Below are 144,179 nucleotides of genomic sequence, written 5' to 3' on the forward strand. Positions count from 1 at the left end.
TTGGTACCCTAATTTATTCCAATGTCATGACAACACCTGTGATTTTAACCACTCAGCTCTCCATGGAGCTCATTCTGTGAGCCTGGATTTCTAGCCTTCCTATTGATTGTGTGAGCTGTTCACATTAGTGAATACTGTTAACTAATCTACAGACGTTATCAGATTTCACTAGTTTTCCCACTCATGTACTTTTCCTGGTCCAAGATCCAATTCAGAATCCCCATATTACACTTAGTTGTCATGTCTCCTTAGTTTTCTCCAATCTATGGCAATTTCTCAGTTTTCATTATTCAATGCCCTTGACCTTTTTATTTGTATTTTTTTTCAACGTTTTTTATTTATTTTTGAGACAGAGAGAGACAGAGCATGAACGGGTGAGGGGCAGAGAGAGAGGGAGACACAGAATCGGAAACAGGCTCCAGGCTCCGAGCCATCAGCCCAGAGCCTGACGCGGGGCTCGAACTCACAGACCGCGAGATCGTGACCTGGCTGAAGTCGGACGCTTAACCGACTGCGCCACCCAGGCGCCCCTTATTTGTATTTTTTTTAAGTTTATTTATTTTGAGAGAGACAGCATGAGAAGGGGAGGGGGAGAGAGAGAGGGAGAGAGAGAATTCCAGGCAGGTTCTGCATTGTCAGCTTGGAGCCAGAAGTGGGACTTGAACCCATGAACCGTGAGATCATGACCTGAGCTGAAATTGAGAATTGGATGCTTAACCCACTAAGCCACCCAGGTGCCCCTCAATGCCCTGACCTTTTTAAAAAGTCATTGGCCTGTTACATGTAGAATGTCCCTTAGTTTCAGTTTTTCTGGTATTTTCTCATGATCAGATTATGTATTTTTGGTGAGATTATCACAGAACTGATGTGCTCTTATCAGTGCATTACATCAGGGTATTGATATATTTTATTGGTGACATTAAATTTGATCACTTAAAGTGGTGTTTACCAGGTTTTTCTACTGCAAAGTTACAATTGTTCTATTTGTGGTTAAAAAGTATCTTGTGGGGCAATTCTTAGAGGCCATTCTAATATGCTGCCTATACGCTGCTTATACTGACATCTGTTAATTTTATCCAGAGATGATTTATCTAGTATTCTTTTCATATTCCAGTGTGTTTTTTCCACACTCCCAAGCAATTCTCCCAATTCTCAGTAAACCAACTAGGTGTTTCACAAATTTAACTCAGTTTTGACACCGTCTCTCTGGATATAGCTTCAGATCCCACAGGTTGAGAGCTCAATCTCACAAGACTGGCCCTATTTCAGACACCAGCCTGAAGTTCAGGTTGTTACCTGTGCTTTTGACTCTTTGGCTATAAATTGGAGGTTCCCACAACCCACTCCTCAGATTTGACTAATTTGCTCAGGTAGCTCACAGAACTCAGAGAAACATTTACTTGCGTTTACCAGCTTCTTATAAAAGATATTATGAAGATAGAGACGAAGAAGAGGTACACAGAGCAAGGTCCAAAAGTGTCCCTAGTGTAGGAGCTTCTGTCCCTGTGGAACTGGGTGTGCCAACCATCCTGCCATGTGGGTTTAACAACCTCAAAGCTCATCAAGCCCTCACTGAAGAGTTGTTCTAGATCTCTACTCTCCAGCTTTCACCCTGCTTCCCCTTCCCAGAGGTTGTAAGTGGGGTTGAAAGTCCCAACCCTCTAATCACTTGGTCTTTCTGATGACCAGTTCCATCCAGATGCTCTCTAGGAGCCCCACCCTGGGTCACCTCATTAGCATAAACTCGGATGTGCTCTAAAGGGGTTCCTTACGAATGACAAAAGATACTCATATCACTCAGGAAATTCCAAGAGTTTTTGGAGCTTTGTGTCAGAAACCAGGGAGGAAGATCGAATATATTTCTTCTTATACCACAGTTTATTGAGTGCAGGAGACAATTATGTACTCTGATTAGAAACAAAGATTTTGTAAAGGTGAACCTGATTAGAAATTCTTTTCATCAGTAAGTTAAAGATATGGCTGAGATGTTTGCAAAAGTCACAGGAAAAATTGTGTGCAAATGTTAAATTATTTGTGGCATTTTCTACTGCTGCTGAGAAGAGCATAGATGTACAATCCAGTTATCTCTATTTGTGGGGTCAGTATGATTCTTGATGGGAGCAAGGAACTTCTGTGTTGACTCTTCTAATCCCACTTTTTTCTTTGTGCAGAGTAAACCTGGGCCCACAGCAAAGGATGGGGAAAGCTATGTAAACAAGGAACTACAATTCCTTCAATCCCCAGCCATCTTACACTTGACAGGAAGATAATAAGCAACTACATTTTCTCCATGCAAAAACCCTTCCAGGTTGTGAGTGCCATAAATATAACGGGTAAGTTAGTATGGATACATAGCACTTAATTACCTTATCTGATTAAAAAGAGTACAAACCACTCTCAAACAACATCCCTAGACATTTTCCCAAGGTAGAGCTAGCCAGACGGTGAGTTACTTTGCCTGTGATTGTCATGTACTTCATGTGCATGAGTTTGGTGTTTTGTTTTTGTTTTCATTATAATACCACTTTCATCGGTGAGGTTCCCATTGCCAGGACAACTAAGAGCAGTCATGAGGTTAATCTTTACCAAAACCATAATCCTTGGCAGGTAGTATTCTTAATTTTCTTACTCCTTGGGTTGAAAAAATGCAAAACACTCTTTACTTCTCTTGGATCTCCTATTTTGTCTAACTTTCCTCAAAAGTTTCTATGTATATACTTCTTGAATTTACTAATCAAACTCATTTTATTGCTACTAACTTTGATAAAAAACAATCTTTAATACACTACGTTCCCTTGGGGCGCCTGGGTGGCTCAGTCGGTTAGGAAGCCGACTTCGGCTCAGGTCATGATCTCGCGGTCTGTGAGTTCGAGCCCCGTGTCGGGCTCTGTGCTGACAGCTCAGAGCCTGGAGCCTGTTTCAGATTCTGTGTCTCCCTCTCTCTGACCCTCCCCCGTTCATGCTCTGTCTCTCTCTGTCTCAAAAATAAATAAACGTTAAAAAAAATTTATTAATAAAAATAGAACTTTACTCAGTGTTTTGGACAGTAAAGTAGCACGTAAATTATTTTTGTGTTTGGGAAAGACATGAAAATCTTCAGGTAGGAACTTCTAGATTAAGATAGGCAAATGAATCACTGTCCCCCAATTTCTAACATAATAATCAACAACTACAACAACAGGAATAATAAAAAAAAACCCCACCATCAGCAACTACAGAGAAGGGCCATTAGCTTCAAACACTGGCCGCCAATAAAAGAAAGAGAAAAATTCTGAGCATAGCATAGAGCAATAGTTAGTAAGATTTAATAATAAAGAAAAAGAATTCTTTAGGCTTTCAGCCCCAAATAGAAAATTACCTACAATCGAGGGGGAAACTCTACAGTACAGGTGGGGGTGGAATGGAACTGAGAACTTAATGAACCAGATCCACAATACTATAGGTTGTTGTGCTGCACAATATGTTTGGTGCTTAGTCAACCACGGTTTTTTTTTTTTAATTTTTTTTTTTTTCAACGTTTATTTATTTTTGGGACAGAGAGATACAGAGCATGAACGGGGGAGGGGCAGAGAGAGAGGGAGACACAGAACCGGAAACAGGCTCCAGGCTCCGAGCCATCAGCCCAGAGCCTGACGCGGGGCTCGAACTCACGGACCGCGAGATCGTGACCTGGCTGAAGTCGGACGCTTAACCGACTGCGCCACCCAGGCGCCCCTGTCAACCACGGTTTTGTAGAGAGTTTTTTTCAACCAGGAAAATTGATTTGTGCAAATCATCCACAAAATTCTTGGCTCAGATCACTAGTGAAGATTGCTTTAAGGACAGCCTTTTGGGCCGATACTACATCTAAATGCTCTGAAAATTTCTCTGGAAAAACATTCCCTAGTAGTTACTCAGACATATTGTTTACTTTACTCAATCCTAGAGAAATTTTATCTTTGCAAGTTTGATAAGAAGTAATCTAGTCCCCTTACTGAGGCTAAAATGTATTTCCAGAAAAGCAAATGGTGGCCAGCATGACACTTCTAACAATGGGGAGTTAAAGACTAGATTGCAATGTTTACATGATTTCAAACTTTATGAACATGAAATAATTGTGCAGTTAGTTTTCCCAATTTTGATAACGAGAATGAATTGTTATAAATGGAATTTAGTGAATTGAAAAATAAAGTTTCATTGAAATACCAGAATTTTATAGACATTGCAGGAGTAGTATGTAAAAACTGCAAAGATTTTATCCATAATTAGTTCCTATGTTTGTGAACACATTTTTTTTTTTTTTGGCCACAATACTAATTAAAAAATGTAGTTCCTAGAATTCAAGTCTGTATTTCATGCTGCGCATCACAACTCCAGCCTTACATTAACATCTTGCTGTAGGGGCGCCTGGGTGATTCAGGCGGTTGAGCATCCGACTCTTGATTTTGGCTCAGGATCATGTTCCCAGGGTCATGGGATCAAGCCCTGCATTGGGCTCTGTGCTGAGTGTGGAGCCTCCTTGGGATTCTCTCTCTCTCTCTCTCTCTCTCTCTCTCTCTCTCTCTCTCTCTCCTCTTTCCCTCTCTCCCTCTCCCTTTCCTCTCCCTCTCCCTCTCCCTCTCCCTGGCTCATGCACATGCAATCTCTCTCTCTAAAATAAAAAACAAAACAACAACAAAAAACACATCTTTCTGTGGAAGAAAAAGGTGTCAGGTGTCAGTTTCAAACCAGATGAGTAATCATAAAAGACCAGCATTGGTGATACATTACGAATCTGCAACAGCCTCAGGCCTGAAGTGTAAGAGGTGGGAGTTTGTGAGAATCCAGAAAGTTTTAGGAGAGCGCAAGAGGAGCTGGGGCCCTTGTAAAGGAATACAGTTACTACTAAAGCCTAAATTTTATTCATTCTTACTCTCTTTGATGTACTGCAGTGTCTTCCATTGGCTAACCCAACTGCCAGATAGAACAAGAACCCTGGTTGATGTTGTCCATGAGTCATTCTCTAGAGTCACAAATCAGGAAAAAGGTGCAAAGTAGATATGGGAGGGCAAATGGAAACTAGCACATTTTATTTTGGTGAAAGTGCAGTTGATTATATTTCTGGCTGTGAATTTTTCTTATATCTGGTCTCCTTAATATTTGGCAGGTCCCTGAAGTCTTCTAAGTTTGTAATTCCTAGAGGAAATAATTTCATAGATCTTGGGATTGGTTCTGATATTGCTTTCTTTGTTATACTGATATGTTCAATCGAAGATTTTATAACTGTATATAATTGCGGTTTTGGCCTCCCAGATGGTGAGGTATACATCTTTTATAAGTGCAAAAGAACAATACGGGTATAATGTCATGAAATAGAAGTGATCTATTATGTGGGAGGACAGCTCTTTGATTTATATTACTCTTTTTGTTACTTGTGTATCCTCTATTCTTTGCTGTAACATTATTCATGTGTTTACCTCTTTAATATATAGGCCATTTAGCTGTGGTAAGCTTGATCACACATGCAAATGAATAAGTGATAAATATCAAAGGAATAGTATCAGTGTTTAAAAACTTGAAACAGTTCCTGGGGCGCCTGGGTGGCGCAGTCAGTTAAGCATCTGACTTCAGCCAGGTCACGATCTCGTGGTCCGTGAGTTCGAGCCCCGCGTCGGGCTCTGGGCTGATGGCTCAGAGCCTGGAGCCTGTTTCCGATTCTGTGTCTCCCTCTCTCTCTGCCCCTCCCCCGTTCATGCTCTGTCTCTCTCTGTCCCAAAAAAAATAAATAAACGTTGAAAAAAAAAAAAAAAAATTTAAAAAAAAAAAAAAAAAACTTGAAACAGTTCCATGATACTGGGAATTCTTCATTGAAGTCTGTTGTAGCTACCCTTTAAATCTTTGATAATGTCAGTATTGGTCAGTTAACGCTTAAGTATAAAGAGAATAAATAAGTATTTAAAGTATGTAGTAACAAAAAAGGATGATGATTTTATAACTTAACATTCTCATAATTATTCTTTTTGAGAGTTAATAGTCCAACCTGCTCATGTTTGGACTTTAGTCTTACTTAGTTTCTATTTATAGATGTTTTAGATCTGTTTCCACAGATATACTCCTACCTTCATTAAACATAACAATAATATAACATCAGACCTTGGCTATAAGCAACGTTCAAGGTGATATCCTCTGTACAAGATACATGCCACACACTTCCTTCAGCTACGTTTTTCTGAAATTGTAAATCATGCACAACCGTCGCCCAGTCAGCATAAATCATTGAAGATAAAATTTTATTTATTCTAATTACTAAATCAGGAAAGTATATCAACATATTCAGTAAAAGTTTTCCAAAAATGTAAAAAAAAAAACCTCTTCTGATTGACTGCTAGCTAATAAAAAATAATGTAGCCATTCAATCATTTCACAGCATTCTTGTCTATGAGTTACATGTGTTATTCTAGATTAGTTTTCTTTTTCAAGTTTTTGTACTTGCACACTTGCATCTTTGTTACTAAGTTAGCCTTTTTTGTTCTTGGAGAATGGGAAGTTTGACATACTTAGTGTGCTGTGGGCTGTAAACTATAGTATTAAATTGTTACAATTATGTGAGATCTATATGTTGTATTTTTACTTTCATGTATATGTGTATGAATATGTGGTATGTCCATGTGAAATTTATAGATGTACACTGTGTTGCTTAAAAACTCCAAAGGTGGCAATTTAAAGACTATTTCATTGCAAATAATGGCTTAATGCCTAAAACTGAACAGAGTCCTTCGCAAGGTAAATTAACCAGGGAAATATGCCAATTTTGACTTCATTTCCATCCTATTGAATGACTGCATTCATTCTCTTTAGATTTAAAGCTCTTCAATCTACTGTTCCTCAACACTCTTTATAGAATTCCAGCTTGCTTTTCACCTTTTAACAGTTTAACATAGATGGCTGGATCAAGTCCATTGTTCCAATTGTATGTAGCTTAAAAAGCTCTGCAGTATTTTACTCTTTCCATTGTATCTGGCTTCCCTGAGTGCTCTGCTCACTGCATTTTACTCCTACTCTCCCTGTTTTCTAAACCCATTTATGCCTATTCTTTCTCAAGACACTTGTTCGTCTGGGAGCTCAAATTGACTTCTCCGCATTCTATTTCCTTAACTAAAAATGCACCATTAAGGTTGATTGAACTCTTTTAAAGCACTTCATAAAAAAAAAAAAAAAAAAAAGAAAGACCATAAGAAAGTAGGCTACCAGTGTTTGTAAATACCTGTTCTCAGCCAAATTGATGGGAAGAAATAAGAAATAATTGGAAACTTAAAAATGTTATTGATATATTTTTTTATAGATTAGTCTCTTTTGGTTGTTCTTTGAGAAACATACTGGCAGAACATTTTGAGGAAAGGGGGCATTATGTTATAATTAAAGATGGATCAAATAGTACAGCCAAACTGTTAAAATTATCTAAAACATTTTCTAGAAAAAATGTTTTAAAATAAGCAAGTTGTAAAACATGCAGATCCCTGATTAAAATCTACAGTTTTTAAACCATATGATCTTATTTTTTTTCTATTTAAAATATAGATACTGTTACTTAAAAATAGATGTAACCATAAATGGTTTACAAAAATAGGAAGATGATCACTAACCTTTTTTTCTCTTTGTAATGTTTAAAAATGTAACTCTACTGGTATGAAATATATTTAAACATTTGTAAGTTAATTAACAGAATTTTATTCAGAGCCTATGGGAACACTCTTATTTTAAATGATACAATATAAGGAAACATCTATTCTAATTTTAAACTTAGCATTTCAGAATCACATGTATTTTATATGGAAAATGATGATATTGATGAGTTGGCCTTTGATTTACTTAAGAGACCATATAGTTAAGGTACGGTCTAATACATAAAACATAAGTGATAAATAATGTGGTTTCAGATAATTACCACTTTCAAAGCTACTTCTGAGTTCCTTAGAATATACTATTCTATTTTGAGGTTACAGCATTTCATGTTTTGGCTATAAAATCATTCATTTTATCTTAATTATAAGGAAAAATCATCACCAAAACAAAATTTAAAGATAAAAAATGCACAGAGTTGGTCTGAGAAATGTCTTTTCAGTAGTTTACAAAATATTTTTATTCACAAATTAAAGACAAAGAATAATAAAGAATATTATAATTTATATTCTTATAAGATAAAAACTTCCAGAAATAAAATATTACTAATAAAATAACTGTGTGCTTCTTGCTGACCTAGTTCTAATAAAAGGCAGCTGTGAGCTAAAATTGCAATTTTGATACTTTTTTCTTTAAAAATATTTCAACTGAGGTGCCTGGCTGGATCAGTGGGTAGAATATGTGACTCTTGATCTAGGGGTTGTAAGTTAGAGCCCCACGTTGGGTGTAGAGATTACTTTAAAAAAATCTTTAAAAATATTTTATTAGTGAAGGTAAATGCAGAGAGATGAATAAGAAGAGTAGTTAAGCACTTGGAGGTCATCCAGAAGCTCTAAGTATTATAGTAAAAGGAATAAAAAAAACCCAGCCAGTTTCTTTCTCATAAAAAGAACTGATTTGATCAGATTCATTGAATAACCAACAGAACTTGGCCGTAAGTGCTTGCTTCTACTCTTATAGAACTGTAAATAATTTACTTCTTTTTATGTAGGTAACATTTAATTGAAGCTAAGAGCCCATAGCATGACTAACAAACAGTAAGATCTAATGTTAAAAACATTAAACAGTTTTTATAATGTATGAAGTATTATGAATAAAGAGTGAAATGGCATGTTACTTAAATGCAAGAATTATTTTAAAACTGGCCATGAGTGCCTGCAAACATACACACAGTGCATACTAAATATTCTAGGCAAAAATATGTGCATGACCATAGTTAATTTTGTGTCAACAATCAGAGAAGTCTAGAACAATACAAAAAGAGGTAAATAATAAAGTTCTTATTGGATAATTACTTTATTATGGTCAATCTTCATATACAGAAATCAGAAGATCACTTTGACATCATCTATATTCAGTTCAGCGTTACAGGCTCCTAACCTATAAAGTGCCCTAACTTTAGTTTTCAAGGTTGTTTGTGGAATTGTTTTTTAATTTAAAACAAGTCTGTATTCATGCATATGACTGCATGCAAAATAAATCTGTCAGGACATTTGCTGGGGGCAAAGAACTAATTTTACTGTGGAAATTATGCATTTTCCTTAAGCTAAATATACTGGAAGAGGATGAATAGTTTATAGCTTTTCCATACATTAGGGCTCTACTACTGCTGATTACATATTAGTAATAATTTAATGTCAGTTCACTTGTAGTAATTGAAAAAGTAATGAATTTGGAGTGGAAAAAAACCTAGGATTTGGTATGATATCTACTCTTTTCCTTGAGCCAGTTTCTTTATCTATAAATGGAGACAATAAATGTCTTATCTACTTCATAGAGTGGTATTAGGATAAACTATGTAAAATATGGGCTAGTAGTTTGTAAATTTAAAGCACTATTTGCCTGTTTTGTGGTAATGAGTTGTGAGGTATGTTACAAATAGTTTGTAACTATAACTTAAAATTGCTCAGTTTGTGAATTACTTACTTAAATAATTTAGGGCAGATCTAAAGTCACTCCTAGGAGTGCCTGGGTAGTTCAATCAGCTGGGCATCAACTCAGCTCAGGTCATGATCTTGTGGTCCGTGGGTTCAAGCCCCGCATCAGGCTCTGTGCTGGCAGCTCAGAGCCTGGAGCCTGTATCTGATTCTTTGTCTCCCTCTCTCTCTCTGCCCTTCTCCCACTCCTGCTCTGTCTCTCTCAAAAATAAATAATAAAAAAAAACATTAAAAAAACATTAAAAAAATAAAGTCATTCCTATAAAAACATCTCTTATGTTCAATTACATTCTTTTGTTTTGTTGAACAGGAAAGGGATGCAGTTATAGCTATTCTTTTATGAACTGCACATAACCAACAGTTTAACCTATCTAGGCATTTTCAGGGGATTATGTTGTATATCATGTCAGTGTCATCTGCCATCATGGCAGAAAAAAATTCAGAACTGTGCAAATTACCTTAGTAATGATCTTCCTCATTGCTTTTATATGAAATAATTTATCACGTTTTCCCATTTTTAAAATGTTTTTATTTATTGAGAGAGAGAGAGAGAGAGACAGAGCGCACGCGTGAGTGGGGGGAGGGAGAGGGAGACAGAGAGAGGGAGACACAGAATCTGAAGCAGGCCCCAGGCTCTGAGCTGTCAGCACAGAGCCCAACATGGGGTTGAACCTATGAACTGTGAGATCATGACCTGAGCTGAAGATGGACACTTAACCGACTGAGCCACCCAGGGGCCCCGATCACGTTTTATGTTAAAATGTTCTAAAGGTTGGATCTGTGTCTATTTTCTGTATGTCACCTAATAATGCCTAAATACATGTTAATATTTTTTAATGTTATTATCAAATTATGTATTATAAATTCATTTACTTCTTTCAGGAAATTCAGATGTAATTAAAAATTGATAATAGAAATGATATCTCAAAATTTAACAATGTGTAGTACATAAAAATCAAATGATCATCTCAAGTATATTCCAAATGGATAGGAAAAATGGTTGGAGAAAATATGCTAAATGTTAAGTGGATGCTGAATAATGAGTTATGTTTTCCTGCTTTATACTTTTCTAATTCTTGTAAATTCTTTTTGTCTAGTGAAAGCCAGTTGCACTTATTTTTCCCACCAGATTTATTATTTGAAAAGGCAATTTTCATTATAAAAGTAACATATATTCAGTATTTCATTTATACATTATCATCAAAGAAAAAAAGCTGGCGATGCCAAGTTAGTAACAAAGAATGAAGAGCAGACACTCATCCAAACACTGTAAGGGAAGCAGTTGTTAAAACTAAAGGGCAAGAAAGACATCTTCTGGACATCATAAGAACTGCAGAGTTGTTTTTTAAACAAAGGATCTTATTTTCAGCTAAGAGTAACAGTTGTTTAAAAACCACACATTAAAAAGTATAAAATCAATCTGTATTGGATTTGAAATTTTAAGCATTACATGATTAAATCATAAGCATATATAGCATTTGAAGAAGAAAAGATACAATATTGCTGCAGACACATTGGAATTAGTTTCCAAAATATCTTTAAGCCTATTTCCAGGTAGGTTAAAAAATACAAATATTTTAGTAAAAATTTATTTTCATGTAAGGAACATCTAAAATAGTATGAAAACTACATGCAGTGTTGAACCAATACTTGGAAAATTTTAGTAGAATAATTCATGAATTGTAGAGCCCATTTATATCAAAATATGATTGGCAATTTAGTCATTAATTTAAAGAGCTGTATCTAATAAAACAATCAAATTCAAAACCATATTTGATTTATTTGTGATGTGCCCTAGTACTATGCAGTGTAAAATTTTAGAAAAATTATTTCCAGTGAAATAAATTATTAAGGATCTCAAATTTAAAAGTGTCCACTCAGTTTGAACATATGTTCTTTTTAGCCTCAAACTGCTTGTACACTATGGGTACAATTAACACATTTTATATTTGAAATAGTGCTTTTTTATTCTTAGAGCACGAATGCCTGGTTGCACCTGCAGTTAGCCACTTTCAGGAAGTACTACTGATGCCCATAATTTGCATCTCTAAACAATTCTTAGGACAGATTTGGCTTAAGTGTACTTTTCCCCCAATTTTAGTCCTAAAAAACTAGTTTGTAATTCAATGAGCAAAGCTCAACTTGCTTTAGTAATAGCTGTGTTTGGTAAGAAATGTATACCTTAGTTCTTGTTAACTCCAAACGAACAGATATTCAACAAATAAAATATGCATATTTACTAGAATTACCTTCTCTTAGTATCTTCATATGACAGGCCACAATAAGAGTTTGTAACTAAATGCTTCCAATATCAGCACTAAATATTTGATTCTCTGGACTTTGTTTTACGCTACTTCTATCTTTTCAAATTGTAGGATATAATGGTTCATGATTTTTTTAATATAGAAATTCAAATGAATAATTAAGATAATCATAAAGAAAGTTTAAGAGAGGTGATATTAAAGTAAAATTCAACCAGGGTGACAGAAATTATCATCATATGGAACTGAAGTGCTTCAGTAAAATAAGTAACATGATTATCTTATATATTATATTTCCACCAACACTGTCTGCTAATTTTGGTACAACTACTAAACAGAAATAGGTTTCTTGGTGTATATTCATTTCTCTTTAGGCAGTTACATTCGATTTGATCTTGGAAAGTGGCTGCCAGGAATTCTGTCAGAAATAAGATATTTATAAGTCAAATAATATGACTTATTTTCCTAATGGATCAGCTACTTTAAGGTCATTCGGCAGTAAATAATTTCTGTAATTTATATGAGTTCAATTCCAAAAAGACAGTGCAGTAGAGAAAATGATCCTATTTTTGGACATTTAAAAATCAGGTTATCCTCAAATCAGGAGACTATAGATGCTGGAGAGGATGTGGAGAAACGGGAACCCTTTTGCACTGTTGGTGGGAATGCAAATTGGTGCAGCCGCTCTGGAAAGCAGTGTGGAGGTTCCTCAGAAAATTAAAAATAGACCTACCCTATGACCCAGCAATAGCACTGCTAGGAATCTACCCAAGGGATACAGGAGTACTGATGCATAGGGGCACTTGTACCCCAATGTTCATAGCAGCACTCTCAACAATAGCCAAATTATGGAAAGAGCCTAAATGTCCATCAACTGATGAATGGATAAAGAAATTGTGGTTTATATACACAATGGAATACTACGTGGCAATGAGAAAAAATGAAATATGGCCTTTTGTAGCAACGTGGATGGAACTGGAGAGTGTGATGCTAAGTGAAATAAGCCATACAGAGAAAGACAGATACCATATGGTTTCACTCTTATGTGGATCCTGAGAAACTTAACAGGAACCCATGGGGGAGGGGAAGGAAAAACAAAACAAAAAAAAAAAAAGGACGTTAGAGTGGGAGAGAGCCAAAGCATAAGAGACTGTTAAAAACTGAGAACAAACTGAGGGTTGATGGGGGGTGGGAGGGAGGGGCGGGTGGGTGATGGGTATTGAGGAGGGCACCTTTTGGGATGAGCACTGGGTGTTGTATGGAAACCAATTTGTCAATAAACTTCATATAAAAAAAAAAATCAGGTTATCCTGAGGACTGATAATAGGAAGGAAGTCAGTACATCAGGAGCCAGGCCTACACTAGATCTGCTGTTGAGTAGGTCACTAATAGATGAATTGGAGCTTGGATCCAAAGAAGCTGGGGGACAGGTAATAACTGGAAATCTAGGCAGACAGGTGTTGAACAGAGTGGATTCTTAATGAGAAGTAGCAGGTTCTTAGGCACTGAGCTGGCCTCCAGGGAGAGGGTCCAGACTGGAGGAGAGGCAAGTCGGAACTACAAGAAGAGGTTTGAAGAATCGACAAAATTCTCAGTGTTTCGTGATTTCAGAGTTGAATTTATCTTGTTGTTCAAAATGTAAGTGAATCATGTTGCACATTTAGTGAGAAGTGACTTCAGAGACAATATAATTACAAGTGTTTATTTCAGTGTTCCCTCATGTAAGCATAGGTGAGCACTATTCTACCTTGATAGCCATTTCTAAGTCTTTTTGAATTATGAAGTAAATATACTGGACTTTGGGAAAGGTTTTGTGAATGTGGGAGAAGCCTTATGCTATCTGACAGCTTCTCCCTGCTCTCAGTAAATAAATAATAGTATTCAATAATGTTTTCTATTTTTATACATGACTAGCAAATTTGGGGAGTTTTTTTTTAATGATGAGAAATGATGTTAAAACACAGAATAGTTTACCTTCCCTCATCTGGGTTGCTCTGGTACATTTGTGTAGTTGGAGATGTCATATTCTGATGTGATAAAAGAGACGGAGAGGGATCTATTCCTCTGAGTTGCCGAAAAGCTATTTCTGCATGGATGCTCCGAGGATTATTTGTCAGAGTCTCTGCATTCTTGTTTTTTTTGTCTGAAATTAGGAATTGTGAAAGAATGAGAAGCAGTAAGTAATGAAATGAATTAAGTAATAAAGCTTGGCTGCCCTTGAGCTGAATGTATCCTGTACATATTTCATAACATGAATTTAAAATTTTAAATAAAATTATGGAATTGGAATATATTTCTAGCACTCAATGCTGCTTAAATGTCTGAGTTAGCGAATCTATTTGATTATTTCTAGGTAATTTTTAAAAATATAAATATCTAGAGCTGTGTGCTGTAATAAATGTACAGACAAAGTGACCATAATTTTTCAAAATAAAAATTGGGGCAACATAGTCAGAAGATAGGAGAGAAATTATAAGACTTTTTAAGAAAAACCTCAAATATAGTCACAGACAAATTTTGAAGACAGATCTGAGGATGTTATGGAGATGAATTCAGGATTGAACTAGTGCCAGGAAAAAAAAAAGATATTGATGCCATTCCCGAAGAGGACATTGTACTGTTAAGGAGGCTAAAAATTTGGTATGTCCTATTTTACTAATAGTTATATTTATCAGACAGAAGCATAAAAGTTCTCACCGTGACTAAAATCTTAAAGCCATTTAGTATGTAGAAGTATGAAAAATAAGTTAAAAAATAACATCTTAACAAAGTAAATGATTTGGGGTTTCTTTTAACTGAGTTTCTTCTTGAAATAATCACACAGAACAATATACTATTCTTGGTAGGCTCTTAGATCATTTTATAAATTCATGATGTTCAATTTTATTGCCACCAGTGGTCCCAAGCAAAGTGGAATGTTACAGGGAATGGAAGAGGTGAGCCCTGAGAGGAGTGGCTATCCCCACTTTCACCAACAAGATAGCCAGTGAAGATATGGAATTAGGGAATAGGTTTGATCTAGCCTGAATTAAAATGTGTGTAATAGAAGGATACATTTCCATGCCCTGTCCTTTTAATATACTCCCTCCTTTCGAGCTGTACCTCTTGAAACTTTTCTCTAGTATTAGCTGCATGCTTTACTTGTGGTTTCAAGGATAAAATCCGATCTTCTCTTTGTACCCCAAGAATCTGTTGTCACAGATATTTTTAAACCTCTGATTTCTACTTTTAGCAGGATGTACAAAAGAATTGGTTTTAGCAGTTATATGCTATGAAATATATAAAATGAAACAAAGCCTTTGAAAATACATAATTCAGAAAATAATTGTGCAAGTATCACAAAGTTCACATTACAAGCAAATGTTTAGTTACAAAATATTAGTAGTTGAACAAAACTCCCCAAAACTATAGACTCTAAAGTCAGAATGGCCACATGAAACTTGAACAAACATGCAATTTTAGGAAATGTAAATTTAAAAATGCAATTTTAAGTAGTATTAGAAGTCAAAGCGAGATTTTTGTTTCAAATGAAGTGTTTGTTTGCTTTTACGTTCATTCTGAAACTTTTTGTCAAAATACCTTCAGCTTCAGGAGTTAAAGTGAAGTCAGATCCCAAGTAATGGCTAAATCCACTAGGCAGAATTACATTTGTTATCTTCATGGGAGGAGCTTTCACTTGGCCAAATGACCCACCATCCATTGGACAGTTGGTAACAGGAATGAGCTACATAATAAAATAAAACCAGTTAAGAATGTCTCATTTCCAAAACTCAGATCAATAGATTTAGTCCTTACTGCAAGCCCCACTTGATAATTTAAAAATTTTTAGGTCAGGAGTTATATGCCTAAACTGAGTTGGTATGAGGCAGAAACTGAAACAGTCTTTTGAACCCTTAACCTCTCTCAGAACCTTATGTTCTGTCTTTTCAGATTGTACTGTACTCATCACTAGTATGACGGCATCTCCCTCTCTCCATAGGATCTCAATGAGGTAAGTGTAGAATTAAGAAAATGAGAATTAAACTTTTTCTCCTTTGTAACATTTCTTTTTTTTTCTTTTTCTTCTTTTCTCTTTCTCTTCTCTTCTCTTTCTTTTCTTTTCTTTTCTTTTCTTTTCTTTTCTTTTCTTTTTTCTTCTCTTTTCTTTTTTACTGAGCAGGAATTTCTAGATAGTAAGCATTATATCTTCAACATCTTTATAATCCTCATATTACCTCATCAGGTGCCTTGCAGTTAATTAGTTTTTCAAAAACAAGTAAATAAATGGGGACTAAGAAAAGCATCTTATAACAATCACTTAATGAATGTGCTAACTCTCTAAATGGTGTTTACATTTTAAGTTAGTTGAGGATTAAGAGGCTTTTAAAAGAATTTCAGGAATCAGCAAACAGAGGAGACAAGTATTTTAGGCTGGAGACTCTTGGTTTCCCTAGAAATTTATGCTTGCTCTGTCTTAAGACTGACCTTGTTTATACTTTTAAAAATATGAATTCTGAATATATGAGTCAACTTACTTAGAAATATAAGTGTTTGCCATTAGTGTAAAATGGCCAATTACCCTGTTTTAATAAGTGTCAACAAGAATGCAGCTTTGTAATGAGCACTAAAGTATCAGGCTTTTTACTAAAGATGCTCAGTCCCAAATTCCCTAACTAATTCCTTTTTAGAGTTTCTTCCCATCACGAATCTAGAATGTTGTCAAATTTTCTTTTGAAACCAAAAGGACCAAAATGTTTTGGTTTAAAGGACAACTTTAGAGTTAATTATCTTTACTTGCTCTTAAAAAAGAAAGAACAGCAGTAACTGAAAGAAAAATGAATTAGACTGAAGTGATAAACTTGAAAAAGGATTGTTTTTGTGTCTTCTGAATAGCTAAAAGAAATGATGGCTCAATTTTATCCTAGCCATGAAAATAAACATTGTTATTGAATCTTAAAATAGATTTCTCTGGGCCACTTGGCTGGCTCAGTTGGAAGAGCATGTGACTCTTGATCTTGGGGTCATGAGTTCAGGCCCTACATTGGCTGTAGAGATTAATTAAAAATAAATAAATACGGGTGCCTGGGTGGCTCGGTCGGTTAAGCGTCGACTTTGGCTCAGGTCTCAATCTCACCATTTGTGGGTTCGAGCCCCGTGTCTGACTCTGTGCTGACAGCTCAGAGCCTGGAATCTGCTTTGGATTCTGTCTCCTTCTCTCTCTGCCCCTCCCCCACGTGTGTGTGTGTGTGTGTGTGTGTGTGTGTGTGTGTGTGCTGTCTCTCAAAAATAAACATTATAAAATTTTAAAGATCTAAACGGATTTCTCTAAAATAAAGACTTTGGATATCCCCCTTATTTTATTAACCATGTATAGACAAATCAAAAAATAATTTTTAATAAAATGTTTACATATAGAATAAGTGGAAAAATAATTAAGTTTTTTTATATGGCACTGATTCAAATGGCAAGAATACATGTCTAGATTCACTCAAGGCATATTATCATATCATATATAGTAATGGGAAAAATCTGAGTTCACTATATGAGAAATAGAAAAGAATAACCAAGAAGCAAATCCTTTAGTAAAATACTTATCGACTAAAATTTGAGTTTGTGTATTTTTTCTGCTACATGAAACTAATAAAAAAATATATATGGAAATTAGGATCTTTAAAGTTTCTCTAAGTGATTTCTTTATATGTAATTTGGTGAATTTATATGTAATTTTTCAAATTAGCCAACATTACCTTAAAATACAATTTATAAATTGTAATGTGACAGTTTTTATAGTTCTCTCACCTGGAGCCCTCACATATGTGGTATGGGAGGCAGAATAGTGCCCCCCCCCAAAAAAAAAGATGTCCACATTGAATTTCCAAAACCTGTGAATATATTACCTTACATGACAAAAGGGACTTTGCAGACATAATTACATTGGATTTTGAGGTGAGGAAATGATCTTTGATTATCTAGGTGGTCTCAGTACAATCACAAGAGTCCTTATAAGAAGGAGGGGAGTCAGGAGGGTCAGAGATAGAGAAGATGTACAGATGGAATCAGAAGTGGAAGTGATGCTATTGCTGGAAGAGGACCGTGAGCCAAGGAATGCAGATAACTTCCAGAAGTTTGAAAAGGCAAAGAACAAATTCTCTCCTTGAGCTCCAGAAGAAATATAGGAGTCACTGCCTGTGTTTAGCCCTGTAAGACCAGTTTTTGGACTTCTGACCTCTAGAATTATAAGATAATAAATTTGTGTTGTTTCAAGCCACTAAATTTGAGTAATTTATTACAGCAGCAGTGGGAAACTCAAGTTTCCTTTAGTTTTCCACTTCTGGAAGTAAGAAATGACTTGCTCCAGGAATATAAAATAGAGAGGGGAAAGGAGCCTTAGATCACTGACCTAAATTTTATTTGATTATTTGCTCTCTTTTGAAAGACTAGGACCTGTGACAGTAATTTCAGTAGATCACATTAGATGGTGCTCTTTCTTAGTTAAGTCATACAAATTAGTAGCTAAGATCTGTTTTCACAAAGCATAATTTTTAGAATAATTTTTAAAGATATAACCTACAAATGAACCACTTCCTTTGGCTATTGTAGTTAATACTTATTAACACTGTACAACTTTAAGTCTTGCAGGTCTCTGTGACTACTTTGACCTATAATAGAAGCTCCTTGGTTAACCAAAAAATGTCAAGGTTGATGAAAAAAATCAGGGAATAACTAAGAATTGTATATATAATTCATGTTTATTTTTTAGAGGTATTTAAAAAAATTTTAAGTTAATTTTATTTATTTTGAGAGAGAGAGAGAGCAAGCAGGGGAGGGACAGAGAGAGAGGGAAATAGAATCCCAAACAGCCTCTCCACCATCAGCACAAAGCCCGATGCAGGGTTTGAATTCACAAACCATGAGATCATGACCTGAGCTGAAATCAAGAGTCAGATGCCTAACTGACTAAGCCACCCAGGCACCCCTATTTTTTAGTCATAAAACATAAATGTACATGCGCTCATGAATCTTGTGATGGCTGAGGCCTTTTTTCTGTAAGAGTCCCTTGATTGGTATTTTATCTCATTGTTCTTAGATAAAGCTATCCTTAATGTTTTGCCTACAACTTCCAGTTTTGGTTTCTTTAAAGTAGTAAGAATTTAAAGACATGTGGAGAAAATTTGAACACAAGAATTTTTAAAATAATTTTCCCACATATTGTGTTTGAATTTTTATAATTTTCTCCCATTTTTTACAAGATTTTCCTCCTAACCTATTTGACACTATTTGTGTGTGTGTGTGTGTGTGTGTGTGTGTGTGTGTACGTGTGTGATTGATCTTTATCCAGATTTTCCAAAGTACCCTATTTTGGTTATCATAGAAATATACAAATAGTAATTTAAAATTTGCATTTATAGGGGCACCTGGGTGGCGCAGTCGGTTAAGCGTCCGACTTCAGCCAGGTCACGATCTTGCGGTCTGTGAGTTCGAGCCCCGCGTCAGGCTCTGGGCTGATGGCTCAGAGCCTGGAGCCTGTTTCCGATTCTGTGTCTCCCTCTCTCTCTGCCCCTCCCCCGTTCATGCTCTGTCTCTCTCTGTCCCAAAAATAAATAAACGTTGAAAAAAAAATTAAAAAAATAAAATAGAATAAAATTTGCATTTATAGCATATCTGGCTTTTTAAGATAAAAGAACTGACATATAAGTTTTTGACAAAACAGCCAGCTCTTGATAAATGTGTAAATCTGCTGAAGGCAGAAGTGGGCTGGAGAAGAGCCTTCTAGTATCAAACTTCCAGTGTGCTCTGGGAATCGATTTATTTTACAGAATGGATGGAGAGTGCTGGGTAATCCATTGATTAAGTAAAAGCATCTATGGTAATCTTCTTTTCTTTTCAATATGAGTTTCAAAAGTGTTATTTGTTAACTGACTGATGTCCTTGCTCTCTGGCTTTCACTTACTTTAGAGGTTCACTTACCTTCTTAACTGCCCCACCCTAGTCTAGGTCTTCATAATCTCTAAAAGCCTCTTAACTGGTTTCCCTGCTTCCAGCCTCTTCTTTCTCAAATCTTGCAAAGGCACAGCTCTAATAAGGTTACTTCTTTGTTCAAAAACTATAGCTTTTCTGGGTTAAGTTTAGTCTTTGGAGGATGGTCATGAAGAATCCTGGTGGCCAAGGACAGAATTTCCTAATGGTATGCTTTGTGGCTTCTCTCTCTAAACTCTTTCATGTCATGGTCAGATACCTTTTTAGCGTTCACGGGTAAAAGGCACAATTATTCTGGCCGACAAGAAAGAAGCACACATCTCCCTTGTTAGATGAACTACATAGTCCAGAGTGTTGAGGTCAGAATTCCTTCCTTCCCTTCCTATCTGCTAAACTGAAAGAGTTTGTTAGTTTCTGTTTATAGAAGTGATATGTTATAGTTTCTTACCTTCTAGCATTATCATTATCTCACATATTGAGCAAGAGGTACGCAGATTTTATTTTATTTTATTTTTAATATTTATTTATTTTTGAGAGGGAAAGCAGGGAGGGGCAGAGAGAGAGGGAGACAGAGGATCTGAAGCAGTCTTCTTGCTGTCAGCCCAAAGTCTGACGTGGGCTTAAAGTCACAAACCATGAGATCATGACCTGAGCTGAAATCAAGAGTTGGGCACTTAACCAACTGAGCCATCCAGGCACCCCAAGATTTTAAATAATTTTCTTTATATCAAACTACATTATTAGAAAAAGGAGCTTCCCTGGAATTTGCATGTATGTATATGCTCTATTCACCAGATCAAGATGCTTTTGATAGTAATCACTAAAATAGATACTAAAATAGTCTACCAGAACATCATAGCCCAGATTTACCCAGTAAATTGGCTTTAATTTGTTAATAATGATATATTTTAAAAGGAAAAGTATAAATAATAGAAGTATTACCGAAGTTTTCTTTGCTTGTAGTTCAGAGAATTGAAATTCAGCTTTTGCCCTGTCATCTGAATTCACAGGTATTCCGTCTAACATCTGTAAGTTAGGCAGCCGAAATATGAGCATGTGGCGATGTAGTGTTTTTCTGCAAATCTGAATAAAGTTAAAAATAACAATGTATTTCTTAAAAAAACTTTTATTTCAAAGATTAACCTTTATAGAGAAAGAAATTTAACCTGGGCACCAAAAATGACAGATAATAGCTAATTTGTAGTGTTAGCTGATACAAATATGAGCTCCCTTTTTGAAAGATTTCTCAATTTCTTGTTATACTAAATGAAGATTAGAACTTTTTTGTTAACCAAGACTACCATTTAGACGTGTAGTCTCTTTTTAGAGCATATAATATTGTTCATTAACTACAGGCAATCTCAACTCATGAATAGGATTATGCTATAAAAATTCATTTATGAGTAATTACTTTGAAACTTATATGGTATTTTCCCATAGGCACTGTCCAGTTGAATTCAGTACACATCTGTTGGATCGTATAATCCATCCCTTCATAGTTTGTCAGCCTACTCTGAAAAATATTTGCATGTGTACATAAGAAGGTATGTAGGAAGAGTTAACATAGTAGGCCTGAAACTGTTATCTTTAGAAAGGTCTGCTTGCAAGGATAGCTCTTGACTAGTTTTTGGTACTTGGATTTTGGAAGTGTTCCCACCATTCCTTAACTGATTAAAGGTAGTTCACTGTGCCTAGACTGCTTACCCAAATGATATGATTTATGGTCAACTTGCTTTCCTTCTGGGAGTCTGGAGTTTTGGTATGTGATGGGCATTGGGTACATATGTGACCAACTTCCAACAAAATTCTTGAATGCTAAGTGTAGTGGAATTTCCTGGGTAGAAACATAAACACATGTTGCTGCATTTTTGTTGCTGGGTGAAGAGGATGTACTATGTGACCCTTCTCTCCCTCATGGGAGAGAAAGAGCATAAGGAAGCCTACTTATCAATTCTCCAGACTCCACCTGTGTCTTTTTTCTTCATCACCTGGCTGTGAATCCTCACTATGTCATTTAATAAATTTTAGCCATGAGTACAATGATATGCTAAGTCCCTTGAGTTCTTTTAGCAAATCTCTGAATGTGGGGGTGTTCTTGGGGGACTGACAGCAAAGAGAAAGTATATAGCACATCTTGTGATCATGAAGAAGAGACAAAAAAGAGACAAATTTTCATCAAAGGGGAATGAATAAACAATCTATTTTATTATTATTATTTTTTTTTTGAGAGAGAGAGAGAGAGAGAGAGAGAGAAAGAGTGTGAGTGGGGGAGGAGGAGAAAGGTAAAGGGAGGAGACAGAATCTCAAGCAGGCTCCATGCCCAGTGTGGATCCCGAAGCAGGGCTCGCCCTCAAGACCTGAGCTGAAACAAGAGTTGGACGCTTAACTGACTGAACCACCCAGGCATGCCAACAATCGATTTTTTTCTAATGTAGTGTATATATATATAATAGAGGTTTAAAAAATGAACCACATTATAGGCCAGAAAGAAAGTCTTATAAATACCAAAGAATGTATAGACTGTCTCCTCTGACCAAAACACAGTAACAGAAATAAATGACAAAGAGATAACAAAAAACGCTTCATAGGTTTGAAATTCACACACACACACACACACACACACACACACACACACACCTCAATCATTCATGGAATAAAGAAGAAATCTTTTTTTTTATTTTTTTTTTTTATTTTTATTTTTTTAAATTTTTTTTTCAATGTTTTTATTTATTTTTGGGACAGAGAGAGACAGAGCATGAACGGGGGAGGTGCAGAGAGAGAGGGAGACACAGAATCAGAAACAGGCTCCAGGCTCCGAGCCATCAGCCCCGAGCCTGACGCGGGGCTCGAACTCACGGACCGCGAGATCGTGACCTGGCTGAAGTCAGACGCTTAACCGACTGCGCCACCCAGGCGCCCCAAAAGAAGAAATCTTTTGGAGACTAGAATTTAAGAAATAAAGAACAGGAAAAATACTACATATCAAAACTTTTAATATGCTGCTAAGCAGTGTTTTGAAACCTAAAAATGAACTAGACATCCTACTTAAGAATTTTTTTTAAAGTAAATTCCCTTTTAACAATATTTTTTCTTTTGATCTGTGAGCATGGGATTTTTTTTTTCATTTCATTGTGTCATCTTTAACTTCTTTCATCAGTGTTTTATAGTTTTCAGAGTACAGGTCTTTCATCTCTTTGGTTAGGTTTAGTCCTAGGCATCTTACTGTTTTTGGTGCAATTTTAAATGGGATAGATTCCTTAATTTCTCTTTGTGTTGCTTCAGCATTGGTGTATAGAAATGCAACAGATTTCTGTATATTGATTTTGTACCCTGCAACTTTCCTGAATTCATTTCACAGTTCTAGCAGTTTTTTGGTGGAGTTTTTCAGGTTTTCTATATGGAGTATCATGTCATCAGCAAATAGTGAAAGTTTTACTTCTTCCTTGCTGATCTGGATTCCTCATTTCTTTTTGTTATCTGATTGCTGTGGCTAGGAAATCTAGTACTGTGTTAAATAACAGTGGTGAAAGTGGACATTCCTGTCTTGTTCCTGACCGTAGAGGAAAAGCTCTCAGTATTTCCCCATTGAGGATGATATTGGGTGTGGGTTTTTCATAGATGGCCTTTATTACATTGAGGTATGTTACCTCTAAACCTACTTTGTGTCGGGTTTTTTTATCATGAATGGATGTACTTTGTCAAATACTTTTTCTGTATCTATTGAAATGATCAGATGGTTCTTATCCTTTCTTTTATTAATGTGATGTATTTGCAAGTATTGAACCATCCTTGCAACCCAGGAATGAATCTCACTTGATGGTGAATTATTTTTTTTAATGTATTGTTGGATTTGGTTTGCTAGTACTTTGTTGAGGATATTTGCATCTATGTTTATCTCTGTTTATCAGAGATATTGGAGTGTAGTTCTTTTTTGTGTTTGGCGTCTTTATCTGGTTTTGATATCTGGTCAGGGTAATGCTAACCTCAAAGAATAAATTTAGAAGTTTTCTTTTCTTTTGTATTTTTTGGAATAGTTTGAGAAGAATGGGTACTAACTCTTCATTAAATGTTTGGTAGAATTCACCTGTGAAGCCATCTGATCCTGGACTTTTGTTGAAGTTTTTTGATTACTGAGTCAATGTCTTTGCTGGTTATTGGTCTGTCCAAATTTTCTATTTCTTCCTGTTTCACTTTTGGTAATTAATATGTTTCTAGAAATTTATTCATTTCTTCTAGGTTGTCCAATTTCTTGGCATACAATTTTTCATAATATTGTCTTATAATTATATTTCTGTGGTGTTTGTTGTCATTTTTCCTCTCTCATCTGTGACTTTATTTATTTGGGTCCTTTCTTTTTTCTTTTTGATGAGTCTGACTAGAGGTTTATCAATTTTATTAATTTTTTTCAAAGAACTACCTCCTGGTTTCATCGATATGTTCTATTATTTTTTTAGTTTCTATATCTTTTATTCTGCTCTAAACTTTATTTTTTCCTTCCTTCTGCTGGCTTTGAGCTTCATTTGTTGTTCTTTTTGTAGCTCCTTCAGTTTAAGGTTAAGTTGTTTATTTGAGATTCTTTTTTCTTGCTTCTTAAGGTAGACCTATGTTGCTATCTACTTCCCTCTTAGAACCACTTTTGCTGCACCCCAAAGATTTTGGACTGTTATGTTGTCATTTTCATTTGTTTCCATGTATTTTTTAAAGAAAATTTTTTTTAATGTTTATTTATTTTTGGGACAGAGACAGACAGAGCATGAATGGAGGAGGGGCAGAGAGAGAGGGAGACACAGAATCGGAAGCAGGTTCCAGGCTCTGAGCCATCAGCCCAGAGCCTGACGCGGGGCTCAAACTCACGGACCGTGAGATTGTGACCTGAGCCGAAGTCGGACGCTCAACAGACTGAGCCACCCAGGCGCCCCTCCATGTATTTTTAAATTTATTTTTTTATTTTCTAGTTGACCCACTCATTGTTTAGTAGCATGTTATTTAACTTCTATTTATTTGTGGTCTATCCAGATTTTTTTCTTGTGGTTGACTTCTAGTTTCATAATGTTGTGGTCAGAAAAGGTGCATGGTATAATTTTGATCTTCCTGAATTTGGTGAACCTGTTTTGTGGCCTAATATGTGATCTGTTCTGGAGAATGTTACAGGTGCACTTGAAAAGAATCTGTATTCTGCTGTTTTAAGGTGGAATGTTCTGGATATATCTGTTAAGTTCATCAAGTCCTGTGTGTTATTATTCAAAACCATTGTTTCCTTGTTGATTTTCTGTTTAGATGATCATGTCCATTGATGTAAGTGGGATGTTAAAGTCCCCTACTATTATTGTATTATTATCAGCTAGTCCCTTTATGTTTGTTATTAATTGTTTTATGTAATTGAGTCCTCCCATGTTGGATGCATAAATATTTACAATTGTTATATCTTCTTATTGGATTATCCCCTTTATTATTATATAGTGCCCTTCTTTGTCTCTTGTTAAAATGTCTATAATAACCAAAGCAATATATGTTTTAATGCAAGTCGTATCAAAATACCAACAGCATTTTTTTACAGAGCTAGAACAAACAATCCTAAAATTTGTATGGAACCATAAAAGACATTTAAAAGCCCAAGAAATCTTGAAAAATAAAAGCAAAGCTGGAGGGATCACAATTTTGGACTTCAAGTTATATTACAAAGCTGTATTAATCAAAACAGTATGGTATCAGCATAAAAATAGACACATAGATCAATGGAACATAACAGAAAACCTAGAAATGAACGCACAATAATATGGTTAATTAATCTACAACAAAGCAGGAAAGAATATCCCATGGAAAAAGACAGTCTTTTTAACAAATGGTTTGGGAAAACTTGACAGCTACATGCAAAAGAATGGAACTGGACCACTTTCTTACACCATACACAAAAATAAATTCAAAATGAATTAAAAACTTAAATGTGAGATCTGAAACAATAAGAATCCTAGAAGAGAACACAGGGCAGTAATTTATTTGACATTGGCCATAGCAACTTCTTTTTAGATATGTCTCTTGAGGCAAAGGAAACAAAAGCAAAAATAGACTAATGGGACTACACCAAAATGAAAAGCTTCTGCACAGCAAAGGAAACAACCAATAAAGCTAAAAGAGAACCTACTGAAGGGAGAAGATATTTGCAAATGACATATCCAATAAAGGGTTAGCATCCAAAATATATAGAGAGCGTGTAAAACTCAACACCCCAAAACAAAATAATCTAATTAAAAATGTGCAGAAGACACAAAAGACATTTTTCCAGAGAAGACATATAGATGGCCAACAGGCACATGAAAAGATGCTGAATATCACTCATCATCAGGGACATGCAAATCAAAACCTGTCCTAGTGGCTAAAATCAACAACACAGGAAACAACGGATGTTGGTGAGGATGTGGAGAAAGGGGAACCCTCTTGCACTGTTGCTGGGAATGCAAACTGATGCAGCCCCTCTGGAAAACAGTGTAGAGGTTCCTCAAAAAGTTAAAAATAGAACTACCTGATGATCCAGCAATCACACTACTGGATATTTACCTAAAGAATACAGAAACACTAATTCAAAGGGATATATGCATCCTGATGTTTGCAGCAGCATCATGTACAATAGTCAAATTATGGAAACAGCCATCAATTGACTTATCAATTGATGAATGGATAAAGATGTCACACCACACACACACACACACACACACACACACACACACACACACAGAGGAATATTACTCAGCCATAAAAAAGAATGAAATCTTGCCATTTGAAATGACATGGATGGACCTAGAGAGTATACTGTGAAGTGAAATAAGTCAGGCAGAGAAAGCCAAATACCATATGATTTCACTCATATGTGGAATTTAAGAAAAAAAAATGAGCAAAGGGGTAAAAAGAGAGACAAGTAAAGCAAGAAACAGACTCTTAACTATAGAGAACAATCAGATGGTTACCAGAAGGGAGGTGGGTGGGGGAATGGGTTAAATAGGGGATGGGGATTAAGAAGTGCACTTGTAATGAGCATCAGGTTATGTATTTAAGTGTGGAATCACTACATTGTACAACTGCAACCACTATAACACTGTATGCCAACTAACTGGAAGTAAAATAAAAACTTAAAACAAATAAAAGCTGAACCACAGAATCAGTATTATGCTAAAAATAGTTTTAATAATAATGTTAAAAATGTTTAAAAAAGTAAACTCCAAGAAACTGAAAAATGGAAACAAGGGTAGGGCTTAGTGAAATAAAAAACAAAAATAAACCACTTGATAAATCCAAAACATGGTTCTTTGGAGATACTAATACGATAAACAAAATAAGTCTTAAGCAAGACTTACCAAGAATAAAAGAGAAAAAGTAAAAATCAACAAATTTAGGTATAAAAAAGGTGACAAAACATAAATATAGAGGACATTTTTAAAATTCAGGAGAATATTATATAGTAATACATTTAAAATTTATAAAAAATTACAAGTTTATAGAAGAATATAACTTCTCAATACTGACTTTTGAAGAAATAGAAAACGTTACTAGATTTATAGCCATTAAAGAATTTGAATAAGTAGTTTAAAACCTAACTTCAAAAAATATTGAGCCCAGATTCAAATGAATGAATTTTTCTTTTTTTTTTTTTAATTTTTTTTTTTAACGTTTATTTAGTTTTGGGACAGAGAGAGACAGAGCATGAATGGGGGAGGGGCAGAGAGAGAGGGAGACACAGAATCGGAAACAGGCTCCAGGTTCTGAGCCATCAGCCCAGAGCCCAACGCCGGGCTCAAACTCACTGACCGCGAGACCGTGACCTGAGCTGAAGTCGGACGCTTAACTGACTGAGCCACCCAGGCACCCCCCTTTTTTTTTTAATTTTTTTTTTAACGTTTATTTATTTTTGGGACAGAGAGACAGAGCATGAACGGGGGAGGGGCAGAGAGGAATTTTTCTTATGTATGCTAATTCATAGACTAGCAAGAGAGAGAGGGAGTTCCCAGTTAATTTTATGAGGCAAGAACAACCTTGATGAATTTAAAAGAATAGCGTTAGAAGATAATTATAGGATAACTTTACTTATTTCCATAAATACAGATATACTACATGAAATCTTGGCAAACTGAATCCAGCAAAGCATAAAACATGACCAAATAAATAGTATTCAGCACTGGATTAATGACAGTTTAACACTGGAGTCTATTAATATAATTTACATATTAACAGATTAAAGAGAAAAACAGAATTGCCAATTAGTCAAAATCCAATGACCATTCATGATAAAAACAGGTAGTAAACTGCAATTAGAAAGGAGCTTCCTTGGGGCCCCCGGGTTGCTCAGTTGTTTGAACGTCTGACTATTGGTTTTGACTCAGGTCATCATCTCATGATTCCTGAGTTGGAGCCCCGCGTTGACTCCACGCTAATGGTGGGGAGCCTACTTAGGATTCTCTCTCTCTCCCTCTCTCACTGCCCCTCCCCCACTAGTACGGTCTCTCTCAGGAATAAATAAACTTAAAAAAAGGAGCTTCTTTAAAATGTTGAAGATTATCTACCCATAATGTACAAAAAACTCATATTTAATAGTAACAATTTAGAAGCATTTTTGAAGTCAATAACCTACTATCAATGCTTTCATTCAACACTGTACTAGAGGTCCTAGTCAACACACTAAGTAAAGAAAATTTAAAAAATGTAAGGATTGGAAAGAAATAATAGTCATTATTTGTAGATAATATGATAGTCTACAGAGAAAATCCAACAAAATTTACAATCCATTAGAACTAAAAAGAGAGTTCATTCAACAAGGTTCCTAGATAAAGAATAGCATGCAAAAATCAGAACAATGCAAAAATCAGAATTGCTGTACTTCAGCCACAAATAATTAGAAAAATGTAAAAAGATATTGTTCAAAGTAGCTATTAAAACAACAGAATAAATCAAACCATAGATGATTAAAACTTTTAGGAGAAAACTATAAATTTTATTGAAGAACATAAAATAAATGTAGGGACATTCACGCTTATGAATGGGAAGTCTAAATACTACAAATATTAGGGGAGACTCTTATTATTACTTCTTTCTTGGTGGAAATAGCTCTGTGATGTGGCACTAGTGGGCTCTCTCAACCCCTCACTCTTCCACCAAGAGGAGCAGGGTGACTTAATTGATAAACCTGGGAAGGTTAGACTGGGCATGTTTAGCTCTTGTCTTTCCTGTCTTGGGAAGGAATTTATTGCTAGGAGAATGCCTGCTGTTCCTCCAGCAGAAGCTCTCCTCCTATGCGGAAAGAATTCACTTAAGCATTTCCTGTTACCAAGTGATGATGATTGCTTATTTCTGGGATCTGTTAGCACGCCCATTTGGCTTTCTCACGAAGGTAAGCAAAGTATTTTCACCTCTCTATCTGCCACTGTCATATTTGTCAATTTGTTCAGATGTTAGGTAAATAAAACTGCTACCTATTTAATCCTTCCAAAGCCTCCAACAGGAAAATATGGCAAATTTATCCCCAAATTAATTTATATATTCAATACAATTCCAATTAAAATGTCAATAAGACTCTCACATAGCTTCAAAAGCTGTTTCCTTAAACTCATAGGAAGTGTAAAGGGCCAAGAACAGCCACGACAGTGAAGAAAGAAAAAGAGGAGAAGGAGGAAGAGAAGGAAAATTGGAGGTGCTTATTCTCCTGGACACCAAAACTTAATATAAAACTTTAATAATTAACACAGTATAATGCTGGTACAGGGATTGACAATAGTCCAATGAATACAACATAGAATCTGGAAACAGATCCTTTTATATGTGACAATGGAAGATTATATTATAACAAGTTGTAAGAGGACAGTATTCAATAAATTGTGCTTGGATAACTGTCTATACATATGGGAACAGATAAAAAATTCTCACATATAAAAATTAATTATATACAACTATAAATAAATTAACTGATAAATTAGAAAAATAACATACTCACTGGATTGCCATAAACTGTAAGCTCTCTGAGAGAAGAGATACCATCAAGTTTTTCCAGTTCTGTCATATCCTGTTCCAAAGTTAATAAGTTATTATTTGGTTAGATCCAAAATCTTCAAATATACACTGATTTGAAGTAATCATATGTAAGTGTTGGACTACAGCTAGCTCATGGCTGAATTCTCCAAAGTGAGCTTGAGTGACAAATCCTGTAATGTTGATTAAGGACAGATCTATGTACAATTAATTCAAAATGCATGATTGGTAAAGACAATATTCTAACATGGGATATAGGCCATATAGCAGCACTTGCAAGAAAAGACCAAATTTCTTCTCAGAAAAGTTATGATCTAAAGCTGAGATTATAGTTGGTTAATTCCCCAGAGGATTGACCCAGAAGTGTGGAAAAGAAGGTGAATCCAGTCTAAATAATTTTAAACACACCTTAGCCATAAAGGCACATGTGATACTGAATGGACTGCATCCTGATACACTTTCTGGGAGTATTTATAGTTGAAAAACTATTTTTCTGGTTGAATGACTTGTCTTCTGTATGGATGGGATTATTTAACATTGTCTATTTATCATTGGTGAAACTTTGTGAGTATATCTTAAGTTTTGCAAAATTATTTTTTATATGCTATTTCTGTAAAAATTTAGGCAACAAGCTCAGCTTCAGTTTGCTGCTAGTTTATAGTAATAACATAAAGTTATTGATATGCTCCTATTCTTATTTGGATTGACAAGTAGACATAGCCAATTCATCTACTAACTATAAAAACATTTAGACCTATTTTAGACCATTTGGAAGTAGAATTTGACTACAGTGATTGATCTTTTCAATTTTGATCATAGAAGTCTCATAAATTTAGGATGACTTTGGAAAATCTCTGACAGTCAGTTATCTATAGAGATATTATGTATTTGACCCACAGGTAGTTCCTATTTGTGGAAGCAAAGCATGACTGGAAAGCATAGAAATATGAAAAGTCTTTTTCTCAATCATCTTCTCAAATGAAACAGAGTACAACAGTGTTTAGTAGTGAAGTATTTCTAATCAAAGATGTCAAGATATTAATATGAGAAACAGAGTGTTAAATACGTGGATGATAATGCTGGTGTAAAGATATATCAAGAAAACTAATATGTTCATAATTGGGAAAGAGGGCTAATGGCTTCCTATTTATTTATTTATTTATTTATTTAATGTTTATTTTTTTTTATTTTTGAAAGAGGGAGCATGAGTGGGGGAGGTGTAGAAAGAGAGGGGGACAGAGGATCCGAAGCAGGCTCAGAGCTGACAGCAGAGAGCCTGTTGCAGGGCTTGAACTCCTGAACCATGAGATCATGACCTGAGCTGAAGTCAGATGCTCAACATTAACCAAAATATAATGGTTGTTATCTTTTGAGTACATTCTCAGAATAAGCACTTATGGCAATCATAGTAATAGCTTAGGTAGCAGCTAGTTAGGCTCAGATTGGGGCCTTTCATTTAGGGCAAGAAATAGCAATGGACTATTTCCTAGAGTCATTTCCAGCTTCAGGTGATTACTGGGATGTTTAATTTTTTTTTTTCAACGTTTATTTATTTTTTTTTTGGGACAGAGAGAGACAGAGCATGAACGGGGGAGGGGCAGAGAGAGAGGGAGACACAGAATCAGAAACAGGCTCCAGGCTCTGAGCCATCAGCCCAGAGCCCGACGCGGGGCTCGAACTCACGAGCGCGAGATGGTGACCTGGCTGAAGTTGGACGCTTAACCGACTGCGCCACCCAGGTGCCCCGACTGGGATGTTTAAAAGTAGACACGGTTGTCTGATGCCAGATAGGGGAGTCATTTAGACACAGGAATCAACTAGGACTGTAAAGCTGAATTAAATAACTCACCTTTCAGTTGTGTTTCTGGTATTTTACTTGCAAGGGCAGGACTACAGGCAACAATTTTCCAAATCTACATTATGGGTCATGATGGCTAAGTGAAAAGCTTCACACTAGAATCTGTTATCAAGGATATGCAGTTTATGGAAGATTTTAAAGTAGGTTAATGTAGGGCTGCATATACCTTCATTTGAAGTGTTTTCCTAATTTTTCTAAGCCTTTTCCCTTCTATTCTAGAAGTCTTTATCAACCCAAGGGTTGATCTGATTGCCCATTTGTAGAAGTTGATGCTGGTGTCACCTACCCATGTTGGTACGAATACAGAGGAAAAAAATCTCTCCCCCAAAGAAAATTTGAATGGGGAGTTTACAATTTTGAAGAACATAATATTTTCAGTTAAACAGAATCTCTAACTTAACCTTTTTACACATCTCAGTTCATTTTTCCCAGCTGAATGTATGTTCATGTTAAGGTACTATAATATTAATAGAATAAGTTTGATGGTATAATGATCAATCTAAGTTCTAGGAAAAATACTATTTCAAGAATAAAAATAAACAAAAGAGGACTGATCACTAAACAATCAATACCCCTTCACTCGGTGACATATGTATAATTTCCCATGGTTTATCATATAGTTTGTCCATTAGCTATATTAAATTTTGATAATAAATAACCTTGACTGGGCATTATCCTGCTTGAGTTACTAGAGAGGAAGTTGTTACAATAACCATTCTGCCATTCATTCATTCCTGTAGGGATTTAGGAGGGTGGGGAGGGGGGGCACAGATACTCCTGGGAAAAAGCAGGTTCCCTGGTCTAATCTCTCTGTTATGCTGATAAATAGCTGTGCTGTCAAATGGACCAATGATATTTACTAGGAAAAAGGTCCTTATTTATGAGATGCTCTTAGCAGTACCTCCCTGGTTAAGGACTGCTTAGAGCAAATAAACCTAAAAGTATAGAATTATCAGGCATGGCTCCCTATAAAATATCATGTAAGCTCAAGTATAAAGTGGAGGTATTTCATAAATGAAACACTCCCTTGTTATAAGAGATCACTCACACAAAATCTGTCACACATAATCTCCCTTGGAGATCTTATATTTCAATGTAAGCTAGACAGTATGTAAAAAGAAAGGATCTGAGAAGCCACAGTAATGTCCCAGACCCTGTGTATCCTTGAAATTATTAGTAAAGCTTGAAACTGGGTATGATCTGATTCATGTTAAGTCTGATATGACAATCCTTTGTGTCAGTTCAGCTGCTATTAATGGAAAGATTTTCCATAGGATTGCAATTTTCCCAGTTTAGATTTCCTCTGAATAAAGCTTTGCAAGAATCATTGCCAGTTTGGAAGGCTTTTCTCAGATGAATGTTGTTTGAACCTTGATAAATTAGTTGTATGCCATTTTTCTCTGTATGTATATTTCCTAGTTGCTATGTAGAAAAGGACAGTACTCATGATTTCCTTCTAGCCTTGAACAGGCTTTTATATCACTATAGAAAAGACTTTCTAAACTGTAGCAAGTAGAGCCACAAACAAATATTGATTGCATAATTACTATGTACCAGTTACTATGCTATATACTGATCAAATGTGGGGAAGATATACTTGGTCTCTGTTCTTGGCTGACAATCCACATTTTATTTTGTCTTTGAGGTTGTCTTAGAGGTATAGGCAAAAGCAGTAAAATTGGTAAGAGGTGGGCTAACAGATCATCACCAAAGCACTAAGAGAAATGTTAGGGCTGTATAAGGTTATATATACCTTCAACCCTCTTATCTGCATACTGTGTCTGGGCAGAGAGTCTGGTCAGGCTCACTGGGACAGGACATTGGAGATAGGTTGAAATCTGAACAGGTAAAACTAAAGCAGGACCTTACATGAGAAAGTCTTGAGTCAGTAGAGATGGAATATTAAAGTCAGGTCAAGGTCCATTATCAGGAATTGAGTCAAATATCAGGTAGACCAAGGACATATGCCAAGTTTAAAGAACCAGAGGAAGTCTGGGATTGAGATGTGGAAATAAATAGCTTGGAACAAGAGCAGTCAAGAACAAAAGAGATCTCTTAGGACTGCTGGAGGAGCCTTAGAACATTTAGAGCTAACTTGTTTTTAGTAGGTGGATACATGTAGGGTTGGTTGGGTTTAAAATCTAGGAGCAGAGTGGACATCTTTGCATCACAGACTATATGTCTCCGCTTCATGGAGTATTTACATGGCATATAAATGATAAGTAACACAGTAGCAAAGTTTTCATTGATGTGTTTGGAAGCTTTATGTTCAGAGGAGCTAAGTCTTATAATTTCATAACAAAAAAATATGTTACCTGGATTTTATTATATCCTAGGAAGAGTTTCTCAAGTTTTACCAAAGATTGTAGTTTGCTCAGCTCTCGTAGTCTGTTTTCTTCCAGATGAAGTGCCAACAGAGAGCTTGGTTTGGCAAAGGCACTGTCATTAAATGCTCTAATGCGGTTATGGTCCACTACCAATTCTTGAAGGACTACTAAATTGTCAAGTCCTTCAATTTGACTGATTTCATTCCCTGAAGAAAGAGAAGTTATGATAATGTCAAGTGAGCCCAAACTTTTTGAACAAAGGTCTACCTATCTTCCCTTAAATATTTTTTATCAAATGATTTTTTTAAAAGTAAAATGCGAAAAAGAACGTATTTCCAAGGAGAAATAGAAGTGCAGTTTGTGGGAAGGTAGCATTATCATCAAATAACATTTGCTAAAATTTTTCCTTTATGTTTGAGAGATCAAGATGTGAAGTATACGATGTACTGAATTGACCCAATCTGTCTGTTCAGTAATTAAGTGCTAAAATAGTTGGTATTGACAAAAGTAGATGTATAAAAGTACTGCAAAAAAGCACTGCAAAAGATATACTTCTTGAGTATATCTGATTTTTCTAATGGGTATTCAAATAGGTATAGCTAAATATTTTTTAAAATAAATGAATTTGTTTTGTTAGGTTGGAAGAATAAACCTTAATTATGCTGTTATTTATTTCTCAACATATTTTTGCACCACAGCCACATTAAAAAATTAAAAATGAATGAAACATTACATTCTATAAAATCTCAATCCTTTACAACCCATTATTTCTACTGTAGCAATCGATAGCTTTGTAATTATTAATAATAATGATAATGAGAGGACCCTTGGCTTGACAAAATGCTTTTAAATGTGTTTTCTACTAGAGTCTCAAAATGGGACAGGGAAAATATTATTTTTTAATAATCAGAAAACTGGGAGTCAGAGGAATTAAGTGACTTACACAGGGACACAAAAGTGGCAACACCAGGCCTGACCTAGACCTTTTACATTTTAAGCTCAATGCTGCTTCTATTATGCCACACTATATTTCATTCACTATTCATCTTCCTTGTTTGTTATGGGATGAATTGTGACATCCTCCCCGCCGCCACCAAATTTGTATGTGGAAGTCCTAACCCTAGTACCTCAGAATGTGGCTCTATTTGGGGGTAGGGTCTTTAAAGAGGCAGCTATGGTCATTGGGGTGGGCTCTAATCCAGTATGACTGGTGTCCTTATAAGAAGATATTAGGACACAGATGCACATAGAGGGAAAACCATCTGAAAAGAAGTCATCTAAAAGCCAAAAAGAGAGGCCTTCAGAAGTGACTAACCCTGCTGACATCTTGATCTTGCCCTTCTAATCTCTAGAACTGTGAGGAAATAAGTACGTTGTTTGAGCCACCCAGTCTGTGGTGCTTTGTTATGGCAGCCCTAGCAAACTAACATATGACTGAACGTGTGATTCCATGATGTTGGAATTCTTCTTGAAATGTAACATATTTCATTGAATTTAAGACAATAACAGTTGTCAAGATAGGTCAGTATTTTATGTATACTAAGAGAAAAAAACTCGGTTAGGTAAACTATGACATGCTATCCATTAATGTATGGTCAGATTTCAGATATGTTAAAAAATAAGAAGCAGGTGTCTCAGAATTGGTGAGCTATGGCAAATTTACCTTATTTTGTTCTATTCTTTAGAGAAATTTATAACATCACAGCCTTCAATAAAATTGTTCACAGAACTAAATCACAGACTTTGAAACTTTACGAGTGTCTTGCTTGTAAATGAAGAAAGTTTATGCAAGTCAGATTGAGAAAAGAGACTCAGTTGTGTTAATATATTACTTTCATGAAATTATGCATTTAGACTGTCACCTTTGATATTTTGAGGCCAGTGGTATAAAAATCATTATGGGATAGCTTCTAGTACTGAATAATGTCTGCCATAGCATACTTTTGGCCAGGATTCATTTTAGAAGGCTCATTAAACATATTTAAGAAACAAAACTCCCAAACTATGCTGAATGTGATTTCAGGGATCTTACATTTCTTTAACTAGGAACATTAACCATTGTTTGAAAAACTCACACTTATTCAACTAAATAGTTATGTTTTAGATAAATTTGACTCCTAATCCTTAAGATTCTAACTTGCTACCGTACAGCCTCACTCTGCCCTTCCCCCAAGATTCACCTTCCTCATCTTCTTGCAAATTTAACATAACAGGTGAAAGTTTGGTTCATAATCTCTCTCTTGTGGACCCTGGCCAGGCTTCATCTTATCATTGTCTTTATTTGTGTACTCCCTTTGATTGATCTCAGAATCATCTCCTCCTGTTCAGTCTTTAACCTAACTCACCTCTTTATAAACCTCTAAATACGCTCATAACTTCACTAGCCACCTTCTGACCTCTTACCTGCTTTTTAGGGACAAGCTCCTCAAGTATGCAACCTCTGTTATCTTCACTGCCCATCCAACCACTTCCCTCTACATTGTTTTCACTTTGATTTTTGCTCTTTGCATGTTTACAAATCTGATCTGACAATTACCAATGTTGTTCTTTTTGTTTAACCCAGTTTCTACTTTCAGTATTTTTTTCAAAGACCTTATTCTTCCTATCATTTGACTTTGAGGCTGTTCATCCTTTCTTTTTCTGATATTTAGAGTTTATATTTCTTGGGAAATCTGGCTGGCTCAGCCGGTAGATCATGTGACTCTTGATCACAGGGTCATAAGTTCAAACCCCACGTTGGGTGTGGAGCCTACTTAAAAAAAAAATGGCCTAAGGTCTGCATTTCTTGGTTTTCTTTCAACATTTCTTATATGATTGCTTTACTGGGTCTTATTTCTCCAGCCTTCTTAATGCTGGGTCAGGGGATTAGTGGGATGTATATAAGGGGAGGGGGTGTCTCCACATCTCTTTTGGCCTTTTATTCTTTCTCTATGTTTACTTCCTAAGTAAGCACATACACTTATGACTCCACTTGTCACCTCCTTTGGTATAATTTTTAGTCTTGACTTTGGTCCATTACTACTGCTTGAAAAAGTTTCCATTTTTACATCTCAAAATTGTCATAACACAACCTGATCATTCCTTACTACAAAGTAGCAGCCTTTCACAATGACTTTATCTAGCTTTAGTACCTCCTTTTGCCCAGGCTCCTAATGAAATCATGAAAACCTCTTGAACTATTTGTCATCTCCTTATATGTTTAATTAGTCAGTAAGTCCTAATATTTCCTTCTTTTAAAATGTATTTTGGAGTCACCTTTTACTCATCCTTCCCACTGACACGACTCTAGCCCAGACCCTTACTATGTCTTTTGTGTGGATAGAAAATGCATGTGCTTTGGCATCAGACAGAGCTGTGTTTCACACCATTCACTGGTGAAAACCATTAACTAGTGCAAACTTAGGTAAATCATTTAACCCCACTGAGATTCAATTTCTTTTTTTGCAAAATGCATAAAAAATTATGGTTTTTTTATGGTAAAATTATTTACCATGTTGAATTGCTGTGTAGATTTTGTGAGATAATCTATGCAAACAAATACTTTACCTAATGACCCAATTAATGGTAGCCATTATTGTCAGAGTCAACTGCCTCACCTCCTGCATAAGGCTGCTCCACTCTGATTTGTCATGCTAGACACAGCAAGAGAACACACTCCCTTTTATATTCTTAGATTAAAATAAACTTTCCAGGGCTAGGTTGTTTGCTTTTTTTTGTACATCAGTGTATCTTAAAAAATTTGTTATTGTTGTGCTCAGTTTCTTGTTCTTTTAAGGCTAAGTCTCCATGGTCTTGAAGCAACTCATAAGCACCTTTGATAGGCAAAAAGATGCATTAAATTTTTAAAAATACGATCTAGAAAAGACTGTCTTTCAGAAAAAAGTTACCATACTCAGATCAACTATAGAGATATCTTCCTACATGTCTCAGTGATGGATCCTCCAACCTTTCTTCTATGCCATTAAATAATTATTGTTAGACTAATGTTTCAAACTGTTTTTTTCTTCTCATTCTACTTTTCTAAAGATTTACAACTCTTACTCATTTTCAGTTGCAAAATGAGCATTATACTTCAAATTGATCATGTTTAGAAGCTTCATAACTCTCTCAGAGAACTGCATACTCTGTTTTTATCAGGTTGGTCCCTTTTCAAGTGTTGGTCCATAGACACCACAGTTGTGCTCTTGTGACTCTTCTCCCCACTACTTGCAAAACTCTTGGTCATGTTCACCTTCCATCTAAGTTCTATCAGTCTTTCAAAGAGTCCCATATATGTTTCAATTTCTCTTTTCTCTAACCTTATTGCACTTAAATTAGAAATGCATAGTTACTCAGAACTGATTCATCTTTCTTTCAGTATATTGCCACAGGTAGATCTTAAATTGCTTTAGAGCAATGATCTTATATATAATTAAAATAATATAGTGTTTCTGTATATTTCTTAGTGCTTAGCCCAATTCTGGGTTTAATAATTACTTGTGAATTTCCCACTGGTTACTTTCTATTGGTTTTTTAACTGAACTGTGATATAAAAATAAATTATGATGTAATACCATATATAGTGCCAGCACATTGCATTTTCTAGGGCTACAGATGCAGTATTCTCTAGCCCTGGAATATTGCATTTACATTATTTATGTAAATAACCCAAGAAAAACCCATTAGCGATTACTAAATATTTTTGTCAATCTGTTTTGCGTAAATGTTGATGCTAATATTTGCATATTAAAACAGGATTACCAAATCAATTTTTAATAATAAACACACTGACAGTGTTGCTACTCACCTTGTAGAAAGAGGAATTTTAAATTTCTTAGTCTATTAAGCTGTAGCTGAATTAAATTACAAATTCCATTATAGCCCAAATGAAGAACTTCTAAACTATGCATTATTGGAGGCAAATTTTCACTGTTTGTTGTATCTCTGAAACACACATGTAAGTTTGAGCCCATAAACTTAGTTTAAAACAAGCTATATCATAAAAAGTCTGATATATACTTACTATAAGTTGAAGTTTAAAAAAATTTACTAGTATATCAGAATTAAATAATATTATCTTTGTATTTTATATAATGATCACTTTTTATTCTTAAAATAAAAACTATTTTTATATAGTAAAGACAAAGTACAGCAAGAATTACTTGAAATGAAAGCAAATGCCTGCACAATCAAGAAAAAAAGATGCATTCAGATTGGAAAAGAATAAATAAAACCGTCTTTATTCTCAGATGACATGATTTTGTATTTAGGAAATCCTAAGGAATCCACCAAAAAACTATTATTGCAGTAATAAATGAGTTCAGCAAGATCAGAAGATAAAAATTAATATTAAAAATTAACTGAATGTCTACATGTCATCAATAAACTGAGCACGAAATTAAGAATTTTACTCACAATAGAATAAAAAAGAACAAAATACTTCAGAAGAAATTTAACAAAAGCAACATAAAATACATACACAGAAAACTACAAAACATTGCTGAGATAAATTAAAGATCTATATAAGTGGAGAAATATTCAATGTTTATTGATTAGAAGGCTCAATGTTACTAAAATGGCAGTTTTCCTCAAAATGATTAATAGATTCCAGGCAATCCGCATCAAAAGTCCAGCAGATTTCTCCCCCCAGAAAAAAAAAACAAAACATCTTATTCTAAGATGGTTATTTATAAGGAAATGTGAAGAACTCAGAATATCCAAAACAATCTTTAAAAAGAACCAAGTTGGAGGACTTATAATCTATGACACCAAAACTTTTAAGTTGTAGTAATCAAACCAGTCTGGTACTGGCAAAAGGAGAGACAGATCAATGGAATATAATTTAAAGTTCAGGAATAAACTTTTACAATTATGGTCAATTGATTTTCAACAAAGGTAACAAGACAATTTGGTGGGGGAAAGGGTAGTATTTTATTTATTTTTATTATTTTATTTTATTTTATTTTATTTTATTTTATTTTATTTTATTTTATTTTATTTTATTTTATTTATTTTTGGGGGGGAGAGAGAGAGAGAGCACTTGCATGGGCAAGGGATGAGGGTGAGAGAGAATCTTAAGCAGAGTCCATGCCCAGCACAGAGCCCGACTTGGGGCTTGATCTCACAAGTGTGAGATCATGACCTGAGCCGAAATCAAGAGTTACTTGCTTAACCGACTGAGCAACCCACATGCCCCACAGGTAGTACCTTAAACAAATAGATGTCCACATGTAAAATGATGAATTTAGAACTAACATTTTACCTCATAACATGCACAAATGTATGAGAAATGTGTCCTGAATGTAAGAGAAAAAACATAAACCTTTTTGAATAAAACATGACAAAATCTTTGTGACCTTAGATAGACAAGGAGTTGTTAGATACAACACCAAAATCACTATCTGTAGGAGAAAAAGTTGGTAAGTTGGACTTTATCAAAATTTAAATTCCTTTAAAAGACACCATTTAAGAAAATGAAAAACCAAGTCATTGACAGAAAATGCTTATAAATGAATGGGGTACCACTTCAAATCTACTAGAATGGTTGTAATAAAAAAGACAGTAACAAGTATTGGTGAGGATGTGGAGAAATGAGAATCTTCATAAACTGTTTTCAGTAATGTAAAATGGTGCAACCACTTTGGAAAGCAGTTCTGGCATTTTCTTAAAAAGTTAAACATGAAATTACTCTATGACCCAGAATTTCACTCTGGTTTCTACCCAAGAGAAAAATACAAGTGCTTGCAAATACTTCTACACAAATGTTTTAGCAGCATTATTAATACTAGCCTCAAAGTATAAACAATCCAAATGTCCATCAACTATTGAATGGATTAACGTCATGTGGCAGAGCAATACAATGGAATACCTAACATATTCAGCCTTAGAAAGGAATGAACTATGAATACATGCTGAACCTCAGAAACATTATGCTAAGTGTAAGAAGTCAGATACAAAAGACTACATATTATATGATTCTATTTATAGGAAATGTCTAGAAAACACAACTCTACAGAAAATGGATTAATGGTTTCTTAGAGCTAGAGGTGGGAAAGGGAACTGGCTGCAAATGGACAATGATGGATATTTCTGGTGTGTGATGGAAATGTTCTAAAAGTATGTTGCGGTGATAGTTGCACAGTTACAAACTTAGTAAAAATTATACACTTAAAATGAGTAAATATGGTATGTAAACTGCATTTCAGTAAAGTTGTTGAAAAATATGAATAGCCCCCAATATAAATGATGTGTATAAATGAAATGTTCATTGCAGTTTTGATCAAACTAACCACAAACTGGAAACAACCCCATGGCTCATCAATAATAAATGAATAAAAAAATAAGATTATTCTGGGGATTTTTCTATCTATAATACCCTCCATATTTTTTTGCTCTCACAGATTAACAGTTGATTATATTGTCTTTGATCTTAATATATCCTAAAATAGATTAAAGAACACAAAAAATGGATAAACAACTGTCATATAATCTATATGATGGTATACAACACAGCAGTAAAATGAAATGAATTACTGAACTTGCAACTACATAGATGAATCTCAAAAGAATTATGCTAAGTGAAAGAAGCCAGATACAAAAGACTCCTTACTATATGATTGTAATCATATGAAATTTTAGAAAAAGGCAAAATTATAGGGATAGAAAGCAGATCAATGTTGTTTCCAGGACCTAGGGTGTGTGGGGGGGGGGGCGGGGGGAGGGTATTATAACAAGATACAAGTTTCTGGGATGGGAATAATTCCATTGAAGGAATGGTTATGTGACTGAATACATTTGTCAAAACCCATGAAACTGTACACTTAACCTGGAGAGTTTTATTATATATAAATTATACTTCAATAAATATAGATGAAAACACTAGGAATGCTCTTCATTAGGATAACTGGAATGAAAGTATTTTGTCTTGGATATATATCTTCACATTCTACCAAAAATGTGTAGGAAGGTGGGAGGTATGTCCTCATTTTCTTTATAAAGTATCTTTTCCATTGGTGCTGGGGCATTAAGTGACCAGGTGAATTATTTAGAAACACAAACAAAACAAAAGTTACAAGAAACCTAAGTTCATGCTACTGGGTAAGGAAGGAGTTATTTTGTGGGGTGATGAAACGCTCTGGAATTAGATGGAGGTTGCATTGTAGTTGTATAACTTTGTGTATATACTAAAATAAACACTGCATTGTACATAGAGTGAGTGTTATGCTATGTGAATTGTATCTCAATTTAAAACACATTAATCATACAACATTTCTTCATTTTCTTTTTTTATATAATGGGTATGAAATGTTGGAAGCAGGGAAAAAGCAATGACAAAGGGCTATTTTGAGTATCTTTTTATTTGTGACATTTATTATTGGCATGTAGCTATTAAATATCAAGTAAGAAAAATGTACGTTACTGCTATCACTAATGTGACTTACTGCTTTTTAAACTCCCAACAAAAATTGTATATAATTGTGAGAAAAAAGAATAGTACCTGTTTATTTTTGAAGTTCCTTGTTGTCCATAGCCACTGGAAGGCACTTTCTGGTAGAGTAGCTGTCTGTTGGTCAAGTGAGTCTGAGGTTTTAGTCTGGGCATGATTGATTCAATATGATTATAGTTGAGGCATAAGACCTACAGAAAGAATACCTTATTAATCAGATGTTCAAATATGAATGCTGTATATATATCTTTAGTTTGAGATTATCAACATCCTAAAAACTATTAAGATGTAATGGATTATACAACATAATATAATAATATATCAGTGTTAAAATGGCACAAATTGTCTGTATTTAGCTTTGAATGTGTTTTTTTGAATAATCTGACTTGCTAAGAAATAACAATATTTCAAATAAATAATGGAGACCCCAGAAAGCTGCTCAAGCTTCTCAATCTGCACTCCTGATTTCTCCAAGCCCCATATAGATGAAACAATTGTTTAGTTGGAGAGATCACCACTTCCCTATGTTTAAAAGGCTTTTGTAGATGGCTCAGCCAAAGCTATAAGACAGGAGGCAATAAGGCTGCTTTGAGAACCTCAGTGTCCTCCAATTTCATTCCATACCCACACGGTAGAGGCACCCTTCTATCCCGTCTCCTACTGCAGAGGAAGATTTACTGCTTATAAGACAATCACATAACACTGAGGTCAACCAAAATAATTTTGGAAAGTAGTACTTTCTCTTGCTTGGTGAAAAAAAATTTTAGGAATAATTTCTTTAATAACACAAAAATATATTTTAACCCAAAGTAAATAAGATTACAACTCACACTGAAAACCTTGAAAGAAAAAAGTAAAATCTGTGAGTGACTCACCTTCACATTAGGCAGATAGATTAATCCACTGAATGAGGTGAGATTATTGTTTTGTAGATTCACATTACATACATTTCTAAATTGGTCAACTGGAATCAAATCCACAGTTCTGAATTGAGATAAATACATTCATAATTTTGATAGGAAAATTATATAGGTGAATCATTCATGTACAATCCCAAAAACATGAAAAAAATGCCTCTATCTGACAAGTGCTATGAAAAATAATTGCCTTAGTGTAAAATGTATGGGTTAAATAATTGGATAAATACATGTTTTGTTGGACATTTATGTAAGAAAATGACACAGAATTTGAATGCTTTAAAAACCATGTCTATTACCACATAAACATAGCACTATCACAAAGCAACTTTTAAGGTAAACATCCCTATTTCTTTATAAATTTACATACATATTCATGAAATTGTGGTGAAGTTGATATAGTAAATCATAAGATTTTCAGGTTATAAACTGCAGAGGATATATGTGAAACACATTATTTCTGAAATTCCAGGAAGACATTAGAGATGGGAAAGAAAAGGGGAAAGAAAGCAGGTGAGGTCTTTGAAAAAAGAGTTTTCTATGCAATCTCCTGAAAACTTTTATGGCATTCCACTTTGCAAGAATGCTTTGGTAGTTAAAAATATGTTTGATTCCTAGTCCATGGCTTTCTTGGTCCTTTGAGCCTTAATAGAGAAGAGCATAAGGGTAAATTATGTTACCCTAACTACTTTTTTAAACAAATCCTAAACCCTGTAGTTATAATTATGGCATACTTTTATCCATTAATAAATCATTCATTCAACATATTTTAATTAGTATTTTCTAAGTGCAGACAATGTATTTGGAAAAGCTATAACAAATATGAAAAGATACTGTCTCTGTCCTCATGAAATGGGATCCAGAAAAATTAAAATAAAAAAGGAAAAATGATATAATAGAGTTAGATGTAATGGAATATTAGAGAGAAAAAAAACCTATCTGGGGAAGTCAGCACCCAGTGGAGCCTTCAAATGAGCCTTGGAGAATTTATAAGCATTTGTCAGGCAAATTAGAAAAAGAGTTCCAGCTAGCAGAACAAGCATAAGCAAAGGCAGAAATGTGAAACAGCATCTTGTGATTGAGATTAAGGAACTAAAATATTTTAGAATTTCTGGAGTATAAAGAGTAATGGGCAGTGAAGGTAAGGGTTATAAGAGATACAAATAGAACAAGTCTTCTATGCCATACAAAGGGATTTTACATTTTACTATAGACAGTGGAAAGCCACTGAACAATGTTGAGAAGGGAAGTGACCTGATAAAACTTGCATCTTAGAAGATGGTATGGATTTTCAGGAAAGGTTATATAAGACAAAAACCCAAAACTATCATCAAGAGAGTTTCTAAAATAGTTCATTTCCCAACCTAGGCCAAAGGTAGTGACTACAGAAAGAAGAGGGGAATTATGAGACATACTTATAATATGGACTCTGTAGAGCATGGTGATCAATTATAAATGGAGGACAAAGGAGAGAGAAATGACCTTTAGATTTTTGGCTAGGGTGACAACAGATGAATGTTGTCTTCTAGATGCTATCTAAAGAGCAACTGAATTTTCAAGTAAAGAGCTCAGGTTTTGGTTAAATTTAAAGGATCATCATCACAAATTAAAATTATGGCTAAAGATGTCTGTGAAGAGTGCAGAATAACAAAAAAGAGAGGAGAGAAAAGGATTTATTTGCCAGGAGGACAGTGAGAAGAACATCAGAAGAATGGTAGCTTTAGAAGTCAGATTTCACTGGGTTAAAGTCATATGTGAGGAGCAAACCTAGTCTATTCTAATTTTAAAAGCTTGGTTATTAGAGAAGAAGACATAGGATGTCTTAGATTACTGACATTTTAAATCATACTGTGTGATAATGCACTTTAATCAGTGGTGAAATTAGCATGAGATTTTGAAGTAGGGAAGATGACTTTCTGAATTATTAGTTATATTTGGATAAGGTGAATAAAAACCTTAGATAATTACAATAATTGCATATTTAATTATATCAAAAAGCATATAATAAAATGATTGCACCTGATGGATGATGAAGTCCAACTGAGTTCTTGCATTTGGGTGAAGTTTGAATGTCCTTGTCGTTCTGCAATCATGTCAGAAGTAAGTCTGCCACCAAACAAGTCTTTTGCACACTCAGTCTCTGGTGGTTCCTACATATAAGGACATTTAGAAAGTGATGTCTTCTCTTACAGATGGCTAAATGATATTAATTCTTTGGTTTTAGGTCAAAATGGAGTGGACTCACTTCTCCCTATTCCTCCTACTAAATACAGCAAAACTCCTATACATTAGAAAATAAATATAAGGAGACTGAAAGGTGCAGACAAGAAGGCAGACTGGCTAGGGACCTTGGGACTGAGGAATGATGCTGTGAGGAGTCCGCTGGTCTATTGTTGTGATTTATCATAAGAAATATATATTTGGCCTTTATCCACTGTTCCTGGCCTGGCCATATGGTTAGGCAGAAGAGCAGTGGAAAACTGGTCTATTAAAAGATGCCCATATGGGGCATGGCCCTATGGAAATTTGAGGAGTACATTAAAGTAGGACACATTGATGCCCATCAGAACTCCCTTCCAGGTTTGAAAGGTGATTGGATTTGACAGGCAGATATCCCCATATGCTCACTTAAGGTGGCCACCTGGGTTTGTGAAATAGGTGAATACTGGGGGTTAATAGCAATGCAGAGATGGACTGAATCTAGACATCTTTATCTTGCACCCTCTGAGGCACAGAATACCAATAAGAACTGTTTTGTCTGCCAGCAAAAGGGACAGAGACTGCAGATGGCCATGTGGCAGATTTCCCTGGTGGGAAGACTTTGAACAAACTTGGCAAGTCAGACTCATTCTGGTAGCCCTAACGGGCTACAAGAGAGTCTTGACAGAAATAGATACAGACTCCGGACTGGGTTTTGCTTACCCACTGGTAAATGCAAATGCTCAGAGTGCTGAAAAAGAACAGAGACAGAAGATATCATGCGAATTTAGACAGCTGACTGTTCTTTCTTCAGACCAAGGAGCACACTTGACAGCTCATAATGTCCAACAGTGGGCAGTAAGATATCCTACTCAAGAGTAATAGCTCGATGGAGAATTGGAATGGGCAGTTAAAACGTCAGTTGTCTAAAGCAAGAAGATAAAGTATGAAGGGCTCACATTCAGTGTGAACATGAGTGGGGCTAAAGCTATCCCCAGTGGATAGACTTCTCTGTTTTTCTGGTGGCTCTGGGGAAGGATGCTGGTGTGACTATGCAATCCTTGCTAAGGGAAGGTGATGCTCATATACCACTATCCTTTTTATTTTTCTCCACATCACCTCAACTTTTATTTCCTACCTGATCAGGGACTATGGCTAGAAACAGGGATGATTCCTAAGCAAGAAACTACAACTATGTTTTTAAACTTTATGTTAAAATTCTTAAAGGCCTGATGGGGGTGGGCTTTGTCTTCACCCCATCTGGCAAAATTGGGGTTAACAGTGAATGTTAGTTGTATTGTCTGGGGGGCAAAAATAGCTGATCAGTCCTGCACCTGTATAATCTCACCCCATCTGACTGAGGGGGATGCACTTACTAGACTAATATTGTTGTCTGCAATCTAGGCCAGCACAGTGGCCCAGCCTATTGTCCCTTCCAAAGGGGGAAAATTTGGGTATAAATGGAGAGAAGGAGAAATAGCAGTTATGGGGGTAAAGAAATTAATAAGTAAGTTATGTAATGAGGGAAATCCAATGTTACATTAACACTTCAAAAGAGGCTCAGAGCAAGAGATGATATTCTCTTTGTCTTTTTTTAATCTTTGTTTATTTATTTTGAGAGAGAGGGAGAGAGAGAGGGGGCAGGGAGAGAGGGAGAGAGGGAGAGAGAGAATCCCAAACAGGCTCCATGCAATTAGCAGAGGCCGATCCCAGGAACTGCAAGACCATGACCTGAGCTGAAATCACGAGTCTGATGCTCAACTGACTGAGCCACCCAGGTGCCCTGATATTGTCTCTTAAATAATTATATCGGTTGCCTGAAAAGGGGAGGCTGTATTTTCTGATACCACTCCTGCTTGTGGAATCTGAAAAGGTATCCAATGAAAGCTTGCAAATCTGAGTGGCTTCACCCTGGGAGACATTTTCATATTATTACAAACTGGATAATGACTGAATGAGATTATAGTAATATGACAGTGTTTTTTGAATTTTATGATCATTTTGCTATAAATGATAGGATCAAAAATCAGGGAATGGACTATGATAATGTGATTTATAGTAATAAATACAGGGGCACCTGGGTGACTCAGTCGGTTGAGTGTCCAACTCTTGGTTTCAGCTCTGATCATGATCTCACAGTTTGTGGTATCAAGCCCCATGTGGGGCTCTGCACTGAGCATGGAGACTGCTTGGGATTCTCTCTCTCTCTCAAAATAAATAAACATTAAAAATATATACAATAACAAATATTTATTTGGTCTTCATCCATTGTTCTAGGCACATAGCTCCTAAAGCCCTTGTAATTTCCTATAAAAGAGACATAGAGGCATGTTTTGCTATAATATTTGGTTTTCTGACACCAGTTTCTGAAATTGCTTCAGAGCCATAAAGGTGAAAGCAGTGTCTTGTTATTCATAACAAGCTCCTTTCAACGACACCTGAGTTCATGTTAAAGGGTATCTTTTAGAAAGTCCCTAAGGATGGGGGCTGTTTGCCAGGGGAGTCAACTACAATTAGAGGGTTGGAACTTTCACTCTTACTCCCTGACCTGTGGAGAAGGGAGAAGGGCTAGAGGTTGAATCAGTCACCAATGTCATTTAATCAGCCATGCCTACATAGTAGAGCCTCCATAAATACCCCAAAGAAGGGGCCTCAGAAAACTTCCAGGTTGGTGAACACGTGGAGGTGCTGGGAATGTGGTTTGCTCAGAGAGAGCATGGAAACTCTATGCCCCCTCCTGTATACCTTGCCCTATGCATCTCTTCTATCTGGTTGTTCCTGAGTTATATCCTTTTATAATAAATCAGTCATCTAGTAAGTAAATTTTTTCCTGAGTTCTGGGAGCTGCTCTAGCAAATTAATCAAACCCAAGGAGAGGGTGATGGGAACTTCCTATTGATAGCCGGTTAGTCAGAAGCATAGGTACCAATCTGGACTTGTGAAGTGGGGGTGGGGCAGTGCTGGGGGATTGAGCATGTGGGATCTGATCCTGTCTCCAGATACATAGTGTCAGAATTCAGAGAATTGCTCATATGTGGAAAACCCACACATTTGGTGTCAGAAGTGTTGTGAGTGTGGGGAATTGTGAGAGTAAAGGAAACACATAGATGTGGGTTTTCCTTTACAACTGGGTTTTGTTTTTGCCTCCTATATGCAGGACTAGGTGCTGGAGAAACCAGAAACCCAGAAATGCCAACCAGAGAAAACAAAAATTCACACAAATGCCTGTTCTCTATAGTCGAAAGAGTAGGAAAGGGGAAGCCTAACAAGCCAGAAAATTTTTAGACAAGAGTGGGTCTACTCCAGCCAAACCCATGGCATAAATTGTGGTCCCATCTACACCTGTAAAAGCAGATGGGCACACAGTCTTCCACTCTTGTCCTAGTGTAATAAGGCACCTCTCTATCATCCCCCTGCTGAGCAAGTGGCTTGGATCTTCATCCTCTCCCAGCAGTAATGCACCCCCCCCCACACACACACAAATGTTACTAGAGAATATTTGGGGAGCCTGTTCCATTTCCACACAGTAATAATGGCGGAGCATTTATGAGTCAGTGGAGGCCAATGGGCAATGTGAGCTTAGCAGTTAATAAAGCACATGCCTTCAGGTTGTCAACAGAGGCCAAGTGGGGGAGCTTGGACTTACACCTTCCATCTGACAGCAACATCGCCTTACTTACGGTTTACTAATAACACTGACATACCAGTTTTTTGTTCAAATATATTTTGCTTAAATATTAACAACTGTATTTTTCTAGGAAATAGGGAGCTGTTTTTAGGCCCAACAGAATGGTAGAGCTCCAGAACAGATTTTTCTGTCCTGTCCCTATACTCTTTATTTTTGTCAGGCATCGAATTCAACGGGTGCAAATGTAAGCGATATCTTCCCTTTTCTGCCATCTCAATTTAGAAGAAAATTGGCTAAAGGAGAATATTTAAAAACCCAGATCAAAAATGTGCTTTAGAGACCTAAGTCTGAGTATCATACTAGTGATAAGGCAATGTTCAAAATGATGATGGCCAATGGATATATAAACATGCAGGCTGAACCAAATGCTGTGAGTCATAAAAACAACTTACAATGGAGATTCCATCCAAAGCTTTCAGTTCTGGAAGGTGAAATATTACAAACAACCGGTAGTTTTCTTGATTCCATACAATAATGTTTCCATACATGTTGAGAATGACCAGGTTGCATAAACCCTGGGTAATAAAAACACATACATTTAAAGATACATCTATGTATCTCTATCTCTATCTATGTATCTATCCATACACGTATACATTATGTGTATTACTCCAGCAAGATTTTTCCCCTTAAGAGTTTAACTACCCTGGAATTTTAATATTCGAATTACTCTATCATTTCTTAGTGATTACGGTACTTTAAGTACACGTTTTATTGCAAGAGTTATCCTTTCAGACCAGTAAGTTTTAATTTTGTACAATATTTCAGTGATATGTGATACATGATCAGAATCTCTTTCTTTTAGCACACTGCTGCTAAATATATTATCTATCAGTGGTAAAGACTTGGAGGGAACTTTGCTAAGTTTAAAATAATATACTTTGTTTATGGAAGAATGGCCTATTAAATAGTATGCATGTGTGCATATAGATATAGTAGGAATGAAAAATACTGCCTTCTGATAAGGGATAAAACCCATGTACATCTATCTTCTGAGAGAGTAGCAGAATTCATCTTAAGGGAAAATGTGTTTTTATTAGAACATTTTGATGTGTCTTTGTTGTGCAGGAACGGCTCAGAGTAGATGTGGTTGGGAGAGGTTAAGACAAGCGGGAGTAACACTACTCTGTCTCACAATGTAAAATGGTTTATTTTGTTGCTGCTACCATTGATAAGGTTGCCTCTGCAGCTTTAGAAGAAGTAGTTATATTTGTGGAATAGGATGGGGAGAAGGCTGAAAGTAAGGAAAGACAGGAAACAGACATAAGTTTTTGGTAGGAGATCAAGCCCTAGCAATATGATATCAGCAAAAGGAAAGAGGCCATCGTGAGAATCCCAGTGGTAGGAAATGGCCATTGAACTTTAGAAATAGTTAAGTCACACAATGTATTTGAAGTGAATTCCTATTCTGTGCTGTAGTAAACGTCCATTTTATTCAAACCTTTAGGAAAGCCTTCAAAACTTCAGTTATACAGTAGTTTTAGACGTTTCTTTGGGAGAATTAAAGAGGACAAAGCTGGGCAAAGTTGGCTAGAAAGAGTTGGGAGTCTCCAGTAAGAACCAGTAAGTAAGTGAGAAGTAATCAAGAATTCCTCTGAGAACAGGAAATGTCCAAGACTTACTCCCCAACCAGGTTGAGGAGTCCTTGGAAATACTGAGAAAGGCACTAGTTAGAAGGGATGGGGCTTGGGTATTTTATTGAGTACTAAAAAAAAATTGTCCTAGTAGGTTATCAGTTTGGGGACATGGTACACATACATATGTTTTTATATACACATAAATTGAATGCAAATACATTCAGTAAACCTTGTTATTCTTGATTTTTATTTTCTTTACATTTTTCTGTATTTTCCAAATCCTATACATTGAACATGCATTATGCTCATAATATAAAGAAACCATACATATTTTAAAAAACAAAAACATTACCATCTGAGATAGTCACCTTTAAATTATAGATCTCCTGATTGAGAGCAATATAGTTATTGCTTATGTATAATTCAATCAGAGTAAAAGCTTTTTGTAAACCACTCAATGAAGTAATTCTGTTGTTCTCAAGAGAAAGGGAGTGAAGATGAAGCATGTTATCAAAAGTATGTTTTTCCAGACCATTGAGAAGATTATTATTTATGCTGAGGCGGGTTAATTTAGTCAGCTTGGAAATGCCTAAAAAAATAAGCAAATTCAAGAAATGATTCAGATAGCACTGAAAAGTTAGTTAAAAAAATAACTGGCTGGCCATTTTACTTTTTCTCTTTACATTTTCTCTTTACAGACTCTATAGTACTATCATTGTTTTGACTTTTAAGAAGGATACAATGTGTATAAAGTCCCAGCTAATATATTAAATTCCAATTTTAGATTTCTATGTAGACTCAGTCTTCCTAGGTATTAAGGGACTGTATTATGTAGGAAATATTGAATTTCACTTTCAAATAACCTTCAAATTATATAATTAAGATGTTCACCATCACAATAACACAAAGCTCAAAATCATCACCAGCCCCCCATTTTAAAACATTAAAGGTAAGGGAGTAGATACAGCACTTTGGAAAGTATTCCTCATTGTGGCATTATTTGTATTGAAAAGAACCACTTGGCCTAATTCTACCTTTGCATGCTTAAAACTACTTTTAAGACAGAACTTGAGAAAATGCTACCTCTCACCACAATCTAACCCCTAAGTATGCTATATGCTGTAGGTATTTTGCAGATAGTATAGTGCAAGTTGAAAGATGAGAGAGAACTTTGGAGTCAGAGTTGGTTTCAAACGTAGAATCACTAGATTTGGGATCATAAGTATATTATGTAAAACTTTGTAACCTCTGTGCCTCATTTTCCTCATCCATCAAAAGCACATACTGAAATCTACCTCTAAGGGGTTATGGAATTAAGTGGAATTGCATTTGAAATATGTCAGTTATAGCTTTTGGCAAATAATTGGTTCTCAGGACATTTTATCCATGCTGGCCTTTCACACCAGCCTTACTCATGGGACTATGCAAGCTGAGAGTAAATTGATCTAGGGCAAGTTGGGATAACACTATCAGAGAAAAAATCCTTAGATGGACATTAAACTTATCTGTGTCTGGAAAAAAGAAGAGAAATATTTGTTAAAGCTTAGTGAGGTAAAACTATCATCTCTGAAAAGTGGGTAATAGGAAAAATATAGGTTGGAGGATTCTTCCCTTCAGTGGGCTGATGGGTGGAAATAAAAATGAAACTGGAAACAGTTCTCAGTTACGCATACAAAGGAAAACTAACACCCTATTTTGTGAGAATGGAAGAGACTAGTGATGGTTCTAAAGAGAGATGTCTGAGCTACCCCCAGGTTTATGTAATTCAAATCTACAAAGGAGAGGCCTGTGAATCTATATATTCAATAAGCGTCCCAAGTGATTCTTATGATCAAGCAGGTTTTATAAGCAGATTGTTAAGAGCCATCAAAATAAAATATAATGAATGTTATACACACTGTTTTTAAAGATATCTAATACTTGCTTTTGCATATGTAATTTTTTGAAATAGAATTTTCTACTTTTATGGAAAAGTACACACGTGTGCTAAAAATAATCCAGCAATTCAAAAGTGAATAAAGTATAAATTAAGTCTCTTTTCTAGCCAGTGGAAATCATCGTACAACCAGAAATATTCTATACCCAGATAAATGTGTATATTTGTGTGTGTGCGCATACCCAACATTAATTAGTAAAGCTGCTTCATTATACTTTATGTGGATCCCTATAAAAGGTGATATAGTACATTTGATAATTTTCAACCTCTAGTGAGTAGTTTTCATTTTTGTTGAAGTCTTCAAATTTCCAAAGGTAATCTTAATTCCATACTTTGAAAAATCAACTGGGCTGCTTTATCTTTTTCAAAAGCACACCTCATTCATTCATTCATTCATTCATTCTCATTCAGATACTAATTACTTTCTAGTTTGTAATGTGCTAGGTTTGGTTATAGGTGGGACAGAGGAGAGGAGAGAGAAGTCAGAGCTGAAAGTCAGCTAGCTGGGCTCATTACATATAGTGACTGGTCACAGATCCCACTAGTAAGTGTTCGGAACACTCTGCCCCAAACCTTCTTGGAACTTCTGTAGACATCTTCCTCCTAAAAAATTCTGTCCTCCACATTTTCCTTTTTGGCTCTTGTTAGTTAAACATTCATATTTTAAGATTTTAAAATTCTCAGATACCTTCTATCTTTGAGATACAGTTTCCATCTAACGTGAGTTCTTCCAAGTTAACACAGGATTCCAAGCCTTCTATTTTAGTGAGATTATTGTTGCTGAATGATGCCCATTTCAAATTTTCCAATTTTTCTAAATTTGTGATTTCAAAGAGATGTTGTCCGTCTAAATTTAAAGCAGTTATCTGTAGAATAATTCACATTTTATGTTACTTCTGACTCGGTATCAATAAACTCAATGTTAAAAAAGGCTAATGAAATCATTCAAATGTGGTAAGTAACAGCAAAAGAATTCCTTCAGGGGCTCAGGGGCAACTAGGTGGTTCAGTCTGTTAAGTGTCTGACTTTGGCTCAGGTCGTGATCTCATGGTTCCTGAGTTTGTGCCCCACATTGGGCTCTGCACTGCTTGAGATTCTCTGTCTCTCTCCCTTTCTGACCCTCCCCTGCTCGCTTTTTCTCTCTCTCAAAATAAATAAATAAACTTAAAAAAAAAAAAAAGAATTCCTTCAGGAACTAAAGACATTGTGAAACTTACAAAAGGGTAAAATTTGACAAGATTATAACCCCAAGAGGGACTTATATGGTCTTATGGACACTGTGCTGTGTCAGATTCTCCTGCAGTGAAAAACTTGTCCCAGCTGCTGGGAGTGCTGTGGGCAGAAAGATTTCGGCTGTCAGCTCCTTCAGGGACAGCCTCAGCTGCAGAGAGCTGCCTTGTGCAAGGTCATGCTCCTTCCCAGTTTGGCCCAAATCCAATGATGGAAGGATATAAAGACCTGGCCATCTCAGCCCAACTTGGGACAAATTTAAAGGGCCATTCTAATTCCAAAACTCGCCGTGGGGTCAGGCAGAGCTGTCACTGGGCATGCATCACAGCTAAATGTCTGTATATATCCTGTAATAAAATAATGCCATTGATTTCTTCCCTTTTCGAGGGTCAGCTTCTCGTAACCCAGGTTCAGTCTTTGGCAAGAGGCATAAGGATGCTCTGTGCAACAAAAAGAAGCTGTTGGTGCTCTATCCTTGGCTGAATTGTGACCAGTTCCCCTAGTGTCATGCCAGAATTCTTTATTTCTTTTACCTTGTCACCCAAAATTTTGGCTTGATCTCTGGTTCTGTGCTCTAAAGTTTGCTTGCTTCTTTTGGTACATTATCAAAATCTACCCTTTGGTCTTGTAGCATACACTTATCCTAAATCTCCAGCTCTATGGTGACTGCCATTAAGGCCTAGTCCCCATGACATTACCACTCATGACTTGACGTCCCTGTTTAATTTTGATTTGGCTCTTACAGTTTTCTGCTCCTTACCTATCTGTGCCCTCTTTAAGACACATGGACCAAAGCTGATTAAAAATCAAGTGAAATTGGGGCGACTGGGTGGCTCAGTTGGTTAAGCGACTGACTTCGGCTCAGGTCATGATCTTTCAGTTTGTGAGTTCGAGCCCCACGTCAGGCTCTGTGCTGACAGCTCAGAGCCTGGAGCCTACTTCAGATTCTATGTCTCCCCCTCTGTCTACCCCTGCCCTGCTCATGCTCTGTGTCTCTCTGTCTCCCAATAATAAATAAATGTTAAAAAGAATTTAAAAATCAATTGAAATTAAGCTTTTATATTAGTTAAACAGAATTAGTGTTTACCTTCAAGTACCAGTTTCCATTCACATGTAAATGTGGTCCCAACTTTGAAATCTGTGTCAGAATTTTGGCAGAAGGCCATATACTAAGTGTCCGTGGTCTCTCCTCTTTAGTACTAGAATGCCGTAAGAGCGATAACTAATAAAATAAAAAACACATGATGAATAAAGGAAATGGAATATAGAGGTTCATTTATATATAGTTAAAAGTACTTTTTCCTTGCTGAGTGGCACAATGAATAATTTTAAAATATGACATTTTCTTTGCCTTAAAATGTTCTCAATATCTAGATATATTTCACTTTTTGTTTTAGCAGACCGTTACAAAATAATAGTTATAAAAGATTGCTATAATACAAACACCCATATAATCCATTCATTAAACAAGTTTCAGAGCTAGAATATTTCTCCCACTCTGGAAGCTCCCTGTGTGCCCCATCCTAATCCTTTTCCTCTCCTTCCCCTCCAGAGCCATCACTCACCTCATGTGAATCAACCAATGCTCCACAATCTCAAATTTTGTATCTACCATTCATTTGCTTTATTTATAGGCCTATGTTTGTGCCCATAAACAATATATCATTTAATCTTACACATATTAGAACCTTCTGTAAATTGAATAATATAAATGTATTCTTCTATGACTTACTTTTTGCTCAACATTGTGTTCGTGACATTCATCTAGGCTGCTGCACGTAGCTGTAGTTCATTCACATGTCATTGCTGTACAGTATTTCCTTATCGATTCTCCCATCAGTGAACATTGGGGCTGATTTCAGTTTTGCACACTGCTGTTATGAATATTCTTGACTCTTGCTGCATACATGCAAGAGTTTCTTTGGAATATACACAACTTGCTAGGTAATAGGGTTAACTATATATTCAGCCTTACTAGATAATGCCAAATTGTTTTCCAGAGTGGTTATACCAATGGTAACTTTTAGTTCAAAGTTTTGCTAAAACCTGATAGTGTCAGGCTTTAAAACTTTTGCCAATTGGTGGCTGTAAATTGTTATCTCATGCAGTTTTAATGTTCATTTCCTTGAATACTAATGTGATGGAGCATCTTTTCCTATTATTTGGCTGCTCTGATTTCCTCTCCAGCACCTTTTGCCTACTTTTCTGTTTGATTGGCAGTCTTTTTCCTGGTATATTCAGGATATGCAAACAGCATCTTTTGTTAGTTAGACATGTTGCATATTTCTTTTCCCAGTATGTAGCTTGTTTTTCCACTTTCTTTATGGTGTGCCCTTTAAGGAACAGTTGAATTAATTTTAAAGTAGACAAATCCAGTCTTTTATATTTCTTGTGTAATGAATTCTTCCCTTATTCAAGGACATAATGATAATCTCTGCTCTTTGCTTAAAAAAATTTTTTTTTATGTTTTTTATTTATTTTTGAGTCAGAGAGAGACAGAGCATGAACAGGGGAGGGGCAGAGAGAGAGGGAGACACAGAATCCGAAGCAGGCTCCAGGCTCTGAGCTGTCAGCACAGAGCCCGACGCAGGGCTCAAACTCACGAACCGTGAGATCATGACCTGAGCCGAAGTCAGACGCTTAACTGACTGAGCCACCCAGGCGCCCCTCTGCTCTTTGCTTTTAAAACATTTTTGATTTTGACTTTTACAGTGAAGTCTTAATGCACTTGTCCAAGTGCCTTTTATTGACTAGCTTCCTTGGTCTGTAAAGGCAGTTCTGTAATTTATCAAGTTTCCATGTGTGTGTGGTTCTATATTTGGTCTTTATATTCTGTGCTATTGGTCTGTCCCAACTCTACATTGTCTTAAAGGATTTTAGTAAGTTTTGATTTCTGGTAGGATAAATCCCCAACTCTTCTTCAGGAGTTAATTATATTTTTTTATCAACAAAAAAGTTTCTTCCCTTCATTTTGAGTGGATCCAAAATTAAACATTACATTAAGGAATTAATATTCAAATGCCTCACAAGAAGTACATAGCTGGAGAACTAGGGTAAAGATGTTTAGGATTGCAGCTACTTTGGCCAAAGTACAGCATTCTTAATCTGGATAATATGGGCATTTCCTGCCCCCTGCCCAAGTTCATTAATTATGTTATGTTTTGTTTGTTTTGTTTCAGCCAGTAATGTCAATACTAGATAGGTAATTCACTAAATGCTTTATCAAGGCCTCTAAGCTTACTTTGTCCACAGAAAGTTGCTTGTTTTCATGTAGGCTTTAGAAAGGACTCTGGTGAGTTTTCAAGTTGACTAGGAAAAAATACAATTACCCAGGAGGCATTTTGGGGGTAGTGTGCAGGGATGAGAATCCATACAACTAGTTGGTATTTAAATAAGATACATTTAGGGGCGCCTGGGTGGCGCAGTCGGTTAAGCGTCCGACTTCAGCCAGGTCACGATCTCGCGGTATGTGAGTTCGAGCCCCGCGTCGGGCTCTGTGCTGACAGCTCAGAGCCTGGAGCCTGTTTCAGATTCTGTGTCTCCCTCTCTCTGTGCCCCTCCCCCGTTCATGCTCTGTCTCTCTCTGTCCCAAAAATAAATAAACATTGAAAAAAAAATTTAAATAAGATACACTTAAACAGGAAAAAAAGTTCAAGTGATATGGTTGTTACATATTGATTGTTTTTTTTTATTAGCATGCTGAAAGAAGACACAAAATCTTAAAAACAAGCAAGGTATGGAATATATAACTTGTATATTCTAAACAGCACAAAAAATATTAAACAGTGAAACCCAACCTGAGTAATCTTTGTTCCAGTAATAAATTTCATTGCTGCTATTGTTTCTTCTTCAGAAACGAGGAGTCCATCTAAATGAGTGAGAGTCTTTAATCTGCCAATAACACTCAGCCTTAATGTGGCTGGCTTGGGAGAAATACGAAAAGGTTAATTTTTACAAAATATTACATATGTTATGGCATGGAAAGGAGTGTGCTTTTTCATTCCTCCCATGTAATTCAAAATTATGCATCTCCCACTCTCTTATATATATCTAAAAATAAGGGCCTAACTTAGTTCTTCAGTAGCTGAAATTAAATTCTGTTTAAAAACTAATCTGTTTTGTTTGAAGCCAGATGACTTCTGGCTATAAGCTGTTGAAAAGTGTGATGAAAAGTGCTCAGAGAACAATGGCAGTGAACTCCTGTTCTTCTAGATCAGCAGTTAGCTCCGTGTGCAAGTCTCTATAGATCTTTAGCCCTTGGCATCTAGTTTGGCAACGGGAAGATAGCTGTACACATTCTGTGTCTGCTTTGGCAAAAGAAAAATACCCTTCAATTTTCCCGAGCAAAAAAGAAATAGAACAACGTAAACATGGTAACTTGGCCAATTTAACAGAACCAGTCATTAGCCTCTTTTTAAAATATTGAACCCAGAGTTATATTCATTTTTGAAAAGCAAGGAAAGGAGGATTCTTGAAATTATTGGCTTGGGGCTTATTTTAAATCCTTGGAGATACCCTTAAATATAATCATTGAATACTGAAATTTCTTAGCATGAATCTCTATATTTTTGTGATGAGAAAAAAAATAGTGTTTAATCAAATTTCCTTTTATAGCAGAAAATAAGCCTCTATAACGCAGGTTTATCAGGGGAAGTAACAAATGTATTCCCTCCCTTAATAGTCTGTTTCTCTCACTGTTTTCTATTATTCTTGGTCCCATGCTTCATTACAATAGGTTCTAGTACACTGAACTGTATAATCCCTCCCAAAGTTTGCAAATAGCAATGGTATCTAACACTCTTAAAGCCACCATACTCTCAAACTATTAGAGCTTATCAAAAAAAGCTTTCCTTATAGTAACATTTAATTCATTTGATCACTACACTAAATTCAACTTATAAAATACTTAAAGGAATTCTAGTAAAAACAAAGATAGTTTGCCCATTTCTGGCTACTGCTGAATAGTACCAAGAAAATGGCTTAGAAATAAAAATGATTCTTTGCTTTTTTATAAATACATCTGCTGCGTACCTTTTGCCATGGATTATGCCTAATATCAAGAGTAAGAAGGCTTGCGGTGTGTTTGCATAACATATTTATTTCATCACCAGACTTTTTCAGTTGATTCCAGCTCAAGTCTAGGTGCTTGAGTTTCATTAGACCTCTGAATCCCTCCAACGTTATCACATGGTTATGGCTTGCATCCAAATATTCAAGGTTATACTGCAACACATACAAATAGAAGTGGTGCTGAAAAGGGTCACAGTTTCTATTTACAGAGTTCTTGTCTCTATGAATCACTAAGTATTTACATGCTTTTTGGTAATTCTTACAGAAAACCTACACAGTAGATATATTGCATTATGGTATCAACATATGTATTCTCCCAAAGAGCTACAGGTCTTTTATTTTTAGCCCTCAATTCTCACTTCACCCTTCTAAGGTAGAGAGGCAGGTATTTGTTTTCCTAGGAAAGAAACTGAAGAGTAACTGACAAGATAATTTACCCCCCCAAAACAAGGAATTACACTTTTACTTTCTGGGCTGCTGGTTTATACCATTGAACCCATGGCCTGGTTCAAAAAGATTCACCTTCAGAGGTAGAAATTTCAGCTCAGGTCATGATCTCACAGTTTGTGAATTTGAGCCTCACATCAGCTCCACCCTCGGCGTGGAGACTGCTTGGGACTCTCTCTTGCTCCCTCTTTCTCTGCCCCTCCCTTGCTTGCTCTCTCTCTCTCAAAATAAATAAATAAGCTTAAAAAGAAAAAAAAAGAGCCACTGAAAACATTGTTTCAGTTATATGCACACATAGTCTTACACAAAACATTGTATTACATAGAAATTTGTATCCCTTTCACATTCATGCATCATTAAATATTCTTTAAAATGGTTTTGGATAATATTCCAATATTGTACTGATTGTATAATATTCCAAAAAGTGAATAATTAGGATTATTTTAAACATATTACTACTAACATTTATGTGGCTTCTAATTCTTGGCAACACTACCACAAACATCCATGATCATGAGACTTTAACTGAGACTCTCATGTTTTTTCAGAAGAGATTTTTAAAAATGTGATTCTTAGTTTGGATTTCTATATTGTTAAAATTTTTGATAAATACTGCCAAATAATATTCAAGGATGTTTGTACCAATTTTTTCTTCCAACAGTAGAATATGAGAATGTTCATTTTCTTAAATACCCACCAATTCATCTGCCTTATTTTAATTTACATTGCTTATGACTGGTGAAGTTGAACATCTTTCCATGTGTTTTGTATGAGCCATTTTTAAATTTTGGTTTTGTTTCTTGTGTCTTGTCTTTAGACATTTATCTATTCAGATATTCATCTAGTTATTTGTAAGAAGTCTTTAAGACTTCAATTTGTTACTTCTATTTGTTGCAAATAAAATTTTCTTTTAAGGTGTATACTAATTCAGACTTAGAACAAAGAAGAGATTAAGAACTTTAAGAAGATATTTTGCAAAATATTTTTAAAAATAAAAAGTAATATTACTATGGATTAAAAATGAACTTGATTTCCTTAAGGACATAAAGTCCTTAGACTTAGAACAGTTTTTTTGGCTTTATAAAGATTTACTACATGGCCAGTCTTTTCCCAGTTTTCATCATAAAGTGGTAAAAACTTGTCCCAAATTCTGGCACTTACATGCAGACTAGCATTTGGGAACCATGCATCATAAAAAGATAACTGTCTTCTTTCCTTGAAAAGGGGGATAGGATCTTCATTTTTGTAATCCCAAGATATAAAACAGATATTAAGTATTTTCAGTTTTGTAGCAGAGTTTTCTGTCTTAATAGTTCTTGTGCTTCAGTTTAAATCCTTAAATCACAGTATAGCACAGCCAATTTACAAAGATTAAAACCCACAACACCTCCTTTAACTATTCTTGGGGATAATGGTTCATTCTCTAAATATAAATTAGCTCTCTCTAGACATCAAGAACACTTTAACAATAAGTTTTTCATTGGAAGAGATAAGACAGAAGTATTATTTCAATAAAAAATTAGGCACATAATCCAGATTAAGATTGCAAAGAGCTATATATATATATATATATATATAATCTATATATATATATTTGTCTTTCCCCGGCCTACTCTGACTATGGTGGAGCTATTTTCAGAGAAACAAATCTGTTCTTATTGCTTTCTTTCAGATACTCTTTTCCTGATAGTTCAGGTGAGCGAATGACAAACATGTAGCCTAGGACTTTTTAATTTATTGTATGGATGTCTTGTTTAGACTTTTAAAAACGCTATAAAAACCATAGAGTATATATATGTTTTCATCATTAACGAAGCCAAGTCTTCCATTATATAAACAGTGTTAGGTTGGGTATTTTGATTTACAAGGCAAGGCCAGGATGATGAACACTTAAGAATAATATATTTATTTTCTGCAACCTAGTAGAAGCAACTTGTAGCATGCAAGGCAGGTATGGAAACTCTCTATGTTAGAGACATGCTTAAGGAAAATTAGAGTAAAAATGAGATATCTCCAAGGTAAATTAAAAAAAACTTAGAAGACAATAAGAATGAATGTGAGGGGTGCCTGGGTGGCTCAGTCAGTTGAGTGTCTGACTTCGGCTCAGGTCATGATCTTGCAGTTTGTGAGTTCGAGCCCCGCGTTGGGCTCTGTGCTGAGAGCTTAGAGACTGGAGCCTGTTTTGGATTCTGTGTCTCCCTCTCTCTGCCCCTCCCCCACTTATGCTTTGCCTCTCTCAAGAATAAATAAACATTAAAAAAAATTAAAATAATTCAAAGAATGAAGGTGAGTGATTAAACTAGATCATAACCTTTTGTAATGCCAAGATAAACATAATTCATATTAAACACACATACAAAACTCATTACTGGAGAATAAAGAGGTGGAGGCAGCATAAGTTTTCAATCTCTCTGAATCCCCACACAAAAACAGAATAAATAAATAAACCCAAATTCCATGGACAACGTTTATAACAAAGTTACATGACAAGGTAGCCCAATAAGACCCCAAAGAAGTCGTAGGAATAAACCACCAACAACCACAAGCCCTATGGGGTATCTATGCCTATGTGAGAGGAAGCAGGAACCGTCAGGCAGCATCTGATGGACCTGAGAACAAGACAGACCCCAAAAGGCTGCCAATGTTTACTGGAAAGTATGGGAGCCAACCTGAGTACAACTGGGAGAAGTTCTGCCCTCTTCATTACTGAGTGCATGCATGGGACCCACAGGAGAAAGGTCTGAAGCAGCTGGGGCAGTCCAGCACTTATGGATCTTAAAACTCCCCTAGAAGGCCCCCTTCTAGAACAAAATCCTTCTCAAAGAAGAAACTCAAAAATTAAACACGATAAGGACAAAAAACGCAAATAAACGATAAAGTTCAGAGCAAAGTGGAGGAAGAGAGTACAGTCGGGAAATGTCAGAAAGTAAGCGCTATAATTTTTTTTAAAGCAAAAATAAACAACAGAGGAGGGAGATCTGTGAAGGTAGGAAAGCTTTCCCTAACTCCACTTCGTTTTAGAAGTTAAGAAAAAATATTTCATTAAAAAATGAGCAGCAGAAAAGTATTGAGATCAAATCCCAAAGTTAGGAGAGCAGGAGGGAGAGGGAGAGGGGTGGGGGTGCAGAAAGGAGTGAGAGACATTGCTGTTGGCAATAAAAGAACACCATAAAGATATGCTCAGAACTTATCATGACTATTAACTTACTATTTTAAAACAAGCAAAAAGATGTTAAGAATGATACAAGATAAAAAATAACAATATAAATATGGATTAGAAAAACTCAGTAGTAAGGTGAAAGAACCCATAAAATAATTTGAAATAAAAGAAAAACATTTCAGAAACAAAGTCAAACACAAAAGCAAGTAAAACAATAGGTAATGCTTTAAGAGAAACAGAAGGTAAAAAAAATTGTAAAATCAAATCGACTTAAAATTTTAAATTAAGAAATAGAAAGGACACAAGAAAAAGTGACAAATAGTGAAGATAGGTAAAGATTCCACATGTGGATAATGTGCATCCCTGAAGAAGAAAACTGAAGCAAGGAAGCAAAAAAAAGAGGCTTAAAACTTTCAATTTAAAAAAAGGAAAGAAAAAATGATTTTAATCTGTATTTTGGAAGAGCATACTGTGAAGCTGAAATACTGGCCCAGGTGACCAATACCAAGACATATTCTAGTAAAATTACTAAACTTAAAAAAAAAAAACTTAAAAAGTTTTTTGGCCATCCAGAAGAAAAAAGCATGTGACTTATGAGGGAAAAATTGTACACTGTCATCAGACTTTTCTACAGCAACAGTTTATGTCAGAAGAAACAAGTAACATTTAAGATGCCCAAGGAAATAAATTGTGAGCCAAGGATTTTATATCTAGCAAAACTGCCTTGCATGTGTAGAGGATATAGAAAAACTATTATCTACATGCAGTAGTGGAAGGGATATTGTCCCCATAAGCCCTTCCTGAGGAATCTATAATAGAATATTTTTCAGACCATCAAAATGTTTAGAGAGATACCAACCTAAGGACTAGTGACAAGAATTAAATATACAGTTACCAAACAACTAAAAGGGAGAGTGTACAAAGTGCAAGGCTACATGTTCTGACAAAGTATATACAGAATGATCATTTTGATTCATTTTTAAAATGAATAATGGAAAGAACATATACAAAATAAAAAAATCTTTCCAGTAATCATATTGATGAGAGTATCAGGGCTGTTATTCTGAGACTGTTGTGTGTGTAATAAGGGATAAAACAATGAGCAGTTATTAAATAGTCCACTGCTATCAATTTGTACCCTTGAAACTGAGGATTATTGGTGTGAGAGAAAGAAAGATATTGATGTAAGTAACAGAGAAGAGGTTAAGCTAAAAGATTTTCAGTATTGAATCTGAGTTGGAAATACCAATATAAATACATGAGGTTAGTTTAGTTATACATACATATATAGTCACACACACACACGTGTGCGCGCACGCACACACACACACACACACACACACCTTCCCCATAATAAGTTCTGTCCGATGGAAAGACCTAGAAACAATGACCAACCCAGACTGTGGTCCTGAAATACCACTTTTCTCTAAAAGAAACTAGGGCTCCTTGAAGAAATGGCTGATCCCATGTCTACAAAAGAAAATACAGAAAATGGACATGGAACATCTTTTATGCCAGGTGGCAAAGAAGCTATCAGAGACCACTATGGTCATGGCAAAAGAAGCTAACTTTAAGATGATTCCATTGGTTAAGACGATACAATTTGAGCTTCAATCATGATAATAATTGAATGGATGGACTCTCATCAAATGTGTTTAAGACCCTGCATTCCTAATGATATTAAAACAAAAAAGGAATTGCTTGTCTTTGGGAGATCACAAAGAACCATTCATTATCTTCATATAAAGGCAAATAAACACCTATTCTGCATTTTCTACATGAGTGGTACCACTGGGTAACCAAATCACAGAAAAGGGGAAATGTCTTTACGTAAAAATATTCTAACCAATAAATGAAAAAGAAATGATAGAATAGAAATATTGCCATTTTGTAATCACTAATGAGTTAATGGATATAGACATTAATAATGCTACCAGCATGAGAAAAGTGAGTCAACCACACATTATCTGATTCTTACAGTCTTACCAGAGGAATGGAACCTGAGTCTGATCCAATTTCTGGATTTAGTTGCCAAATTGTAGAAAATACTGAGGGTGGGGGCTTGTAGGATTGTATCATAAGCAAATCAGCAGGGTCCAAATTGTGGGACACTCTTAGGACTGGAAGGTCAAAGCATTTCTACAGATAAACTATGGGGAGTGGAAGGGGAAAGAAGGAATTATAAGAGAAACCTATAAATTAAAAGAGACTTAAACAATTTTTAGAATGGCAAAACCAAACTATTGTACTAGGTAGGGATGCACATTTGGGTGATGAAACTATGGGGGGAAATGCAGGGAGAGGATTACTGGAGAGGTCAAGATAATGATTTCTTGAAGGGATGGGGCATATATAGAAGGGGCTTATGTTGTAGTTTACAAAGTTGTATTCCTTGACCTGGGTGCTAGTTACAAGCACATTCACCTTATAATAATTTACTAAGCCATGTGCTTGAAGTATGTAGTTTTCTGTATCTGTTTTTTTAAATTATTATTTATTTTGAGAGAGAGAGAGAGAGAGCAGGTATGTGGAGGAGAGACAGAGAGAGAGGGAGAAAAACAATCCCAAGCAGACTCCACACTGTCAGCATGGAGCCTGATGCAGGGCTCAAACCCATGAACTGTGAGATCATGACCTGAGCTGAAACCAAGAGTCGGATGCTTAACCAACCAAGCCACCCATGCACCCCTGTATCTGTTTTATTTTACAATAAAAAGGTGAAAAAAATACACACAGATTATTTCCTCCCTCTGATCACCCCTAACATTCCCGTAGTCATTTTTCAAGACATAGTTATATATCAGATACTTGATGTATCTGATCTATCTAGATATATCTATCTACCTTTGCTAATCTTAAAATTTGAAAACACCACTTAGGCATATTTGTCCAGTTCTCTTATCTGTAAAATGTCCACAGTAATATTAATCTAATAAGTAGGCTGTGAAGCTATGATGTTGAAAGAAAATTTTCCGTCAAAGGAGAACAACAAAACTGTACTACAGAATACATGCTGGGAAGCTGGCTAAGCTCACTCACTATCTAAGTGCCTTGCATGACTTAAGAGTTTACTCATCAAATTTTGTGCCTAAGCAGAATAATTATGGCTGTCATAACCTCTGGAACCATTGGCAAATCATCAGAAAAAAGTTAAATAAAACATGCCAACCATTTACATATAGTCTTGGGACCTCTATTAAACTACCTTCTTTTTTTCTTAATGTTTATTTTTGAGAGAGAGAGACAGAGAGGAAACGTGAGTTGGGGAGGGGCAGAGAGACAGAATCTGAAACAGGCTCCAGGCTTCAAGCTGTCAGCACAGAGTCCGACCAGGGCTCAAACTCAAGAGCCCCGAGACCATGACCTGAGCCTAAGTTGGATGCTTAACCGACTGAGCCACGCAAGCACCCCAAACTGTCTTCTTTACTTAGCTGTATATCGAACCCAAACTATCAGGGATTCTATTAAAAAGGACCTCGGCTTACCAAAAGAAACAAGGAAGGGGGCTTAATACTAAAACTTAAGGTCAGTTAGCAAAGTAACAGTTCCAACCAGAGTGGGAGAGGCAGCAACGCAAGGGCTTTGATATGGTTGAAAGCAGCAGGTAGGGAATGAAGAGCTGAGGATGATGATATATTCTGAAACGGTATGTCAGTGGCCTGGGACCCATGGAAACAGGGGATGCTGGGTTGGAGTTCTGGAGCCACATATGTAATTATTTTTGTTATATGATACATAACAAAGAAAACAAAAGCCAGATAAGATGCTTAGCTATGTGTACATGTGCATTACTGTATTTGTCCTATTATCTGTGAGAGGGCGAACACAAGTTCAACAAGGTCCGTGCGGGTGACATTCAGGTAGAAAGAACAAGGCAGAAGGAAAAGAGAAATAACAACATGAACAATGAACAAATGGGAAGAATTGACAGCCTTCAATATGAAGTAGTAAACTAGAGAATGAAGAAATAAGGACTCAGGAGCAGAAAAATAAGAATGAGAAAACAATGGAAATGACAATTTCCAAAAGACATTTTAAAAACAAATCTGGGGTAGTTTTAATAAATTTATTTTCAAGGAGCTAGAAATCAGATATGACCACAGGCGTATAATTGGTTTTCCAAATGGAATCTGAATCCAAGACCTATTTTAGACAAAGTAACATATCATAATGTATGTATGTTTGTTCCCAATTTGAGCTGTATAATCCTGAATATGGTATATTTGAGGTCATAATTACAAAAATAATTTATTAAATTAATGATTTTATTTTACTTAAATAGTTTCAAAAGGACAGTTCTTACCAAGTGGTATACATCATCTAAACAGGTAAATTCATTAAAGCTGATACTAAGTTTTCGAAGTCCTGTTAACTTGGAGAGATCTCTCAATTTACTCAAGCTGTTTCCATGTAGATTCAGACTCTGAAATAAATGGAAATATAAATTAAAAAATAAGACAGATTACATTCTATATCATAGTTTTTTAACATTGAGAGAGCGCCAATAAGAAATATATCTAATGTATGATTTTAAAAGTATAGTTTATAATAGCATCACTGGGCCCTGTTCTTGATTAATTTGATTTTCCACTTGAGTCTAAAAACAATTTCTTTTTGAAAGAGAGCAAGAGCGTATGTGTGCACAAGTGGGGGGAGGGGTAGAGGGAGAGGGAGAGAGAGACTTTTTTTTTTAATTTTTTTCAACGTTTATTTATTTTTGGGACAGAGAGAGACAGAGCATGAACGGGGGAGGGGCAGAGAGAGGGCGACACAGAATCAGAAACAGGCTCCAGGCTCCGAGCCATCAGCCCAGAGCCCGACGCGGGGCTCGAACTCACGGACCGCGAGATCGTGACCTGGCTGAAGTCGGACGCTTAACCGACTGCGCCACCCAGGCGCCCCGAGAGAGACTCTTAAGTAGGCTCCATGCCCAGCACGGAGCCCAACTCAGGGCTCAATCTCACGAGTATGAAATCACGACATGGGCTGAAATCAAGAAGAGTCAGACACTTAACTGACTTAAAAATTCTTTTTAGAAAATAGCTAAATACATTGTTAAGACATTTATTAAGGCACATCTATTTCTCACGCTAGCCAGTGAACGATATAGGCCCTAAAGACTTTGGGTATTGGCTAGGATACCTCATAAGAGAGAAGATGGCAAGGATACACCTTGATTGGACAAAACTGTATGAAGGCACAGGACTAAGGAAGAGACGCTGTGGATGCTAAAGTAGGAGGACAGACACTCAAAGAAGGAGGTAGGAAAGTGTTTCCATATCAGAATTTGGCCTAGACTTTTCCTGTCCATTTGATCCCGGGCTAAACAAAAATGAGTGCTATTACAGTTTTTTTTTTTAATATTTAGAGGATACCCTGATGTCTATATATTTTTCCGTCTTTACACTACACCATTGTGAAAGGTATCAAGTGAAGATTATGTTTATGCATAGTCTACAGAATAAGCAGTGGCACAGGAAAAATGTTTTAATATAATTTAATATAAAAATGTTTTCATATAATTAAAAATGTTTTAATATTCACAACAAATTAGTATTATGATAAAATCAAGCATCTACTTCCCAACTCTCTTCACTCACCACCACCATCTTATGCCCTATTATACTGTGGATATAACCAAATTCTTGGCAGGGAGAAACATCTAAATGTCAAATAGTTGTCAAAATTTAGTTAAAATTGTTAAGAAGGGTCAATTTATGCAGAGTAGTTTATTCTACAGGTCACATTTTGGTATCTACAGATACCTTACACTTAACATGTCCAAACTGAATTCATCATTTTCCATACATACCTGCCTGGTAGTCTATTTTTTCAATCCTGATTAAGAGTTTGACTATCTATCCAACAGTTACTGTTGACCACCCCATTTTCCTCTTTTCCATATGCATTTGATTCTAGAAATGTTTCTCAAACCAACCATTCCATACCATTACTACTAAAAGTGTCTTAGTTCAGACTATTATTGTCCTTTGGACTACTACAATAGTATCCACTGGCTATCCATACCATCAGCCTGTCTTTAGTTAAATCTAACCACAAGTTGCCAAAGTTAGGGTCTTTACAAACACAGGGCCTGTTTCTTAAAGATAAACTAAAATTTTAAAATTTGCCTTTGCAAATCCATCCTATTGTAGCTATAACCTCCAATCTACACCTTTACCTTCTACTATTACACACCTTATGTTCATAGTCAACCTATGTTCCCTAATAACACTAGGATCTTTCAAAACCATGTGCTTCTAGGTAGAGAATTTCCTCTGCCTGGAAGACATAAACAACTGAATTTCTCATATCTTTCAAAAATCAACACAAAACTTATCTTCTCTCTATGGAACTCTCCCAGAAACTCGAAACTTCCTATATTTGTATACATATCTGTCTCCTCTGCTAAAATGATGTCCTTGAGATAGGGAAAATAACTCATTGAGCCCCCAATGCTTAACTCATTGCCTAAAACATAGCAAATGCTCAGTAAATGCTAGATGAATAAATCGGTGCAAAAGCCAGACATACAAGCCAGACATACAACTAATAACTATATTCTTTTTTTATTCAGGTATAATTAGCATACAGTGTTATATTAGTTTCAGGTGTATAAGATAGGGATTCACCAATTTATACATTTCTCAGTGCTCATCACAATAAGTGTACTCTTAATCCCCTTCACCTATTTCACTCATTCCCTCCCATCTCCCACCTTTATTTCTATATATTTTATTTATTTTTAGGTGTCCTAAAAAACTCAATCTAGAGGGGAAGACTGAAAAGAAAATAAGAGGTGTGTGTGTGTGTACCCTCTGTTTCTCTTATAGTAATGGCACAAAGGAAGGAGAATAAAGGGTGTGATGTCTAAACATTCTTGTTGTAGTATCCATTATTTTTACTAGAAGCCCTAGAAGGTTTTTCTGGCTTTTAGGCAGTATATGCAAATTTAGGATGAGAGGTTCTTCCATTCTTATGTTATGGGTATTGATCAAATTAAGGCAGTCAGGCGGAAGTCACGAGCAAGCCAGGTATTCTGAAGTCTTATTCTCCTCCTCACTGTTTTTTATCTTACAAACCAAAGATAATTAAAGAAGGCCTACCTTTTTTTAAAAACTATTGCTGTTTTTTTTTTTAACGTTTATTTAATCCCTTTAAATCTATAGAAATGTATGTTGTGGAAGCTCAATCCAATCAAACTCATGCATTTAAACTTTTTATTACTAAAGCTTTATTATAAAAAATTTATTAATTATGAACTCTTTACCTTATAGGGCAGAAACAATAATTTCTCCATGTCAACTCAAAGAATGTTCTTATAATCGCTATACTGCACATTTATGATGCAGATGGTGGTACTGCCATCATGTCATGAAGCTTTCTTTCCTCCCTAATAATAACTGGTTAAGGTCAAACTTAATCTCCTAGACTTGAAGATTTGGTGGATGGTGATGACATAGTTGGACCAAAGCAACCCCTTGAAAAAAGATGTTTTCTAAATATTTTCAGAAGCAGACTCAAAACTATTGACCACACTTCTTATTTTCAAAAATATTTTGGGGGCCCCTGGGTGGCTCAGTCAATTAAGCATCTGACTCTTGATTTCAGCTCAGGTCATGATCTCATGGTTCATGGGATTGATCCCTGCATCGGGCACTGCACTGACATCACTGAGCCTGCTTGGGATTCTCTCTCCCCTGCAACTCTCTGCCCCTGCACTATTCACTCACTCTCTGTCTCTGTCTCTCTCTCTCTCAGTCAAAAATAAAGTAAATAGGGGTGCCTGGGTGACTCAGTCTGTTAAACGTCTGACTTTGGCTTAGGTCATGATCTCACAGTTTGTAGGTTTGAGCCCCGCGGCAGGCTCTGTGCTGACAGCTGGAGCCTAGAGCCTGCTTTGGATTCTGTGTCTCCCTCTCTCTCTCTCTCTGCCCCTCCCCTGCTAATGTTCTGTCTCTCTCTGTCTCTCAAAAATAAATAAACATTAAGATAAAAAATAAAATAAAGCAACATTAAAAATTTTTTAAACATTTTTTCATTCTCTTTTTGTTTTATATAGTCACTTGAAAAAATTGTCTTCATAAACAAGTGATCTAGAAATGTCACATTGGAACAGTGTAATTGACTTTCAAGATAAAAATAATTTCTGAATATTTATCTGTATCTCAGCTTTCAGGGCACACATAGAAAGATAATGTCATGTGAGAATAACTTGTCTTCTCAAGTATCAATCAGATACTTGTCTTCTCAGTGTATCAGGTATTAATTTGCTTGCTACTTCTGCAGTTCAAGCAAACCCACTTTGTAAGAACCATTTGCTGTAAAGATACTGTTTTTATTTTATTTTATTTTATTTTTTAAAGTTTATTTATTTATTTTGAGATAGAGAGGGAGAATCAGCAGGGAAGGGGCAGAGAGAGTGGGGGACAGAGGATCCGAAGCAGCATCCATCCTTTCCTCAAGACACCACTATTTTCAGCTTTTAGAAAATTATCACAATATTCTTATTTTGTTAGCACAAGAAATTCTATGAACAGTTGTCAGAAAATTGTAGTAAATATACTACTATAGATTTAAAGTGTACCCCTTGGATTTGGCCCTCTTGTGCAATGCACACTGAACCATCTTATATTGCTGCCCTGGTGCTGGGGATATACATATTGAAGAATAGTCACAGCCTCAGCCACTGTGGAATTTACAGTCTCGGAAGGACACAGAGCATATAACAAAGGAATCTGATGCAGACTCAGAGGTAAGAGAAAACTTTGCTTTAGTATAGATCTAAAAGATGTGTGGGAATTAACTAGGAGAAGGGGGTCAGGGGAGAACATTCCATGCAGAGGACTAGAAAGTGCAGAGGATCTATGCTGGATGCAAGCAGAATGCATTTAAGAAACAGAAAGGAGGCTGAGCATGGAGAACTAAAGAGAGGGTAATATTGAAAGAGTCTGGAAAGGTAGGCCAGGATCCAGGCCATTCAGAATCTTATAGGCCATATTAAGGACTTTGGTTTTACTTTTAAAACAATGGAAAATCATTTGAAGATTTCAAGGAAGAGTGGTAAGGGGTAACAAAGATATGAGCAAATTTGTATCTTGAAAAGATTGCTCTAGCTTGCAGAATAAATTGGGGGCTCAAAGTGAAAGCAGGACAAAGCCTCTATTGTACAGCTCTAGGTGGTACCCTCTAACCCCCATATTGAGTTATATTCAGTTATGAATGGCACCCAAAGAACACATTAATAGAATATAATGTGAATTGCACTTCCTGGAGTTGTGCAATGTTGAATGACAGAGTATTAGAAGGCTATGGCAATAGTCTAGGTCAGAGATAATGGTAGTTTGCATAGAATGGTAGCAGATTTGAAGTGGACAGACCTGAAAGTGAAGGTATGGAGGTAGACTTCATATCTCAGTAGAGTTGCCTCATAGTAAGTTGCTTCAACATAGATCAATGGAACAGAATAGAAAACCCAGAAATGGACCCACAACTATATGGTCAACTAATCTTCGACAAAGCAGGAAAGAATATCTGATGGAAAAAAGATAGTCTCAACAAATGGTGTTGGGAAAACTGGACAGCAACATGCAAAAAACTGAAACTGGACCACTTTCTTACACCATACACAAAAATAAATTCAAAATGGATGAAACACCTAAATGTGAAAATCCTAGAGGAGAACACAGGCATCAACCTCTTTGACATTGGCTGTAGCAACTTCTTACTAGGCATGTCTCCAGAGGCAAGAAAACAAAAGCAAAAGTGAAACATTGGGACTTCATTAAGATAAAAAGCTTTTGCATAGCAAAGGAAATAATCAACAGAACGAAAAAAGCAGCCTTTAGAATGGGAGAAGATATTTGCAAATGATATATCTGATAAAGGATAAGTATCCAAAATCTATAAAGAATTTATAAAGTTCAACACTCAAAAAACAAACAATTCAGTTAAGAAATGGGCAAAAGACATGAATAGACATTTTTCTAAAGAAGACATCCAGATAAGTAACAGACACATGAAAAAATGCTCAACATCACTCATCATCAGGGAAATAAAAATCAAAAGTACAATGAGGTATCATCTCACACTTATGAGAACGGCTAAAATTAGCAACTCAGGAAACAACAGATGTCGGCAAGGATGTGGACAAAGGGGAATCCTCTTACACTGTTGGTGAGAATGCAAACTGGTGCAGCCACTCTGGAAAACAGTATGGAGGCTCCTCAAAAAGATAAAAATAGAACTACCCTACAAGCCAGCAATTGCACTACTAGGTATTTACCCAAAGGATAAAAAAATATTGATTTGAAGGGACATATACATCTTGATGTTTACAGTAGCATTATTAACAATAGCCAAATTATGGAAAGAGCCCAAATGTCCACTGACTGATGAATGGATAAAGAAGAGGTGGTGTGTGTGTGTGTGTGTGTGTGTGTGTGTGTATACATAATTCCATTATATATGGTGGTATATATATATTCCATTATATATCTATATATACATATTAGATTAGATATATATATATAGATATTAGAATATCTATAGATATAGATATTCCATTATCTATCTATATATTCTATTATATATCTCTATATAATGGAATATTACTCAGCCCTCAAAAAGAATGAAATCTTGCCATTTGCAATGATGTGGTTGGAGCTAGAGTGTATTATGCTAAGCAAAATAAATCAGAGAAAGACGAATAACATGATTTCACTCATATGTGGAACTTAACAAAACAGATGAACATACAGGGAAAAAGAGAGAGAGGCAAACCATAAAACAGAGTCTTAACTATTGAGAAAAAACAGGGTTGCTGGAAGGGAGGTGAGTGGGGGGATGGGCTAAAGGGATGATGGGTATTAAGGAGGGCACTTGTTATGATGAGAACTCAGTGTTACCTGTAAGTCATGAATCACTGAACTCTACTCCTGAAACTAGTATTACACTATATGTTAACTAACTAGAATTTAAATAAAAACTTGAAAATAAGTAAATAGATAAATAAATTAAAATAAATTAATTAAATAAAGTATGTCACTTCAATAGTAACTTAAATTGTTAATTAATTTTGTAAAGATAAATCTCTAATATTCTATGTTGACTAATCCTGGGAACTGATTTGAAACTTAACTGTCTTAGTCATTTAAAGAAAACTTTTTTTTTTCAGTAATAAAATCCCTTGTAAATTAGAAGGGTACCCTCTAGGCTTGTACTGTCCTGTACAGTAGCTACTAGTCACATGTGGCTTTTGAGCACTAATGTGGCTCGTCTGATTTGAGATGGGCTGCAAGTGCTGTCATCTGCAAATATACTCCAGATTTCAAGGACTTAGTATGAAACTGATGACTCTCCATATTGATTGCATATTGAAATGTTAATATTTTAGATATATTGGATTTATTAAAATTAATCTTACTTTTAATTAAAAAAATTTCTTAACATGGCTAATAGAAAATTTTCAATTACATATATGGTTTATATTATATTACTACCGACAACACTGATCTGATCTAGTCCACAAAGAAGGAGAGGTCAAGGTCCTTTTAATTTTGACAGTATGATGACTGGCATCACCAGATAGGTGCTTTAGTATCTTTAGACTTCTTATGGTAGATTATGATTCCAAATTCAAGGTTTCTGTCCCCAAATTTTATTCCTTATAATACTCACCACAATATGACTGTAAATGTTAGTCTTGGCAAGGGAAAGTATTGTTTTATCATCCAAATTAATAAGTTTTGGTCTGGGCTTGATCCTGGGATCCATTTTTATAACTTCATCATCAAATTGCAAATCCTGAGACAGTAATGACCCTTCTGAATTTTTTTTGCTTTCTTCTAGAATAACATTGTTGAATGAAGAAAATAAAGAGTGAGGCTTTACCTAAAAAAATTTATTAAAAATATTGAAAATTTGGTTGCTGTATTTATCACTTTGAATAAGAAATAGGCTATGTAGAAAGACTAAGTTTTTCTCATTTATATAATCATATCTATCATGATTAGAATCACATTAGAAAACCAGTGAGAGTAGATTAAAATTGTGGGCTAAGAACAAATATGTTCATCCCCTCCCATTTAAAAGTCCTTGAAAACTGGCAAAAGATAATTTTTAAATAGTTTTCAACAGTGGAGAGAGCGCCAACAAAAGACTAAGAATTGTGAGACATAAATCAGAGGGGACCAAACTGACAGACAAATGGGAGCAGAAATGTAACCTGTAGCCAAAACATATGTGGGAGATAAACCACTCTGAAGAACAGATCCAGAGAAATTTGATGTTCAGAGTGAACAAGTAAAATAGCAGTAGGATGCTCTAGGTAATTAGCAGGTGATTAAGTAATTATGGTAAAAACTGTGGATGAATGAGCATAAAAAACATAAACAGAAGTGGCTCTAGAAAAAAAATGGTCCATAAGAGAATTATTTTAAAATCTGGGGGAATAAAGCATCCCTAATAGAACAGGCTGCTATCGAAAAGAATTGAGTGGAGCGCCTGGTGGCTCAGTTGGTTAAGTGTCTGACTCTTGATTTCAGCTCGGGTCATGATCTCATGGTTTGTGAGTTCGAGTCCCACATTGGGCTCTGTGCTTGACAGCGTGGAACCTGCTTGGGATTCTCTCTTTCCCTCTCTCTTTCTGCCCCACCTCCACTTGTGCTGTGTCTCTATTTCTCTGTCTCAAAATAAATAAATAAACTTAAAAAAAGAGAAAGGAACAGGGTAACACTTTAGAGTCAAAATAAAAATAATTAGTGAAATGAAAGTATTCACTAAATGCTCTGGGAAACCGAATGGATATGGCAGCAGATCAAATTAGCAATGATCAAATTAGCAGAGGTTAATATTGAGGAAATCTTCCAGAATAATAGAATTTTTAAATGGAGATGTAAAATATGAGAGAGAGAAAGTTAAAAGAAATGGAGGATCAACTCAGAAAGTCCAGTGTTTAACCAATCAAGGTTCCAGAGGGCTGAGCACAGAATGGAAGAGAGAAGATAATGGAGGAATTAAGAGAAGAAAACTTCCCGGAAGTGAAGAAAGAACTGAGTCTTCAGATCAAAGAGCTAATGAAGTGGCAAGCAGATGGATGATGGAGCTAAGGTCTTTGCTGACATCAGTCACTGAACAGTCTCAACAGCCAGGACTGCCCACCTCTTGACTTCCTGTTATTTGAGTTATGTTAACTGTTTGTTTGGGTTTCTACTATTTGTCTGGGTCTTTGCTGAAAGCATACTTGACTGAAACAGTCTCATTCATAATAGCAACGTAAAAATATAAGTGCCTCAGTGCCTGGAATTACACTTAAAACCTGAGTAAAGAAAACGGTAGGGAGGACTTGAGTAAATGGAATAACTTATCATGTTCCTGGATGAGAAGTCCAATACTGCACAACAGTTTGTCCCAAATTAAGGTTTAAATTCAATACAATTTCAATCAAATCCTAAATAGGATTTTATTTATTTATTTATTTATTTATTTATTTATTTTAAATTTACATCCCAGTTAGTTAGCATATAGTGCAACAATGATTTCAGGGGTAGATTCCTTAATGCCCCTCACCCATCCCCTCTCCCACAACCTCTCCCGTAACCCTCTGTTTGTTCTCCATATTTAAGAGTCTCTTATGTTTTGTCCCCCTCCCTATTTTTATATTACTAAATAGGATTTTTTTTTTAATTTTTTTTCAACGTTTATTTATTTTTGGGACAGAGAGAGACAGAGCATGAACGGGGGAGGAGCAGAGAGAGAGGGAGACACAGAATCGGAAACAGGCTCCAGGCTCTGAGCCATCAGCCCAGAGCCTGACGCGGGGCTCGAACTCCCGGACTGCGAGATCGTGACCTGGCTGAAGTCGGACGCTTAACCGACTGCGCCACCCAGGCGCCCCCTAAATAGGATTTTAAAATAAATCTTAACAAGCTGATTCTAACTTCTTTTTGGAAGAGAAAGTGCTCAAGAATAGCCAAGAAAAAATTTTAAAAGATGAGTGAGGGCAGGGAAAGGGAATTTACCCTGTCGCATATCAAAGTATATCATCAAAGTTGTAATAACTGAAACAATGTGGGAGGGGTCCAAGATTAGACAAAGAGATCAATGGAATAGAAGGATCTATAAATAAACCCCTTATATATGAAAATAATTTTAACAATAAAGATGGCACTTCAAAATAGAGCAAAAAGATGATGCTTGGTCAAGTAGCTATCCATTTTTAAGGAAAAATTATTTGATCTTCCTCCCTCACATGACATAAAATAATTTCCAGATGTACTTAAAAAAACTTAAAGTTGTAGAACAACCTATATAAGTATTGGAAGAAAATAAAGAAGATATTTATATAAGCCTTCTGTAATGAGACATAAAACCCAGAATCCATATCAGGAAATTTGGAGCGATCTGACCTCTTAAAAATTAACCAGGAAATTGCAAATTAATAATGACAAATAAGGTTTTGCTACAAATAGATTTAAAAGACAAGTGACATAAAATATTTGCAACGTATATATAAGATAAAGGATTAATATCCAGAATGCATATAAGGATTTTTCCAATCAATATAAAAAAATAGAGTCCAATAGAAAATAGTCAAAAGATGGGGTGCCTGGGTGGCTCAGTTGGTAAACTGACCGACTTTGCCTCAGGTCATGATCTCGTGGTTCGTGAGTTCAAGCACCGCATTGGGCTGGGTGCTGACAGCTCAGAACCCGGAGCTTGCTTCAGATTTTGTGTCTCCCTCTTTCTCTGCCCTTCCCCTGCACTCTCTCTCTCTCTCTCTCTCTCAAAAATAAAATAAACATTAAAAACATTTTAAAAGAAGAAAATAGTCCAAGGATATAACAAGTGATTTATAAAACTATAAATAATCCATAGCCTATTAAAGAATCAAATATCCTTTTCTTGCCCACAGAGTGGAAAAGTAAAAGATTGATAATATCTTGTTTTGGTAAGCATGCAAAGAAACAAGCTCTGTCACATACTGTTGGAAATTTGTAAAATGGCCAAGGCTTTGTGGAGAATACTGGCAAAATGTATCAAAATTTAAAATGTGTATATCCTTTGACTATCCAATTGTATCAATCTATTCTACAGAGAAACTTCCATATTTGTATAAGGATGAATATATAATGATATTCACTGAAATACTTTTTAAACAGTAATAAAACTGGAAACAACCTATATGTTTCATGAACAAGAGAATAGTCAAATAAATTAGATATTACTGGATAGAATGCAGTCACCAAAAGAATAAAGTATAGACCTATATGTACTGAAGTGGAAATATGTCCAAAACATGATTAAAGGCAAAAAGAAATCACAAAATACTTAGATCTTGATTCTACTATGTAAAATGTTACATGCTGTTATATATGTAAATGCATAGAAAAAAACAGTGAAAGCAAACCCATGAAGTTGTTAATAGTGGATTTCTTCATGAAAGGGAGTGGTGCTGCAGGTGAGGTGAAATCAGATTTTATGTTTATTATATATCCTTCAATATAGTTTGAAGCTTTTTCAGTGAGACTATGGCCATATATTACTCATGTAACATATTTGCATATAAAAATGTTTAGGTGCCATAATGATTTCTTTTGAAAATGAACCCTTCACAGAATAACCACTGTATGTATGTTTACGTATAAATATATAGTATAAACTTGACACTACATTATTAGACTTCTGTTAATTACTATTTCTGTTCTTTTCTTACTTAAGGAATTCCAGTTTTAAAAATACATCCATACCATTGTAATATACTCAAATTCAACGATGTATTCTGGCAAAACAAGATCATGATCAAAGACAAACCACTTGCACTGCCGAATGCTGCAATCACAGTTTCTCTGTCCCATGATAGAATCTAGAGTAAAATCAATAACAAAACAAGAAAAACACTCTTCAAAATGAAACATAGTATACTTTTTTCATTATTACACAGATTAATAAACAATAAATTCAGTAAGTTCCAACTATTACGTTATTGAGATTGTTTTTTTTTTTCTATTTTTCCACCCCTCCTAGACAGTTTAATTTTTTTTCTGCAGGTTTTTTTTTTTACCCTTTAATTTTTAAGTTCTTAAAGTTGAGATATAGTTTACATATAACATTGTATTTGCTTTAGGATTACAACATAATTCGATACATGTGTACATGGAAAAATAATTATCACAATAATTATAGTTAACATCCGTCACCAAGGATAGTTACAATTTTTTTCTTGTGCTGAGAACTTTTAAGATTTACTCTCTTGGCAACTTTCAAATATCCAGTACAGTATTGCTAACTACAGTCATTCTGTACATTACAATCCCTAAGACTTTTTTAAATCTCAAAACTGGAAGTTTTTAACTTTTGACCATCCTCACCCATTTTGCCTCTTAGTTTATTTATTTGACTATTTAGTATGGCATAGGAAGGTGTGTATGAGTGCCACATAGACAGGGGGTGGATTGTGATGGTTGATTTTATGTGTTTACTCATCTAGGCTATGGTGCCTAGTTGGTGAAATAGCAGTCTAGACCTTGCTACTAAAGTAATTTTAGATGTGATTAACATTTAAATTAGTAGGCTTTGAGTAAAGCGACAGTTTCTTAATTCTAGAAATTACTAGTCACCTTTTCACTACATAGACTAGTAGGGTTTAATTTTTTTCATCATGTCCTTTTCCTTTTCATACTTTGTCATTTTTCTATTCAAATATACTTTTGACAAATGTATTACTCAAAAACCTTTGTTGTTAAAAGTGGGTGGGTTTGGGGTGCCTGGGTGGCTCAGTTGGTTAAGTCTCTGACTCTTGATTTCGGTTCAGATCATGATCCCAGGGTCATGGGATTGAGCTCCACATTGGGCTCCACACTGTGTGTGGAGCCTGCTTAAGATTCTTCTCCCCGCCCCCCTCTTCCTCTTCCCTGCTCGGGCTTGCTCTCTCTCTCTCAAAAAAAAAAGGACGGGTTTATCTTTTGAAATACATATAATATACATGAAATACATAGACTATACAAGAAATATATAATATATATGTAATATATATGTATAATATCACATATATGTATATAATATTCATATGATGTATGAAATACATACATAGTATATGTATAAAATACATGAAATTTCATATAACATTATGCATGGATGTGTAAATATAAAAGTTTACAAGGGTGACTAGGTGGCTCAGTTGGTTAAGCACCCGACTCTTGACTTCAGCTCAGGTCATGATCCCAGGGTCCAGCCCTGTGTCAGGCTCCATGCTAAGCATGGAGTCTGCTTAAGATTCTCTCTGTCCCCCCTCCCTCTGACTCTCTCCTCTGCTCATGGTCTCTCTCTCTCTCAAAAAATAAATGTTCACAAAATTAAAAATCTATACACACACATATATAAATGTCATTGAAGCAGGGAACAGAAAAATAGTTCATTAGTAGCCAGCACTAGATTTTTTTTTAGAAAAGTTTACAAACTTTATTAAGTAGAGATTAAGCTCTACACATCTGTATTAAATACAAGCATTTTGTATTCAGAAAAATTAAAGCACATTTCTCTTTACGGCAGACATACTTAGTAAATATTTTCGAGGAGCAAACACTGAATTAACCATTGGATAGTTAGCTTGATTGATGGAGTCCTGTTCACGAGCCTGAACACTCTGGCCAAGGAAAACCTTTGTAATGAGGAGGATGCCTAAATATGAATAAAACATCATTTTAACAGTAATTCATTCTAGTAATTTTCCCATATCACCTTCCTTATTAGTCCCAGACTTGACTATGTGTTCTGTAAGGGCAGAGATCCTTGCTACCTTGTTTGTCATTGTATAGCAAAACAGAAACTCGGTAAATATTTGTTGAACAAATGAAATAATTATAAAAGAGGATTCCTGTGATTAAAGCAAAGCTTTACAGAAAAGGAATAAGGAAAGAAAATAAGTTAGCAATGTTTTTTATCAAGTGATTTGAAGTAAGAAACTTTTTGTTGTTGTTTTTAACTGGGTAAAAATTCATCTCTGAATCATCAGCACCTAGCACATCACTTAGATCATGGGAGGCACTCAATACATGTCTACTAAATGGATAAACATTTCTTTTCCCTTTAGATTTCTAAGAAACCTTTGGATTCTCTCAATCCTAAGGATGTCTAGGAGTCACTGAATCCTATAATGTAACTTGTAATCACTAGACAAAACATTTAGATGACTTTTTTTACACTATACAAGTTACAGAATGCAAGCTGAAAGAACCTAACTGTTTTGGGAAACATTTCAGAAGGATCTAGAAAAACATGATGAGGTGTTTCTTAAGATGGGAATGGAAGAGCATGAGAAAAAAGAAGCAAATGGTTTTTTTTTAATAAGGAGTTCTTTCTATATTCAATTATCTGCTTAATTTTCTGATTATCATTAACTGAATGAAAGGCTGCAAGACACATGTAGTTTGTCATGAATAATCCTAGCAGAGCTCTAGTCTGGAACCTAGAATATCACTCTTATAGACTTAATTTAACCAAATTTCTGACTGCCCAGTCTTCAGTAGGTGTATAGTGGAGACCAAAGAATAGGTGTCCCTTACTTCCTGACCAGGTCAATTCTCCGTATTATATATTCTTTGGTAATATGCACTAACATTTCATCTTTGTTATGAAATTGTTATGTTATGAAAATTTTAATTTTACATTTATTTGTGTGCTTATTAATATTTGTCAATACCATAAAGGAGCAACTGTGTCTGGTTTGTAAAGACTATATCCATACTACTACCAAGTGCCTAACACGTAGTAAACATTCCATAATACTGGTGGAACTGAAGCATGAACAGTGGAAGGGTGAAGCAAGAGCACCTAATGAGCTGGACTTTTCCCCAGTCTGTGGTTACAAGGGGACCTCTCCCAGAAGTGTCCTGCAAATTGGCTCATATGCTTTTATCTATCTATATATTCAAGATGCAAATAAAGTACTGATCATTGTGAATAAAGTACCAAAATTTTATCTTCTATGAGGCAATTTATAAATAAATCTGTACACTACAGTTTGTCTTTAGCCAGTTTTAGATTTGCAACCAGGTTTTCTTATATCTATTAAAATGATTAAGTCCTGCCTTCCCAAGTGCTTGGCATGATGATTACTGCATAATTGTGCCAAGTTCTCTTTTCTCTTTCCTATGAATTTGGGGTGGTGTGTGTGTGTGTGTGTGTGTGTGTGAGAGAGAGAGAGAGAGAGAGAGAGAGAGAGAGAGAGACATGCATATATACTGAGTTTATTTTTAGGACACAAGTTAATGAACAAAAGTAGACAGCAAGGAACTAAGATGGCGGTACAGTAGGAGGACCCTAGGCTTGGCTTGGCCCTCGAATGAACAAAAGCAGCCTGTTTCATATAAATTGGATTAAATTTGAGTAACAAATGAGTCCCATTCTATTAATGTTGACACAATAATCAGTAAGTATTTGTTCATAAATTGTAAAGTTACAGATCAGAAAGTCATATTTCACTACACTGGTAAATACTAAATAAAATAGTTTCTGGAAAATCTTCCTGATTGATAAAGCCAAGTATTAAAAATGTTATGAAAATAATTAACAAAGGCTTAAAACTAAAAAGTTCAGAAATACCATATATTTGTATTACCATGCCTGAAGAGCTCATGCTCAGGAGAGTTCTTCTCATCTTTGTACTTTTGCTGTAGAAATTCAATTCTGGGACACTCACACATACTTAGGCTGTTAGCGAGAATAACAGCTTCTTTTCTGAGAGGCAGCTGCAAAGAAAAAACAAAGCTGAGTATTTTTATAAAACTGACAGTACTTCAGCTTCAATACAGATGGCTTATTAGTTTATGTTTATGTGTCTGGGCAAAAAAAAAAAAAGGCTAGATTCATTGAAAAGCAGTAGATAACTTTCAGGTACAACTTCATTCTGTAAGGCCATTTATATAATATGCTTTAAATTTACATGCAAATAGGTTTACGAAAAGTGATACACAGTATTCGTTCCTGTAAAAGCAGCCAGAGTCAGGACTGACAACACTGTGTGGTCCAGGAGCTATAGTCTTACACATTTTCAATGATACTCCACTAGTAATCATGTAAATTCCAAAAAAGAAAACCCTGTAGGTTCTTACTTATATGTGAGATATAGGTAAATATAGATACATGGTTAAAGATTTGGTATAAATAGTGTTCTTGGTTTAATAATCTATGTGGCTTTCCAGATACACCTCATTGTGCTAATGCATGGAAATTTTAGTTTGCATTGGGACTAGATTTATTTCTTAAAAATGTTTTATCAGAAATACAGTAATACAGGGGTGCCTGGGTGGCTCAGTTGGTTAAGTGTCCAGCTTCAGCTCAGGTCATGATCTCATAGTTCCTGAGTTTGAGCCCTGGACCAGGCTTTGCGCTGACAGTGCAGAGCCTGCTTGGGAGTCTCGCTCTCTCCTCTCTCTCTGCCCCTCCCCACTCAAGCTTTCACTCTCTCTCTCAAAAGAAATAAACAACAACAACAAAAAAGAAATACAGTAATACTCTAAAATTCATATTACTTGCTGTGAAAGCTCTGAAGAACAAATAAAATCTCTATTTTTAGTAGTAGAAAACCTAGAGCTAAGAGAGATTATATAATCTATCCAAGGACAGAAGTAGAAATTAGCAAAGTCATAATTTGAACTCAGGTCTGCTTCTCCTTGTCACTATCTCAGAGTTTTGAAATTATTACAAGTTTAATATTAGTACCCAAATTATCTAAAAAATATGTTTTCTATAAATGCTGAATTGCGTATTTACTTTTTCTTACTAAAAGCTGTTACCCAAAGAGGTTTTAAAATTTTTTTAATGTTTATTTATTTTTGAGAGAGAGAGAGAGACAGAGTGTGAGCGGGGGAGGGGCAGAGAACAAGAGGGACAGGCTGAGCTGTCAGCACAGAGCCCAATGCAGGGCTCAGACTCATGTCTGTGAGATCATGACCTGAGCCGAAGTTGAATGCTCAACTGACTGAGCCACCCAGGCGCCCCCCCCAAAGAAGTTTTTAAAATATAAATACTAAAATGTTGCTCATGTTACCATAAATTCCACGTCCCAGTAAATATAACCTTATCAGATTTCCAATGAACATCACTAACTATTCATTAGATACAAGCTGTGTACGTGGCATTGTGCAGCTATAGCCTGGTCTTGGTCCTCAAGTGAGAGAGGGAAGATGGTGAAGACAGCACAGGCAGTAATCTCTCTGACATTGGCTATAGCAACATTTTTCTAGATATGTCTCCTAAGGCAAGGGAAATAAAAGCAAAAATAAACTGTCAGGACTACATCAAAATAGAAAGTTTCTGCACAGCGAAGGAAACAATCAACAGAACAAAAAGGCAACCTACTAAATGAGAGAAGATATTTGCAAATGATTTACCCAATAAAGGGTTAGTATCCAGAATATATAAAGTATTTATAAAACTCAATACCCAAAAAACAAATAGCCCAATTAAAAATGGGCAGAAGGCATGAACAGACATTTCTCCAGAGAAGAGATACAAATGGCCAACAGACACATAAAATGATGTTCAACATCACTCATCATCAGGGAAATGCAAATGAAAACTACAATGAGAGATCACCCCTCACTTGTCAGAAAGGCTAAAATCAACAATACAAGAAACAAGTGTTGGCAAGGGTGTGGAGAAAAAGGAACCCTCTTGTACTGTTGGTGGGAATGCACTCTGGTGCAGCCACTGTGGAAAACAATATGGAGGTTCCTCAAAATGTTAAAAAGAGAACTACCCTACAGTCCAGTAATCATACTACTGGATATTTGCACACACAAAATAAAAACACTAATTCAAAATTATTCTTGAACCCCCAAGTTTATGCAGCATTATTTACAATAGCCAAACTATGGAAGCAGCCTAATTGTCCCCCAATAGATGAATGGATAAAGAAGATGTGGTATATATGCACAGTGGAATATAATTCATTTGTAAAAGATAATAAAATCGTGCCACTTGTGATATGGATGGATATAGAGAGTATAATGCTAAGTGAAATAAGTCAGTCAGAGGAAGACAAATACCATATGATTTCACTCATACGTGGAATTTAAGAAACAAAATAAACAAGCAAAGGAAAAAGAGAAAGAGAGAAACCAAGAAACAGACTCTTAACTATAGAGAACAAACTGATAGTTATCAGAGGGAAGGTAGGTGGGAGATGGGGGAAATAGTGAATGGGGATTAAAGAGTATACTTACGATTAAAAAATAAAATGATTTAAAAAATAAATAGATAACAACAACAAAAAGAATCAGAAAATATAAAAAAAAAAGGAAAAAAGAAAAGAAGAAAGAGGGGGGAAGATGGAAACTGTACCCAGTAATTAAAAATACAAACCATCACAGGGTGCCTGCGTGGCTCAATCAATTAAGTGTCCAATTCTTGATTTTGGCTCAGGTCATGATGTCACATGATTCAATGAGATCCAGTTCTGTGTCAAGCTCCACACTGAGCATGGAGCCTCCTTGGGATTTGCCTCTCCCTCTTCCTCTGCCTCTACCCTGCTCATGCTTGTGTACTCTCTCTCTCAACATAAATAAACATTAAACATTAAAAAAATACAAACCATCACAAGATGTGTCAAATAAGATCTCCTTTTTTAAATGAAATGTTTTTAAGAACCATCTTTGTAGAGGTTAGGGATCAATGCTAGGCTTTAAAGATTAGACATAATTCCAATAATCAGAAATCTTAAAGGAAAGTCTTTTTAAGAGGAGAAAGCATATGAAGGTATAGAAACAGGTACGATTGTCTATTCAGCTATCATCCATCTATTCAACTATCCATCATTCATTAATCAGATTTCCACTAGGAATCTCTAAAGAAAGTCCCTGTCCTCAAGGTCTTGTAGAGAGATGCACACCATGATTGCCGTGGAGATCCTTCTGCCACTCCATAGATCGATTTCCTGGGTGTTCAAGTGACCTAACCTAGATACAGCTGTGTTTGAGGTTACAGCTTACTTCTCTGTCATCTTAACTCCTCCCAATTGTATTTTAGTATAACAAATGTGCTACAATAAACTTCTCAACTGCCACTGATTGCCACTTAACCAGCTTCCGTTAACCGACTCACAGGATTAAGCAGTATTTTCCATCCTTTCTAAACCCCACAGTATGGTGACAATTCAAGGATAAGAGGGTACTTTAAAAAATACTAGCATAGGGAATATAGTCAATGATACTGTTAGTAACATTATATGGTGACAGATGGTGACTACACTTATTCTAGTGAGCACTGAGTAATGTATAGAATTGTCGAATCACTGTGTTGTACACCAGAAACTACTATAACACTGTATGTCAACTATACTTCAATAATAAAAATTAAAAAAAAAACTGATGTACTTCTATTCTCCCCAGCTGTGTTGTATGCTTACAAAAAGTCGGTTAATTTTGTTCCTAAATGTTTTATACCAGTTGTATTTGTTATTGAAATTATACACATGAAATAAAACAATGAAACATGAACAAGGATGAGAGTTGTTTCTATGAAAAATAAGTGGAAAGTATTGGTAAGATTCTGTAGAGACTAATCATTAAAAGCTTCTGCTACAGCATGTGTAGATGGGGCAAATATAAAAGTTTGGTGGTGGCAAGGGGGAGCATACAAACTAAAACTAGATTGATTCTTGCACTCAAGTTCATGCTCAACTTTAAAGAAACCGAAACTAATATGTAATATGGTTATGGTCTGATGTAAGAAAGATTATCAGGAGTTTCAACCTCATACTCAGAGGCTTTGGCCCTATGTAAAAAGATAGATGAATGAAATGTAAGTTTATATGTTTTAAGTTTGCTGAAGGGATGCTCGCTTCAGCAGCATATATGTTAAGTTTGCTAAAGTGTTCCTTAAGTAAATAATTTATTTAAAGTTCTCCTTTTTTTAAGTGTTATTTATTTAAGTGAACTCTACACCCCATGTGGGGCTTGAACTCACGACCCTGAGATCAAGAGTCACATGCTCTTCCAACTGAGCCACCTGGGCGCCCCTAGTTCTCCATTTTAATGGATTTTCTGATAAACCTGTAAACTAGGTAAAAGGGATCCTACTATCTGAGAACTCAGGAAAGCCTTCGCAAAGGAGGAAGTCCTTAAGTCGAGACTTGAAGGGTAAGTTTGCCAAAAGAAAAAAGTAGGGAAGATCATTTCATCAAAAGGAGGCATGGCACTGAGGTATGTTTAGGAGAATCACAAAGAAAGTACATACTTCATTTGGGATATTTGTTGTATTTGGTAATAGGGAGTCTGGTTGAAGCTAGATTTTGAAGGGCCTTAAGTGCAAGGCAGAGGGATTTGAACTTCATTATCATGAGTAATGGGAAGATACTGAAGGATTTTCATCATGAGAACAATGCAGTGTGTGCTATGAAAATAATGTTTTAGGAAAGATTAATTTGTCTGTCCTTTTAAAGGTGGAAGGAATAGAGGGAAGACCAAGGGCAGAGTTGTCTATTAGGAAACTACTGGCAAAGATTAGAGGGAATGTTCTAAGTGGTGGCAGGCAATAGGAATAGGAAGGGAAAGGAAGAATGCAAAGTGATATGGTAAAGGAAGAATCACTACAAATGGTAAATGATTAGATACAGGGATAATGAAAAAGGGAGTGGTGGATATAATTTCAAAGCTTTGAACCTGGTCAGTGGAGAGTGACAGCATTGTTGGTACAAATAAGACAAGGAGAGAGTTGGTTATGGACAAAATATTAAAGGCTGGTTTTAGACATATTATAGAAGGAGATAAAACCGATTAATCACATAGGAATGGCAGCTGCGGGTGTCAGAGCAGAGAGCAGGAGGTGGGCTGGCTGAGGACGTACACTTTGGAGAAAGCCAAGTGGAATAAATGGTACTCCTTAAGTCTATTGACCAAGTCCTTGGGCATCAAAGAGAGTAATGATGTAAGCCAGCCCTCTGCCTTACAAAGTCACTGCCAACCTAAGCCAAATCTGTCTTCTAAACTGCTTACACAACTCATGCTTTTTAATCTTATCCCACCTCTTAAACGATGCAGTACATAAACATTTATCTTTATTTCCTGTGTGCACATAATAGCATAAAAAATATGGTTTATTAGATCTACATGCTACACAGTGATTTTTCTAGCCAATTATACTCCATTTCTAAGATTTTAACAATGAGAGTAATTGATCATGTGTGGAGAAAAACAAGATTATTAAGCCTTAATCTTGTGGTATTCTCATGTTTAGAGGGAAGAGGAAGAATTAAAAGAAAACAAAGACAGGACAATCAGAAAAATAGGAGAATAATATTAGTGTAATATTATGGATGCCAAAGGGGAGTTTCGAAAAGGAAAGAGCAGTCAATAGTATCAAATACTTCAGAGAATAATGGTAAATCTTATTTTAAAATTTTCTATGAAATAACATGATATTTATCTTTCTCTGACTGACTTATTTCATGCAGGATAATACTCTCTAGCTCCATCCACCTCATTGCAAATGGCAAGATTATGTTCTTTTTTATGGCTGAATAATAGGAGCTAGAGAGTATTATGCTACATGAAATAAGTCAGTCACAGAAAGACATACCACATGATTTCACTCTAATATGGAATTTATGAAACAAAACAAATTAACATAGAGGGGGGAAAAAGAGAGGCAAACCAAGAAACAGACTCTTAACTATAAAGAAGGTACTGATGATTACCAGACGGGAGGTGGGGAGGGGGATGGGTAAAGTCAGTGATGGAGATTAAGGAGTGCACTTGTGATGAGCACGGGGACCTGTAACGGAAGTGCTGAATCACTCTTTTGTACACCTGAAACTAATACGTATGGCACACGGAATTTAAATAAAATCTTTAAAAAGCCCAAAAAACAAAAAACAAAACAACCCCAAAAAACTTTCTATGTGCCAGGAACTGGTCCCAAGAACTTTCTGGGTCAATTTTAATAATACATTCTATTTAATGTAATCTATCTGAAATATTATCATTTCAATATGTAATCAGTATAAGAAATTATAATCTCTTTTCTATACCAAAACTGAGATTTATTTAAAACTTTTTAGCACATCTCAATTCTGACTAGTCACATTTCAAATGCTCAGCAGTCACATGCGGGTGGTGGCTACCATACTGGATAGCCGGCTGTTTGAAGGATTAGAGATACCGCATCTCCTAAAGGAGCGGCAGGAGATAAGGCGCTAGGCACAGTGTCCGGCAAGCAGGAAACACACAGAAATGTTAGCCTCATCTTTCTGCCAACCTTCGTGTCCATGATGGTTCATAGTTCTCTGGAATCACCCTGAGCACTCCACTCTTCTTTTTCGAATCCTTTATTCCTCGCCTCCTTCTTTCTTCTCTTCCAGAAAGTACATAAGGGCACTTTCGCCACACCAGCCTGCTGAAGCCACTGTCCCTCTGACCTGCTGCTGCAGTATCCCCCCTATGTAACCTCCTGCCATCAGCTCCTACTCCCTCCAATCCATTCTCCACTGAATGGCTGGAATGCTGTTTTGGTGATTTTTTTTTTTAACTGTAAAAAGTACATGAAGTAAAACTACCATTTTCACCGTTTTTAAGTGTACAATTCATTGGCATGGAGTACATTCACAATGTTGTGCAACCATCACCACTTTCATTTCCAGAACTTTTCATCATCCCCATAGAAGCTCTGCACTCATTAAATAATGACTCCCTATCTTCCATCCTCATCCCCTGCTAACCTCTATTCTACTTTCTGTCTGTACCAATTTGCCTATTCTACGTACCTCATATAAGTGGAATCATACAATATTTGTAAATTTGTGTTTGGCTTTTTTCACTTAGTATAATACTTTCAAGGTTTAACCATGGATCAGAATGGATCAGGATTTAAATCCTTTTTATGGCTAGTATGCCATTGAATGGCTATATCATATTTTGTTTATCCATTGTGTCTTGAGGGGCATTTGGGTTGTTTTGACTTTTTGGCTATTATGAATAATGGTGTTATGAACATGGAGTGGTGTACCAGTATCCAAAAACTTTTGAATGCATACCTCACTAAATCCTAACCACAACTCTGTGAAGTAGATACTATTATTACCTTCACTTTATAGATAGGAAGAAAAAGGCACATAGAGGTGAAGTCACTTAGCTCCTGAGTAGGAAAGCCAGGATTTAAATGCAACAACATTATCATTTTTGTGTGTGCTATGATGTGAAAAGGGTGAGGGAGCACTGCTGTATAACAGGGTGTTACAGCTGCCTCAGCAAGAGAGCAGAAGACAGAGAAAGGGTCACTGGATATTTTGGAGCTCAGAGTGACCAGGGAGCAAGGTGCAGACAAAGAAGTAGAAAATAAAGAAGTGGTGGCAGTAAGAGAGAAAGAAAAACAGGATGACAACCAGAAAGCATAGCAGTGTTCAGCGAATGGACTTTTTTTTTTCAAGATGGAGAAGACCCTAGAGTGTTTAAAAGAGGTTACAGAAATAGATTTCAAGATCATTAACAAAAGGATCACAGCATGAAAATAGGATACCTAGAAATATTAGATAGTCAGGCAGATAAATTAATTGATGGACTTATTCTGGTATAATCCAAAGAAGGAAGATGCTATACTTTGTAGCACCAAGCTTTCTGTGAAATAGCAGAAGTTGGCTATAAATATGAATAAAAGGATTGAGAACCAAGCCCTGTCTAACCAATGGCAGGACTTTATTCATTAGGAAGAAAGCATTATTCTGAATGACATTTTATGCTACCTTGTTCGTTTCACTGTCTTTGAATCCTTTTTCAAGTATTTGTAGCAGATGCTTTTTCTTCACTGTAACTTCAGGATCAAAAACATAAAAAAGACATTCCAGCATCTTTCGATAGCTCCTTAAGAATAATTAAGACAAAAAAGTTTGAGAATTGATTTCAAAAGAGCTTAGCCATAGATAAGACAATCATATATCTTGCCCTGGATATTTCCCATTTATAGTGAATGTTTCAATGTCATTACTAAGTCTCCAATCCCCCTCAGTCTCAAAAAGAGCCCCAGGGGCGCCTGGGTGGCTCAGTTGGTTGAGCATCTGACTTTGGCTCAGGTCATGATCTCAAGGTTTGTGGGTTCAAGCCTTGCATCAGGTTCTGTGGCAACAGTGAGGAGCCTGCTTGGGATTTTCCCTCTCTGCCCCTCACCTGCTTGCTCTCTCTCTGTCTCTTTCAAAATGGACAAATGAAAACTTAAAAAACAAAAAAGGCCCCAGTGTGGGTAAACTGTGATGTCATCCTCGTCAAGGGAGATGCATGAAAAGGAAATATTTACTAACAAGGCATATTTTCAATATTGTAAACTTAAAAAAAAATGTTTATTTATTTTTGAGAGAGAGAGAGAGAGAGAGAGAGGGAGCGAGACTGAGACCGAGCAGGGGAGGGGAAGAGAGGGTGAGGGGAGAGAGAATCCCAAGCAGGCTCCAAGCAAAGTCCGACACGGGGCTCAAACCCATGATCCGTGAAATCATGACCTGAGCTGAAGTTGGGTGCTTAACTGACTGAACCATCCAGGCACTCCAATATTGTAAGCTTTTAAAACAGAATGACTCTTTTACAAAATAAAACCAGACTTCTGTAAAAATGTTCCTTACGGAATTTAACTTCTTACTCTGAATCATGCATATCTTCATTGTCAAGAAACTTCTGGAGTTTCTCTTCAAATTTTAGTCTCAGAATACGGTTGTTAACTTTGATGATACGTTTTACTTTCACTCCAGTAATACCATATGGCCTGAAGTCCCAGGTACAAAAACGTGAGAGAATTAGTTCATAGCAGGAGTTAAACCTGTATGGGAAAACAGAATATATATAAAGAAAAGAACACATTGTCCTTAAAACGTTGAAGAACACTAAGTTACATATAATAAAACTTATAACCCATATTTTATATTTTTTGCTAAAGATACATTGTCATATCATAGCTCTGCTTTGGTCCAAACTGGGCACACTTAATCAATAAAAGAGATGTTAAACTTTGAAACATAAAAGTAAGAGTTGTTTTTATTAATGATTAGATATGTGTTTTGACTGAAAGACATGTTGCTTGAGTAATCCTTCATTACTGAAACACTTTGTTTTTTGGCTTCAGTGAAACTATATATTTCTGGCTTTCTTCTTATTGGCTGCTCCTTAATGGTTTTCTTTGCCGATTCTTTTTCCTCTGGCAGCTTTCTAAATGTTGTACTGCACCTGGAATAAGTCTTGGGTGCTCCTTTTGTTTCCATGAATACTATTCCTAGGTGATTTCATCTGGTCCCTTGACAATATACAGAAAAAATATATTTTATATATACGGATATATTCCAACATTTTACTTTCAGACTTTATCTCTACCCAATTTAGGTGGATATACCCCTACGTGAACATCCAACTGCTTAGTTGGTATGTTCACTTGCATATGGAAGAGGCCTCTAAAACTTAATTCATCACCTGCTTCTAAGCCTACTCCTTCTGACTGTTTTCCATCTCAGTATATGGTACCAGCATCTAACTGGTAGCTTAAGTTAACATCCCAGGAATGAAACTTGCCTCCTCTCTGTCTCACTAATATCCAATTCTTTGGTCAAATCTCTTTGGCCCTACATCTAAAATATCCTGATTATAACCCTATGTCATCACCATCACTGTTATTACTTTTTTCCAAATCATCATCTCTCATTTGGACTACTGCCAATAACTTCATAACTAGGGATATAGAAGTGAAAGACGCAGGGTCCCTCCTCTCATGGAGCCTATATTATAAGGAGTTGGCCAAAAAATAAACAACACATAAATAAAATCATTTCTAAACTGACAAGTGCTTTGAAGAAAGAGAAGTTTGGGGTAAGGACTGGAGTGGGGGCTACTGAGTATAGATCTGGGTAAGATATTTCAGAGAAGATATTTGAGTGAAGAAAAGGAGAAGAAGGGGCCAACTATGTGAAGATCTCAAGAAGATGTATTGGAAGTGCTCATCTGCTCTCTACTGCCCTTACTGGGCCATGCCCTATCTTAAAGTAGCACAGAATTTGGACTAAGATGAGATTGTAAAACGAATCAATTTGGGGGCACCTGGGTGGCTCAGTAGGTTAAACATCTGACTCCAGCTCAGGTCATGATCTCACGGTTCATGGGTTCGAGCCCTGCGTTGGGCTCAGTGCTGACAGCTCAGAGCCTGGAGCCTGTTTTGGATTCTGTGTCTCCCTCTCTGCCCCTCCCCTGCTCGTGCTCTCTTTCTTTCCCTATTAAGAATAAATAAACATTAAAAATGATAATAATAAAATAAAATGGATCAATTTGAAAAGAAAGCTAAGTGATCCTATATGGGATACATTTACCTGTAATAAGATGTCTGGTCCTCACTGGCATACAATATCAACAAAGGCCTGAGCATGAGTGTGGGCTAAGATGACAGAGGTGAGCTTCCTGGTGGGTGGTCTTTCCCTGGGACAAACTCATTTAGAGTGTCTGCCTTTCTCACTAGCGAAGACTGAACCAGTGCAGCTAAGAGCTGCCCAATTACTCTTCCCTTGGAGTTGAAAAGTGAGCTGCCCAAACCAAACCATTCCCGGAGGGGCTCACAGTCTGTTAGGAGACAGATACATATAAGTAGTGTGGCAACCAGCTGATGCTGCTAATTAGTTCGGAGGTCTGGATAAATAATTACATCATCACCAGGATGTATCACTCCTACATAATACATCCTGGAACCACTGAAGCTCCAATTACTACTTGCACTCTATTTTTATTATTATTATACTCTGATAGAAAGTGTTGTAGGCATTTTATTTAGATAAAGTTTTGTCATATAGTAACAAGGGTAAACAAGAATAGATAGAAGCGATAAATGGACAATACCTAGCTTCTAGTTCAGTTCCCAGGAATGCAAGAACTAAGAATGGCACAGGAAACTCCATGAAGAGGAATCCTTTCGTAGAGCTTTTCTCTGCCTGGAAATTCAGTAGCTGAGCCCTTCTTCACATAGAATTCCTACAGCCCTGGAGACTGGGAACCCCCGTGCTAATGGGACATGGGCTCTGTGCTATCTGGAATCAGAGAACTAAAGCCATTCAATAAATCACCTGGTCAAGCTGGAGATGAGAAGATATCATTCACAGAGTGCCAGAATACTGCTAGAGGAGGGAGAACCAAACCTATAACTGACTAGGAAGTACTGTGACACTCCGTATTATCAGTTCCTCGTAGAAGAGGACACTTCTCATAGCATTGTTGGTAACGTGCTACATGCACTGGGCAGCATCTCATTACTGACCTGAGATATATGCTTTCTAGTCTGAACCTCAAATAATAACTGTAGTAACTTATATAAAATAATATCTAAATCTCTTATACCTCTCTTTCAAGGGGTCCCAAAGACTTAAGGGCGAAATTCAAACTACCAGCTCGCGGTGAGCTTTAATGATCAGGCCTTTGTCATGTGGAAATACTGTAGTTCTCCAAACGTATTATCAAGTTCCATACCTTTTCACCACATGCTGTTTCCTCTGCTTAGGAAGTCCGTCCCCTAATTCTGTGTATAGTTAACTCCTATCTGTCCTTCAAATTTCAGATCAAAGTATCTCCCTCAGATGTCCCCACTTCCAAAAACTTTCTCTACACCCCCATTCTGGTTTGAATGTCATTCTTCTCCAGACCAACAGTTATCCCAGAATTTAGTACTGCTTCATTTCCATAGTCTCCCGTACCAGATGGCAGCCTGGATGAGAGCAGGAACTGTAACTTTTACCCCTAGCACCTAGAATAGAGTCTGGCCCATGGTAGAAACCCAGTGGATGGATGCTGAGCAGGTGAACACAATAGAAAAGATTCAGAGATGAATAAGAATGCAGTCTCTATCTTCACTGAGTTTATAAACAAATGGAGCAGAAAAGTAATGGGACAAACATAGGCAAAATTATAACTGAGTAGGAGATAGGAGAGATGCAACATAGTGCTGTGAAGATTCAAAGAGAATAATAATAATGACTAATCTGATAAAGATGACAAAGGTATTCCTCACAAAAGACGGCTCTTGATGTTGGCCTTGAAGATAAAGTAAGTTTTGACAGACAATGATAGAGAGTGAGGGCAAGGATGTAAGGTATTCTGGGTGAAGGAAGCAGAACAGAGGAAACCACGGTGGTGCACCAGGTATGTCCCAAGAGCAGTGAGGCACACACAGTTTGGCTGACTCTGGGGGGGTTGGAAAAGTAGTAGGATGGTTTGAACACCATATGGTGAAGCCCACTGAATATTGGGGTGAAAGGTTTGAATATCACTTGGAAAATAACAGGTTGCTACAAAAGGCTTTTATTTTGTTTTACACAGTGCTCTCTGTGGAGGAGGTGTGCCAGCAGGGACCACATAAGAAATCATTTAGTTATCTTTACTGATTGATTAGCAAATACCAAGTACCTGCTATATGCAGACACTGTACTACACCCAACGTGGGGCTTGAACTCACGACCTCCAGGTCAAGAGTCGCATACTCTACCGACTGAACCAACCAGGCGCCCCAGGAGCTATTTCATAGTATCCATAAAAAATCACAGCTAAGGTGGCCAAGTTTGTAAAAAAACAATCCTTCAAATTCTGCCAATGTAGATTTGATTTTCTTCTTTTTTTTTTTTAATTTTTTTTAAATTTTTTTTCAACGTTTTTTTAATTTATTTTTGGGACAGAGAGAGACAGAGCATGAACGGGGGAGGGGCAGAGAGAGAGGGAGACACAGAATCGGAAACAGGCTCCAGGCTCTGAGCCATCAGCCCAGAGCCGGACGCGGGGCTCGAACTCACGGACCGCGAGATCGTGACCTGGCTGAAGTCGGACGCTCAACCGACTGCGCCACCCAGGCGCCCCTGATTTTCTTCTTAAAATGGATCAAGGCTGTTATTACTAAAGCCAAGTAAACAATTGCTAATGCTTATCAAAATCCATCAAGCTAATTTACTATCAGGTTGACATAGTTACCTAATGGCTTTTTAGTCATTTTGCTTTTATGTATTTTTTCCTTATCATCTACTTGTTTTATAAAGAGACTACTCTGCAATAAGTTAAAAAGAAACGGAAATAATAATAAATCTGTTTAGGTTGAGTGAATATAAATGAAAGACTGAAAAATTTTTCATGCACCCTGCAGACAGACACCATTCAATTTTTGTACTTGAAAAATCAAGGCCTTGGGGCGCCTGGGGGGCGCAGTCGGTTAAGCGTCCGACTTCAGCCAGGTCACGATCTCGCGGTCCTTGAGTTCGAGCCCCGCGTCGGGCTCTGGGCTGATGGCTCAGAGCCTGGAGCCTGTTTCCGATTCTGTGTCTCCCTCTCTCTCTGCCCCTCCCCCGTTCATGCTCTGTCTCTCTCTGTCCCAAAAATAAATAAACGTTGAAAAAAAAAAATTTAAAAAAAAAAAAAGAAAAAGAAAAATCAAGGCCTTTATTTGTTTATATGGGAAATGGGATGAATCCCCTTTATATCTTTGCACATAAAAATCAAGTATTGTGGTTAAGTGAATAGTGGTAACTGCTGGGCCATTGATGTACTGATACAAAAGAAAATATTTTAAACGGTCTATTTCTCACTTGGGCAGAACTTCTCATAGCTTAACGTAATTCATAACAATTACATATTTTTATTTATAAAATGTTAATACAGGGGCGCCCGGGTGGCTCAGTCGGTTGAGCATCCGACTTCGGCTCAGGTCATGATCTCACAGTTTGTGAGTTTGAGCCCCACGTCGGGCTCTGTGCTGACAGCTCAGAGCCTGGAGCCTGCTTTGGATTCTGGGTCTCCCTCTCTCTCTGCCCCTAACCCACTCACATTCTGTCTCTGTCTCTCTCAAAAATAAACATATAAAAAGTTAATACGAATTTTGCATTTTACTCCATAAAAGTCAGTGTTTGTTTCAACACTGACTGCAAATACAATCCGCTGGGATGCTGGATCAAGTCCATTCAATCACTTTACGTGCTTCCTGCTTTCTGTCTACACACCCAAATTCGCAGTATGCTCTAGGGTTCTAGGGCAAGCTTTGGCTTGTTCACAGCTCCCAGTTTTGAGGAAATGATTACAGAAATGTGGAAGTTATAATTAGTGATATTTTCTGCTGCAAACCTTTTCTTTCTTTCCTTCCTTCCTTCCTTCCTTCCTTCCTTCCTTCCTTCCTTCCTTCCTTCCTTCAGAATCATTTTCTAAGTTGTACCCTCAAGTTGAGGCAACACAGCCATTTCCTTGTTTGTACCAGGAGGCTTCAATTACGAAGTGTGTATGCCCGTTTCCTGCCTGTTTCTGGTGGCTCTCTGCATTTCTGCCTAAATGGACTTTTAACCCAAATTCCTGGTTTTTAAGTGTATGCCTTATTTCAACTCACAGAGTCCATGTGCACCCTGACTCTAGCCAGCTCTAGACAACTGGTTTGACCTTGACTATGGACCCCCAGGAAATTTGCTGTGGTGCCTCCCCCAGTGTCTGCGACCTGCTGTTGCCAATCCTGCTCCTGTGTTCCTTCTCTATTGTAGGTTCTCACACAATATTCAGAATCCAGGGCCACGTCCAGTCAAGAAATGAACAGTATAAACATATATAAAGTTAATACTTAGCCATAAACTTAAAAAAATTTATTCTGGCTCTTGGGCTAAGGGAAATTGGGTAAAGAGCAATGAAATAGCATTAGGATGTTCTCAAGATTAGCCCACAGCAATTATGTAAACAGAAAAACATATTGGTGGCAAAATAGGTAACAGCTACTCTTCAGTGGATGAACATTCTATATGAGAAGTGTTTTGAAAATTAGACATTTTAAGACTTTATAAGTTGATATTTTAGTTGATGATCCTAAGCACCTAAAATTATTTATTTTTTTAAAGTTTATTTATTTTGAGAGCAACAGAGGCAGCATGAGTGGGGGAGGAGCACAGAGAGAGGAAGAGAGAATCCTAAGCAGGCTCTGCACTGACAGCATGGAGCCCGACGCGGGACTCGAACCCACGAACCATGAAATCATGACCTGAGCTGATACCAAGGGTCAGATGTTCAACTGACTGAGTTACCCAGGCACCCCTAAGCACCTAAAATTATTTTTAAGGCTGTAATTAAATTTCAAACAGATTTACCAGTCATCAGATCGAGTGCCTTCTTCAAAGTGGATATTTCCCACAGTTTCCAACTCAATTAACAAAAAAGGGATCCATAAGCCATGGCTTTTCTTCTTTTGTTTTACTTCAACATGATAAATTGCTTCAATCCTATTTAAGAGAAAAATTAAGTTATTAGAAAAACCTAAATATCACAACATTAAAATTATAGTTTAAATAGATTTAAAAAAAAAGGCTGATATGAAAATATAAGGTGTTTGTCAATGGGTACAGAAAGCTTGGTGTTAACAGTTAAACCAAGTTAAAGACATTCTGTTTCTGGCAATAAGGTTAGAAGTCTCTCCTGGCTCTGCCGCTTATGGCTCGCAGATCTTTTGATGCTGCAGTTTCTCAGTAAAATGGCAAGGCTTTTTTTTTTTAATGATTCTATGCAAAATACATATAAAGTCTTAGCAAAGAATTTGGCAGAGTAAGAAATAAGTGTTAGCTGTTAGTAGTAGTAGTAGAAGCAGTAGTAGGAGCAGTAGTAGTATTTACAGGGCAAACTAACTTTATCCATTTAATGCCCTAGTAAATAAAAAATTATTGGTACTTACTAATACTTAGTATTATTATTAGTATTAATAATACTTAGTAGTATTATTAGTACTAATACTAATACTAATACTAATTTACTTACTAAATCTTCTGCTTTATATGTCTAGTTGAAACTCAGCCAGAGTTTGTTTCTACGTGACTCCAGACAACTATGTATGTGCTTTGCTCAGTCAGGTCTATGTGGTGAGTTTCTCCATCAGTAGCAGCTCTATTTTTAGTTTGCAGACACTAGAGCAGTGTGATGTGACAAGAAGCCACTAGGGGGAAGTTTGCTGTGCCTAATTAAGCATTGCCTCTGTAAAAAACTATGTATGTCGGCTTTGAATCAATGATGTCTATCTCTGCTGGGAATGGGACTAGAAACACATTCTGTGTTTTACTTCATAATTCTTTCCACCCCCGAGGAAGAGAACTGAGCTCGACTGATAGCCTAGAACATTCTATCCTCTCATGTTTCAAATTTGAACTAGACAATTCATAAAACATACTCATCTAGTTTTTTGTTCCAGAATGTTACCCTTTCATTCAAGGCATTTAGTTTGGTCAGTATCTTCTGTTGAAGATTTGGCTCTTCTGTGACAGTTTCACACTTCTTTGATTTTTCAAGTTCAGCTACTCTATTGTTATTGGATCTATCACTGTGCCCTTTGCCAGATCCCTTGAGTTCCGCAAGTTCCCGTTCCAGCTGTTGAAATCAGTGTGCCATAGAGCAAAACATTTTAGTGGAATTATGAAATATATAGTTAACTTAAATAAAGAAAATAGAAATTTAGGTAATAAATAGGCCAAACGCATAAAAACATGCCAAACGTGCAATTACAACTTTGGTGCAAGTTTAGTCAGTCAATTTCTTTTGACCAAAGGACATTCTTAAATACTTCAAACATGGCAGTTCTTTTCATCGAAATGAGAAAAGCAAAGAAATTGATTTTTAAATATTAGTGATGAGCTTCCTTCTATTAAAGCCAAAGTAAAATTATAACAAATACTGGTTTGGGTATAAATAAAATATTTACACTTCAAGGTAACGTGGCATTTATCACACCTACTTTTCAATTTTTCAGTATTTTTTTTTAAGTACTTTGGTATTCTGGGAAAAAATCAACCATAGAAAATATATAAAACATGTATATTGAGATGCATATTTTTCCTCTTGCCTCAGTCTCCTATATATGGCTCAGCACGGCAATGTTTTTATTTAAATTTTGATTGTTTTTTCTTGTTCATAGTGGACTTTTTTGGCATTCATTTGTATTTTTTTAAAAAATATTGCGTTAGATATGATTTATTGTGATTACTGAGGTGTTTAGCACTCTAATTTTGGGCCTGCAGTGAGTACCTCACTTGTCTTGCCTTAACCCCAGCTTTGTAGGATTTCAAGATACATTGGAGAGATTTTTATAAATAGAAATTTACTGATCATCTGTCCTCACCTCTATAATGGCTATATCCAGCTATTAAAAGCAAATCAAGCATATTTTTAAAAATGTCTATAGTTATCTAATCTACAGGTATTATTTTTCACATTTGCAGATTTTCCTTAATACATGCATTTGTACACAAAAATAGATATAAAATGATTTTCATATACTGGTTCATTTCTTATCCAAAAATAAATATTAATGTTTCACTTTAAGGATATCTATTATTATTAATTCAAGCCCGTTTATTTTAGGAAGAGCATTAAATATATTTAAAAGACTTGGTTTTTAATGGCAGTATACTACTCTACCTTAAGAATGAATAATCTTCCTCTTTAGTTAAACAATTAGGTAAGTTTCCAATTTTTTGTTGTTATTAATAGTGTAGTGATAAATATCTTATGTATGTAAATTTTATCCAAATCCTTAGAACAGAGTGCTACCAGTAGGTTTACTGGGTCAAAGGCTGCAAGCATTTTTTAGGCTGTGAATACATATGACCCAAATTACATTTCATTGGTGGTGTAGTAGGGTCACACTCATCTTCACCAGCCTGAGTACTGTCACGTGTTACACTTTGACAATTTTATAGGAGAAAATGGTTGTTCGTTATCTTAATTCACACTTGGAAATTAATAACCAAGTTAAGCTCTTCTTTCAAATCTTAGTCATTTTTTAATTTCTTCTTTTGTGAAACAGAAGCTTATGTACTTTGCTCAGTTTTTCTATTTGAATATTTGCTTTTTGTTTTGTTTATTTATGAATGCCTATACTAAGGTTATCTATCATGGTTTTTTAAAAAGATTTATTTTTGGGGCGCCTGGGTGGCGCAGTCGGTTAAGCGTCCGACTTCAGCCAGGTCACGATCTCGCGGTCCGTGAGTTCCGAGCCCCGCGTCAGGCTCTGGGCTGATGGCTCGGAGCCTGGAGCCTGCTTCTGATTCTGTGTCTCCCTCTCTCTCTGCCCCTCCCCCGTTCATGCTCTGTCTCTCTCTGTCTCAAAAATAAATAAACGTTAAAAAAAAAATTATAAATAAATAAATAAATAAAAAGATTTATTTTTAAGTAATCTCTACACACAGTGTGGGGCTCGAACTCACAACCCCAAGATCAAGAGTCACATGGTCTACTAACTGAGCCAGCAAGATGCCCCCATCATGTTTGCTGAAAACTGTTTATTTTTATTAACGATCCTTTTTAGTACCAAAGCATTTTACTTTTATTTTTTGCAATCAGATCTACATTCTGTTCTTTTGTTATTTCTAGTATTCCTTTTAGGTGGCAGGCTGAGATCAGTTAACCATATTCATCTATATATTCTTCAGTTTTTTTCATGTTTTTTCATTTTTAATTTAGTTCTTTTTTTCTCCCCACTGGCATTTTTTTGTTTTTTTGGTAAAGTGTAAACTAAGAATCCAATTCCCCTACCCCCAATTTATTTTTCTAACACTTGTAGAATAATTATATTTTCTTACTTTAAAAAAATACAGTAAGTTCTTATATATAAAAAGTTCTATTTTGAGGTTAATAATCCTTCATTTTTCAAAGCCTACTGTTGGTAAAGGAAATCCAATTTACTCTAAGTAAAAAAACACACATAATATAATTACCAAAGTACAGCTTGCTTTAAAGGTCTCATCTGGTTTTAATACCTTAAAAGTATTATTAAAGGGAAATTTTAGCACTTTAGACAAAAAATTAATTTTGAGCACAGCCTGAATATGTCTAATAAAAATACAGCTGTGGGGCGCCTGGGTGGCGCAGTCGGTTAAGCGTCCGACTTCAGCCAGGTCACGATCTCCCGGTCCGTGAGTTCGAGCCCCGCGTCAGGCTCTGGGCTGATGGCTCAGACCCTGGAGCCTGTTTCCGATTCTGTGTCTCCCTCTCTCTCTGCCCCTCCCCTGTTCATGCTCTGTCTCTCTCTGTCCCCAAAAAAATAAATAAACGTTGAAAAAAAAATTAAAAAAAAAATACATCTGAAATAAACTCTAATAGATTTCAATAACTTTTGGAATCATACTGAATTACACAGCTTTTTAAAACATTTATAAATTTATAAGCCTCTACCTTTTTACAGTTGTAGATTTCTAAGCACACAACGAAGCTTGGTCAAGCAAATGGAATCAAAGGTTTAGAAGCAAACTTGGAAATAGTAATAAAAAAATTATTTCTATATGTGTATACATATATATATAATTTAAAAGATAATTCTGTCTTATCACCAGTTTTCTGAAGATATAGCCACTAAAATTTTACAATACTGAATCTTACATTTTTTTTCACAAAGCTAAATAATTTTATTCTTTCTTCTGGCAATTTCTGTAATTTGCATTTTCGTTCATTCAATTTTTCAAGGTCTTCATGAAGATGCCTCTGAACAGTTTTTATACGCATATTGTAATACATTATTTTTTTCATTGCTGTGGTCTAAAAGTGAGAAAATAAAAACAAATAAACGATCAGCTGAAGCAAAAAACATTATTAAGTTTGGTAGCATTATGGGAGTGTGATATGTTCTATATATAACCACTGGAAAATTTTACATGCCCAATAACTCATAATGATGATAGCTGAAATGATAACGGCTATATAGAGTGCTATATTTAAACAATAAGCAAAATATTGGGGCGCCTGGGTGGCGCAGTCGGTTAAGCGTCTGACTTCAGCCAGGTCACGATCTCGCAGTCCGTGAGTTCGAGCCCCGCGTCAGGCTCTGGGCTGATGGCTCAGAGCCTGGAGCCTGTTTCCGATTCTGTGTCTCCCTCTCTCTCTCTGCCCCTCCCCCGTTCATGCTCTGTCTCTCTCTGTCCCAAAAATAAATAAACGTTGAAAAAAAAAATTTTTAAACAATAAGCAAAATATAAAATTCCAAATATTTCCTTTGTGGATAATATTTTAAGTTAAGGCATATTCATATTTATTTCGAGGATGACAACATAAAGTGCTTCCAGATAGAATTCAATTTATAAAATCTTATCATTTAGCTAATAAAGCATATTGCTAAAAAGCAAATAGGTCTCTGCATTATTCCTATTTAATTAACTTAGGGAAAAATACATCAAAAGCATTAAAAGCAAATGTAACATTATTCATTTTTTAAAAGCATGGGTAAGAAATAGAATTTGATTTCCCCCCCAATTCTATAAAAGGATGCTCTAAATAAACTTGTTTTAGATTGAGCAAATGACTAAATTGTCAATCTAATCCCATTACCTAGAATATCTTAATACCAGTGGATTATCTAGTTATAATAAATATATAATAAATAGATTAAATCTACTATTAAGAAATACACCAGCTAAATGGTACCTACAAGTAATATTAGTCAAAAGGAACTAGCTGAGGAGACAATAAGCAAATCAGATGCACTATTAGATGTGACCTAGTTTTAACTGTTTACCTGAAATAATGAAGACATTTCTCTTTATTAGGTTATCTATACCTTAAATAATTTGGAAGGCTTGTACACTGTTCTGGACACGTATTTTCATAGATGCAGGCTCTTGTTATGTGATTTATTTGTTAGAAAGTGGATAATCAAGATCCCAACAGAATTATTTGGCATAAAATATAGAATAGAAACAGTTACATGGCATGATGAACAGGCCAAAAGAATTCCCTTTCCCAACATATTATGAAGTTCTGAGATTGAAATCACTAAATTCCTCTATAAAAAATAAGGCATCATAACAGAGAACAGTTCAGAAAAAACACACTTGTAAGATGATGATTAATAGATAAAAAATTCCTGATAAAGAAGAGCTTATTTTGGAAGGGCAACTGAGAAGAAAAACAGTAATTAAAGAAATGGCAAGTGGTGTTAATTTTTTGCCTATTTGGAGAAAATGGAAAATCCAATAAAGAATGCTTTGAGTCAGTGTAAAAATTTTCTATTGAATTCTTAAATCTAAAACAAGAGAACGTGGGTAAAGATAGGATTGCTAAATAAAAGATAAGATTCTAAGTTAAATTCGAACTTCAGGTAAATAATAAATCATGTTTGGCACAAAAACAGACACATAGACCAATGGAATAGAATAGAAACCCCAGAACTAGACCCACAAACGTATGGCCAACTCATCTTTGACAAAGCAGGAAAGAATATCCAATGGAAAAAAGACAGTCTCTTTAACAAATGGTGCTGGGAGAACTGGACAGCAACATGCAGAAGATTGAAACTAGACCACTTTCTCACACCATTCACAAAAATAAACTCAAAATGGATAAAGGACCTGAATGTGAGACAGGAAACCATCAAAACCCTAGAGGAGAAAGCAGGAAAAGACCTCTCTGACCTCAGCCGTAGCAATCTCTTACTCGACACATCCCCAAAGGCAAGGGAATTAAAAGCAAAAGTGAATTACTGGGACCTTATGAAGATAAAAAGCTTCTGCACATCAAAGGAAACAACCAACAAAACTAAAAGGCAACCAACGGAATGGGAAAAGATATTTGTAAATGACATATCGGACAAAGGGCTAGTATCCAAAATCTATAAAAGAGCTCACCAAACTCCACACCCGAAAAACAAATAATCCAGTGAAGAAATGGGCAGAAAACATGCATAGACATTTCTCTAAAGAAGACATCCGGATGGCCAACAGGCACGTGAAAAGATGCTCAATGTCGCTCCTCATCAGGGAAATATAAGTCAAAACCACACTCAGATATCACTTCACGCCAGTCAGAGTGGCCAAAATGAACAAATCAGGAGACTATAGATGCTGGAGAGGATGTGGAGAAACGGGAACCCTCTTGCACTGTTGGTGGGAATGCAAACTGGTGCAGCCACTCTGGAAAACAGTGTGGAAGTTCTTCAAAAAATTAAAAATAGACCTACTCTATGACCCGGCAATAGCACTGCTAGGAATTTACCCAAGGGATACAGGAGTACTGATGCACAGGGTCACTTGTACCCCAATGTTTATAGCAGCACTCTCAACAATAGCCAAATTATGGAAAGAGCCTAAATGTCCATCAACTGATGAATGGATAAAGAAATTGTGGTTTATATACACAATGGAGTACTACGTGGCAATGAGAAAGAATGAAATATGGCCCTTTGTAGCAACATGGATGGAACTGGAGAGTGTGATGCTAAGTGAAATAAGCCATACATGGCACAAAAACAGACACACAGACCAATGGAATAGAATAGAAACCCCAGAACTAGACCCACAAACATATGGCCAACTCATCTTTGACAAAGCAGGAAAGAACATCCAATGGAAAAAAGACAGCCTCTTTAACAAATGGTGCTGGGAGAACTGGACAGCAACATGCAGAAGGTTGAAACTAGACCACTTTCTCACACCATTTACAAAAATAAACTCAAAATGGATAAAGGACCTAAATGTGAGACAGGAAACCATCAGAACCTTAGAGGAGAAAGCAGGAAAAGACCTCTCTGACCTCAGCCGTAGCAATCTCTTACTCGACACATCCCCAAAGGCAAGGGAATTAAAAGCAAAAGTGAATTACTGGGACCTTATGAAGATAAAAAGCTTCTGCACAGCAAAGGAAACAACCAACAAAACTAAAAGACAACCAACGGAATGGGAAAAGATATTTGCAAATGACATATCGGACAAAGGGCTAGTATCTAAAATCTATAAAGAGCTCACCAAACTCCACACCCGAAAAACAAATAACCCAGTGAAGAAATGGGCAGAAAACATGAATAGACACTTCTCTAAAGAAGACATCCAGATGGCCAACAGGCACATGAAAAGATGTTCAGCGTCGCTCCTTATCAGGGAAATACAAATCAAAACCACACTCAGGTATCACCTCACGCCAGTCAGAGTGGCCAAAATGAACAAATCAGGAGACTATAGATGCTGGAGAGGATGTGGAGAAACGGGAACCCTCTTGCACTGTTGGTGGGAATGCAAATTGGTGCAGCCGCTCTGGAAAACAGTGTGGAGGTTCCTCAGAAAATTAAAAATAGACCTACCCTATGACCCAGCAATAGCACTGCTAGGAATCTACCCAAGGGATACAGGAGTACTGATGCATAGGGGCACTTGTACCCCAATGTTCATAGCAGCACTCTCAACAATAGCCAAATTATGGAAAGAGCCTAAATGTCCATCAACTGATGAATGGATAAAGAAATTGTGGTTTATATACACAATGGAATACTACGTGGCAATGAGAAAAAATGAAATATGGCCTTTTGTAGCAACGTGGATGGAACTGGAGAGTGTGATGCTAAGTGAAATAAGCCATACAGAGAAAGACAGATACCATATGGTTTCACTCTTATGTGGATCCTGAGAAACTCAACAGGAACCCATGGGGGAGGGGAAGGGAGAAAAAAAAAAGACGTTAGAGTGGGAGAGAGCCAAAGCATAAGAGACTGATAAAAACTGAGAACAAACTGAGGGTTGATGGGGGGTGGGAGGGAGGGGCGGGTGGGTGATGGGTATTGAGGAGGGCACCTTTTGGGATGAGCACTGGGTGTTGTATGGAAACCAATTTGTCAATAAACTTCATAAAAAAAAAATAAAAAAAAAAATAAATAAATAAAAAAAATAAAAAAATAAAAAAAGACTTACTGATTAAAAAAAAAAAAAAAAAAAAAAAAAAAGAAATAAGCCATACAGAGAAAGACAGATACCCTATGGTTTCACTCTTATGTGGATCCTGAGAAACTTAACAGAAACCCATGGGGGAGGGGAAGAAAAAAAAAAAAAGAGGTTAGAGTGGAAGAGAGCCAAAGCATAAGAGACTCTTAAGAACTGAGAACAAACTGAGGGTTGATGGGGGGTGGGAGGGAGGGGAGAGTGGGTGATGGGTATTGAGGAGGGCACCTTTTGGGATGAGCACTGGGTGTTGTATGGAAACCAATATGTCAATGAACTTCATATATTGAAAAAAAATAAAAATAAAAAATAATAAATCATGTTTGAGTATAAGTGAATAATTATAACTAAGTTTAATAAATATGATATTAAAACATTATGTGTTGCTTGCCCAAAATTCAAATCTAACTTGGGAGTCCCTTGGCAGAGGGGGGACAAAAAATACTGCTTTTATTTTGTTTTTAATTTTTATTTTTGAATAAGTAATATGCTCATGTTTCAAACACCAAAATAATTGAAAAATACACAATGAAAAGTACTTCCCACACCTGCTTCCCATCTGCCCAGGTGCCCCCCTTTCCACAGATAACTACTAATTTCAGTTTCTAGTGTATCCTTGCACAGTTTCTTCTACTTTATTATTTTTAAATTTTATTTATTTTAATAGAGAAAGCATGAGTTTTGGAGGGGCAGAGAGAGAGGAAGAGAGAATCCCAAGCAGGCTCTGCACAGAGCCCCATGCAGGGCTTGAATCCACAAGCTGTGAAATCATGACCTGAGCTGAAGTCAGATGCTTAACTGACTGAGGCACCCAGGTGCCCCATCTTCTACTTTATTTTTATATTTTATTAAGAATATACCTATATCTACGTTTGGGAACATAAATTGTGATATTTTACTATTTCTGAACTCTTCAATGATCACTTAGTGTGTCATAACAATAAGAGTTATTAATCAGGGTTTTTTTTTTGTCCTTGAGAGTATATACTAAGATTCTGTAAAAATGGGGAAGACTATGTTGTAAACTGTACATAAACAGTAAATCAACTTTGTAGGCTTACTATATTCAACTTGCTTTTCTGTGTTTGGATTTTGAGAATGTCAGACTCATTTTCACTATTCCACTTTGGCGGAATTACTTGTCCGTTACAGTTTAAAAAAAAAAAAGTGGTTTGTTTGTTTTTTTTTTGTAAAATAGTCTAACTATAATGCTAAATTCAGTTGCATGTTTGTATGAAGTTAAGATAAAACATGTTCCATTTGCTTCTTTGATTACCAAAAAAGAATGAAAAGTCATAGGCTCAACTACAGTTTCATAGTGGTTATTTTTACAGTACTTAACAATTCAAATGTACTTTTATGCCCATTAACTCATTGGGTCCCTATAATAACATTTAGGACAGGTACTATTTTTATCATCACTATTTTTTTTTTTATTTTTTTTTTCAACGTTTATTTATTTTTGGGACAGAGAGAGACAGAGCATGAACGGGGGAGGGGCAGAGAGAGAGGGAGACACAGAATCGGAAACAGGCTCCAGGCTCTGAGCCATCAGCCCGGAGCTCGACGCGGGGCTCGAACTCACGGACCGCGAGATCGTGACCTGGCTGAAGTCGGACGCTTAACCGACTGCGCCACCCAGGCGCCCCTATCATCACTATTTTAATAGTTCTGAGAAAGCTGAAGTTTTGGAAGGGAAAGGCCTTGCCTGAGTGGCAGGTTGTGATGGACGCAACTGGAGCTTGAATCCAAGTCTTCTGATTTGAACTCCCATGTTCTTCCCTCTTTCCCATGCTGACTCCCTGCTGGTCCTCCTGACTTTCCTTGTCACTTATAGTTTACACAAACTACTCCACAGCCATGGGTGAAAATTTGAAGAATCGACAGTACTCTGCTCAAGAGTTTACCACATTGGAGAACTGCCACCACCCTCGCACAACCTGTCTTCGTATGAATGGTAACGAAGAAAGCACCTTGGAAATCTATATGCAATTCTTACATAAAAACAATTTGAATGTGAAAAATCATCTTGATCTAAAGCAAAAGTTGAGCAATATTAGTATATAATATATCCTATTTTTGCCTTAAAACGGTGAAGAAAGGATAAATATTTTATAGTGGGAAAAGTGAAATATAATGACACAATTTAAGAGAAGATATCAGGAATCGTGTAACAATTCTTTATTTTGTTCTTTAAATACTACTACTTCTGACATATACAAGACCAAACCGAACGTATGACAATCTTAGGCAGAATGTCAAAAGAACCTGCTTTTCTTAGTTCTCTTCTTCCATCTCATCAGCAGGTTCCTCCTCCCTCCCCAGTCGCCAACACCCAACTGACACACTTCTCCATTTACACCATTCCCTTGGTGATTTATCCAGTCCCTGGCTCCACGTACCATCTTTCTGCCTTCAATTCTCGTATTTATATCTCCAACGCAGGCAACCCTCTTAAATAGCAGACTCATGTACCCAATTACTTTTTGAACATATCCTCTTACATGTTCAAAAGATTGCTCAAAATTATATGTCTGAAATTAAACCATGATTCTTCCTTTCAACAGACTTCTTCCATATTCTTCCTCATCTCATCAAACAGTGACTTCTTCCCTCCTTCAGTTGCTCAGGCCAGTAGCTTGGAATTATTGTTTCTTTCTTTCCTCTGCACTTCACATCCACTCTATCAGCAAATCCAGATGGGTTCCCCCTTCTAACTACTACAGAATATGACTACTTTTCACCACCTCTTCTACTATCACCTTATATCAAACCATCAACACCTCTCATCCAAGTGACTGGATCTAACTGGTTTCTCTGTGCTCATCTTTTCCCTCAAATCCTCTATTCTTAACCCATTAGCCAGAAGGATCCCTTTAAAATTTTTTTAAATGTTTATTATTTGAGAGAGACAGAGAGACAGAGAGAGAGAGAGACAGAGACAGAGACAGAGAGAGACAGAGAGCAAGCAGGGAAGGGGCAGGGAGAGAGAGGGAGACACAGAATCGGAAGCAGGCTCCAGGCTCTGAGCTGCCAGCACAGAGCCCAACACGGGGCTCAAACCCACAGACCGTGAGATCATGACCTGAGCTGAATGAAGTTGGCTGCCTAACCAACTGAGCCACCCAGGCGCCCCCAGAAGGATCCCTATAAAACATAAGTAACATAAGTCATTTTGTCTCTCCTCTGCTCAAATTTTTCCAGGGGCTCCGCCTCAAAGTAAAAGCCAAAGTCTTTCTAACATCCTACAGTCTCATCTGATCTCCCCACCCCCCAATTCCTGTCTTCATCTCTTCTCTTCCTCTCACTTACTCAGCTCCACCCACACTAACCTCCTGTTCTTCAAATATGAGAGGCAGGCTCCTGCCTCAAATTCTTTGCATTTGCTGATCCCTGAAAAGCTTGCTCCCTTACTTCCTTCGGTCTCTGACCAAGTGTTGCCTGAGGAATCCTCTCCCAACAATTCTATATACAATAGCCAACACTTCTCCCTCTGCCCCTACCTATAATTCTGTTTCCTTCACCCTTGTTTTATTTTTCTCCATAGCATTTATCACTATCTGACATACTAGTTGTTTTCTTATTTAGTTTCTGAGTATCTGTCTTCTCTCATAAGAGTGTAAGCTCCAAGAAAGCAGAGATTTTGTCTGTTTTGGTCATTCTATATCTCTAGGACCTGAGGTGTGCCTGGAATGTAATAGGTATTAAATATTTGTTAGATAAGTTAATAAGCCAAGTAATTTCATTACCAGCTCACCTTTGAAGAAACTGACTAATGTAGAACTCTGCAGATGATAACAGAAATCTTAAAAAACTATGATTGTCACTGTGAAGTTTTCCCGTTATTTTTGACTTAATGGTGTTAGAGGAGACATTCTTCCCTGAATCTCCAAAGACTCTGAACATCTGCTAGTAGACAAGAACTCTAGCCCTTTGCTTGATATTGCAAGACAGTTCACTTTTCAGACTGGGATGGGAGAGAGGATAATCTCAGTTTTGGAAAAAAGAGAGGAGAGAATGGAAGCTAAGAATAAATCCTCAGGCTGGCAAGACAAGAGAAACAAGATAAATGGATAAAGGCATTCTTTATCTATGTTGACATGATGGATGAACCACAAGGAAAGGAGGGGAGGGCCTCATGGGGACATCCATGTGCATCCACACTCTAGATACTCAAAACCTGTCTACAGGACGATTAACTGCACAAACGAATGTGGCTCACTGGACTGGAAGGAGAAGAAGAACCATAATCTGGAAAGATTATTAATAAATATGGTGAATTCCTATGCACTCCATTCTGAAATTATAGGTCCTTTTGTGGCATGTGAAAGGAGCCAGCCCCTTTACTGGGAGGTTCACCATCAGTGGCCGCCTAGGAATGGCTCTCTTCAAGATTTGAGAGATCTCCTAGATTCTGGCAGTGTGCATAGATATACTTCTAGAGAGCCCCAAATCATCTTAATTATATTAAAGTCTACCTAATTCCAGAATACTACCATCAACCATGGATATTTTCTAATTTTGATATGTATTCCATATGAGTATTCCAAATGAGAGGAGGTTACTTGTTTCATTACTACGTTACTTTGGGCTTATTAATTTTTATGTATATAGCACTAGTTCACTTCTTCTTAACACTGATGATCATTTTTCAGATTTATTTCTTTTAGTTTTATAAATTCTAATGTTTTTCTCTTATTTTGCCTTCTAGTACTGTCAAGAACATTGAGATACTAGTACTAATATTATTATTTATATATATTCATATGAAATATCCAGCTCCTTGGGACAAAAGTAGAGCTGGTGACAAGAACTGACAAGATATTACTACCTACCATATGTGGACATAGCCAGAAAGAAGCAGTTAATTAAACTTCAGTCACAGATTTCTGATTAAAGATGCACTTACATCTGCCAGTTCCTTGATCTGTTTTGCTGACACATCAAACGTGTCAAGTCTTTGAAGGCTAGGCAAGTGATATAATACATGTGTGGAATAATTACACAGCAGACAAACTGGATTGGTTTTATATTGAGGATCATTCAGACATAAATCCTTTAAGTGACGCAGCCTGGTTAAGTTAGTGAGGTCCTAAAACAACAGCAATGATAATGTTCAATTAATTAATTGCAACTGTCCATTTCTTTATTATATACCCATTATATAATCTCTATATAAGAGATTTTAAGTAATTTTAAGTAATCTCTATACCCAACGTGGGGCTTGAACTCATAACCCTGAGATCAACAGTCTTATGATCCACTGACTAAGCCAGCCAGTCATCCCACAACTGACCATTTCTAAAGGAGCCATTTGAACACTTAAGATCACCCATAATTTAATGTAATGCATTTTAATATGTGCTTAAACATTTTAAAGTGATTTAGATGGATAAAATGTTTTTTTTCCTCTAGTGAAAAACATGTTAACTACATGAAGAATAGATAACAATAGTTAAATAACAGACTCTCTAAACTATGCATTTAAAAAATTTTTTTTTCAACGTTTATTTATTTTTGGGACAGAGAGAGACAGAGCATGAATGGGCGAGGGGCAGAGAGAGGGAGACACAGAATCGGAAACAGGCTCCAGGCTCCGAGCCATCAGCCCAGAGCCCGACGCGGGGCTCGAACTCACGGACCGCGAGATCGTGACCTGGCTGAAGTCGGACGCTTAACCGACTGCGCCACCCAGGCGCCCCTAAACTATGCATTTTAAAAATAAAAGACCAAAGAGTATTTACTAAATCATGTATTCCACCTGGAACCTTGGAGTCAGTCACTTGAGCACATATATTTTTTAAGATAACGTTGCCTCCTCCACGCAGCCCCTTTGCTAACTATTGCCCGTATTGTCCACAGGTCTCCTGCTTCCTTCACCACCATTTCCCACCCTTACCACCCTAGGAAGGGTGCTTACCATTCTCCTGGGCCTCCAGATCTGTTTTTCTCATCAAAGGCTAGGGGACACCTGTTCTATTATATGCACCACTGAATTCCTGATTTTTAGGGCTTTTTGTTTGTTTTCTGTAAATGCCCTTTCTACCAGTTAATGGCAACTAAAACCTAGCTTTCTCCTGAGAGCCCCTTTTTCCTCACATTCAGTGGAGGGGAAGGGATTGATAATGCACTTCCAGGCCAATGTCTTTCCTGAATGTATTTTACACTGAAGTTTAGGTCCTTGTTTACACCTTCCTTTATTTGGTATCTGGTCCCTGCTTAACTCTTCAGTCTTTCCTCTTCTACTGCAACTTTGACATTTCATGTTTTAGTTGTGCTGAGCAACTTGAAATTTCAGAATGTGCCAGACCCTACCTTATCTTTATACCTTCATTTGTGCTGCTGCCTTTGAGTGGATTGAACTTCATCCCAGATTTACCTCGTCTTTCCTGGGAGTCTTGTTTCATCCCCCAAGCTTGGGGTAGAGTCTCCTCCTATGAACTCTCTTAGCCACTGGGTTTACCTTTGTTATAGAATTTATCACAACTCTATTACTAATTTCTTATGCACACACAAGTCTATAAGCTAAGAGTCTATATGGGCTTTGGCCCTCAGTCTACAAGGTTAGAATGGTGATTGCATTTTTAAAGTGTTGAAAAAAACTAAGGAAGAATTCACGACAGAGGCCTGGTGTAGAAGGGTACTATGGTGGGGCTTGCCTTCAACAGATGTAATGCTAATTAGTAGATTCAGAATCAGAGTTAAAGGAAATCCAAAGCAAAAACCAGGAGGTACTAGTCCTAAAAATAAAGTACAAATGGAATGAGGAAGTAAGTAGTGAAGTCAGGCTGCTGGAGTCAAGAGTAAGACAGGGTCAGGTGACCAATGTGACTTGGTTCACTGGCTGGCCCTGAGGCTCTTACTGGGCTCACGGCAGAAGTGGGACTAAGCAGAGCTGCTCTGAAATGGAGATTTCTGGACAGAGTTGTGCAAAGAATTATTTGGTCAAATTCTGCAGGAGCAAGGAAGGTAAAGCATTAGACTGTTCCAAGGAGAAAACACTGTCTGATTTCTGGGTGGCTATGTTGCCTTTGACCATCAGTCAGGGCTATGGTAGATAGGAACTTTGAAGTCTTACACAGGAACTTCCCCTAACCCCCACCTACACTCAAAAGTCAGATGACACTGGAGTCTACAAAAGCACAGAATCTCACTAAAAGTTAGGGTTGTGGTAGCTGGTATGGACAGAAAGTGGTGCAGAAGTTATTCCATCACCACCAGGATAGTATCTTTTTAGGGTGGGTGGAAAGGTTAGAGATAAAAATTCAAGGTAATAGTGTTTCGAGAACATTCCTAATAGTAAAAGTTGCTGTGAATCATGTTTCAATGTTTTTCTGAAAAATAGCCATTATTTTAGAGAACTGTTTAAGTTTTATTCCATATAATAAATTTTTACAATCCAAATTTGTATCCTCATTTTTTGATGACATTGAAATAGAATAGGTTAATGTAATTAAAATGGTAGTAATAATAAAATAGCACATCTATTGAGTGCTTACTGTGTGCTAGTCATTATTCTAAAAGCTTTACATTATTATTTTGCTTGCACTTTATATTACCACAGTACAATGCTGCCTGTGGCTTGTGGCAGTGCTAGAAGTGACAGATCTTTCTATGTAGCTATGCTCTTTACCACCACACTTTTCTGGCTTTTCCACTAGCCAGAGTAAGATAAACTTCTACATGGCTTCTTGGTAGGACAATACCTTATCCTCACAGCACTGCGTGCTTATCTTCTTCAGCCTCAACTCATGATTCTCTCCCTCACTCTGTCCCAGCAACAGACTTCTAGTTTCTTGAATTTGCCATGCTCTTTCCACCATTTAGGTCCTTCACACTTTGCCTGGAATGCTCTTTCCCTAAGCACCTCATGTCTCGTTAGTCAGCTTAAAATGACCTCCCACAGGATTCTGAATTTATCTTTCGTAGCTCCCTCTGCTCTCTTCTGCTGATGTTGTTCAAATATACCCCTTGATTTCTTACCTCCATGTCTTCGTGCATAATGTTCTCCTCACCTTAGAATGCTTACCTCCCACTGCATGTATTTTTATTTTTTATTTATTTTTAGTACTCTCTATGCCCAGCATGGGGCTCAAACTCATGACTCCGAGATCAAGAGTCCCTCCCACTGTATTTGTAGAAGATCCTCCTCTAATGCTTGCTGAAATTCTGTCAACCCCTTAGTGTTCATATCAATTATTTCCTCTTGACTCTGACCAATAAAATTTTGTTTAAACTTTTTATGTTTTTAAAATTTCTGGTAAAAGTGCTTATAATGCTCTGCCTCATTCTTATAGCTTTTTGGCATCTTATATTCTTCTCTGAGTAAAAGAATGTGTATTTTAATAATGATCCATTCAAAATTATTTCTATAGTAAATGTACTCACTCATCTTTCTTCGTTACTGTCTAGAGGAAGTGTTTGAATACGCACTTTCAATTTGACACCGTCAAAATTACAAATGCCATGTTTTCAGCCATATTATATCCCATAAACATTAAGTGTTTTTGTTTTCCTCTCTTCCATTCAAATGCTTTTTGAGATTTTACATGTCAAATACTGTTTTAAGCATTGTGAATACAGTGAACAAAACAGGCAAGCTTCCTGCACTCAGGGAGCTTGTATTCTTTCTAGTCAGGGATGTGGATAAGCACCAAGAAGAAAACACAGGGAGAGTGATAAGAGTGCTTCAGGTTAGGGAGGGAAGTAAGGTTGCTGTTATTTTACCTAAATTGGGCAGGAAAGAGGTCACTAAGAACATAATATCTTAACACAATCCTGAAAGAAATGAGGAGATGAGCCATGAAGATATTTGGGGGAAGAATACCCCAGCAAGTGCAAAGGCCCTAAGGTGACAGTGATAGCTATATTCAAGGACCAGTAAGGAGACCAGAACAGCTGAAATGGAATAAACAAAAGGGAAACTGGGAGCAGCATCGTCAGAGACACAGTGTGTGAGAAGCAAGAGTGAGTTTTGAGTGGAAGAATTATTTGATCTCACATATTTTTTGAAGCAGCAAGTAGTGAAAGGGTAAACACAAGGGGACCTGTTAGGAGGCTTTCCCCCCAACCCCAAATGCAGGTTAGAGCTGATGGTGTCTTGAACCAGGTTAGTAGAGATACAGGTGGTAAAAAATGGTCAGACTGGACATATTCTGAATAGAGCCAATAGAATTTGCTGATGGACTGGATATGGGTTATGAAGAAATAAGAGGAGTAAAAAACAATGACTCTAAGGGTTGTGGCTTAAGTTATTAGGAAAATGGAGATGCCATTTAGAGAGGTAGAGAAAGCTGCAGGAGAAGATGGTTCATTGGAAGGGAAATCAGTTTGAGTTAGGATAGGAGATGTCTATAGTTCTGGGGAGTTATTAGGGAAAGTAGAAATAGAGATAGCTGTTAGAGAAAGTAGAAATTTAGGAGTAATAAATGAATAAAAGCTATTTAAAGTCATAAGATATGACGAGATTATTTAGAGAATGAACATAGATAGCAATGAGAAAAGATCCTGGGCCTAACCTGGAAGAGTCCATTTTTTAGATCCAGGAGAAGAAACACCAGTAAACTGAAGAGGTGCAGCCAGAACAGAGGAAAACAAAGGCAAGTAAATAGTGTTAGATTTAAAAGTGTCAGATCAGTATGGCTAACTTAATCAGCTGCCTGTAAAATTTCCAAGAGTATTGGGTAGTCCAAAATAATTAAATTGTTCCTTAAAAGGGAACTATTTAGTACATTTTCTGCAATAAGATGGTTCATGATCTAGGTTGGTAAATAAAAGTAGACTGTTCCACTTAAACATACCTTGAAAGAACATATTTGGTTACCAGAAAGGTTTAATCTTTCCAGTTGTTCATTGGGATCAAGACATCGACCTTTAATTTAAAAAACAAGATGAAAGAAAAATCAAATTTCTTATTTTACCTCCTGCTCATATCCTATAATATTTTTTAGTTATATATGATCATCATGGCTTGCATATAAGTAAGTCTAACAATAACACTGTATAGTTAGTAATAACTGGTTAGTGGGTAATATTTTCACATCCTGTAATCACAGATTTAGAGATGCCTTGCAAACTATCATACAAAAGAGTCTAGAAACGAAATCTAAGAATGTACTTTTCATACTGATAAAAAATTATTGTAGCATTAGCTCATATTCCAAATGAAACAGTACATACCAATGCTGCTTATTAGATTTCCAGCAAGGTTGAGGTCATTTAAATTCTTCAAAGTTTGCAAGCCCTAAAAATTTAGACAATTATAGAATTTAGAAGTTAGTAAAATATATACTTATAAATGATCTGATCTATCTGGTTGGTTCTCCAAGTGTTCTGAGCACTGGGTACTGTGTACCTCACAAACACAGAAGCTAAGTAGGTGTCTCAGTGAACCCATCTTTGTTTCCCTGGAATATGGAGAGAATTATTGGAGGAGGAGAGAAGGGGGAGGGGAGTGGAAAGGAAAAGAAGATGATGAGTAGGAAGAAAAACACATCACACAGAGTGTGTTTATAATCCTTGGCAAGTTACATATAATTTCTCTAAATCTCTATTTTTTTTAACCTTTGAAGAAGAAATAATACCTTACCTCCCAGGCTTGGTGGGAGGAACAAAGAAAACGATGTATATGAAGTTTCTACACATTATAAAATACTGTATACATGTTAGTCTTTCTTAACAATTATTAAACTAGTCACAAATATTCTGGTCCCTAACCATCATATTATTTAGGACATTGTGGTTAAAACTCCACAGGAACAATTGACTTTACATATAAATGACTGAAATTATCTTACCTCAATATTTTTAATTGTATTGTGGTTCAGCCAAAGAACTTCCAATCTGAATAATTTCTCTAAATTTTCTATCTTGGAAATTTTATTAAAATATAAATACAATTTTTCTAAATTTCTACATTCTTGAAGACCTCCAATTTTCTGTAAAAAAAAAAAAGAGACTGAATAGTGTTAACTTCTGTTTTAGAATTAATCCTTTTAATAGAGTAGATTATAAGCACATTTTCTTTTAAAAATCACACTTTATTGAAAAACCTGTAGCCAGCAAAATGAACTAAACATTATAAAAGAAAAAAATACAGGGGTGCTTGGGTGGCTCAGTTGATTTTGGCTCAGGTCATGATCCCAGGGTTGTGAGCTAGAGCCCTGCATCAATTGGGCTCCATGCTGAGGATGAAGCCTGCTTAACACTCTCTCCCTCAGCCTGTGAGACCATGACCCGAGCCAAAGTTGGATGCTCAACTGACTGGGCCACCAAAGTGCAGCCTTATGAAGTTTATAATAATTTTCTTAAAAGTACCTTTACGTGCAGAATATTCGTTTCACATTTTTAAATATTACAAATAGTGCTATAACAAATAACTTCATGCATACCGTTGTTTTCTGCTGTTGAATTACTTCTCTAGGATAAGATCTTAGAACAAGGGATTTCTGACTCAAAAGGTATGCACCTTCCCTTGACTCATGATACATTCTGCAGTATTGCTTTTCAATACAGATGTTACAATTTTCATACAACCAATACCGACCAAGTGGACCAATTTACTACTAAGCAATACTGGGTATTATTTGATCTGATCTGATTACTAAAAAGTAGAATATGTCTATTATTTCTATGTCTTTATTTCTATTTTCTCCTTTGTAGAAATCTATTTCTGTATTTTACCCATTTATCTGTTTAGTTTGTTTTGTTTTACAGGGTAAAGGGTTTTATTGTAATTCATCATGTATGCCCCGCCCTCATTCATCTGTTTTGATTTATGACTCATGCATGTATTTCAAGGAATTTTTTTTCCCAAAGCCAAAGAATTCAGCATAAAATACTTCACATAAGGTTGTGTTTACGCTTACCTCTATGCAGCATTCGGCAATCCAAAGTTCTTTAAGCCGTAAACAAGTTTCTAGTCCTGATATTTCCTTTATATCTTGAGCAACAATGGTGAGACTTGTTAGATTAGGAAATAATGATAATCCAACTATACGGGGATACCCTGAGAAAAACATCTCCAGTTCTGAAATATCTGATCCTTCTTGTCCAACCATCTCGTAAGACAAACCATTGCATAAACACTGTTTCAAAAAAGAAATTGGGTTATTACCTATTAAAAGAAAATATTTTTGCCATTAGAAATTATAAATTGCCAATTGCACCAATGCCATTTTTGACTTTTACAAGAAGGAAAGTCATACCATGTAATGGTTTTTCTCTGTTCCCAAAGGCCATGGGGTAGACCAGAAAGGAGTATAAGCTCCAGAAAGGAGTATAAAAATGTTCACTTAACATTCTTGCAAATGGAGTTGAAAATAAATTTGGCTTTGACTCACCAGTTCCTTAATTATTTCTTCTTGGTTTAGGTTTTCACATTCAATCATCTTCCATTAAAAATAAAGGTCATAATATATCTGTTAAGGAAAGTGAAAAGTTGAAATAAATAAATTCTAGAGTCATGTCATTCCAAGTTGAAAGGGCTCTTTTAAAAAAATTTTTTTTAATGTTTTTATTTATTTTTGAGACAGAGAGAGACAGAACATGAGCAGGGGAGGGGCAGAGAGAGAGGGAGACACAGAATCCGAAGCAGGCTTCAGGCTCTGAGCTGTCAGCACAGAGCCCAAGGTGGGACTCGAACTCACAGACTGTGAGATCATGACCTGAGCCGAAGTCAGATGTTCAACCAACTGAGCACCCAGGCGCCCCTGAAAGGGATCTTAAAGCTACTGAAGTGAAACCACCCTCATGTGGCCTGAAATTTTCACACAGTGTAATACCAAGTATCTGTCTGGGCCCCAAGACTGTCCATTCCATCTCTAAAACTTTCTGTTAGAAAGTTCTTTTTTTATTTTGAATTTAATTCTGTCTGTCCATAACTCCACTCCACTGTTATTCTACCTCCTGGGTTCAAATAAAACAAGTATTTTTCTCCCATACTTGACGAACACAGTCATCTCTCATCTACAACTTTACCTCGCTCCCCAGCTCATGTCTTTTAGTTTTCTCACTAGAGATATCCCTGTTTCTCTCCTTCGAACAGGCTCCAGTTTACCCTTCCTATTACACGGTTGTGTCCCAAACTGAACATAGCTCTCTAAGTGTACTAGGGAAGAAAAGAAACCTCAGAAGTTAGTGACATACCTGGCATGGGAATAAATATTTATTAAAATGAATGAGCCAGTGTTTTCATTTTAGATGATATAAACTGCTTAATATCTAATAGCTACAATAAAATTTAACTCAGTTTTTTTGTAATTTTTAATCTATCCATTATATTATTCTAGACACATACTGTTTTTAAAATATAGGAGTCTAGGTTTTAATATGATGACATGACAAAGCAAAAATGTAGATATGATATATATCATGATCCCACTTTTCACACTAATTCCCCCGCAGTTATGCATGTGTGTATGTCTGTGTGTGTATATGTATGTATATGTGTATATGTCTGTATATATGTATATGTATGTATATGTATATAAATATACATATATATGTATGTGTAGTTATGCATGTGTGTATGATTATGTAAGGATAAAACACATAAACATACAAAGTGGTTAACATGAGTTGTTAACATGCAGGTGAAAGCTGCGTGCAAGGTAACTAATATTAACAACTGAGTATGTCTATCTTTACATATAATAGGCATGAGAGGTTGAATGGGGATAGATCTAGGCAAAACTGGAAAAGAAAAAAAACTTTTCAAAAGCATGTTTCAAAAGTAAGAATATATAAACTTACTTTCAAAAGTAAGACTATAATAAACCATTTATTCATTCTGTTAGTAGACTTTCGGACTGTCTCCAGTTTGGAGTTAAGTGGTGCTTCCCTGAACATTTTTATCATAAGAGACATTAGTGCACATTTAGTCTGAGTTTATACCTAGAGGTGGAAGGAGAAAGAAACTATTGTTGTATACAACATGGATGATTCCCACAAGCACAATATTGAGCAAAGGAAGACACACAAACACAGTGAGGTTCATAATATGTGGCTCTGTTCATATAAAATTTGAAAGCAAACCAATCTATGGTTTTAGCAGCAGTCCCAGATAGTGGTTACCTTTCAGGGGTGGGTGACTAGGAGGAGGCAAAGAAGGGCTCTGGAGTGCTGATGAAGATGTGTTTTGTGATCTGCATGCTGATTAAAGGAACACATTCACTTTGAGAAAATAAAATTAGATACCTAAGATTTTGTGTGATATCTATACAGATGTTATACTTAGAACAAAATTTTACTTAAATATGTATTTTAAAAGTATATGTCTACTTTCATTCATTCAATCATAATTATATACACGTACATAAATTTAAATTTTAAGAAAAATGAGTTGGTGACTTGAGTCCATGTATTTACCAACCTTCCCTCCCTAAATCCCACTAAAATGACTAGGGAAATGTGAAAATAAGAAAGGAATGTGTAACAATGCTAGGAAAGGGGCATTGATTGTCAGAGATGTTCAGAAAGGTATTTTGTTGCTGTTATTGTTTTTATTTAAATTCCAATATTGTTAATGTACAGTGATATATTAGTTTCAGGTGCACAACGTAGTACTTCAACACTCTATACATTACACAGTGTTCATCGTGATAAGTGTATTCTTAATCCCTTTGACCTATTTCACCCATAACCCCACCCACCTCCCATCTGGTAACCATCCATTTGTTCTCTCTAGTTAAGAATCTGTTTTGTGGGGCACCTGGATGTCTCAGTTGGTTAAGCATCCAACTCTTGGTTTTGGCTCAGGTCATGATCTCATGGTTTGTGAATTCAAGTCCCCACATTGGGCTCTGTCCTGACAGTGCAGAGCCTGCTTGGGATTCCTTCTCTCCCTCTCTCTCTGCCCCTCCCTTGGTTGCTCGCACTCTGTCTCTCTCAAAATAAATACATAAACAAAAAAACGGAGTCTGTTTTCTGGTCTATCTCTCTCTTTTCCTTTGTTCCTTTGTTTCTTAACTTCCACACGAATGAAATCACATGGCATTTATCTTTCTCTGACTAGCTATTTCTCTTAGCATTTTATACTCTCTCTATTCATCCATGTTGTTGCAAATGGCAAGATTTTGTTCTCCTTTATGGTGGAAAAATGTTTTATATATATATATATATATATATATATATATATATATATATATATATATATCACCTCTTCTTTATCCATCCTTCCCTTCTATCAGTGCACACTTGGGCTGCTTCCACAGTTTGGCTATTGTAAATAATGTTGCGATAAACACAAGGGTGCATATATCCCTTAAAATTAGTGTTTTCCAATTCTTTGGGTAAATATCCAGTAGTGCAACTACTGTATCACAGTGTGGTTCTATTTTTAATTTTTTGAAGAACCTCCCTACTGTTTTCCACAGTGGCTGCTCTGGTTTACATTCCCACCAACACTGCATGAGGATTCCTTTTTTTCCACATCCTCACTGACATTTATTATTTCTTGAGTTTCTGATTTTAGCCATTCTGATAGGTGTGAAGTGATCTCATTGTGGTTTTGATTTACATTTCCCTGATGGTGAGTGATATTGAACATCTTGTCATGTGCCTTTTGGCCACCTTGTATTTCTTCTTTGGAGAAATGTCTGTTCATGTCTTCTGCCCATTTTTTAATTGGGTTATTTGTGGGTTTTTTGTGTGTTAATATTTTAGATATTAACCCCTTATCAGATATGTCACTAGCAAGTATCTTCTCCCATTCAGTAGGTTCTCTTTTAGTTTGGTTGATTGTTTCTTTTGCTGTGCAGAAGCTTTTTATTTTGATGTAGTCCCAATAGTTTATTTTTGCTTTTGTTTCCCTTGCCTCAGAAGACATATCTAGAAAGATGTTACTATGATCAGTGTCAGAGAAATTACTGCCTGTGCTCTCTTCTAGGATTGTTATGGTTTCAGGTCTCACATTTAGTTTTTTAATCCATTTTGAGTTTATTTTTATGTATGGTGTAAGAAAGTGGTCTAATTTCATTCTTTTGCATGTAGCTGTCCAGTTTTCCCAACACCATTTGTTGAAGAGACTTTTTCCCATTGCATATTCTTGCCTCCTTTGTTGAAGAATGACCATATAATTGTGGGCTTATTCCTGGGGTTTTTATTCTGTTCCATTGATTATGTGTCTATTTTTGTACCTGTACCATACTGTTTTGATTGCTACAGCTTTGTAATATAGCTTGAAGTCGGAATTGTGATACCTCCAGTTTTGATTTTCTTTTTCAAGGCTGCTTTGGCTATTTGGGGTCTTTTGTAGTCCCATATAAATTTTAGGAATTTTTGTTCTAGTTTTGCAAAAAATGCTGTTGGTATGTTGGTAGAGATTGCATTAAATGTGTAGATTGCTTTGGGTAGTATAAGCATTTTAACAATATTTATGGATTTAACAATCCATAAGCATGGAATATCTTTCCATTTCTTTCTGTCATCTTCAATTTATTTCATCAGTGTTTCATAGTTTTCAGAGTACAGGTCTTTCACCTCTTTGGTTAGTTTATTCTTGAGTATTTTATTAGCAAGGGGTCTTTTGAATGAAAATGAAGTAGATGGCATGAGTCTGAGAGAAAAGCCCATTGGTATAAACCAGCCCAAAATTCAATGTACCAAGGAAAGAAGTTTTATAAAACTATCCGAAAAAATTCCCCAAACTCAGACCAGCAGTGATTGGGAAGATGGTGGCTGTAAGCCATCCAGGGGAACCAAATCAAAGGACTTTGAGATTTATATCAGAATCTGTATTTGTACTCAGACTTTGTAAACTGGAGACACAGTCTGACCATGCTGAGTTGAGAAGGGGAGGGGCCCCAGCTAGCATCACAAAGAAAAATAAGAGCCAGAAAATTATTCTAATACACTGGAATCTCTACTAATTCATCACTTATTCATTAACATTTGTGTTGAGGAACTAATATCTACCAGTGAGAAAATGATAGGGGGTGGAGGAAAGAAAAGATTTCTCTAGTAAGGTAGCATCTGGACAAAGAGGTGAAGGAAATGAGGGAGTGTGAGCTATGAGGAAATCTGGGGAAAATGCATCCATGCAGAGGGAAGAACACATGTAAAAAAAAAAGAACAGGATGAAAGAATAGTTGGCATGTTTGCAAAATAGCAAGGAAAATTATATGGCTGGAACACAGCTAGTGAAATAGAAACAGGTAGGATGTGACATCAGAAAGGTATTGCAGGGACAGATCATGTGCTGTCTTGTGATTTGTAGGCCCTTGTGAAGATTTTACATGTTAGCATTAGGAGTAAGATGGAAATCTCTATGAGGATTTTGGGGGGGAGAGTAATATGAGCTGTCTTACGTTTTGGAAAGGATCACCCAATCTACTCTGTTGAAAATAGACTGTAGGTGTCTACGGTAGAAGCAAGGAGACCAGTTAAGAAACACTTGTAATAACATGAGAGAGAGGATGGTGGTTGTGGTGGGGTAGAGGTAGTGGGGATGGTGAGAAGTAGTTAGATGATGGATCCATATTGAAGGTGATACCGATCTTTCCTTGCAACTGTCTCTTTAACCCATTCTTGCCCTCCCCCCCCCCATATATTACAGCATAGGCTGCAGGAGCAGCCAGGCAATGGAGCACTTAGCAAGGAACAACTTTGAGAGGATTAGGTACTCTCTCAGAGGCCCGTCCATAGATGTGGGCCACAGTCTTCCCTCCCTAGCCTTATTCAGATGTCATATTAAGTAAAGGAGAGCTTTGTACCACCACCCCTTCTCATCAGTAAAGAAATCCTTACATTCTGGTTTAATGTCTGTGAACACTAAAGGAAAGCCTGCCTTCCCACCACCACACAAGGAAAAAGCCTGTCCTCAGTACATCCAAAGTCACCAAATGGCAATTCCAGTTATCTAGTCCATGTCCAGGATGTCTATTCCAAAAGAAATTAACTGTTCCCTTTGTTATTTACTAAATTATCACATATATTTGAGCCTAATTTGGGACTTTCCAATCTGTGTTCTCCCTTAGCTCTATCTATTCCTATAGTATTATCCTGTTTTAATTACTGTGATTTATATCAATTTCCATCATATTCTTTTTTAAAAATTTCTTGGCTACTTTTTCATTTATTTTTCCAAACAAAATTTATGTTTATTTTGTATTTAGTGTTTAAAAATTCACTTGGGTTTTTGAGATTCCAGTGTAAAGCTTAATTTAAAGAGAACTTCCATCTTTACAGTATTAGTCTTCTATTTATTCAAGGAGACTACTTTTTCTTGATAGAGAAAATACGTATATTTTGGATATCAGCCTTACCTTCCACTTCATCTTATTTTCTTTCATCAATGCCTTCATTTAGAAAAAAATCTGTTCTAATCCAATATTAATTAGCAAAACAAAATTTAATTGCAAAGCTTCCAATTCTATAATTTGAATAACTGCACCTGAATTATGAGGAGCCTGAACCTCTCTGGTACTTATAAGCCTCCTATGCTCCCTCCAGTCATTAGTAGACCCAAGGCTTCCAGCTGAAGCTTCTGATTTCATCAAGAGTTGTGTCCTATTGGCCAGCTTGTACCCACTCTCCTCCACTTTGGGGAAGTTCTTTTCAGGGCCTGACCATCTAAGAGACCACAGGTCTCCTCTAGTTCCTTCAGGGAACCGGGAGCCACCAGGAGCTTCTATAACTTTCACCCTTCCGATCTCAGATTGATCCAATCACCTCCCCTCTCCACTGTGAAGTGCTGCTGAAACATTTCATATAACCAGCACGGAGCTGAAGTCACTACAAATACATGGCCTCTACTTCAGCTGCCTCCGTCTTCAACAACAGGCATTTCTCCCTCCCACCCCTCCTCTGCAGATGATCTTGTCTCCTGTCTTCACAGAGAACAGTGATGACATCAGATTTACATTCCTTAAATTTCTTTTCCTCCTAAAAATGTATTTCTTTCCCTTCCTGATTCCCCTCTTAGTGAAAGTATTCTTTCCCTTGTCCAAAATGTGTGTACTGATCCCATCCTCGTCAGTCTCTTTCAGAATACTATTCCGTCAAATTTTCCTCCTCCTCATTTATTCCCACCTTTTCTTCTCTGCAGTTTCTTTTTCCTCCATACATGAATGTTAGATCATTCTTGTCTTAAAAAAAAAATCTTCCTATCTTGTATTCTATGAGTAGCTGGGTTTAGATATTTTTGCTGAAAAACTTCTAGATAGAGTAGTCATTAGCAACGCTTCACTACCTCCATTCAGTTCTTAACTCACTACAGTCTGACTGATGATATGTCAGGCCACAACCATTTCTTTTGCCAAGGTCAACAATAATCTTCTAATTGTCAAAGACACTTGCCATGTTTCAGCTCTCAATTTAACTTGACCTTGACATAGCATTTGTCAATGTTGATGACTCCTTTCTTTAAGATTTCTTCTTTGGTTTGACATTTTCCCCGTGTCTTCTCTCTACTTGTTATATTTTTTTTTAATTTTTATTTATTTATTTTGAGAGAGAGAGAGAGAGAGAGAGAGAGAGAGAGCGAGCAGGTAGGGGAAGGGCAGGGAGAGATACGGAGAGAGAAAGAAGCCCAAGCGGGGCGCGAACTCACGAACTGCGAGATCATGACCTGAGCCGAAGTCAGATGCTTAACCGACTGAGCCACCCACTTGCCCCTCTACTTGTTATTTCAAATCTACTTTTCTGATCAATTGTTTCCTTCTTGGTGAAAATTACTAATTTTTATCTTCCTTTTTGCTGTGCAACTTCCTTCCTGTGCAAATCCAATTTCCAATATGGAAAGCTACATCTGAATGTGTCACAGGCATCTTAAATTCAGTGCGTTCAAACCTGGAGTCATATTTTCCAGCCAGCTTTCTTCTCCTAGTGTATGCTTTCTCTTGGTAAATTGCACCATCTTTGTAATCATCCACATTAGAACCCTGGGACATATCCTTAACCACTCTTTTAGTCTTTCTTCCATATTCACTTGCTCATTAAATCCTTCTGAATATACCTCTTAAATGTCTATCATTTTCCCCCTCCTCTCCATCATATTTGCCTCTGCGTTAGTTCAGGCCTTTATCACTTCACCTTAATTGGATGCTCTCCTTACAGTCCTACATCCATCCCTCCAATCCACCTTCTACACTACTGTAACAGCCAACCTCCCAAAAGGTAAATCTATTTAGGCTACTCTCCTTGGAAGGTATTCATGGTATCCATGATCTGACCCCTGCCTGCTTGTCAAGCTCATCAACCACAAACTCCCAACACCTCAGAGTCTGGCCACAACTATAGTTCTCTGAATGGGCTGGGGCATTTCTGCATTTTGGCATATGCAGTCTTCCTTTCCTAAAATGCCTTTTTCCCTTGACTTTATGGCATACTCCATACATCCTTAAAAATTTAAATCAAGGGTCTTCTGTATGAAGACTTTAATTCTCTCTGGTAGTATTATAATCATTCTCTTCCTTGTTAAGGCCTGCACACTTTCTATTTATAGCACCTGTCCTACTCTACTGTGATGCTTGCAGGTCCTTCCTCCCTACCAGGTAACATGTTCACCGAAGGCAGGATCAATGAACCTGTCACTGTGCCTGGCACTTGCTTGGTGTTCCATAAAAGTTTGTTAAATGGTTTGAATTAATTGTCATGCTACAGGGTCCTATATGGTATAACTTGGAATATAATATAATAATATGTAAATATTTGCCATACAAGACCAGAGTATAATAATTAGAGTATAAAGCACCATGTTCTGTCTGCCATGAGAGCTGGGTAGGGTATTATTCTGAAAAATCAAGTTTCTTTTCTACAAACTAGAAGCCCTGTATGGTCAAATTGTCTCCTCCCTTGGGTATAAAGAGATCAGAATCCACCTGTTAGCACTGATGGGCCAAACAAACACCTTTCTGGCTCTAGGTGAGCAGTATCAAATTTGGCCAATGAGCACTTGATTCTCTCAGTTCTGTACCTTAACGTCTGCAGGAAAGGCTGCACAGGTGACTGTGAGCCACCTTCTCTTTTATTCTTCTCTTAACCTTTGCTCTGGTCACCCTGATGGCCTTCAATAAAGACATGGAACTGTCTCATTATTACCATCTCCATTGCACCATTACGGGGGGGTCCTTTGACCACAGTGTTTCTTCTCTCCCATCTTCCTCTCCGGGGCGGGCAGAGTGGCAGGAGGGAGAAGCAAAGACACCCGAAGGCCACAAGGTGAGCCACACTCACCTTATCCCAGAAAGAGGATGGATTCCAGGGCAATCCGAGACAGAGCAGAGTCCACTCCGATTTCCTAATCCCTATCTTGCAACAGCAGGCACGACACCCTCTCTAATCCAGGGCCTGGTGTGTATACGCGACCAGCTGCGGTTGCCTAGGAAACCTGCCCTCCGCCTCCAGCGACCTTGGAGTGGGGAGGGGGACATCAAGGGGTGGGAAAAGCAGCGGCCGAATCCGTTTCTGGATCACGTGGCGGCAACCTCCAGCCAATCAGCAGAGGTAGGGGTCCACCCGGAAGACCCCGCTGGTGCTGCTGGGAAATGGCGGGGAGCTTATTGCTCGTGGGTGTCATTGTGCCCGCGCGCATCTTTTCGCCTGCTGTCGCAGGATCGGAGGACCGGACCGGAGGCAACGAGTTGTGGGCATGATGGCAGAGACCTAGTCGTGTGGCTTCCTCCAGTCCCGGCTCTCTCCCATTGAAAGCCTTTAACCTTCGGGGCCTGGAAGGCCGGAGCCTTGCTGAACTGGAAACTTAAAAGTCATGTCGCTGTGATGTCATAAGGCGACCAGACAGCCAGGACACGTTCCGATCCCCCCCCCTCCCGCTCCCGGCCCTGGCGTGGCCTCGGAGCCCCAAGAATGTAGCTGACCACCGCCTAAGCTGCAGAGCGCGGAACGAGCAGAATCGAAGGACGGAGCAGGCAAACAAACGCCCTGGTGCCTCTAGAGAGGAGATGGACCCTCCAAGGGTCTTCTTACTGTTCTTGGACCGGCTGTGGAGGGTCCTTTAAATATTCCAAAATGTTCAGGAGGCAAAACATATTTATAAAATAAAGTAGAACTTAAAGAGGGAGAGGGAGAAACTTTTTTTTTTAAAGGGTGAGCAGAAGGGCTGAGAAATTAATGCATTCAGTAAAAGGAAAATCAAAGGAACTGTAGCTGTCATTTCATTTTCTACATCTGCCTGTCCCAATATGGGAGCCACTAGCCACAGCCACGCGTGGCTCTTGAACACTTGAATTGAAGTGTACTATAAAATACATATTGTATTTTGAAGACTCAGTATTATTTTTGATATATCGGGTTAAATAAAAATGCGTTATTAAAATTTTACTTTTTAAAAGAGGCGATTAGAAATTTTTAAATTACACATACGACTTCTATTATGTTTCTGTTGGACAGCGCTGCTGAATTTTTTGTGGTTCAGTTGGTTTGCATAGAATATTTATGACGTTCAGTTCATGCAAAATAGTGCCTGTAGTGCTCTTTTCCATCACCAGATGGCCGCCTCATTCAATAGACTAGTTTTAAACTTTCTCAAGAAAAATAGAAGTGCAGATTTTAAAAATGTTTCTTTCTGTTTATAACTATCAACAATTCAACATACTTGTCATGATTCAATTGTTTTTTTTCTATATTGTTCACTGTAAACACGAACATGGAAAAAATAGACTAATTTTCCTTGTACATTTCTTATTTCACAGGAATTTGTTTACATTTGTCATTAATTGCTGAATTAAAAATAAATTAATTGAAGTGTTTGTGGCTTAAGGATTTGAAACAAATACCAGGGAAATCTGATTCAGATCTGTATGTTTAATATTATTTGAAAACCTAGATTAACAATATTAGCTGCCTGAGCAAGTATTCATCTTAGGATATAAAGACTAGATAAGGATAGTTTAAGAATCTAAACTTTTAGATTAAAAATTGGGATCAGAAATCAAGAGGTGAACTTTATACATCAAGCTTCTCATTTTGGGAAATGCAGGTCTTTTGGATAAAGTACAGAGATTATCAAAGTACATTGTTAGAAATCTGTTGTGAATCTCCTGACCAGTAAAAGACTAAGAGAGAACTAACACACAGTTTTCTTTATGTTATATAAACAAGTAATTTTAAGACTCAAGGATTTGGCCAGTCAGCAACGGAATCAGAGTTCCTGTGTAGCTGTAGGCTAATAATCATTGGTGATTTGCCAAACTAAAGCCTTTGTCCTGAGCAATTCTTAAAGGAAGAATTGCCTGTTGTTAACATATTCTAGATGGTATTGGGATGGTGTTGGATGACAGTTAAAAGCCACAGGAAGAATACGAAACCAGTGATGATCTTGTTAATCTCCTTTTCTCAACTTTAAAGTTTATAATGTGGTTTATGTGTCTGTTCAAGAAACAGTAGAAAATGAGACTGCTAAAACTCCAATGTGTTAAATAAACATTTTAGTGAATTAAGACTTCATTCATCTCTCTATTTATATTCTAGACAAAGACTAATACATACATATTTAAATCTGTTTACTTATGGGTAAAAGTATCTTGAATCTGAAAATACATTGTAAACTGGTAGCAAGCTTACTGTACCACTGCCTGATTTAAACAAGAATCATTTCAACAAAATAGAGGTGACTTCTCAAACCTACATAAGAAAATCTTGAGTTGCATGCTAATTGTTAATTAAAACCTTTTGAATTGGTTGTTAAATTTATTTCCCCAAAAGCCCTATCCTTATTGCTGGAGAACCGTGGAGACATCTAATTACAGTTTGGCTTTTTAATGCCTTTAATTCCAGAGAACCAAAAACCTGAAGATTTCAAATGCTAGTTTAATTTAATTTTTGTGTTCTTGTTGACATTTGATCCTTCTGCAAATTAGTACTTCACTGTTAATGATGTTATTAGATTATCTGTGAAAATTCCCTGTCCCATGTTTGAATTTGATATATCATAAAAAAGTGAACGCAGTATAATTTAGGGCTTACTTTGGCAGTGGAGAGATAATTATGTAGTTCTTATAAAGTCATCATCAGAGGCTTTCATTGTTAATATCTGGTAATGAACATATATTATTCAATTAAAAGGAGTTTTCTGAAGTGAAATTTTTAATTAGATGAACAGAATGGTATTTCTAAATGGTCCATCTGAAAAAGTTAAATAATCTTTGTCCATGATTTGCTAACATATAATTAATGGACAAGATTTTCTTAAAAGACAGCCCGAATGGAATTGTAAAGGTGTTACTCTGTTGCAGACAACATAACCTTTTCATTTTACTATCCCAGTTATATTTAGCTATAAGGTAGCAACTTGAATAACAGTGAATTTAACCAGGGATGGTAGTCTTACTTAATTCACTAGAGAGCTGAGCAGTTCTTTGTGGGTGAGAACTCTTTCTTTACCTCCTTTCTTTTGAGTCTTTTATTTATACCTCTGGCTCAGAAAGTTGATTACATCCCTCAGGTTAAAGCACATTATCATCATTTGTCCATATGAGGCCCTTTCTTTTATCTCCAGTTCCTTCTCCAATCCCACCCCCATCTCAACCACACCCCCCACAATTTAATATTTCTTATAAACCTTGAGTTGTGTATTTCTCTTTGAAAAACAGGCGGTATTGTTTTGTAGGTCTGTATTTTTAATTTATATAAATGGCACTGTGCTATAAATTTTATTGATAAAGAATCAATACTTCAGTTCCATTCAGTACTATTAAGTACTGAATCAATCCATTCAGTACTATTTTATGATCTTTGTTTCTGAATGTTCAGGTAGATTATTGTTTCTATACTCTGAACAGTATTCCGTAATACACATCTACCAAGGTTTACCTTTTGCTTGTTCCCCTATCTTGGGCACCTAGGTGGACTCCAATAAACAACACTGTGTTGAACAGCCTTGTAATTGCTTTCTTACAGACAATTTCTCCAAGACATATGTCAGGAACAGAATTACTGGCCCAAAAGCAAACAGTTTCCTGAATACCTTCTGATAACTTTCCAAAATAGCTGTCTCAGATTCTCCTCCCTCCAACAGTGCTTGACAATTCTTATTCACCTTGTTGGGGAAATATAATTAAAACTCAGGTCTCCTGACAACACAAAACACCTCTCCACAAAAGTAGAAGGAAAAGAAAATCAATTTTATTACTGAAAAAATTACACATTAAAGCAGAATATGATGGATGTCACAGACAATCCCCTAAAGAGACTGCAGACAAAAAGAAAACTTACCCTTTGTATGGCAAGCAGATACAACCTATCCCATGCATGTTCTCAAATAATAACTAGTCCTCAAATAAGAGGATTTGACAGCACCATTTGTCACAACTTTGGGATTGACATTCAGTTCATCCTAAATTCACCTGGTAACTGGGATGACCCTCTGTGTTAGCTAATTGACTTTATCCAAAGGAAAAAAACTCTTTTTGACATAACATCTTCATGACAGAAGGTAGTTTGAGAGCAAGGCAAAGTTGGTTTTTACCCTCCCACAGAAAATGGGACACAAGGGTGCAATTGACACTCTTTTTTTTTTATTGAAGTATAATTAACATACAATATTGTATTAGTTTCAGGTAGATGTACAACAGTAGTTCAACAATTGTATACAAGAGTAGTTACCATCTGTCACCAAAGTTATCATAATATTACTCACTATATTCCCTATGCTGCACTTTTCATCCCCATGACTATTTTATTACTGGAAGTTTGTACCTCTTAATCCTCTTTACCTATTTCATCCAACCCCCCACTTTCCTCCCCTTCAGCAACCATCATTTTGCTTTTTGTACATATGGATCTATTTCTGTTTTGTTTGTTCATTTGTTTTGTGTTGTTTTGTTTTGTTTTTTAGATTCCACATTTAAGTGAAATGGTGTGGTATTTATCTTTCTGTCTGGCTTTTTCACCTAGCATAATACTCTCTAGGTTCATCCATATTGTTGCAAATGGCAAGATTTCATTCTTTTGTATGGCTGAATGATGTGTATATACTTGGAAGCAACCCCAGTGTCTATTGACAGATGAATGGGTAAAGAAGATGTCTTCACAATCTATATATCACAGCGTGTTGTTAAGTATTACCTTATATACCCCAAACCAGTGCTACTTTGACTCTGTAGAGATTTATTGAAATTTTTTCTATCTGTAAAATTTTATAATAAAATACTTGAGAAAGTAACAGATCATCTGTGAGACACCCCCCCCCCCCACCTCCTGACCATTGTCTCACGTTTCTTGATTTTGTGAAGCTAATCTACAACAGGATTAAAAACACTGGGGATTTACTCCTGTTTTCATCTGTCTATACCCCAGACTAGTGGGGTTCACTAAGTGAATCTTCTACATTGAACCAAACTTTCCCTCAGGTGGACTGTTGCAAGATCTAGTGGGCAGACAGAATGTTAGTGGGTCCTTTTCTGTACAGATATGCAGTCATTTTTCCCAATGGAATTTCCAGTATTAAAGTTGACATTTTGAGCTCTATGTATATGTCTCATGTCTGTTTCCCAGTTGGTTTGAAGCTTGAGAGGGAAAGAAAGGGTTTTTGCCTTCAAAAGCCTGATTCTATAGTCTGGTTTAAGTGTATTTTTGTATAATCCAAATGTTTGAAATTTAAAATGCATATTGACCCTGAAAAAGACAGAATATTCTACAAGTCAGAATAAAGAGCTCTTTTTCCATTTTAGGAAAGTGAAAGTGTGCTGTATAGTTACTATAGATCTACCTCCTAGCCACACGCACACAGAAATGATAGTATCTGTAGGATCTAGAGCCAGCCTACACGGAAACACTTGATTCGCTTTATAAAGCATGGCTAATGTGCACATCTATGCACCTGACAAGAGGTCTTGGGAAAGGGATGTAGCACTGTTATTAAACAGGGAACTCTAAGACAATTACTAGTTGTGGCCAGCACCATTTTGCTAGCTCTGCCAGAATGATCATTGCATGAGCCAACCTGCAAATCCAACACCCGAGTAGAAGCAGAATTTTAATTGTGCAAACACAAGATGAACTCCACCAAGCAGAACATTAGACTGTAATTAGTAACTTTAAATGACCCGCTTAAATCAAATCCAGGACATCAAAAATAAGAAAGGCATTCATGCCCTTGAAAACATTAGTAACATATAATAAAAGCTAGCACATATATAGTGCGAATGTCTCATATGTATTTTCATTTGTATATATGTATTCATAAATAAACAGAAGAATTTTACCTAAGGTACCAGGTTTTGTGTCAGTTACCAAGTTTTTAAATTATTGTGCTTAGAAGACTAAGCATTTAATTCACCTTTTGTTTTAATACATAATCACATTTAAAATCATCCCAGATATTTTTTCTTTGAAAGATATATTAGCAGTCTTTCATTCTTATTTTAAAAATCTCTGTGGCGCCTGAGTGGCTCAGTTTGTCAAGCAACTGACGCTTGATTTCGGCTCAGGTCATGATCTCATCATTTGTGAGTTCGAACCCTGCATCAGCCTTTGTACTGACAGCACGGAGCCTGCTTGCGATTCTCTCTTCCCCTCTCTCTGCCCTACTCCTGCTTGCTCTCTCTCTCTCTCTCTCTCTCTCAAAATGAATAAAGTTAAAAAATTTAAAAAAAATCTCTATTGGCTGGACATGTACCCCATACCTGATCTAAACCTGAAATGCTACAGACCCTGTTATCTTTGTCTTTTTTGATCTTCAATAAAGATAGCTACTTATTCCAATATTTAAAAGTCCATACTGTAGGGGTGTCTGATGGGTCAGTAAGTTGAGAGTCTGACTCTTAGTTTCTGCTTAGGTCATGATATCACGGTTCGGTTTGTGAGATCAAGCCCCAAGCAAGCCTCTGTGCTGCTTGGGATTCTCTCTCTCCTCACTCCCTGCCCTTCCCTCTCACGTGCACTCTCTCATTCTCTTTCTCAAAATAAATAAACATTTTAAAAAGTCCATATTTTAGATGAGTTATGTTCAATAGAAATAAAATGTGGGCTATATATGTAATTTTAAATGTTCTTTTAGGCATATTAAAAAAGTAAAAAGAAACAGGTGAAATTAATTTTTTACGATATTTTAAAAATCACATTATCATCAGAAAAGTCTTTTTTAAAAAGATTGAGGTATAATAGGGAGGTGAATGGGGGACGAGATAGGTGGGTGATAGGGACTAAGGAGAACACTTGTGATGAGCACTAGGTGTTGTATGCAAGTGATGAATCACTGAATTCTACTCCCGAAACCAATATTGTGCTGTATGCCAACTGACTAGAACTTAAATAAAAATTTGAGAAGAAAAAAAAGTAAAAAATAAACTTTCTGGGGCACCTGGGTGGCTCAGTCATTTGAATGACCGACTCTTGATTTTGGCTCAGGTCTGGATCTTGCAGTTTGGGGGTTCAAGCCCTGCGTGGGGCTCTGCACTGACAGTGGGGAGTTGCTTGGGATTCTCTCTCCTCCTCTCTCTCTGCCCCTCCTCAGCTCATCCACTCTCTCTCTCTCTCTCTCTTTCTCAAAATAAATAAACTTGAAGTAAAAAATAAACTATTTCCTGCATTACAAAAAAATTTAAGTATATTTGGCATATGACATTATATTTGTTTCAGGTATGCAAATTTGATGTTTGTATATATTGCAAAATGATCACCATAATAAATCTAGTTAATATCCATCATCATGTAAGCTACAGAATTGGTTTTTTTTTCTTGAGAGGAGAACTTTTAAGATTTACTGTCTTAGCCATTTTCAAATATGCAATACAGTGTTATTAACTATAGTCATGATGCTGTATATTGCATCCTCATTATAACTGGAAATTTGTACCTTTGGTTCTCTTTACCTATTTTGCCCAAGCCCCAACCCCAACCTCTGGCAACCTCCAATCTGTTTTCTATATTCATGAGCTTGTTTGTTTGTTTTGCTTTGTTTTTGCATTCTGTATATAAATGAGCTCATACAGCATTTGTCTTCCTCTGACTTATTGCACTTAGCATGATGCCCTCAAACTCCATCCGTGTTGTCACAAATGGCAAGATTTCATTTTTTTAAATGGCTGAATGTATATTTTGGCTAACATATTCTTTATCCATTCATCTGTCAATAGGCATTTAGATTGTTTCCATATTTCGGCTGCTGTAAATAATGTTTCGAGTTAGTATTTTCATTTTCTTTGAATAAATACACAGAGGTGGAATTGATGGATCATATAGTAGTTCTACTTTTAATTTTTTTGATGAACCTCTATACCGTTTTCCACAGTGGCTGTACCAATTTACATTTCTACCAACAGTGCATGAGGATTCCTTTTTCTCCACATCCTCACCAACACTAGTTATTTCTCATCTTTTTGGTAATAGTCTTTCTGACAGGTGTGAAGTGATATATCTTGTGGTTTGGATTTGCATTTTTGTGATGATTAATTATGTTAAGCAACTTTTCATGTGATTGTTAGCCATCTGTATGTCTCTTTTGGGAAAATATCTATTCAAATCCTCTGCCAGTTTTTAGTTTTTTAATTGGATTGTTTGGGGATTTTTTTCTATTCAGTTGAATGAGTACTTTAAATATTTTGTATATTAACCCCTTATCAGATATATGGTTTACAAATATTTTCTTTCATTCAATAAGTTGACTTATTTTGTTGATGGCTTCCTTTCCTGTGAAGGTGAAATCAAGTTTAATGATTTTTTTACCCAAAATATAAAAATATTTTCATTTCAACATGTAATAGAAAAAGTCATTAATGGCTGTTTTTATTCTTTTCATATGAAAATTTCAAAATTCAGAGTATATTTTATCCTTTCTGAACTCAGACCAGCCACATTTTAAGTGCCTGTGAATTGTGGCTACTATATTCAATTGTATAGTTCTAAATGATTGTTTTCAATGTTTTCATTTAGAATTTAGATGCATACTAAACTTAGGCTTGGCTGCACTGAAAGAAAGCACAAAATAATCATAGCTTTATAAAGAAAGAAATTTATTTCTCTCTTATACAAAGTTTGGAGATAATGGTCTAGGGTTAGTAAGGTGTCAGGACCCAGCTTTTTCACCTTGTTTCTCTGCTGTGTATGGTCTTTATTAACAGGGTTGCCTCATGGTCTAGGATGCTTGCCTCATCTCCAGTCTTCACATCTGCTTGCCAGCCAGCAGATAGGAGGAAAGAGAAGGAGAAGTTTTATATAATAATCATATACCGTCAACTTAGTCACAAGTCTACAGATAACTGCAAGAGAGACTGGAAAATTTACTGTAAATTCAAGTTAGCCCTATGTCTAGCTTAAAATTGAACGTTCTTTTACCACAGAAGAAAAGGAAATGGGGAAGGAGGGGAAACTAGTAATCTTTGTTTCAAGAGGGTCTTTGAAAACTCAATGGGTTTCTGAAGAGATTGTCTTTTTCTTAATGTTTATTTTATTTTTGAGAGAGAAAGACAGAGTGCAAGCAGGGGAGGGGCAGAGAGAGAGGGAAACACAGAATCTGAAGCAGACTCCAGGCTTGGAACAGTCAGCACAGAGCCTACACGGGGCTGGAACTCACGAACCAGGAAATCATGACCTGAGCCAAAGTAAGAGGCTTAACCAACTGAGCCACCCTGGCACCCAGATACAGTAAAATTCTTAAAATGAGTTCATTTGTTTTTAATTTAGTAAGTGAATGCATTAGTAGACAGTTAGGGATTGTTCGAGAAGAGGAAGGACAGAGGAAACAATGAAGGGAAGTAAAATGTCATACAATCAAATAAATGGGAGAGATTCACTATGTCAGTTGGAGCCTCACTGTTATTTCTTTGCTAGACTGGGCCACTCTCAGGCAGCAGGGTCCCTCTCTCAGTCTCTGTCTTCAGGTCTTAGAAGTGCACTTGCCACATGGTGGTTACTTGACAAGTGTGTGTTGTGAAATAAAGGAGCACTCTTCCTCATTACAGAGACCCCAGGAATGTTGCCAATATTCTTTTACTAACCTAAGTTGGTTGAGTTAAAAAGATACTTGAGTAAAAGTGGTGATTTTAAAGAAATCACATCAAACTCTTTTAAGTTTAATCATGATTGCGATTCTCATTTACAACTATTTCAGCAGCCTCTCAACTGGGTTCAAAGAGGGAAAATAAACTGGAAAAGATATAAGCCCCTAAGTTGTAGATGAGAGAAGGGACACGAGAGAATAACTGAGATGCTTGCAGGTGAGATCTTTGTGTTTCACAGTCCTAGACATTTCTCCTTCCCTCGGGTGCACTTTATATTTTTAATTCTTCACGTAATCACTTTTACTTCTCATTCAGTTGAAGCGATTACTTAATTCATCTGCAATCATTGTTTTGAATGCCTCAATTCTTTAGATTGCCCTTAAGAATTTTCCAACTGGATATTCCATTTGAAGAAAAAAAATGTTCATTTCTTCAAGGATTTTCAAAATATTCTTAGATTTTTGTCACTAATCTTCTTCCCTTTGGTTTTATTTCTAAATTCAGTTTAAGTGAGTTGCTAAGCATTAGGAGTGCTATATGAGCCAGAAATACAGGGACTCAAATGAGAGTCACCCTAGACATTGATGAACAGCTATACTGAGTAACTGACAGGTACTTCAAATTATAAGCTTATCATGTTTCCTTTTTTTTTTAATATAATAACAATACACTGTCCTAATTTGTAGAATATCTCAATCTTTCCCAGTGTTCTAGACTATCAAAGCATATCTACAAGGGAGGGCTTTAAATTTAGAATTTCATTACAAAAATCTCTTGATTAGAACAACTATTCTCAAGGTTTTGGCCTCCTTTATACTCTTAAAAATTATTGAGGACACCCAAAAGCTTTTGTTTGTGTGAGTTATACTAACTGAGACTTACCATATTAGGAATTAAAACTCAGAAATTCAAAGCATGTTTATTTTAAAAAGAATAAATAATTACATGTTAACATAAAAAGCATGTTTATACAAATAATTGTAGTTACTGAAAGAAAAACTTTAGTGAGAAACAGCATTGTTTTACATGTTTTGAAAGTCCTTTAGTGTCTGACCTAAGAGCATATGTTTTGATTCTTACATCTGCTTTTGTAGTCAGCTGTTGCAAAATCTCAGCTCACGGAGTTTCATACACTCATGAGAGAATGGGAGTATTACAGCATAATATTATGAAACTGGTTTTGACTTCACCAACCCTGAAAGTCTTTGGCCGCATATTGTGAACCATTGGTCTTGAACAACATTTGGTGTATGAATAAAAAAGGTTTAATATTCATAATTGAGAGTAAAGAAGTTTATAATTCTAGGCCTAGAAGTTACTCCATTAGTCATTGGGACACAAGTTTTAAATATTTTTTAAAATAATTTCTTCACTATTTAGCTTGTAGAGGTCAAGATAAGCTTTAAAATTCTGAAAAATTCCACATATGTGTTTTTTTTTTTAATTTTTTTTCAACGTTTATTTATTTTTGGGACAGAGAGAGACAGAGCATGAACGGGGGAGGGGCAGAGAGAGAGGGAGACACAGAATCGGAAACAGGCTCCAGGCTCTGAGCCATCAGCCCAGAGCCTGATCCACATATGTGTTTGACATTATTCAGTGTTGACATTATTGACATAATATGAGGGTATATATACATATTGAGCAGAACTTTAAAAAGTCTTTAGAAGGGGTGCCTGGATGGCTCAGTTGGTTAGGCCTCCAACTTTTGATCTCAGCTCAGGTTCTGATCATGGGGTCATGAGTGCAAGCCCTGTGTTGGTCTCTGAGCTGGGCTTGAAGACCACCTTAAAAACATGTCTTCAGAAGTTGTCACTTGTGATCTTACCTTTTTAAGCAGTTAGCACCGTCATATTGCCTGGCAGAGTCAGCATGGCACAGTAGAAATAGCTCAAGGTTCTGAATTCTAACTTCAGAATTGACTGACTTTATGAATGTAGATGAGTTACTTCACTCCTCTAAGCCTCAGTGTTCCCATTTGTGAAATGGGAATACAAGTACCCGCACTGGAGAACTGAAAGGACAAGTGCCGGCAAGTGAGGGATGCGGTTAAAGAGCTAATAGCTGTGACTATAAAGATTAAGTCTCAATCTCACAATGTAGCATGGATTTTGATGGACAGCCATGCTGAATTCCACCTGGAAACAGGTGGGGGCAGTGGTGAACTGTATGAGTAGGAAGGCTTTGGCACACCTTAGCTGCAGATAGACTGCAAAGACCCTACTGAAAGAACAAGAGGCCCATCCAAGCAAGATGCAGCTGTGGCATCAGAGGAGCACGCAGATCAGAGTTAGCACGAGGTACAGAGACACGGAAGCCAGAAGCCAGAAACCAGGGTGAACCCAAGCATGAAAGCCAAAGAGCAAGCCACCAGGTCACCAGAGAGGAGAATCAGATCAAGGTCAGGAATTAGGAACAATTAAGGACCCGGAGAGGGTGCAAAGAATATTGAGAGAGAAATTTCAGGGCCTGGTTGAGCCTAGTGAGGGATGAAATCCTTTGAGGTGGTAGCCTGGGCCAGTCACACTGGCCCAGCCTGATCCAAAAGACAACCTGCCCCAGTGTGGTCATAGAGAAGGGGTGGAGGCTTTTACCATGATTCTACCCAGATACCAGATGGATCCAGCCTGAGTGAAGTGACTATTCCCCCTACTTCAGCCCCTCTTCCTCTTCATCTTGTAACAGAAGTGCTCTTTCCTGTGGGGAAGAAAGTAAGGTGACCAGTTTTCCTGGTTTGCCTGGAACCGAGGGGATTCCCCAGGACATAGATTTTTTTTTTCAGCTTTAAAACTGGAAGAATTCCAGGGGCGCCTGGGTGGCGCAGTCGGTTAAGCGTCCGACTTCAGCCAGGTCGCGATCTCGCGGTCGGTGAGTTCGAGCCCCACATCAGGCTCTGGGCTGATGGCTCAGAGCCTGGAGCCTGCTTCGGATTCTGTGTCTCCCTCTCTCTCTGCCCCTCCCCCGTTCATGCTCTGTCTCTCTCTGTCTCAAAAATAAATAAACATTAAAAAAAAACAAAACTGGAAGAATTCCAGGCAAACTGGGATGTGTTGGTCACTGTGTCCCACAGTACAACCAACCGCCCCCCCCCCCCCTTAACGCACTGCACGTATCACAAGTGAGGCTGATGGAAGTCCTCATGAGGGACATTCTTCTCAAAGCTATCAGTAAAGACAATGCTATTGCTCCTGGCTGGACTAAGTTAGTGGGACGGATGTTAGTGGGATGGATGTCATGATCTGCCAAAGGTCATTTCAACCACTACAGGGAGAATTTCTGTCTGAGAGATAAAGATAAATCCTCATCCCTGATGATCATCTTGATCCAGCTGAGCCTAAAGCAAGACTACTTAGGGACCTTTCAGTGACATGAACTTATAAACTTTTTCTTCTGCATAAGTTTGGATTTGGCTTCTAGCCTGGCTTAATATAGTGGGTACCTTGAATAGAAGGCAGCTTGTAAATCATGGCATGCACTTAGCTACTAGAAACCTTTCTCATTTGGTGAGAAATTAGAGCTGACTAGGTTAAAAGCTGTAATACAGGACTCCTAAAATATAAATTGCTCTCCTCTGACCAATGTCATATGACTGCCTGTCTTACATTGGTTTGATGTGTCTTGGTAACATGGCCTTTATTAGAATAGCCTGTTTCTTTTTTCTTTTCTTTTGTATTCTTTCTTTCTTCCTTTCTTTCTTTCTTTCTTTTCTTTCTTTCTTTCTTTCTTTCTTTCTTTCTTTTTTTCGATTAGCTTGTTTTTTGAATTCTGCTGGGTATTTGTCAGGGATATCTTCCTGCCGTAACTGTGTTCAGTATCTCCTCGCCCCCTCTGTCTTAGCTCTTCTAGCACTATACCTTACTTTAAATATCCAACCACATTTCTTCTAGCTCCTTGCCAGTATTTAATGCTCTCAGCTCCACCAGTCTTTCTGGGTTCCTGGCTACCAACACTTCTCCTTGACCTACTTGACTACACCTTGGCCATGGTTTGCTCTAGTCCTTGTTTAACCTGGCCTGACCTTGGCACCAGAAGGGACTGAAAACCAGTGAATGGAACTTTGGCTTAATCTTTAGACACTTGAATGTTGATCTTGGTTGAAACATCCTGTTTTTGTCATTATTGGAAACATGTTCTATTTCCAAATAATTCTTTTGGGCTTTATGCTGCTTTAGTGGTCAAGAACTTCCTCTCTCATATTATGTAACTTTGGGTGGATGGTTGGGGCAGGGGATGGAGAGTGGTAAACTTGCAGAATAGATTTTTGAAAATGATGACTCAGGGCTGAGTTAAGAAGGATGCTGCTACAGCTATAGTTTTCAGATTTTGTGGATATAAGAATAACTTCAGGGGCTTATTTAAATTGCATATTTCTGAGCCTGTTTCCAGTGACTCTGACTCAGTAGGTCTGGGGTAGGGCCTAGGATTAAGCATGTTAAGTAAAAATATCAAGTGATTCTGATGTAGTTAGTCTCTAGAGCATACTCTGGGAAATATTTCTCCATGGTGTGTTCAGAACATTTGCTTGGGGGAGGAAAGACCCTGATAGTCTGGGTATACTAGAATAGATATAGGGTATATCATCTTTGTGATTTTCAAATCCTTTTGGGTCTTTTATGATGCTTGGCTTGTTTTCCTTAAGCAGTCTGGTAAGCTTGGAAGTCAGGATGGAGAAATATGGGTGTATATATATATATTATAATATGTATTATAATATATATATAATATATACATATTAATCAGAATATGATACTGTAAATGTCAGTTCTCTAGAATCATCTCCCCTTAAGACATCAATGATGTATGTGCATTAGGCAGGTATCTGTCTCAGAGTCCCTACATCTGTATTCTGGGAGGGATGAACATAGCCCATTAGAACCAGGGCTCCCAGCACCAAGATGGCAGCTTCCATTGTACTACAAGTTCACTGGAAGTATTGATGCTTCTAGCATATCTCAAGAAGGCTTTGCTTGGCTGCTGGTTTCTGGACAGAGTCCAAGAAAACCATAGACCTCTCTAGGGGAGCAAAGTGCTAAGTCTAAGGTGGACCACAAATTCTGAGACCTATAGGGAAAAGAGGGATACATATTACATTAAGGGTTAGAGTTTTTTAGTAAAATTGAACAGTTACCATGAGTAGCTGGTTTCTCAAGTTGGCTATCAATGGTTTCAATTTCAGTGGGGCAAAAAAGGCTGCAGCACTATTTGGTTTCTGAAGGTGTCATTCACATAGAATGCAATGGGCATGGAGCTCCATGGACTATTTTTAATATAGTAATACTGGGGACAACATTGTATAAAAATAGATGTGGTCTCTAGTTATCAGACAAAGTTTATAGTTCCTGAAACCACTTAGGTTGGTAGAACTTTTGAAGGATGTAGATTGACAGACGTAGGTTCTGGGATTGTTCCATGATAATATTCATCCTTTAATAAGGGCCTCATTACTCCAGAGCTGATTGTTTTCCACCCTCTCTCCACTGGGGGCTTGTAAATGGCATAGTGCCTCACCTGCCCAAGTGCAAAGAGGAAGAGAACGTTGGAGTCAGGTTAGCTTAAGTGCCTCAGTTTAAGATGATCCTTAAGGAAGCCACCAAGTTTGAGAATAGTGAAGATACCTGAGCTGGTATTTAAGGGGGGCATTGAATCAGTTTCAGTCAGTAGGCACAGTAATCTGCACAGAGTCACAACTATTTCCACTTCGGTGACCCAAATGGACTGACTATTGAGAACTTCCTGAAACTCATTTAGAATGGCTTTATTCCAGACCAAACTGAGTAAACTAAATGAAATTAGTGATCTAGGCCAAGACTAAGATATAGCTCTGGTGATTACCATTGAAACTTCCAGACCCAGTCAACCACATTTAGTCATCCTTCAAAATCCACCACAATTAAGCTGTGGATTATCCAAAATAGTCAAGCAGGAAACTGTAATTATTATCACTAGAGGCTTTTATCTCTAACCCTCTTGGATTGGAGGTTTATGAGGAAGTCTAAACTTTAAGGTAGCTGTGCTTAAGTTTATAGGTTAAAGATTTTAGCTAAAACTAAAGCCATGCCAAGAGGCTGGACAGATTCTTGTTTATTTCAAAGGTATTTGGAAGGCTAAGGAGAAAGATTTTAGGAGAAATAAGAGAATTAGGTGATAGACTTCAGTTTTCAAAATATTTAGGAATTCAATGGCCTTCAACGTGGCCTTGAGCTGGGGGTGGTATTCCTCCATGCATATTTGGGGGGTAAAGGGCAGAGTAGGTACTACTGACAGAACCCATGAGGTTAACTTCAGAGCTTTCAGGTACCAGAGTTGCATAAAAGCCTCTATCCCATGGGTGATAGATGTAGAGAGCAGAAAGCCAAGAAGTGAAAACCAATAACTTGGGTTTAACTGGGAAGTGGGTGGAGACTTGCAAAGTAAAAGCAAGATGAAATGAAACTAGGAAAGGGCAAGTCACCAGAATTGAAGCCACATCTGAGGGAGAAACCAGGACAAGCAGGGATTGAAAGCTTAAATCTAAGCCAGTCCATTTCCATAAGGCAAATATTGGCCAAAGCCAGGACCCAGTATATTACAAGATCTCAAGGTGCCTGGTGGAGACATCTCAGAGTTGGGAAGGAGGAGCAGTGTCCCTTGAAGGAGGTCACCCTGCTTAGTACAAAGGATCCCCAATGTGTCTTCTACTGGGACTCCACACTTCTTCCTTCATTTATACAGACATCATATATTAAGTACCTACTATGTGCTAGTCACTGCTATAAAATGTCCATATAAATCAGTGAGAAAAAAGACATCCAAGAACTCAGTGCTACCCTGTTCAACACAACATATAGGAAGAATTTCATTTTTACACAACCAAAATAACTCTTAGTCAACATGTATCCATCTTCCCAATGCTCTTTCACATTGGCACTCTTGGCGGCGGGCCCAGCTGGTCAGCCAGCACTGCTGTTTCCTAGCATTTCCTA

At 36.6% G+C, this 144,179-nt stretch overlaps 1 protein-coding gene across 1 annotated transcript; it reads right to left on the bottom strand.

Annotated features, from left to right (window-relative positions):
* Positions 1-12,214: 12,214 nt before the first annotated feature.
* On the bottom strand, positions 12,215-118,710 carry LRRC9 (leucine rich repeat containing 9). The gene is made up of 32 exons (XM_047080142.1): positions 118,663-118,710; positions 118,189-118,407; positions 117,118-117,258; positions 116,501-116,564; positions 116,122-116,192; positions 111,231-111,413; positions 102,006-102,161; positions 98,803-98,999; positions 97,736-97,867; positions 91,258-91,434; positions 90,374-90,491; positions 82,256-82,385; positions 80,194-80,316; positions 78,387-78,502; positions 74,317-74,529; positions 66,941-67,060; positions 58,992-59,183; positions 57,758-57,883; positions 55,048-55,182; positions 53,419-53,596; positions 51,163-51,383; positions 49,610-49,732; positions 45,350-45,480; positions 43,289-43,397; positions 42,465-42,604; positions 38,775-38,911; positions 33,977-34,194; positions 29,769-29,837; positions 20,735-20,875; positions 15,416-15,560; positions 13,811-13,979; positions 12,215-12,254 (listed from the first exon to the last, which is right to left on the bottom strand). The coding sequence occupies exons 1-32, from the start codon at positions 118,708-118,710 to the stop codon at positions 12,215-12,217; spliced, it is 4,482 nt and encodes a 1,493-aa protein (XP_046936098.1).
* Positions 118,711-144,179: the final 25,469 nt, after the last annotated feature.

Source organism: Lynx rufus, unplaced genomic scaffold, assembly GCF_022079265.1.
Source record: "Lynx rufus isolate CCGP_SWC_20201006 ecotype Redwood Valley unplaced genomic scaffold, mLynRuf1.p SCAF_17, whole genome shotgun sequence".
Classification (NCBI taxonomy): domain Eukaryota; kingdom Metazoa; phylum Chordata; class Mammalia; order Carnivora; family Felidae; genus Lynx; species Lynx rufus.

Excerpts from the sequence above, each read along its gene's own strand:
- LRRC9 (XM_047080142.1), bottom strand. The coding sequence starts at position 118,710 with ATGATTGAATGTGAAAACCTAAACCAAGAAGAAATAATTAAGGAACTG. Across the intron at positions 74,530-78,386 it reads AATTTGAGTATATTACAATG|GTAAAGCCTCACTCTTTATT; the intron begins GTATGGATGTAT and ends AAATTTTTTTAG. Across the intron at positions 42,605-43,288 it reads TCTATCTGCCTAATGTGAAG|GTCTTATGCCTCAACTATAA; the intron begins GTGAGTCACTCA and ends TTCTTTCTGTAG.